Source organism: Larus michahellis, chromosome 24 (assembly GCF_964199755.1).
Source record: "Larus michahellis chromosome 24, bLarMic1.1, whole genome shotgun sequence".
Lineage (NCBI taxonomy): Eukaryota > Metazoa > Chordata > Aves > Charadriiformes > Laridae > Larus > Larus michahellis.
Genome location: NC_133919.1, coordinates 678,408 through 790,792, shown reverse-complemented (window position 1 = coordinate 790,792; position 112,385 = coordinate 678,408). Strand labels below are relative to the sequence as shown.

At 54.6% G+C, this 112,385-nt stretch overlaps 3 protein-coding genes and 1 long non-coding RNA gene across 10 annotated transcripts; all 4 read right to left on the bottom strand.

Annotated features, from left to right (window-relative positions):
- Positions 1 to 4,201: 4,201 nt before the first annotated feature.
- LOC141734572 (sperm-associated antigen 4 protein-like) lies at positions 4,202 to 25,510 on the bottom strand. 3 transcript variants are annotated; one of them, XM_074566462.1, is made up of 12 exons: positions 25,424 to 25,479; positions 24,854 to 25,007; positions 13,284 to 13,384; positions 12,054 to 12,138; positions 11,259 to 11,323; positions 10,621 to 10,666; positions 10,271 to 10,367; positions 9,674 to 9,758; positions 8,989 to 9,101; positions 8,417 to 8,584; positions 7,958 to 8,047; positions 4,202 to 7,163 (listed from the first exon to the last, which is right to left on the bottom strand). In XM_074566462.1, exons 3-12 carry the CDS (start codon positions 13,354 to 13,356, stop codon positions 7,032 to 7,034), a joined length of 954 nt encoding a protein of 317 aa, XP_074422563.1. In that variant the 5' UTR covers positions 13,357 to 13,384; positions 24,854 to 25,007; positions 25,424 to 25,479; the 3' UTR covers positions 4,202 to 7,031. The 3 variants fall into 3 exon arrangements, with proteins under 3 accessions (XP_074422563.1, XP_074422562.1, XP_074422561.1); XM_074566461.1 differs by lacking the exon at positions 10,621 to 10,666 and having other exon boundaries at positions 25,424 to 25,510; XM_074566460.1 differs by lacking the exons at positions 24,854 to 25,007; positions 25,424 to 25,479 and adding an exon at positions 13,645 to 13,879.
- A 4,251-nt stretch (positions 25,511 to 29,761) lies between these two features.
- LOC141734561 (sperm-associated antigen 4 protein-like) lies at positions 29,762 to 51,858 on the bottom strand. 4 transcript variants are annotated; one of them, XM_074566439.1, is made up of 12 exons: positions 51,787 to 51,842; positions 51,223 to 51,376; positions 38,843 to 38,943; positions 37,612 to 37,696; positions 36,817 to 36,881; positions 36,178 to 36,223; positions 35,828 to 35,924; positions 35,231 to 35,315; positions 34,546 to 34,658; positions 33,974 to 34,141; positions 33,515 to 33,604; positions 29,762 to 32,720 (listed from the first exon to the last, which is right to left on the bottom strand). In XM_074566439.1, exons 3-12 carry the CDS (start codon positions 38,913 to 38,915, stop codon positions 32,589 to 32,591), a joined length of 954 nt encoding a protein of 317 aa, XP_074422540.1. In that variant the 5' UTR covers positions 38,916 to 38,943; positions 51,223 to 51,376; positions 51,787 to 51,842; the 3' UTR covers positions 29,762 to 32,588. The 4 variants fall into 4 exon arrangements, with proteins under 4 accessions (XP_074422540.1, XP_074422539.1, XP_074422538.1 ...); XM_074566438.1 differs by lacking the exon at positions 36,178 to 36,223 and having other exon boundaries at positions 51,787 to 51,858; XM_074566437.1 differs by lacking the exons at positions 51,223 to 51,376; positions 51,787 to 51,842 and adding an exon at positions 39,204 to 39,365.
- A 4,185-nt stretch (positions 51,859 to 56,043) lies between these two features.
- LOC141734709 (SUN domain-containing protein 2-like) lies at positions 56,044 to 66,669 on the bottom strand. Of its 2 annotated transcripts, XM_074566789.1 has the most exons (11): positions 65,570 to 66,669; positions 65,209 to 65,309; positions 63,978 to 64,062; positions 63,183 to 63,247; positions 62,545 to 62,590; positions 62,195 to 62,291; positions 61,598 to 61,682; positions 60,913 to 61,025; positions 60,341 to 60,508; positions 59,882 to 59,971; positions 56,044 to 59,087 (listed from the first exon to the last, which is right to left on the bottom strand). In XM_074566789.1, exons 1-11 carry the CDS (start codon positions 65,653 to 65,655, stop codon positions 58,956 to 58,958), a joined length of 1,068 nt encoding a protein of 355 aa, XP_074422890.1. In that variant the 5' UTR covers positions 65,656 to 66,669; the 3' UTR covers positions 56,044 to 58,955. The 2 variants fall into 2 exon arrangements, with proteins under 2 accessions (XP_074422890.1, XP_074422889.1); XM_074566788.1 differs by lacking the exons at positions 62,545 to 62,590; positions 65,209 to 65,309; positions 65,570 to 66,669 and having other exon boundaries at positions 63,978 to 64,453.
- A 27,188-nt stretch (positions 66,670 to 93,857) lies between these two features.
- Positions 93,858 to 104,594, bottom strand: LOC141734549 (uncharacterized). Its single transcript, XR_012584546.1, has 3 exons — positions 104,464 to 104,594; positions 103,245 to 103,399; positions 93,858 to 95,215 (listed from the first exon to the last, which is right to left on the bottom strand). It is a non-coding gene; the product is annotated as an uncharacterized LOC141734549 (long non-coding RNA).
- Between the last annotated feature and the right edge of the window lie 7,791 nt (positions 104,595 to 112,385).

Sequence of the window (112,385 nt, the reverse complement as noted above, 5' to 3'; positions counted from 1 at the left end):
GACGGGAGGAAGGTCGAGGAGGAGCTGGGCGTGCGGGCGTCGCCATGGCGGGAGGGTCTCCGCTGCCCAGGCACCCGGTCCCGACAAGTGACGGGGAACAGCGCCCGCTCCCCCCGGGAATGCTGCCGCTCCCTACCGCCGGTGGGGGCTGGCGTGGGAGCCGCGCCGCCGGGCCTGCCGCCGCGCACAAGATGGCGCCCGGCCTACAGCCCCGGGGAGACTACGGCTCCCAGAACGCTCCGCGGGCCCGCCGTTCCCTGAGGGGAGGCCCTTCCCGCCGCCAGGCCCGGCCCCGCCCGCTCCGCTCACGGCACCGCCCGGCGCCGGCCCCGAGCAGAAAGACGGGGGTTGCGCTGTTAGGTCCGGGCGGGGGCTGACGGTCTGCCTTGGCTGCGGGCGGCCATTCCCCTGCCAGGCCTTTGACCTCCCTGCGTACAGGCGTGTCGGCCTAAAGCCACGAGCAGAACAGGAAGAAGCAAAAAATGAAAAGACGACGGGTGGAACATCTTACTTCTGTAAAATGGTTGTCCTTTGGAATCCTCCCGGACACATTGCATCTTTCCTGAAGAAAGACCTACATTTCTAAGAGAAAGTTTCAGTTCTCTCCTGAATAACAAAGGCGAAGAAGGCTGTTTCGGGGACAGAGAGAATGGGGCCGTTCTTTTAGGGCGAGGCAAATGGTATCTCTTCTCGATGGGGCAGAGCCAGCGCTACCCATGCCAGAGCACTCAGTGCGACACCTTTTCCCTCCCTCTCTCCCTCAGCTACTTGGCCGTGGGGCTGGCGGGAGGCTTGGGATGAACCAGCCCATCAGCCGCGGCGGGGGATGGCACGGCCTCCCGCCCATCAGGCTGCGGGGAGCCACCACCTCTCTGCAGGGAGTAGTCCAAGGCTTTAGCCCAGCGTCAGCACAGCAGCTCTGGCCATTCTGGCCACCGGCGAGCTCTGGTTGCCGGCAGAGCTCACGGTCCCTGCAGCCAGGGCGCTCAGTGTGACGCTTTTTCCCTCCCTCTCTCCCTCAGCTACTTGGGAGCCCCTTCTTCCCGTCTGAGATGAACGACTTTGTCCTTGCCATCTTGAAAAACATGGCAGACCCAAGGGTCTCTGACACCCTGCTGGTTGGCAGGGTGCTGGAGCTGGTCTTGAGAGGTTCGTGCTCAGAGCTATACAGGGTAGGCAGTGTGCAGCCGGGTTGCCCTGTGCGCGTGCCCTGCGGGGGCCGTTCCCCCCGCCCCGAGGCCAGGGCTTGCAGCACCTGACGGGCATCCCTTGAGGCCAGCAAAGGGCAGCAGGAGGGCAGCAGCTCTTGGTGTCAGCAGGGGCCATAGCTGTGCTCCAGCCCGCTGTCTCCAGTAGGTCAACGACCTCGTGGAGGTCATCGATAGGCACCTGGTCTGCGTCAGCAGGATGCTGCTCCAGGACATCCTGACGTTCACCCTTCCCTGGCTGGCCGACATCGACAGTTATGAAGTGGTCACTGGCCTGCTGAGGGTTTCCCGGCCCTGTGACAAGTACGTGGCCCGTCAGCCTCAGGGGCAGCTCAGGACCTCCGGGGCCTGCCCAGGCAGAAGGGGTGGTGGCCGAGGTGGCCCTGCTGACAGTGTGCTCTGGCTCTGCAGCACTGCCAGGGCCACGTGGAACACGCTGTCCTGTGAGCCCAGCCTCCTGGCCGACCTGCTGAGGATGCTGCTGAGGCTGCTGCTGGACGGTCTCCAGCCCCTCTGGCCCTCTCCATCCACCCCCAAACCCGTCCTTCCTGGGGCGCCTGGCCCAGGGCCCTCGGGCCGCAGCCGGGCAGGGAGCGCGTGCCGCTCAGCCCCGCAGCGCGCACTGCCCTGCTGCCCTCGGCAGCCCCACTCCCTGGCCGCCGCCCCCGGCCAGCTCAGCAGCGGGGAAGCTGATAAAACTGAGAAGATGACTGAGAAAAAGGAGACACTGTTTGAGAAACTGTCTAGGATGGAAGAAACATCCCGCTTTTCCCCTGCATGGACCCATGTCGCAGCCATTAGGAGAAGATGCCCTCCTACGAGACCGACTTGGAAGGAAAAGAAGACACTACGAGACACCTTGTGGTTTTACCTCGGTGCCTATGGAGAGGACCTGAGTAAGTGGGATGAAGGACCTACCTTGGCCCTACAGGCACTAGTTGCAAGGTAAAACAGATAGAAGAAAGAATTCTTCCAGGAGGGTGGCTGCTCCAGTGCCCAGGGAGCAGTTCTCTGGTCCGGGTCGGAACTCATCTGCTAACTGTAGATGTTGTCCTCAACATTAGAGGTGCCCTGCCTCCAGCCAGGAGGGGGAGAGGGATAACCGAGTTTATTGGGCTGTGTGGATTCGATGTCCTCGTGTATTAGAGCCACAAAAGCATAAAGACATGGTGGACAGCGGTGCACAGTGTACCCTATTGCCATTGACTCATAAAGGGACAAAATCTGTTGCTGATTCTGGTGTGACAGGTCTCAAGAACTGACTGTACTTCGGCCAAAGTGAGCCGAACTGGGAATAAATGGCGGAAGCGCTCCATTGTGAGTGGCCCAGACGCTCCGTGCATCCTTGGCGTAGACTTGCTCAAGAGAGGGTATTTCAAAGACCCGAAAGCGTATCGGTGGGCTGTTGGTATAGCAGCTGGAGGGACTGAGGACATTACACAGCTGTCTGCCTTACCCGGTCTTTCAGCTGACCCTTCTGTGGTGGGACTGCTGAAGGTTACAGAACAGCAGGTGCCAATGGCTGCTGCCAGGGTGATACCGTCGCTGGTGATACAGTAGCCTTGAACAGCACAAAAGGCTGGGGTGGAAAGCCCCTCAGGCCTTACTGATACCCAGTTGAAAAGAACATCTGGTTCCTCCTTACTGGAATAATGTAGCTAAGTTTGAAACGCTTTGTAAGCGGATGGGTTAGACATCTGCTGGGCTTAGTTGGATACAAGGAAGTCTTGGGATGTTGTATCCTTGAGGAGAGTAGATGGGGAGAGATGCCAGAACAAGCTAGTTTGGTGAGAGCAGGAGTGCACCCACCATGGCTCCAGCACAGGCGCTGCCTCCAGCGGAGCTTCTGATGCTGCTGACCCCCGAATTTGGGCTCGTCCCGGCAGAAGTGGCACCGGCCGGGCGCAGGCAGCCTCGCAGGCCCCACACTGCCGGCTGCCCCAGCCCCGCGCCCTCCACTGGGGGCAGAAAGCGGGGTCTCCCAAACACACACCGCCGATCCCACCAACTCCTCCCCGCCGCGCCCCGCTCCCTGCGCGGTGGCGCTTTAGCACAGGAGTGGCCACTGGGAGCGTTCCGGGAGTGGTGGCAGCATTAGGGGCATTTCAGGAGTCCGGCACCAAGGGCCAATTTGTGGCGCGCGCAGCCATTGGCTTCACTTGTGGGAGAGAAGTGGGGAAATATTTATTAACATAAACCAGCGATTTAACAAAGTCAGCGGTGAATGTGGCAGCGCTTTACGAGACAGGCCGCGGAGGTGATCCGAGGGCGGGAGCCCCTCTGCTGTGGGGACAGGCTGAGAGAGCTGGGGGGGTTCAGCCTGGAGAAGAGAAGGCCCTGGGGAGACCTTAGAGCCCCTTCCAGTCCCTGAAGGGGCTCCAGGAGAGCTGGAGGAGCTGTTTGCGAGGGCACAGAGCCACAGCACGAGGGGCAATGGCTTTAAACTAGAGCAGGGCAGGTTTAGATCAGACATTAGGAAGAAGCTCTTTACACTGAGGGTGGTGAGACACCGGCCCAGGTTGCCCAGAGAGAGGGTGGAGGCCCCATCCCTGGAGACATCCAAGGCCAGGCTGGATGAGGCTCTGAGCAACCTGATCTAGTTGAAGACGTCCCTGCTCACTGCCGGGGGTTGGACGAGATGGCCTTTAAGGGTCCCTTCCAACCCAACACATTCCATGACTCTGTGACACGCTGGAAGGGCACACTTGGTTATTTACTGCACAGGGGCCGGGGTCAGACCAGCCGTCAGGGAGACCTTCCCGTTGGGTCCCGGGGCTCAGAAAGGACCCCCCGGGCTTTCTGAACCCCTCCTCAGGGAGGAGTCAAGTACCATTGACCAGACGCTCAGTCCCTGGGTGTAACAGTTCCCCTCTTTGAGACTTCCAAAGGTCACTCTTTGGGGGTCTCACCTAAATCAGATGGTTATAATATTTTCAACTTTCAGGATTACAGAGACGAGCTGAAGCAAAGAAATAAACTCAACAGCAGATGGTCCTGTAGAGCAGGTATTCTTTATTAGCAGCGCTGCGGTCGCACTGGGGATTTTCCACCATAAGTGCTCCCACAATGATCTTATTTTGAGCCATTTATATTTACAAAATTGTTACGTATTCATTCGTTTTCCCTAAATCATTAACATAAGCACGCCCCCTCCCAGAACCAATTGCACAATCATGAGGCAAGTCATTTCGCGAATCACAGTCGTTCTGGTGGTCGTTTACTTCATCTGGTGGTCGTATCTTCCTCTCCGTCAGTTGCCCTCCAGATGAACTTTCCTCTTCAGCAATCCTCGATGCATGCCTGCTATTGATTTGTTTACGTAGGTGACTTATTACTACTACCTGTTTTGCAACGCTTCCCTAAACCATCACCTAAAGCCATCACCTTGACAGGCTGCAGGATCGAGCCTTGGTTACTGACTCTAGGGCACGCGTTTTTCCAATGTCCTCGCTCTTTGCAGATCGCGCACTGAGCTTCTGCTAAACGAGTTCCTTCCCAACTCTTCTGTAGCCTCCTCTACTTCCCCGGGCCCCGTTCATTCTTCCCGGAGCAACTCCCGTCAATGCGGCAATTAATCTCCCTTCTCTTTGATTCTCCCTCTCCTTTTCTCTGTTATTCTAGATGGTCCAAGCTACTTACACCAATGTTCCCAAGTCCCTCGAATCTTCTCCTTCTAACTTTTGGAGTTTCTTTTGTACATCCGGGGCAGATTGTCCCATAAAAATAGAGGCCAATTGCCCAGCCTCCTCTCGGGGTCCACGTTCGTGTATTTCCTAGCAGTATTCTTTACTCGTTCCATAAATGCAGGTGGCGATTCATTTGGTTCTTGTTTAACCTCATACGATTTTGACCAATTAATGGCTTTTGGCGTAGCATGTCTCATTCCGAATAACCGTCTCTGATATCTGGTTATCGCCCACAATCCTTCTGCCACTCTGGGTGGTTTCTTAAAGTGAAAAACAAATCTACATACATCCCATTTGTTTTCCCTGCTACAAAACAACATAAGCTGTAAAATTGTATTCTATTTTAAAGTCCCATTTCTTGTCCATTTTTCTTGATCTTCTGAAGTACATAACGGCCACCAATTGTTACAATATTCAATCAGCTGCTTTCTCGTGAGCGGGTCCCCTCCTATTTGTTTCCAACGCTTCAGTATACAACCTAAAGGAGTATACAACCTAAAGGAGACTTTTTCAAAATTCCCCCTTCCGCCAAGGGCTTGCTACCCATTATAGGATAGTACTAGTAGAACGAACAACACAAAACACAAAGAAAATGACAACTGAACATAGCACTTATTACACAAGACAAAATAACAAAACCTTAGGGCCTGAACCTTTTATACCAGACCTTTGCTCTTGGTGCGGCCCTTCCCCGCCTGGTGTTGAGGACAATACCTTTACGCTTATCAGCCGTGTTTCTCACAGGCTTTCATCCGGTGAGACCAACTCCTTCCCTTAGGTACCTTTACAGCCCAACCCTGCGAGGCTTATGCCTCGCCTTATGGACAGGCAACCCTTAATATCCCTTAAAGAAAAGAATGCCTTCACTTTTCCAGGGGCCTTGCTCGGAGCTCTTTGGTCCGGGGATCGGAGGTTCTCCCTGAGAATCCCTCGGTGCCGGATGGAGGCCCTGCAATTCCAAGGATCTGTCGAGATTCAGAGGCAGAGTCCCATCTGGGTCGCCAGAAACTGTCACCGAAATCGGGAATGAACTTCTTAACACCGATGTAGTCTTAAGAAGCAGGCATTCTTTTATTCAGCACCGGGGACGTGGGGGATCTCTCCACCTGACATGTCCACTGAATGTGAGATTCACAGAGACTTACATCCATACAGAATATGCGTGGTCGTTACATGTCTCAGCACTCGTTGCCACGTTCATTACATTTCCAGAACTCATCTCCATATTCACATCCCCTTGGCACATGCACATTAACTCTGTTAGGGGCTTCATGGTAGGTCTTGGGTGGTTCCTAGTGGTGTACGGTGGCTGGTTTGAGCTGATAATAGAGGAATCTCTTTGTGTGGACTGGGGAAGATAAATGCAGCAGCTTTTGCAACTCCCCCATTTATTTTGCGAGCTTGTTATCGGTCCCTCCAGTCTCTTCGGGGATGTGGTATTCGCTGTTTGTTCTTCACAAGGAGCTACGTTTACCTATTTACCAGACTCAGTCCCTGGTTGTAACCCCGCTGTGTGAGCCGATGCGGGCAGGACGCAGGAACAACCACAAAACCACGGATGAAAGGCAAAGAACAAGTTTCTTCTCGATACCTCACAGACCAGGGAATCTCCGAAGCAACACCCGGGCAGAGGCACGGAAGCAGGGACTGCGGGCACCGTGGAGTGAGAGAGAGTCCTTGTTAGCAAGAGCCCTTGGCAGCGAGAGAGTCCTTGTGAGCAAGAGCACGCACGGACTCCCTGTTCTGCCTGGCATTTAAAGGGTTCAAACAGGCATCGTTTTCCCACTGTGCTTTGATCTTCTTCAGCACCAGGCCAGGATTCTCAAGTGGCTGGATAAGGTGTCCCTGAGTCCATCACAGGTTTATGTTATCGAAGTGCAAGTGTTTTTCTTGCAAGCGTCCGAGACTGAATAACAATTAGTGTGATATATGTGTTTTCCAGCACCCAGCTGTGAGTCACTTGAGCGTATTAACAATCCTCCTCGCCGATCTTCTGTTGCTTTCCCACGACTGCCCTCCCTGCAATGGACCTTATTGTGCACCCAACTTAGGAGACAAATCTTCTACACCAATCTGAGTCGCAGCAACATTATTCTTTTTCTTCTTTTTTATGTTTGTCCTTTTTCTGTCTCTGGTTTCAGTTGAGGCTGTTTGGTTTTGCCATCTTCCCATGAACCTGCACTCGGTAAATGCATGTGTACTTTGGTTTTCCCCAGTTGCTCTTCACAAGGAGTTTGAGATAGGAGAAGGCTCTGGGATGCGGGGCGTTCTGCGAGGAAAAGAGGGAAAAGGAATCGGAGGTGTTAAGAGCCACAATGCAGTCAAGGTATCTCCCCCCACCAGCCCTGCTCCTGCTCAGGAACAAGCTCCTGACAGTGGGTGGGAGCGGCTGTTGAAACCTGAGGCTGGCTCTGGTAGCGGGGTGCTGGGGAGGCTGGGGACACGGGGAGGGGGAAGGCACCTGGCACCCTCTGCATGGGCCCGGCTGGGGCTCAGCCTCCCTCCCCTCTGCCCCTTCCCTCTGCGCCTCGCTCTGTGCCGGCAGAGAGGCCGGGGAGGTGCTCCTTTGCGTGGGGCAGCTGGTGTGACACCCCCCCGAGCTCCCGCTGTCTGCTCTGCCCGCTTTCCTGCGGGCAGGCGTGAGAGCAGCGGGAGAGAAGGGGCATGCTATGCTGGGAGGAGAGGACACCGTCCAGCCTGCCAGCAGGCCACGGGATGGAGCCAGGGTGCTGCCCGACGGCTTTCTCCAGCGGGCGTCTCGGTTTCTCCATGGCACAAAGACGTTGCTCGGGTGCAGTGGCTGCGTGTGCAGCGGGCTCTGCTGAAGGCAGCCAGGGATCTCTTGGGACTCATGCTCCCACGGGCCTGACCTTGCCCTCACTGTCCTTTTGCTAGCACCACCGCGTGCCACTCAGCCCTCCCAACCCCACCAGCTCTCTCCTGGCGGTGACCCAGGCCCCCTCTGCCCAGGGAGAAAGCATTCACGCTCCTCCTGCCATGGCCCTGCAGGCAAACCTGCTTTGCTCCCTGGCATCTTCCCCCAACACCGTGCGTGCATCGCACCTTCAGAGGGAAGGTCTGAATGGCCTCTTTTGCCACATCGTACATGAAGGTCACCAGGAGAGTTTCCTCTTCTCCGTCCACATCCACTCCCTGTGGGGCAAAGCACAAGGAGAGCAGCTCAGACTCGTCCCGACAAAGAGGGAACGTAGGTGCTGGGTCAGCCCTGTTACCTACCCACCCTCCCCTGGGGCTCTAGCCCTAGTCTAGCACTGGTTACGGTGGAGCTCAGGCTCCGCTTGAGTTTTAGTCAAGAACCCTGAGCTGCTTGGCCAGAACAAGTCTTAAGAGGGAGGAGACCTCTAGAGCCCTTAGGAGGAGACTCCTAGAGCCTCACCAGGGCCCTGCAGTGCTCAGGAGACCGGGACTCCAACCTCAGAGGAGGCACAAAAGCAAGGAAGACCCTGTCATGGCTTTCCCCCAGGACCAGATCCGCACCAGAAGCACCCAGCAGAGACTTACAAAGACAGCGATGTCCCTGGGGGCGCTGGTGACGGTCCCAGATGGAGAGACTTCTTTGGAGATGTGCTGCACAGTGATGGCAGTCAGGTGGACTCGCGCTGGCAACCTGATGACCACCTGGCCCTGATGCCCTGGGAAAGGCCAGCAGTTTCCCGGGGAAACATCCGGCTGCAACCAGAAAGCCAGAGCAATGAAGCGTGAGAGAGTGTTGGGGCCAAGACAACTGCCCACGTAGCTTGAAGCGTAGGCACCGGTGTGTCTGTGGGGTCTATTTCAGCTTGAAAATGAGGTGTGTGTGAGGAAGTGGACAGAAGCAGGAGGCCTCCTTCCCTGACCGACCTTTGCCAGGGCTGTCAGTATTATGGAGCAGAGGAGAACAGCGGTTACGAAACCATTCTAGTCAGGGCCTTGCAGAAACACATCCCTGCCCAGGGGCTCTGCAGGGCACCCCCCACCTCTCGCCTCCCACCCCCAAGACGGCGCAACACTGGACCGAAGGGAGAGCCCTGAGGTCAGTCTCCAACTTCACAGGAAGAAAGGAAAGAATTCCCTCTCGATTTCTGCTACAATACCTGCAAAATGCGATCGGGACCGCGGGGAGTGCAAAAGAACTCAATAAACCTCCAGAACCAGTCGTTTTTGCAGGTGTAGGTCTCCGAAGTTCTCTGCAGGTCAATGCTGGCACCTGCAGGGAAGGGAAAGCAGACGACTGCAAGAGGCCACAGACGAGGAGGGCTTGGTGCTCAGACACTATTTCTGACACCGCCGGCCAGCTGCGCCTCTGTCAGTCCTGTCCTCGTCCCAGGCTGGTGGGCTGCCCAGCCGCCCAGCCGCGCAGGGGAATGACAGCGGCCACGTGCCTGGTGACTGCTGCACTCCCAGCGCCAGCAGGAGAAGGTCTGAGGGTTCTGGGAGACAGACGGTGCCCATGTGAATGGCAGCAGACCCAAGCTGAGGGCTTGCTGCGTGGGCAGCCAAGGACGGCCCGGCCATCTCCTTTTCCAATGCTGAGGAGAGGAAGAGAGCCCCTCCGTCCGCACAGGAACACGTGCGGGGGCAGCGCCAGAGGCAGCGTGAGGATGCCGAGGGCAGGGTTGGGAGGGAGTCTGAGAGAGCTGCTCTGCCACAGCCTTGCCCTGGGACCCCCCAAGCATTTCAGCTCCCCCACTTTGGAGAGCAGCGCCTGGAGCGCAGGCGCCTTTGGGGAGGGCTGCAGACAAGCGCAGGGCAAGGAGACGGGGCTGCTTGTGTCCATACCAGAGCTTTGCAGGGCCCAGTCAGACATCTCCACGTAGGCTTCCAAAGCCCTCTCAGATGCTGCCTGCTTCATTTCCTCGACTTCCTGGGAACGCCATAAACAAACAGAGAAAAGGAGCACATCAACGTTCAGCGTGGCTACTAGCGCCCGGAGCGGCAAAGGGCCACTGTCAGAAAGGCAAGGCAAACCCTCTCCACGGAGCTGCAGGACTGAGGAACAGTGTCTGTGTCCACAGCCATGGCCACGGCCCCGAGGTGGGTTGATGAGGGTCCCCACACCCTCGTCCCCATCCTCCACACTCTCCAGGGCAGGTGGAAGGTGGACTCAAGCCCTGCCAGCGATGGCTGGCCCCCCGTGAGTGTGCCTGGGTCCCACCCCTGCCTGAGGAGCCCAGCCAGAGCAGCCAGAAGTGCTGGCGTGCCAAGGGAGTCCTGCGCTGCCTGAAGCGGCCGGTGAAAGTGGGGCCGGAGAAGGGCCTGTGCAGCCCAGGAGGCCCCTGGGGCAAAGGCTGGCTGACTGCAGTCAGCAGTCCCACACACCCACAGCCCCAAGGGCTTCTGCCCAGCCAAGCCTCCTTCCCCAACACGCCGCAGCACCTGCTTCATGCTGCTGATCTCTGCCCTCAGCCGAGCCACCTCCTCCAGCATTAGCTGCATCTTTTGAGTTTGCTGCGCCATTAAAACCGGGCAGTTCCTGCAGGAACCAGGAAAGCAGATGTTGTCAGAGAGCTGCCCACCCCACTGGGAGCCTCTGAGCTCAGCAAGGAGGAGAGACACGCGTGCGTTCCCTGCTTTGCCAGCGCTTCCCTTCCGCACCAGCTGGCGCAAGAGGCAAAGGCAGGAATGGCCGTGCGGGAGCCCCGGCTCTCAGGCAAATGGGTGCAGGGACACGAGGTCGTCTGACCCTTCTGCACAGACCCAATTCCAGCTCAGGAAACATCGCTTACCACAGGGGCTTCAGGCCTGGCAGCGAGGTCCCGCAGTGAACAGCAGCTGCAATTCACATCAGCAAGAGACAGTTATTTTACCGGGGGTGCTGGCGATGCCTGCAGTGGCGTTGTCTGTCCCTGTTGCCTTGGGGCTGGGGCAGCAGGTGAGCTGAGGAGGCGGGGGACGTGGGGTGCAGGGAGAGGACACACCTCTGACCGGGGGCCATCAGCCCGGGCTTGAGCGGACTGCGCAGCCGTGATCTTCAGGTGTGCTCGGTGCCCCAGAGCTATTCCCCATTTCCCCTCACTGCCCCAGTGAGCACCGAGACCAGGCTGCTGGGCGAGGAGAGGTACCTCTCCATCGGTCCCCCTGCATGGCCCCTGCCCTCTGGGAATCCCCAGGTCAGGCTTGCAAAGAGCTACCCCCGTCTCTCGCAGAGGTGCCGACTAAGTGAGCCCTGTGGTCCGGTAGGCAGGGCAGCAGTGTGACTGGGAGGCTACCAGTCTTACTGGGAGCCCAGAAGGCAGTCCCACTCAAGGACTTGCTTGGGAAGCACTTGGGCCACGGGAGTTTCCGCACATACTGGCCCAAAAGGAAAGGTGGCGTCCAGCCCAGCCAGGCTGTCGCTCTCAGATGGTTGCTCATGAAAACTCACCAAGAGCCAGGGGGAGCAACAAGAAGACTTGCAAGAACGCCTTCTTCTGCAGGGCCATCTTTTGCCTGAAAAAGAGGGAGTCCTAGTGCTGTCATGATCCAAGCCTTGGACAAACCCCTTCACAGGCGGATTTCCCTTTTCAGGCCAAACAGACACTGTTTTGGAAGCCTGCTGCTGACAGAGAACTGACAGAGCAGCGTCCAGCAGGAACACGATTTCTGTCCACATCGTTCAACGCTGCCGGCAGCTCTTCCCCAAAGGAAGGTCTCCAGGAAGATCATCCCAGGAAGCAAAGACGTCGAGCACACGAAGAGTGCTTTCCAGCAGTCTTTCTGGTGCGGACCTTGCTCTCCCTCTGGCTGAGGAGGCAGGCCTGTTCTCCCTTGCCATCACACACATCCCTCTTAGGGCAAGTGTTTTCCCGCAGAGCTGGGAAGCGCAGGAGCCTTGTCCGCCTTTCCTCCCAGAGGCCTCCACAGACCGGCGTGGTCTCTCGCCTGAGCTGGGGAAAACCCTTGCCCTGCGGAGGCTTGGCTCTGCACCCGAGCGTCTGGCTACGGGGCAGTTTGTCCTGCCGCAGCCAAAGCTTGGGGCTGCAGCAAATGGCTGCCGAGGGGCTTTGCTCTTGGCTCCCCTGAGAATGGCCACAGCACGAGCAGCGCCCAAGCTGAGGCGCCCCACTGGGAGCCCCGGGCTGCTGGCTGGGGAGCACCCTCTGCTCTGCCCTTTGCTGGCACCGGCCCTCAGACACCCCCGTTCTACCCCCCATCCGCAGCAGAAACATGTCGTACGTACGCGGCCAAGAGGCACATGCTCAGCAGATGTCTCCACAGAGAGACCAGGGCAACAGCCAGAAGGCAAGGAAGGCTGAAGACCGTCCCTGGGCAAAGAAACCAGAGAAAAGTTAAGCCTGCCCCTTGAGATCTCTTCTCTAGGATGCCCAGCCAGGCATATTTCAGCTCCCTGTGGGGAGGTGGGCACCGAGTCCCAGGCACGCCCTCCCCGGGGCAAAGAGCAGGGCAGCCTACACTGGACAAGGGGATGGAATGCACCCTCACTAAGTTTGCAGGTGACACCAAGTTGGGTGGGAGTGTCGACCTGCTTGAGGGTAGAAAGGCGTTGCAGAGGGATCTGGACAGGCTGGATCGATGGGCTGAAGCCAATGGCATGAGGTTCAACAAGGCCAAGTGCCAGGTCCTGCACTTGGGTCACAACAACCCCATGCAGCACTACAGGCCTGGGGAGGAGTGGCTCGAAAGCTGCCCGGCAAAAAAGGACCTGGGGGTGTTGGTCGACAGACGGCTGACTATGAGCCAGCAGTGTGCCCAGGTGGCCAAGAAGGACAACAGCATCCTGGCCTGTATCAGGAGCAGTGTGGTGAGTACGACTAGGGCAGTGAACATTCCCCTGTACTCAGCACTGGTGAGGCCCCACCTCAAGTGCTGTGGCCAGTTTTGGGCCCCTCCCCACAAAAAAGACATTGAGGCACAGAGAAGGGCAACGGAGCCGGTGAGGGGTCTGGAGCACAAGTCTTGTGAGGGGCGGCTGAGGGAGCTGGGGCTGTTTAGCCTGGAGAAAAGGAGGCTGAGGGGAGACCTCGCTCTCTGCAACTCCCTGAAAGGAGGGTGTAGAGAGGTGGGGGTCGGTCTCTTCTCCCAAGTAACAGGCCATAGGACAAGAGGAAACGGCATCAAGTTGTGCCAAGGGAGGTTTAAACTGGACATTAGGAAAAATTTTTACACAGAAGGGGTTATTAAGCATTGGAACAGGCTGCTCAGGGGAGTGGTTGAGGCACCATCCCTGGAGGTGTTTAAAAGACGCGTAGACATAGTGCTTAGTGATGAATTTTGTCACAGTTAGGTTGATGGTTGGACTAGATGGTCTGAAAGGTCCCTTCCAACCTAGGCAATTCTATGATTCTACGATTCTCCTGCCACTTGTGACAACTGGCCCGAGCTCTGGCACAGCGCGGCTCTCCACGTTCACCCCGGAGGACTTTGGAGCAAGCAGCAGTGCTGAGCTTACTTGCGATTTCTGTGGCCTTGTCGCGCCCCTCGGCAGGCCCTTGAGCGGCTGAGCCGGCAGGTGAAGGGCGCATCACCAGCTCCACGCCAGCGCTCGGGTCCCTGTGGGAGGACAAAGACAAATGCCGGCTGCCCACCGTCCCCAGGCCGCGGGAGCTGAGGCGGGGAGGAGTAGCCTGAGCGGAGGCCCCTGCCAGAGGAAGGGCTGTCCCAGCAGCAGCGAGAGCGGGCAGCAGGGCTGGGGTCCCCCTCCTTTCCCCACCCTTTGCGGGACAGGCCTGCCCCGGGAGAAGAGGAGGCGAGCTGGCAGCAGCAGTCCCCCGCCCCGGGAAGCCCGCCCGGCAGCGCAGCCCCGTTCTCACCCTGCCGGCCGTTGGTTTCCCTTGGTCCCCAAGGAGCCTTTGGAGGCCCCTGGGCGTCTTGTCTGGGGGGCCTTTCTCCTCGCCATCTCGGGCAAAGGCAGGCTCCCCGCTGAGCCCCAGCAGCGTGTCCTGTCCCCAAAACCAGCTCCAGCAGCAGCCTCTCGCCGCAGCCAGCAGGAGCCTGTCCAGGGCCGCAGCCACAGGGCAACTGTGGGCTCCTGCCCCACACGCCACAGCGCTGTGCAGGCAGCCAGCTGTGACCTCACAGTGGTGTCACCTCTGACGTCATGCTGGGGCTGCCCAGGGCTGAGCAGGGCGGGGAGACCCTGTGCTCCTTCCTTCTCCTTGCGGGATATTAATTGTTCAGCATAAATACATACGTTTTAAGTAGAATAAATGATTTAGGATTATCATTCGGTGTGATTTGTGCTGCTTGCTTAGCTCTACTTAGCATGAGGTGCTGGATTTGCTGAAACCTTTAGGCTGGAAAAGAATCCAATGAGATGTTAGAAGACACCAGACCAAAAATCATCACCATTGGCCCCCTCCTTGCTGTGCTTCTGGAAGTCTCCAGGGAATGTCCTGCAGTGATCTGCAGCTGTGAGCAGCCCTCAGCCACGCAGAACCCTCTCAGCAGCAGGACCTTGCCCCGCCGGGGGATGCTCCTTCCATGCAGAACTTCTCCCCACAGTGATGTGGTGGGCTTCCCAGGCAGGCTGAGAGCTGACCCTGGCAGGTGGCAGAGTCCCTGCCCCGGCACACAGACCCCTGGGGTGCAGGGAGCCTGCTCTGAAGGACAGCCCTGGGCACCCCTGGCTGCACACCCACCTTCACAGCTATTCAAAGTGCCTGACAAGAGCTCCCACATGTACAGATCCCGTAAGCTGTGGCTGTGCCAGCTTTAGGAGATGCCTCCAGCAACTCCGCCTGCAGTGCCCTGCACCCGCAGACTTACCCTGTCAAGGGCTGCAAAGATTTCTCCTCCAGTGAGCTCTCAGTCGTCCTCCCAATCCTGACACCTTCAAGCTCTCTCTCTGCCTTGCTCATCTCCCTGAGACACCCTGGCAGTGCCCTCAGCCCTGCTGCGCTTGGCAGAGGAGCTGCTCCTGGGCAGAGCTGTCTCTCTGCAGCGCTACCCGCTTGCCGTGAGCTCCCTCCATCCCAGGAGCCCAGCCCAGCTCAGATGCAGAGGACCAGCCCAAGGAGTTTTAATGACCCCTCTGGTGGGTTCGAGGCCAAGTCCGTGAACCTCCGACGCTGCGAGGAAGTTGAAGGAACCTCTCAAGGAGTCAAAGTCGGGTTCAAACTCCAAAGTTTCTTGTGGTGTTGATGGGTCCCACTGAGGAATTGCCCCCAGGGTCCGGTTACAGCAGAAAACTGGAGGCAGCGATGGCAGGTCGGGAAAAGCAAGTTGAAGGTGACTCTGATGCTGGGTAAACGTGGATGTGTTTCATTAATGCAAAGGGCCAAGCCCTGACTCCATCGCCCAAAGGGCCAAGGCCTGACCCCCAGCCCCCAGGAAGGGAGATCCTCTCCCTCACTCCTTCCTCAGGGCTCTTCCTGGGACAGTGGGATGTGGAGATGTGCAATGCCAAGGGCAGGACTATGGTACGACACCTCCCAGGCTCCTGAGTATGGACAAGGAGGCAACGAGACCCCAGTGCTGGAAGGACTGGTTGTCTCAGAGGCATCAGTGGCAGAGACAACAGCCGTAGCCCAAGACATGAAGAGGCTGGCTCTGTTAGGGGACTTCCAGCTTTGCCACATCCCTCTATCTTCTCCACCACAGGCTGTCCTACGGTGTCCCATCACCTCTGCCTCTTTCCCTGCAGGCTGCAGTCATCCACCCGGCTGCCCCATCTTGCTGTCACCTTCCTTTGCTGAGATCTCTCCATCCTCCCTGGCTCTTCCTTGAAACACAAAGCCTTGGGCTGATCCAGACTCCTTCTGGGTGGCGTGTTGCACCACAGCACTGCCCTTGGAGTGACGTTTCTTTCTCCTCGTGGCCAGGCTGCACCTCCCCACCTGCATGTTGGGGAGTTCTTTCTTTCTCAGGCTGTTTTCCACTAGGAAGAAAAGCTCCACCAGCTCTGAAAGCACCCTTCCAGCACGCTCAGGCTCCTCCTATACCGTCCCCAGTCTCCAAACCACTGAGCCCAGGGCTCTCAGCCTCTAGATACTGGTCAAGTGCTTGAGGCCTCCAAACCCTGTCTTGGGAGATCTCTGGGCTCTCTCCACAGTGTTTGCAGATGAAATCGCAGTGGTCATAGGCCAAGAAAGATGGAGTGAGACTTTTTACCAGGGCCTTTAATAGCAGAACAAGGGGCAATGGCTTTACACTGGAAGAGGTTATATTTAGGTTGGCCATAAGGAAGAAATGCTTTATGATGAGCGTGGTGAGACCTTGGAACAGGTTGCCCAGAGCAGTTGTGGATGCCCCATCCCTGGACGTGTCCAAGGTCAGGAGCTTGGAGCAGCCTGAACTAGTGAAAGACGTCCCTCCTCACGGCAGGGGGTTGGACTAGATGATCTTTTAGGTCCCTTCCAACCTGAACCATTCTATGATGCTTGGATTCTAATATGCCCAACTCCTCCTGCACAAGGCTGCAAACACCTACATACACCATATAGGGATTTTCACCTGACCTAGTCTCCAACCCTTAGATAAAAAAGAAAGGATTGCCATTTCTAGGACAGAAGTTGCCATGTTTTCAGAGGAACAATTCAAAACCCAAAAGGAAAAAAAATCCTTCCAAGAAAGTCCTGGCATAGTTGCATCAATTCAGTTAGTTAAGTGAGCCAATGGGAGAGCCTTGCACGGTGACCTTGCCAACGGAAGAGGGTTTTTTTTCTTTCGGGGTCTGAGACTCATGTTGGGACGCCAGAAAGTGCATTTGGGGACTGTGCAAGACTTGCCATGGGATGTCTAGGAAAGGATCAAAGGTTTGTAGACGAACGACCATGGGAAAATAGAGAGAAAAGGGCTGAAAGGAGATGGTCATGTGTAACCAGATGGCTGGTCAGGACACTTCCCTGGCTGTGCCCTGCAACGGATCACCGCAGCCTGCCCTGTTTTCTTAATACCTCCCTTTCCAAGAGCTTTGTGGGGCAAGGGAGATCTCTGCTCTATGCACAGATGGAGGTTCAAGTGCCAGCAACCGGAGTGGGAACCACAAGTCCTAAGTTCTTTTGTACTTTGGGGGACCAGCAACTGGTGAGACTGGCGGGTGTGCACTTAAGATTGGTGTGTATGGTAGTGGTTTAATCACAAGCAAACACCAAACAAGAGAAACCAGAGAGTAAAACACACCTGCGAGCAAGTCATTTTTGAGGGCCTAAGTCTGGACTGGACGCTAGAGAGACCAGAACGTCTGCAAGTTGAGTACTGGAGGAAGAAGGTAGCCCAGACCGCCTCCTAGAGAAACTGGGGGGTCACAGAATCATAGAATTGCTTAGGTTAGAAGGGACCTTTCACATCATCCAGTCCAACCATCCACCTAACACTGACAAAAACCATCACTAAACCATGTCGCTAAGCACTACGTCTACCCGTCTAATTTTAAATACCTCCAGGGATGGTGATTCCACCACTTCCCTGGGCAGCCTGTTCCAATGCTTAATAACCCTTTCAGTGTAAAAGATTTTCCTGACGTCCAATCTAAACGTCCCCTGGTGCAACTTGATGCCGTTTCCTCTTCTCCTGCCTTCCTACCCTTGGGCAGGTCGACACTCACACCCAACTTGGTGTCATACTGAGGGTGCACTCGATCCCATCGTCCAGATCATTGATAAAGATTTTAAACAGAATCGGCCCCCGTACTGAGCCCTGGGGAACACCACTTGTGACCGGCCGCCCACTGGATTGAGCTCCATTCACCACCACTCATTGGGCCCGGCTGTCCCAGCAGTTTTTCACCCAGCGAAGCGTACGCCCATCCAAGCCATGGGCAGCCAATTTCTCCAGGAGAACGCTGTGGGAAACTGTGTCAAGAAGCTTTACTAAACTCCAGGTAAACAACATCCACAGCCTTTCCCTCATCCACTCAGCGGGTCACCTTGTTTTAGAAGGGGATCAGGATTGTCAAGCACGACCTGCCTTTCATGAACCCATGCTGACTGTGCCTGATCGCCTGGTTGTTCTTCATGTGCCACATAATGGCACTCAGGATGACCTGTTCCATAATCAGGATGATGTCTTCCAAGTTGCTCTTCCATGCGGATGATGTGGGAAGGGAGGTGCAATGACACGTGCAGAATGACAGCAGGACACCTCCCAGGCTCCCAGGTGGGGACGAGGAGGCCATCAGGCTCTTGTACTCCTTATAGGCATCAGTGGCAGAGGTAACAGGCACAGACACGGAGATTAAGACCTTGGATCTCTTGGGGGCTTTTCACATTTCAACAGCCCCACACTGTTGAAACCACCGCAGGCTGTCCTATTGTGTTCCACACCTGGGCATGTTCCCTGCAGGCTGCAGACATCTCCCCTGCTTCTCCACCTTGCTCTCGCCTGAGCAACTCACTAAGCTTTCTGAAGTCTCGCCATCCTTCGGGGATATGTCTTTAGACACAAAGCCACGGGCTGATCCACATTCTTTCTGGATGGCCGCCTTTTCCACAGCACTGCCCTTGGAGTGACGTTTCTTTCTCCCGTTTCCTGTTTAAACCTCCCAAGCTACAAGTTCTGGCATTCTTTCTTTCTCATGCGGTCTCCCACGAAGAAGAAAAGCCCCATCATCTCTGAAACCGTCCTTCGAGCAACCCCTGTCCTGCCCAGAGCCTCTCCACCATGGGGCCAAAGGGGCAAAGAAGCCCACATTCCTCAGCCTCCCCACGCAGCGCATGTGCACTATACGCTGAACCACACCTGGGCAGACCTCCTCTGGGCACTCTCCAGTTCCTCCCCACTCCTCCAAAATGGGGAGCTGCACGCAGGGGGACACTTTTCTTTGGGGGGCCACTCCAGTTCCCAGCACCTTCTCCTCAGGACCACTGCTCAGCACGTTAGGTCCCAGCGGGCTCTGATGCACCTTCCTCCCCCTCAGTGCAGGACCGGACACTTCTCCTTGTAAACTTCTGGAGGTTTCTCTTGGCCATATCCCAGAGTTTCTCACGGTTCCCCTGAAGTGAAGCTCCATTGCCCTGGAATGAAGATCCATTTGCTCAGCTGTCAATGTTTCTATGCTGATGGCTCACCCTGGTGGTGCTGTCTCTCACAAGATAACCTGAGGAGTTGCAGGCCACGATAGACAATTAAAGGAGGTACTAGTTCAATAGAATTTCCGACTCAAGTAGGAAGTACCGTGACAACCATCACCAAAATACCAGGGAGGGTATTGGTACGGTGCGCTGCCTGTATGGCAGACTACGTCAGTGGGAAATATAGACCTGTAGAGACACACAGAGAAAATGGATCCCTCCAGGAGCTGGTTTTACATCCTCTATCCAGAAGCCGGCCCCAGGATCTCCTCATCCCTCAGTTCCCCCCCACATAAACAAGCACACGCACACACAACTGCCTGTCTCCGGTATGGAAACACAAAACCCCTGAGGCTGGCAGGCAGCCAGCTTCCACCTCCTCTGTGCTTCCTCTTCAGGCTTGGGTTTTGTCAGCAGCTTCTTTCTCATCCACGCCGTCCTTTCTGAATGTCAAGGCGGGCCATTGTGGAGCGTGAAGAGGAGATCCTCAAGCAGCCCTCCGCACCCTGCTTCTCCGCAGGGCCGTATCCCACAGGATTCTTCCAAGCCAGTCCCCCAGCAGGCCAAAGCCTGCTCTCCAGACGTCTCCTGCTCTCGGCCTTTTTCCTTTCTCTCAGGAGCCTCAACTCTACCTTCTTAGCCCTGGCTTTTACATCCCTGACTAGCTGTTGCTTGTTTGTTGGTATGAAGTCTGGAGCAGACGTTCACCCGCCACAAAGCTGCCAGTTTCCCAGGTTGTTCTGTCCTCTCCTGTTGACGCCTCAGCTCCCAGCCGAGTCTGTCTGTCCCCAGGCAGAGCTCCCTGCATTCCTGCTGCTGCCTCACAGAACGGGCCAGAGGAATGCCACAGAAATGATCGGAGGGATGGAACCCCTCTGCTGTGAGGACGGGCTGAGAGAGTTGGGGCTGTTCCGTCTGGAGCAGAGAAGGCTCCGGGGAGACCTTCTTGCGGCCTTTCGGTTGTTACTTCAAAGTCTTCCCCTCTGAGACCTGCTGTCTGCACTCTGTGTCTCTCCTTGCTTGCTCCCCTGGGGAGCTGAGAACCCGCTACTTCATGGACACTGCAGCCAAGGCTGCCACTCCATTATCACAGCCCTGATCCTTTTTTCCCTGATTGCATGTAGGAGATCCAGGTGAGCATCACCTCTGTTGGCACATCTGGCAGCTGTGCTCAGAAGCCGGCCCCAGGAACCCACAGAAACTTCTGGGTCTGTTTGAACCCTGCAGTGTCCCCTCACCCAAAAGGGCTCACCGAATCTGCTGCCCGACCCCTAGAGGATCTCCATTCCCCCAGGAAGCTCCTACGCTGAGGGCATCCCCCTCCTGATCTTAGAATCACAGAATCTTCATGGTTGGAAAAGACCTTGGAGATCATCGAGTCCAACCAAACAACCTACAATCTCCACACTAGCGCATGCCCTGAAGTGCCACATCTAGACATTTCTTAAACACCTCTAGGGATGGTGACTCAACCACCTCCCCGGGCAGGCTGTTCCAGTGCCTGACCACTCTTGCAGTAAAGTCATTCTTCCTAATATCTAACCTAAACCTCCCCTGCCGCAACTTCAGGCCATTTCCTCTGGTCCTGTCATTATTCCCCTGGGAGAAGAGGCCAACCCCCACCTCTCTGCACCCTCCTTTCAGGGAGTTGTAGAGGGCAATGAGGTCTCCCCTCAGCCTCCTCTTCTCCAAGCTAAACATGCCCAGCTCTCTCAGCCTCTCCTCATATGCCCTGGTCTCCAGACCCCTCACCAGCCTGGTCGCTCTCCTCTGGACACGCTCCAGCACCTCAATGTCCCTCTTGTACAGAGGGGCCCAGAACTGAACACAGCACTCGAGGTGGGGCCTCACCAGTGCCCAGTACAGAGGCACCATCACTTCCCTGCTCCTGCTGGCCACGCTATTCCTGATAGAAGCCAGAATGCTGTTGGCCCTCTTGGCCACCTGGGCACACTGCTGGCTCATGTTAAGCTGGCCGTCCACCAGCACCCCCAGGTCCTTTTCTGCCGGGCAGCTTTCCAGCCACTCTGCCCCAAGCCTGTAGCGTTGCTGTGGGTTGTTGTGACCGAAATGCAGGACCCGGCACTTGGCCTTATTAAGCCTCATACAGTTGGCCTTGGCCCATCGATCCAGCCTGTCCAGGTCCCTCTGGAGAGCCTTCCTACCCTCAAGCAGATCAACACCCCCACCCAGTCTGGTGTCATCTGCAAACTTACTGAGGGTGCACTCAATCCCCTCATCCACATCATTGATAAAGACATTAAACAAAACCGGCCCCAAAACTGAGCCCTGAGGGACACCACTGGTGACCGGCCGCCAAGAGGATTTCACCCCATTAATCCCAACTCTCTGGGCACGGCCAGCCAGACAGTTTTTAACCCAGCAAAGAGTACACTCGTCTATGCCATGGATCGCCAGCTTCTCCAGGAGAATGCTGTGGGGTACGGTGTCAAAGGCCTTGCCAAAGTCCAGATAGACAACGTCCACAGCCTTCCCCGCATCCAGAAGGCGGGTGACATGGTCATAGAAAGAGATCAGGTTGGTTAAGCAGCACCTCCCTTTCCTAAAGCCATGCTGGCTGGCCCCGATCCCTTGGCTGCCCTGCGCTTGCCGTGAGAGCTCACTCGAGATGATCCTCTCCATGATCTTTCCTGGTACCGAGGTCAGGCTGACAGGCCTGTAGTTCCCCGGATCCTCCTTCCGACCCTTCTTGTAGATGGGCGTCACATTAGCCACCCTCCAGGCATCTGGTACCTGCCCTGTTGACCAGGATTGTTGATAAATGATGGAGAGAGGCTTGGTGAGCTCTCCCGCCAGCTCCCTGAGTACTCTTGGGTGAATCCCATCCGGCCCCATAGACTTATCATAGAATCATAGAATCATAGAATTGTTGAGGTTGGAAGGGACCTTTAAGATCATCGAGTCCAACCTTTAGCCTACCCTGACAAGAGCCACTTCTAAACCATGTCCCTCAGTGCCCCATCTACCCTTTTTTTAAACACCTCCAGAGATGGTGAATCCACCACCTCCCTGGGCAGCCTATTCCAATGTTTAATAACCCTTTCAGTGAAAAAATGTCTCCTAATATCTAATCTAAACCTCCCCTGACGTAACTTGAACCCGTTTCCCCTCGTCCTATCACTTGTCACCAGGGAGAAGAGGTCAGCCCCCATCTCTCTACAACCTCCTTTCAGGTAGTTGTAGAGGGTGATAAGGTCTCCCCTCAGCCTCCTCTTCTCCAGGCTAAACAACCCCAGCTCCCTCAGTCGTTCCTCATAAGGTTTGTTCTCCAGGCCCCTCACCAGCTTTGTAGCCCTTCTCTGGACACGCTCCAACACCTCAATGTCCCTCTTGTAGCGAGGGGCCCAAAACTGAACGCAGTACTCGAGGTGGGGCCTCACCAGTGCCGAGTACAGGGGGATGATCACTTCCCTAGTCCGGCTCACCACACTATTCCTGATACAGGCCAGGATGCTGTTGGCCTTCTTGGCCACCTGGGCACACTGCTGGCTCATATTCAGCCGGCTGTCAACCAACACTCCCAAGTCCTTTTCTGTCGAGCTGCTTTCAAGCCATTCTGCCCCAATCCTGTAGTGCTGCATGGGGTTGTTGTGACCCAAGTGCAGGACCCGGCACTTGGCCTTGTTGAACCTCATACCATTGGTCACAGCCCATCGGTCCAGCCTGTCCAGATCCCTCTGCAGAGCCAACCTACCCTCAAGCAGATCAACACGCCCGCCCAGTTTAGTGTCATCTGCGAACTTACTGAGGGTGCATTCAATCCCTTCATCCAGATCATTGATAAAGATATTAAAGAGAACCGGCCCCAGCACCGAACCCTGGGGGACACCACTTGTGACTGGACACCAACTGGATTTAACTCCATTTACCACCACTCTCTGGGCACGGCCATCCAGCCAGTTTTTTACCCAGCGAAGAGTACACCTGTCCAGGCCATGAGCAGCCAGTTTCTCCAGGAGAATGCTGTGGGAAACGGTGTCAAAAGCTTTGCAAAAATCCAAGTAGATAACATCCACAGCTTTTCCCTCATCCACTAAGTGGGTCACCTTATCATAGAAGGATATTAGGTTTGATAGGCATGACCTGCCCTTCACAAACCCATGCTGACTGGGCCTGATCACCCTGTTCTCCTGCATGTGCCGTGTAATGGCACTGAGGAGGATCTGTTCCATGACCTTCCCAGGCACCGAGGTCAGACTGACTGGCCTGTAGTTCCCCGGATCCTCCTTCCGGCCCTTCTTGTGGATGGGTGTCACATTTGCTAACCTCCAGTCAGCTGGGACCTCCCCGGTTGTCCAGGACTGCTCATAAATGATACCAAGTGGCCTGGCGAGCACCTCCGCCAGCTCTTTCAATACCCTTGGGTGGATCCCATCCGGCCCCATAGATTTGTGCACATCCAGGTGCTGAAGCAGGTCCCTCACCATTTCCCTTTGGATTAGAGGGGCTTCATTCTGCTCCCCATCCCTGTCTTCTAGTTCAGGGGTCTGGGTGCTCAGGGAACAACTGGTCCTACTGCTGAAGACCGAGGCAAAGACTTCATTAAGTACCTCAGCCTTTTCCTCATCCTTGGTCACTATGTTGCCGGCCCCATCTACTAGAGGACAGAGATAATCCTTAGTCCTCTTCCTATTGCTAATATATTTATAGAAGCTTTTTTTGTTGTCCTTGACAACAGACGCCAGGTTTAGCTCCAGCTGGGCTTTGGCCCTCCTGATTTTTTCCCTACATAGCTTAACTACCTCTTTGTAGTCGTCTTGAGTGGCCTGCCCTTCCTTCCAGAGGCCATAGATCCTCTTTTTTTCCCTAAGTTGTAACACTAGCTCCCTGTTTAGCCAGGCCGGCCTTTTTCCCCGACGGCTTGTCTTCTGGCACATGGGGACAGCCTGCTCCTGCGCCTTTAAGACTTCCTTCTTGAATCATCCAGGCTTCCTGGGCTCCTTTGCCCTGGAGGACTGCCTCCCAGGGGACTTTGTCAACCAGGCTCCTGAAAAGCCCAAAGTCCGCCCTCCGGAAGTCCAAGGTAGCAGTTCTGCTGACCCCTCTCCTTGCTTCTCGCAGAATTGAAAACTCTATCATTATGATAGACGCACTTATGTGCGTCTGGGTGCAGAAGCAGGTCATGGGCTACTTCCTCCTGGGTTATGGGTGGGTTGTTCTGCTCTCCATCCTTATCTCCCAGCTCAGGAGGCTGAACACCCTGGGGATAGCTGGTGGACATGGCCAATTCCATACCCGGACACAGCAGCCGGGCTTGTCTGGGGCACGGGCAGGGCCCTGCTGCCCTCCAGGCAACCCCAGGGCTTCTCCGGCCCTCTCAGGAGCATGAGCTGGGCCAAGCGGTCCCCACCAAGAGCCCCAGGGCCTCTCCCGGGCCTCGCAGGGCCCCACGGAAGGCCCAGTGGGGCCTTCTGCTGCTGAGCAGAGCGGCAGTTCCTCCCCCAGGCACGCTCGGGGCGCCGGGAGGGGTGGAGAGTGGCCCCACCAGTGGTGGCAGCCCCACAAGAAGGCCAGAGGCACTGGAAGCAGAGCAACTGGCAGCACAGGCAAACCCAGAGGTAAACCCCTCTGGGCTGCTCAAGTATGGCAAGATATTGCTGACCCGCTGGGGAAACTAGTGGTGAAAGTACATCACGTAGGTGCCCACACACCCATGAGTCGAGCCACCGAAGAACATCGAAATAATCAGCAAACCCACCTAGAACCGGAAAAAGAGACCTTGAAAGCTTAGCGTGAGGACGTGTTTTCTTGCCTGTAATCTCACAGGGGCAGCGAATGTGTCACGCGCACAGCGGGCAGCGTCTTCACTAGAGCAAGAAGCGACCACTGACACCCACCTCCAGTGACACTGCCAGAGCTCTGCCACGCAAAACACACAACAGAAACGTGCCCCGTGCATTCGACAGCAACAGTTGACGTGTGCTTAGGGAAGCACGAGAGCGGTCAGACAGGGCGCGCGCATCGGGTTGTGCCCACGGATCAGGCCTACCTGTCCCACTCCTTTCATGTGATTCGTAGCACTTGAGAATTTCCTCATAATCACCTAAAGCCATTCTGAGAGCAACGGGGACCTGGCAATTCTTCTCAGCCCCTGCGAGGAGAAACTGCAGCCGGCCTTTGGGCTTCTCCACGCTGAGCAGACTCTGGAACGGAAAACGCATTTACTGCAGCCCAGCGCGGGCCGGGGCGGGGGGCGACCTGCGCTGATGACCAAGCGCTACACCCCCAGCGGGAAATTCACCAGACGGGGCAGCCCGAGCGCCCGCAGGCCCCGGGCACAGGCGGCTACCGTCTGACGGGGGCTCCTGGCTAACGCTTGCCAGCGAGAGCGGGCGACTGCGCTGCCGAAGAGGCAAGCACGCCCGACCCGGCGGTATCCTCCGCGGGGCAACGAACGAGACCCAAGGAGACGCCGCCGCCGCCGCGGCCGCCTCCTTTCGCGGGCCCGCCCGCGCGGCCCGGCGAAAGGCGCCCAGCCCCCCCAGAGTCCTGCCGCCAGCAGACCCGCCGGGAGCCGCTAACGGGCTGCGGGGCAGCGGGGCCCGGAGGCTACACTCACCGGCTCGGCAGCCGCCTCCCGGGGCGGCCGCTGCCGTTCAAATCTCTTGCCGCGGCGCCCGCTTCCGGGTAGGACGCCCGAGAGGCCAATCACCGCGCGGCGCTGGGCCGGAACAGGCGGAGACGCGCGGTGCATGACGGGAGGAAGGTCGAGGAGGAGCTGGGCGTGCGGGCGTCGCCATGGCGGGAGGGTCTCCGCTGCCCAGGCACCCGGTCCCGACAGGTGACGGGGAACAGCGCCCGCTCCCCCCGGGAATGCTGCCGCTCCCTACCGCCGGTGGGGGCTGGCGTGGGAGCCGCGCCGCCGGGCCTGCCGCCGCGCACAAGATGGCGCCCGGCCTACGGCCCCGGGGAGACTACGGCTCCCAGAACGCTCCGCGGGCCCGCCGTTCCCTGAGGGGAGGCCCTTCCCGCCGCCAGGCCCGGCCCCGCCCGCTCCGCTCACGGCACCGCCCGGCGCCGGCCCCGAGCAGAAAGACGGGGGTTGCGCTGTTAGGTCCGGGCGGGGGCTGACGGTCTGCCTTGGCTGCGGGCGGCCATTCCCCTGCCAGGCCTTTGACCTCCCTGCGTACAGGCGTGTCGGCCTAAAGCCACGAGCAGAACAGGAAGAAGCAAAAAATGAAAAGACGACGGGTGGAACATCTTACTTCTGTAAAATGGTTGTCCTTTGGAGTCCTCCCGGACACATTGCATCTTTCCTGAAGAAAGACCTACATTTCTAAGAGAAAGTTTCAGTTCTCTCCTGAATAACAAAGGCGAAGAAGGCTGTTTCGGGGACAGAGAGAATGGGGCCGTTCTTTTAGGGCGAGGCAAATGGTATCTCTTCTCAATGGGGCAGAGCCAGCGCTACCCATGCCAGAGCACTCAGTGCGACACCTTTTCCCTCCCTCTCTCCCTCAGCTACTTGGCCGTGGGGCTGGCGGGAGGCTTGGGATGAACCAGCCCATCAGCCGCGGCGGGGGATGGCACGGCCTCCCGCCCATCAGGCTGCGGGGAGCCACCACCTCTCTGCAGGGAGTAGTCCAAGGCTTTAGCCCAGCGTCAGCACAGCAGCTCTGGCCATTCTGGCCACCGGCGAGCTCTGGTTGCCGGCAGAGCTCACGGTCCCTGCAGCCAGGGCGCCCAGTGTGACGCTTTTTCCCTCCCTCTCTCCCTCAGCTACTTGGGAGCCCCTTCTTCCCGTCTGAGATGAACGACTTTGTCCTTGCCATCTTGAAAAACATGGCAGACCCAAGGGTCTCTGACACCCTGCTGGTTGGCAGGGTGCTGGAGCTGGTCTTGAGAGGTTCGTGCTCAGAGCTATACGGGGTAGGCAGTGTGCAGCCGGGTTGCCCTGTGCGCGTACCCTGCGGGGGCCGTTCCCCTGCCCCGAGGCCAGGGCTTGCAGCACCTGACGGGCATCCCTTGAGGCCAGCAAAGGGCAGCAGGAGGGCAGCAGCTCTTGGTGTCAGCAGGGACCATAGCTGTGCTGCAGCCCGCTGTCTCCAGTAGGTCAACGACCTCGTGGAGGTCATCGATAGGCACCTGGTCTGCGTCAGCAGGATGCTGCTCCAGGACATCCTGACGTTCACCCTTCCCTGGCTGGCCGACATCGACAGTTATGAAGTGGTCACTGGCCTGCTGAGGGTTTCCCGGCCCTGTGACAAGTACGTGGCCCGTCAGCCTCAGGGGCAGCTCAGGACCTCCGGGGCCTGCCCAGGCAGAAGGGGTGGTGGCCGAGGTGGCCCTGCTGACAGTGTGCTCTGGCTCTGCAGCACTGCCAGGGCCACGTGGAACACGCTGTCCTGTGAGCCCAGCCTCCTGGCCGACCTGCTGAGGCTGCTGCTGAGGCTGCTGCTGGACGGTCTCCAGCCCCTCTGGCCCTCTCCATCCACCCCCAAACCCGTCCTTCCTGGGGCGCCTGGCCCAGGGCCCTCGGGCCGCAGCCGGGCAGGGAGCGCGTGCCGCTCAGCCCCGCAGCGCGCACTGCCCTGCTGCCCTCGGCAGCCCCACTCCCTGGCCGCCGCCCCCGGCCAGCTCAGCAGCGGGGAAGCTGATAAAACTGAGAAGATGATTGAGAAAAAGGAGACACTGTTTGAGAAACTGTCTAGGATGGAAGAAACATCCCGCTTTTCCCCTGCATGGACCCATGTCGCAGCCATTAGGAGAAGATGCCCTCCTACGAGACCGACTTGGAAGGAAAAGAAGACACTACGAGACACCTTGTGGTTTTACCTCGGTGCCTATGGAGAGGACCTGAGTAAGTGGGATGAAGGACCTACCTTGGCCCTACAGGCACTAGTTGCAAGGTAAAACAGATAGAAGAAAGAATTCTTCCAGGAGGGTGGCTGCTCCAGTGCCCAGGGAGCAGTTCTCTGGTCCGGGTCGGAACTCATCTGCTAACTGTAGATGTTGTCCTCAACATTAGAGGTGCCCTGCCTCCAGCCAGGAGGGGGAGAGGGATAACCGAGTTTATTGGGCTGTGTGGATTCGATGTCCTCGTGTATTAGAGCCACAAAAGCATAAAGACATGGTGGACAGCGGTGCACAGTGTACCCTATTGCCATTGACTCATAAAGGGACAAAATCTGTTGCTGATTCTGGTGTGACAGGTCTCAAGAACTGACTGTACTTCGGCCAAAGTGAGCCGAACTGGGAATAAATGGCGGAAGCGCTCCATTGTGAGTGGCCCAGACGCTCCGTGCATCCTTGGCGTAGACTTGCTCAAGAGAGGGTATTTCAAAGACCCGAAAGCGTATCGGCGGGCTGTTGGTATAGCAGCTGGAGGGACTGAGGACATTACACAGCTGTCTGCCTTACCCGGTCTTTCAGCTGACCCTTCTGTGGTGGGACTGCTGAAGGTTACAGAACAGCAGGTGCCAATGGCTGCTGCCAGGGTGATACCGTCGCTGGTGATACAGTAGCCTTGAACAGCACAAAAGGCTGGGGTGGAAAGCCCCTCAGGCCTTACTGATACCCAGTTGAAAAGAACATCTGGTTCCTCCTTACTGGAATAATGTAGCTAAGTTTGAAACGCTTTGTAAGCGGATGGGTTAGACATCTGCTGGGCTTAGTTGGATACAAGGAAGTCTTGGGATGTTGTATCCTTGAGGAGAGTAGATGGGGAGAGATGCCAGAACAAGCTAGTTTGGTGAGAGCAGGAGTGCACCCACCATGGCTCCAGCACAGGCGCTGCCTCCAGCGGAGCTTCTGATGCTGCTGACCCCCGAATTTGGGCTCGTCCCGGCAGAAGTGGCACCGGCCGGGCGCAGGCAGCCTCGCAGGCCCCACACTGCCGGCTGCCCCAGCCCCGCGCCCTCCACTGGGGGCAGAAAGCGGGGTCTCCCAAACACACACCGCCGATCCCACCAACTCCTCCCCGCCGCGCCCCGCTCCCTGCGCGGTGGCGCTTTAGCACAGGAGTGGCCACTGGGAGCGTTCCGGGAGTGGTGGCAGCATTAGGGGCATTTCAGGAGCCCGGCACCAAGGGCCAATTTGTGGCGCGCGCAGCCATTGGCTTCACTTGTGGGAGAGAAGTGGGGAAATATTTATTAACATAAACCAGCGATTTAACAAAGTCAGCGGTGAATGTGGCAGCGCTTTACGAGACAGGCCGCGGAGGTGATCCGAGGGCGGGAGCCCCTCTGCTGTGGGGACAGGCTGAGAGAGCTGGGGGGGTTCAGCCTGGAGAAGAGAAGGCCCCGGGGAGACCTTAGAGCCCCTTCCAGTCCCTGAAGGGGCTCCAGGAGAGCTGGAGGAGCTGTTTGCGAGGGCACAGAGCCACAGCACGAGGGGCAATGGCTTTAAACTAGAGCAGGGCAGGTTTAGATCAGACATTAGGAAGAAGCTCTTTACACTGAGGGTGGTGAGACACCGGCCCAGGTTGCCCAGAGAGAGGGTGGAGGCCCCATCCCTGGAGACATCCAAGGCCAGGCTGGATGAGGCTCTGAGCAACCTGATCTAGTTGAAGACGTCCCTGCTCACTGCCGGGGGTTGGACGAGATGGCCTTTAAGGGTCCCTTCCAACCCAACACATTCCATGACTCTGTGACACGCTGGAAGGGCACACTTGGTTATTTACTGCACAGGGGCCGGGGTCAGACCAGCCGTCAGGGAGACCTTCCCGTTGGGTCCCGGGGCTCAGAAAGGACCCCCCGGGCTTTCTGAACCCCTCCTCAGGGAGGAGTCAAGTACCATTGACCAGACGCTCAGTCCCTGGGTGTAACAGTTCCCCTCTTTGAGACTTCCAAAGGTCACTCTTTGGGGGTCTCACCTAAATCAGATGGTTATAATATTTTCAACTTTCAGGATTACAGAGACGAGCTGAAGCAAAGAAATAAACTCAACAGCAGATGGTCCTGTAGAGCAGGTATTCTTTATTAGCAGCGCTGCGGTCGCACTGGGGATTTTCCACCATAAGTGCTCCCACAATGATCTTATTTTGAGCCATTTATATTTACAAAATTGTTACGTATTCATTCGTTTTCCCTAAATCATTAACATAAGCACGCCCCCTCCCAGAACCAATTGCACAATCATGAGGCAAGTCATTTCGCGAATCACAGTCGTTCTGGTGGTCGTTTACTTCATCTGGTGGTCGTATCTTCCTCTCCGTCAGTTGCCCTCCAGATGAACTTTCCTCTTCAGCAATCCTCGATGCATGCCTGCTATTGATTTGTTTACGTAGGTGACTTATTACTACTACCTGTTTTGCAACGCTTCCCTAAACCATCACCTAAAGCCATCACCTTGACAGGCTGCAGGATCGAGCCTTGGTTACTGACTCTAGGGCACGCGTTTTTCCAATGTCCTCGCTCTTTGCAGATCGCGCACTGAGCTTCTGCTAAACGAGTTCCTTCCCAACTCTTCTGTAGCCTCCTCTACTTCCCCGGGCCCCGTTCATTCTTCCCGGAGCAACTCCCGTCAATGCGGCAATTAATCTCCCTTCTCTTTGATTCTCCCTCTCCTTTTCTCTGTTATTCTAGATGGTCCAAGCTACTTACACCAATGTTCCCAAGTCCCTCGAATCTTCTCCTTCTAACTTTTGGAGTTTCTTTTGTACATCCGGGGCAGATTGTCCCATAAAAATAGAGGCCAATTGCCCAGCCTCCTCTCGGGGTCCACGTTCGTGTATTTCCTAGCAGTATTCTTTACTCGTTCCATAAATGCAGGTGGCGATTCATTTGGTTCTTGTTTAACCTCATACGATTTTGACCAATTAATGGCTTTTGGCGTAGCATGTCTCATTCCGAATAACCGTCTCTGATATCTGGTTATCGCCCACAATCCTTCTGCCACTCTGGGTGGTTTCTTAAAGTGAAAAACAAATCTACATACATCCCATTTGTTTTCCCTGCTACAAAATAACATAAGCTGTAAAATTGTATTCTATTTTAAAGTCCCATTTCTTGTCCATTTTTCTTGATCTTCTGAAGTACATAACGGCCACCAATTGTTACAATATTCAATCAGCTGCTTTCTCGTGAGCGGGTCCCCTCCTATTTGTTTCCAACGCTTCAGTATACAACCTAAAGGAGTATACAACCTAAAGGAGACTTTTTCAAAATTCCCCCTTCCGCCAAGGGCTTGCTACCCATTATAGGATAGTACTAGTAGAACGAACAACACAAAACACAAAGAAAATGACAACTGAACATAGCACTTATTACACAAGACAAAATAACAAAACCTTAGGGCCTGAACCTTTTATACCAGACCTTTGCTCTTGGTGCGGCCCTTCCCCGCCTGGTGTTGAGGACAATACCTTTACGCTTATCAGCCGCGTTTCTCACAGGCTTTCATCCGGTGAGACCAACTCCTTCCCTTAGGTACCTTTACAGCCCAACCCTGCGAGGCTTATGCCTCGCCTTATGGACAGGCAACCCTTAATATCCCTTAAAGAAAAGAATGCCTTCACCTTTCCAGGGGCCTTGCTCGGAGCTCTTTGGTCCGGGGATCGGAGGTTCTCCCTGAGAATCCCTCGGTGCCGGATGGAGGCCCTGCAATTCCAAGGATCTGTCGAGATTCAGAGGCAGAGTCCCATCTGGGTCGCCAGAAACTGTCACCGAAATCGGGAATGAACTTCTTAACACCGATGTAGTCTTAAGAAGCAGGCATTCTTTTATTCAGCACCGGGGACGTGGGGGATCTCTCCACCTGACATGTCCACTGAATGTGAGATTCACAGAGACTTACATCCATACAGAATATGCGTGGTCGTTACATGTCTCAGCACTCATTGCCACGTTCATTACATTTCCAGAACTCATCTCCATATTCACATCCCCTTGGCACATGCACATTAACTCTGTTAGGGGCTTCATGGTAGGTCTTGGGTGGTTCCTAGTGGTGTACGGTGGCTGGTTTGAGCTGATAATAGAGGAATCTCTTTGTGTGGACTGGGGAAGATAAATGCAGCAGCTTTTGCAACTCCCCCATTTATTTTGCGAGCTTGTTATCGGTCCCTCCAGTCTCTTCGGGGATGTGGTATTCGCTGTTTGTTCTTCACAAGGAGCTACGTTTACCTATTTACCAGACTCAGTCCCTGGTTGTAACCCCGCTGTGTGAGCCGATGCGGGCAGGACGCAGGAACAACCACAAAACCACGGATGAAAGGCAAAGAACAAGTTTCTTCTCGATACCTCACAGACCAGGGAATCTCCGAAGCAACACCCGGGCAGAGGCACGGAAGCAGGGACTGCGGGCACCGTGGAGTGAGAGAGAGTCCTTGTTAGCAAGAGCCCTTGGCAGCGAGAGAGTCCTTGTGAGCAAGAGCACGCACGGACTCCCTGTTCTGCCTGGCATTTAAAGGGTTCAAACAGGCATCGTTTTCCCACTGTGCTTTGATCTTCTTCAGCACCAGGCCAGGATTCTCAAGTGGCTGGATAAGGTGTCCCTGAGTCCATCACAGGTTTATGTTATCGAAGTGCAAGTGTTTTTCTTGCAAGCGTCCGAGACTGAATAACAATTAGTGTGATATATGTGTTTTCCAGCACCCAGCTGTGAGTCACTTGAGCGTATTAACAATCCTCCTCGCCGATCTTCTGTTGCTTTCCCACGACTGCCCTCCCTGCAATGGACCTTATTGTGCACCCAACTTAGGAGACAAATCTTCTACACCAATCTGAGTCGCAGCAACATTATTCTTTTTCTTCTTTTTTATGTTTGTCCTTTTTCTGTCTCTGGTTTCAGTTGAGGCTGTTTGGTTTTGCCATCTTCCCATGAACCTGCACTCGGTAAATGCATGTGTACTTTGGTTTTCCCCAGTTGCTCTTCACAAGGAGTTTGAGATAGGAGAAGGCTCTGGGATGCGGGGCGTTCTGCGAGGAAAAGAGGGAAAAGGAATCGGAGGTGTTAAGAGCCACAATGCAGTCAAGGTATCTCCCCCCACCAGCCCTGCTCCTGCTCAGGAACAAGCTCCTGACAGTGGGTGGGAGCGGCTGTGGAAACCTGAGGCTGGCTCTGGTAGCGGGGTGCTGGGGAGGCTGGGGACACGGGGAGGGGGAAGGCACCTGGCACCCTCTGCATGGGCCCGGCTGGGGCTCAGCCTCCCTCCCCTCTGCCCCTTCCCTCTGCGCCTCGCTCTGTGCCGGCAGAGAGGCCGGGGAGGTGCTCCTTTGCGTGGGGCAGCTGGTGTGACACCCCCCCGAGCTCCCGCTGTCTGCTCTGCCCGCTTTCCTGCGGGCAGGCGTGAGAGCAGCGGGAGAGAAGGGGCATGCTATGCTGGGAGGAGAGGACACCGTCCAGCCTGCCAGCAGGCCACGGGATGGAGCCAGGGTGCTGCCCGACGGCTTTCTCCAGCGGGCGTCTCGGTTTCTCCATGGCACAAAGACGTTGCTCGGGTGCAGTGGCTGCGTGTGCAGCGGGCTCTGCTGAAGGCAGCCAGGGATCTCTTGGGACTCATGCTCCCACGGGCCTGACCTTGCCCTCACTGTCCTTTTGCTAGCACCACCGCGTGCCACTCAGCCCTCCCAACCCCACCAGCTCTCTCCTGGCGGTGACCCAGGCCCCCTCTGCCCAGGGAGAAAGCATTCACGCTCCTCCTGCCATGGCCCTGCAGGCAAACCTGCTTTGCTCCCTGGCATCTTCCCCCAACACCGTGCGTGCATCGCACCTTCAGAGGGAAGGTCTGAATGGCCTCTTTTGCCACATCGTACATGAAGGTCACCAGGAGAGTTTCCTCTTCTCCGTCCACATCCACTCCCTGTGGGGCAAAGCACAAGGAGAGCAGCTCAGACTCGTCCCGACAAAGAGGGAACGTAGGTGCTGGGTCAGCCCTGTTACCTACCCACCCTCCCCTGGGGCTCTAGCCCTAGTCTAGCACTGGTTACGGTGGAGCTCAGGCTCCGCTTGAGTTTTAGTCAAGAACCCTGAGCTGCTTGGCCAGAACAAGTCTTAAGAGGGAGGAGACCTCTAGAGCCCTTAGGAGGAGACTCCTAGAGCCTCACCAGGGCCCTGCAGTGCTCAGGAGACCGGGACTCCAACCTCAGAGGAGGCACAAAAGCAAGGAAGACCCTGTCATGGCTTTCCCCCAGGACCAGATCCGCACCAGAAGCACCCAGCAGAGACTTACAAAGACAGCGATGTCCCTGGGGGCGCTGGTGACGGTCCCAGATGGAGAGACTTCTTTGGAGATGTGCTGCACAGTGATGGCAGTCAGGTGGACTCGCGCTGGCAACCTGATGACCACCTGGCCCTGATGCCCTGGGAAAGCCCAGCAGTTTCCTGGGGAAACATCCGGCTGCAACCAGAAAGCCAGAGCAATGAAGCGTGAGAGAGTGTTGGGGCCAAGACAACTGCCCACGTAGCTTGAAGCGTAGGCACCGGTGTGTCTGTGGGGTCTATTTCAGCTTGAAAATGAGGTGTGTGTGAGGAAGTGGACAGAAGCAGGAGGCCTCCTTCCCTGACCGACCTTTGCCAGGGCTGTCAGTATTATGGAGCAGAGGAGAACAGCGGTTACGAAACCATTCTAGTCAGGGCCTTGCAGAAACACATCCCTGCCCAGGGGCTCTGCAGGGCACCCCCCACCTCTCGCCTCCCACCCCCAAGACGGCGCAACACTGGACCGAAGGGAGAGCCCTGAGGTCAGTCTCCAACTTCACAGGAAGAAAGGAAAGAATTCCCTCTCGATTTCTGCTACAATACCTGCAAAATGCGATCGGGACCGCGGGGAGTGCAAAAGAACTCAATAAACCTCCAGAACCAGTCGTTTTTGCAGGTGTAGGTCTCCGAAGTTCTCTGCAGGTCAATGCTGGCACCTGCAGGGAAGGGAAAGCAGACGACTGCAAGAGGCCACAGACGAGGAGGGCTTGGTGCTCAGACACTATTTCTGACACCGCCGGCCAGCTGCGCCTCTGTCAGTCCTGTCCTCGTCCCAGGCTGGTGGGCTGCCCAGCTGCCCAGCCGCGCAGGGGAATGACAGCGGCCACGTGCCTGGTGACTGCTGCACTCCCAGCGCCAGCAGGAGAAGGTCTGAGGGTTCTGGGAGACAGACGGTGCCCATGTGAATGGCAGCAGACCCAAGCTGAGGGCTTGCTGCGTGGGCAGCCAAGGACGGCCCGGCCATCTCCTTTTCCAATGCTGAGGAGAGGAAGAGAGCCCCTCCGTCCGCACAGGAACACGTGCGGGGGCAGCGCCAGAGGCAGCGTGAGGATGCCGAGGGCAGGGTTGGGAGGGAGTCTGAGAGAGCTGCTCTGCCACAGCCTTGCCCTGGGACCCCCCAAGCATTTCAGCTCCCCCACTTTGGAGAGCAGCGCCTGGAGCGCAGGCGCCTTTGGGGAGGGCTGCAGACAAGCGCAGGGCAAGGAGACGGGGCTGCTTGTGTCCATACCAGAGCTTTGCAGGGCCCAGTCAGACATCTCCACGTAGGCTTCCAAAGCCCTCTCAGATGCTGCCTGCTTCATTTCCTCGACTTCCTGGGAACGCCATAAACAAACAGAGAAAAGGAGCACATCAACGTTCAGCGTGGCTACTAGCGCCCGGAGCGGCAAAGGGCCACTGTCAGAAAGGCAAGGCAAACCCTCTCCACGGAGCTGCAGGACTGAGGAACAGTGTCTGTGCCCACAGCCATGGCCACGGCCCCGAGGTGGGTTGATGAGGGTCCCCACACCCTCGTCCCCATCCTCCACACTCTCCAGGGCAGGTGGAAGGTGGACTCAAGCCCTGCCAGCGATGGCTGGCCCCCCGTGAGCGTGCCTGGGTCCCACCCCTGCCTGAGGAGCCCAGCCAGAGCAGCCAGAGGTGCTGGCGTGCCAAGGGAGTCCTGCGCTGCCTGAAGCGGCCGGTGAAAGTGGGGCCGGAGAAGGGCCTGTGCAGCCCAGGAGGCCCCTGGGGCAAAGGCTGGCTGACTGCAGTCAGCAGTCCCACACACCCACAGCCCCAAGGGCTTCTGCCCAGCCAAGCCTCCTTCCCCAACACGCCGCAGCACCTGCTTCATGCTGCTGATCTCTGCCCTCAGCCGAGCCACCTCCTCCAGCATTAGCTGCATCTTTTGAGTTTGCTGCGCCATTAAAACCGGGCAGTTCCTGCAGGAACCAGGAAAGCAGATGTTGTCAGAGAGCTGCCCACCCCACTGGGAGCCTCTGAGCTCAGCAAGGAGGAGAGACACGCGTGCGTTCCCTGCTTTGCCAGCGCTTCCCTTCCGCACCAGCTGGCGCAAGAGGCAAAGGCAGGAAGGGCCGTGCGGGAGCCCCGGCTCTCAGGCAAATGGGTGCAGGGACACGAGGTCGTCTGACCCTTCTGCACAGACCCAATTCCAGCTCAGGAAACATCGCTTACCACAGGGGCTTCAGGCCTGGCAGCGAGGTCCCGCAGTGAACAGCAGCTGCAATTCACATCAGCAAGAGACAGTTATTTTACCGGGGGTGCTGGCGATGCCTGCAGTGGCGTTGTCTGTCCCTGTTGCCTTGGGGCTGGGGCAGCAGGTGAGCTGAGGAGGCGGGGGGACATGGGGTGCAGGGAGAGGACACACCTCTGACCGGGGGCCATCAGCCCGGGCTTGAGCGGACTGCGCAGCCGTGATCTTCAGGTGTGCTCGGTGCCCCAGAGCTATTCCCCATTTCCCCTCACTGCCCCAGTGAGCACCGAGACCAGGCTGCTGGGCGAGGAGAGGTACCTCTCCATCGGTCCCCCTGCATGGCCCCTGCCCTCTGGGAATCCCCAGGTCAGGCTTGCAAAGAGCTACCCCCGTCTCTCGCAGAGGTGCCGACTAAGTGAGCCCTGTGGTCCGGTAGGCAGGGCAGCAGTGTGACTGGGAGGCTACCAGTCTTACTGGGAGCCCAGAAGGCAGTCCCACTCAAGGACTTGCTTGGGAAGCACTTGGGCCACGGGAGTTTCCGCACATACTGGCCCAAAAGGAAAGGTGGCGTCCAGCCCAGCCAGGCTGTCGCTCTCAGATGGTTGCTCATGAAAACTCACCAAGAGCCAGGGGGAGCAACAAGAAGACTTGCAAGAACGCCTTCTTCTGCAGGGCCATCTTTTGCCTGAAAAAGAGGGAGTCCTGGTGCTGTCATGATCCAAGCCTTGGACAAACCCCTTCACAGGCGGATTTCCCTTTTCAGGCCAAACAGACACCGTTTTGGAAGCCTGCTGCTGACAGAGAACTGACAGAGCAGCGTCCAGCAGGAACACGATTTCTGTCCACATCGTTCAACGCTGCCGGCAGCTCTTCCCCAAAGGAAGGTCTCCAGGAAGATCATCCCAGGAAGCAAAGACGTCGAGCACACGAAGAGTGCTTTCCAGCAGTCTTTCTGGTGCGGACCTTGCTCTCCCTCTGGCTGAGGAGGCAGGCCTGTTCTCCCTTGCCATCACACACATCCCTCTTAGGGCAAGTGTTTTCCCGCAGAGCTGGGAAGCGCAGGAGCCTTGTCCACCTTTCCTCCCAGAGGCCTCCACAGACCGGCGTGGTCTCTCGCCTGAGCTGGGGAAAACCCTTGCCCTGTGGAGGCTTGGCTCTGCACCCGAGCGTCTGGCTACGGGGCAGTTTGTCCTGCCGCAGCCAAAGCTTGGGGCTGCAGCAAATGGCTGCCGAGGGGCTTTGCTCTTGGCTCCCCTGAGAATGGCCACAGCACGAGCAGCGCCCAAGCTGAGGCGCCCCACTGGGAGCCCCGGGCTGCTGGCTGGGGAGCACCCTCTGCTCTGCCCTTTGCTGGCACCGGCCCTCAGACACCCCCGTTCTACCCCCCATCCGCAGCAGAAACATGTCGTACGTACGCGGCCAAGAGGCACATGCTCAGCAGATGTCTCCACAGAGAGACCAGGGCAACAGCCAGAAGGCAAGGAAGGCTGAAGACCGTCCCTGGGCAAAGAAACCAGAGAAAAGTTAAGCCTGCCCCTTGAGATCTCTTCTCTAGGATGCCCAGCCAGGCATATTTCAGCTCCCTGTGGGGAGGTGGGCACCGAGTCCCAGGCACGCCCTCCCCGGGGCAAAGAGCAGGGCAGCCTACACTGGACAAGGGGATGGAATGCACCCTCACTAAGTTTGCAGGTGACACCAAGTTGGGTGGGAGTGTCGACCTGCTTGAGGGTAGAAAGGCGTTGCAGAGGGATCTGGACAGGCTGGATCGATGGGCTGAAGGCCAATGGCATGAGGTTCAACAAGGCCAAGTGCCAGGTCCTGCACTTGGGTCACAACAACCCCATGCAGCACTACAGGCCTGGGGAGGAGTGGCTCGAAAGCTGCCCGGCAAAAAAGGACCTGGGGGTGTTGGTCGACAGACGGCTGACTATGAGCCAGCAGTGTGCCCAGGTGGCCAAGAAGGACAACAGCATCCTGGCCTGTATCAGGAGCAGTGTGGTGAGTACGACTAGGGCAGTGAACATTCCCCTGTACTCAGCACTGGTGAGGCCCCACCTCAAGTGCTGTGGCCAGTTTTGGGCCCCTCCCCACAAAAAAGACATTGAGGCACAGAGAAGGGCAACGGAGCCGGTGAGGGGTCTGGAGCACAAGTCTTGTGAGGGGCGGCTGAGGGAGCTGGGGCTGTTTAGCCTGGAGAAAAGGAGGCTGAGGGGAGACCTCGCTCTCTGCAACTCCCTGAAAGGAGGGTGTAGAGAGGTGGGGGTCGGTCTCTTCTCCCAAGTAACAGGCCATAGGACAAGAGGAAACGGCATCAAGTTGTGCCAAGGGAGGTTTAAACTGGACATTAGGAAAAATTTTTACACAGAAGGGGTTATTAAGCATTGGAACAGGCTGCTCAGGGGAGTGGTTGAGGCACCATCCCTGGAGGTGTTTAAAAGACGCGTAGACATAGTGCTTAGTGATGAATTTTGTCACAGTTAGGTTGATGGTTGGACTAGATGGTCTGAAAGGTCCCTTCCAACCTAGGCAATTCTATGATTCTACGATTCTCCTGCCACTTGTGACAACTGGCCCGAGCTCTGGCACAGCGCGGCTCTCCACGTTCACCCCGGAGGACTTTGGAGCAAGCAGCAGTGCTGAGCTTACTTGCGATTTCTGTGGCCTTGTCGCGCCCCTCGGCAGGCCCTTGAGCGGCTGAGCCGGCAGGTGAAGGGCGCATCACCAGCTCCACGCCAGCGCTCGGGTCCCTGTGGGAGGACAAAGACAAATGCCGGCTGCCCACCGTCCCCAGGCCGCGGGAGCTGAGGCGGGGAGGAGTAGCCTGAGCGGAGGCCCCTGCCAGAGGAAGGGCTGTCCCAGCAGCAGCGAGAGCGGGCAGCAGGGCTGGGGTCCCCCTCCTTTCCCCACCCTTTGCGGGACAGGCCTGCCCCGGGAGAAGAGGAGGCGAGCTGGCAGCAGCAGTCCCCCGCCCCGGGAAGCCCGCCCGGCAGCGCAGCCCCATTCTCACCCTGCCGGCCGTTGGTTTCCCTTGGTCCCCAAGGAGCCTTTGGAGGCCCCTGGGCGTCTTGTCTGGGGGGCCTTTCTCCTCGCCATCTCGGGCAAAGGCAGGCTCCCCGCTGAGCCCCAGCAGCGTGTCCTGTCCCCAAAACCAGCTCCAGCAGCAGCCTCTCGCCGCAGCCAGCAGGAGCCTGTCCAGGGCCGCAGCCACAGGGCAACTGTGGGCTCCTGCCCCACACGCCACAGCGCTGTGCAGGCAGCCAGCTGTGACCTCACAGTGGTGTCACCTCTGACGTCATGCTGGGGCTGCCCAGGGCTGAGCAGGGCGGGGAGACCCTGTGCTCCTTCCTTCTCCTTGCGGGATATTAATTGTTCAGCATAAATACATACGTTTTAAGTAGAATAAATGATTTAGGATTATCATTCGGTGTGATTTGTGCTGCTTGCTTAGCTCTACTTAGCATGAGGTGCTGGATTTGCTGAAACCTTTAGGCTGGAAAAGAATCCAATGAGATGTTAGAAGACACCAGACCAAAAATCATCACCATTGGCCCCCTCCTTGCTGTGCTTCTGGAAGTCTCCAGGGAATGTCCTGCAGTGATCTGCAGCTGTGAGCAGCCCTCAGCCACGCAGAACCCTCTCAGCAGCAGGACCTTGCCCCGCCGGGGGATGCTCCTTCCATGCAGAACTTCTCCCCACAGTGATGTGGTGGGCTTCCCAGGCAGGCTGAGAGCTGACCCTGGCAGGTGGCGGAGTCCCTGCCCCGGCACACAGACCCCTGGGGTGCAGGGAGCCTGCTCTGAAGGACAGCCCTGGGCACCCCTGGCTGCACACCCACCTTCACAGCTATTCAAAGTGCCTGACAAGAGCTCCCACATGTACAGATCCCGTAAGCTGTGGCTGTGCCAGCTTTAGGAGATGCCTCCAGCAACTCCGCCTGCAGTGCCCTGCACCCGCAGACTTACCCTGTCAAGGGCTGCAAAGATTTCTCCTCCAGTGAGCTCTCAGTCGTCCTCTCAATCCTGACACCTTCAAGCTCTCTCTCTGCCTTGCTCATCTCCCTGAGACACCCTGGCAGTGCCCTCAGCCCTGCTGCGCTTGGCAGAGGAGCTGCTCCTGGGCAGAGCTGTCTCTCTGCAGCGCTGCCCGCTTGCCGTGAGCTCCCTCCATCCCAGGAGCCCAGCCCAGCTCAGACGCAGAGGACCAGCCCAAGGAGTTTTAATGACCCCTCTGGTGGGTTCGAGGCCCAGTCCGTGAACCTCCGACGCTGCGAGGAAGTTGAAGGAACCTCTCAAGGAGTCAAAGTCGGGTTCAAACTCCAAAGTTTCTTGTGGTGTTGATGGGTCCCACTGAGGAATTGCCCCCAGGGTCCGGTTACAGCAGAAAACTGGAGGCAGCGATGGCAGGTCGGGAAAAGCAAGTTGAAGGTGACTCTGATGCTGGGTAAACGTGGATGTGTTTCATTAATGCAAAGGGCCAAGCCCTGACTCCATCGCCCAAAGGGCCAAGGCCTGACCCCCAGCCCCCAGGAAGGGAGATCCTCTCCCTCACTCCTTCCTCAGGGCTCTTCCTGGGACAGTGGGATGTGGAGATGTGCAATGCCAAGGGCAGGACTATGGTACGACACCTCCCAGGCTCCTGAGTATGGACAAGGAGGCAACGAGACCCCAGTGCTGGAAGGACTGGTTGTCTCAGAGGCATCAGTGGCAGAGACAACAGCCGTAGCCCAAGACATGAAGAGGCTGGCTCTGTTAGGGGACTTCCAGCTTTGCCACATCCCTCTATCTTCTCCACCACAGGCTGTCCTACAGTGTCCCATCACCTCTGCCTCTTTCCCTGCAGGCTGCAGTCATCCACCCGGCTGCCCCATCTTGCTGTCACCTTCCTTTGCTGAGATCTCTCCATCCTCCCTGGCTCTTCCTTGAAACACAAAGCCTTGGGCTGATCCAGACTCCTTCTGGGTGGCGTGTTGCACCACAGCACTGCCCTTGGAGTGACGTTTCTTTCTCCTCGTGGCCAGGCTGCACCTCCCCACCTGCATGTTGGGGAGTTCTTTCTTTCTCAGGCTGTTTTCCACTAGGAAGAAAAGCTCCACCAGCTCTGAAAGCACCCTTCCAGCACGCTCAGGCTCCTCCTATACCGTCCCCAGTCTCCAAACCACTGAGCCCAGGGCTCTCAGCCTCTAGATACTGGTCAAGTGCTTGAGGCCTCCAAACCCTGTCTTGGGAGATCTCTGGGCTCTCTCCACAGTGTTTGCAGATGAAATCGCAGTGGTCATAGGCCAAGAAAGATGGAGTGAGACTTTTTACCAGGGCCTTTAATAGCAGAACAAGGGGCAATGGCTTTACACTGGAAGAGGTTATATTTAGGTTGGCCATAAGGAAGAAATGCTTTATGATGAGCGTGGTGAGACCTTGGAACAGGTTGCCCAGAGCAGTTGTGGATGCCCCATCCCTGGACGTGTCCAAGGTCAGGAGCTTGGAGCAGCCTGAACTAGTGAAAGACGTCCCACCTCACGGCAGGGGGTTGGACTAGATGATCTTTTAGGTCCCTTCCAACCTGAACCATTCTATGATGCTTGGATTCTAATATGCCCAACTCCTCCTGCACAAGGCTTCAAACACCTACATACACCATATAGGGATTTTCACCTGACCTAGTCTCCAACCCTTCCATAAAAAAGAAAGGATTGCCATTTCTAGGACAGAAGTTGCCATGTTTTCAGAGGAACAATTCAAAACCCAAAAGGAAAAAAAATCCTTCCAAGAAAGTCCTGGCATAGTTGCATCAATTCAGTTAGTTAAGTGAGCCAATGGGAGAGCCTTGCACGGTGACCTTGCCAACGGAAGAGGGTTTTTTTTCTTTCGGGGTCTGAGACTCATGTTGGGACGCCAGAAAGTGCATTTGGGGACTGTGCAAGACTTGCCATGGGATGTCTAGGAAAGGATCAAAGGTTTGTAGACGAACGACCATGGGAAAATAGAGAGAAAAGGGCTGAAAGGAGATGGTCATGTGTAACCAGATGGCTGGCCAGGACACTTCCCTGGCTGTGCCCTGCAACGGATCACCGCAGCCTGCCCTGTTTTCTTAATACCTCCCTTTCCAAGAGCTTTGTGGGGCAAGGGAGATCTCTGCTCTATGCACAGATGGAGGTTCAAGTGCCAGCAACCGGAGTGGGAACCACAAGTCCTAAGTTCTTTTGTACTTTGGGGGACCAGCAACTGGTGAGACTGGCGGGTGTGCACTTAAGATTGGTGTGTATGGTAGTGGTTTAATCACAAGCAAACACCAAACAAGAGAAACCAGAGAGTAAAACACACCTGCGAGCAAGTCATTTTTGAGGGCCTAAGTCTGGACTGGACGCTAGAGAGACCAGAACGTCTGCAAGTTGGGTACTGGAGGAAGAAGGTAGCCCAGACCGCCTCCTAGAGAAACTGGGGGGTCACAGAATCATAGAATTGCTTAGGTTAGAAGGGACCTTTCACATCATCCAGTCCAACCATCCACCTAACACTGACAAAAACCATCACTAAACCATGTCGCTAAGCACTACGTCTACCCGTCTAATTTTAAATACCTCCAGGGATGGTGATTCCACCACTTCCCTGGGCAGCCTGTTCCAATGCTTAATAACCCTTTCAGTGTAAAAGATTTTCCTGACGTCCAATCTAAACGTCCCCTGGTGCAACTTGATGCCGTTTCCTCTTCTCCTGCCTTCCTACCCTTGGGCAGGTCGACACTCACACCCAACTTGGTGTCATACTGAGGGTGCAATCGATCCCATCGTCCAGATCATTGATAAAGATTTTAAAGAGAATCGACCCCCGTACTGAGCCCTGGGGAACACCACTTGTGACCGGCCGCCCACTGGATTGAGCTCCATTCACCACCACTCATTGGGCCCGGCTGTCCCAGCAGTTTTTCACCCAGCGAAGCGTACGCCTATCCAAGCCATGGGCAGCCAATTTCTCCAGGAGAACGCTGTGGGAAACTGTGTCAAGAAGCTTTACTAAACTCCAGGTAAACAACATCCACAGCCTTTCCCTCATCCACTCAGCGGGTCACCTTGTTTTAGAAGGGGATCAGGATTGTCAAGCACGACCTGCCTTTCATGAACCCATGCTGACTGTGCCTGATCGCCTGGTTGTTCTTCATGTGCCACATAATGGCACTCAGGATGACCTGTTCCATAATCAGGATGATGTCTTCCAAGTTGCTCTTCCATGCGGATGATGTGGGAAGGGAGGTGCAATGACACGTGCAGAATGACAGCAGGACACCTCCCAGGCTCCCAGGTGGGGACGAGGAGGCCATCAGGCTCTTGTACTCCTTATAGGCATCAGTGGCAGAGGTAACAGGCACAGACACGGAGATTAAGACCTTGGATCTCTTGGGGGCTTTTCACATTTCAACAGCCCCACACTGTTGAAACCACCGCAGGCTGTCCTATTGTGTTCCACACCTGGGCATGTTCCCTGCAGGCTGCAGACATCTCCCCTGCTTCTCCACCTTGCTCTCGCCTGAGCAACTCACTAAGCTTTCTGAAGTCTCGCCATCCTTCGGGGATATGTCTTTAGACACAAAGCCACGGGCTGATCCACATTCTTTCTGGATGGCCGCCTTTTCCACAGCACTGCCCTTGGAGTGACGTTTCTTTCTCCCGTTTCCTGTTTAAACCTCCCAAGCTACAAGTTCTGGCATTCTTTCTTTCTCATGCGGTCTCCCACGAAGAAGAAAAGCCCCATCATCTCTGAAACCGTCCTTCGAGCAACCCCTGTCCTGCCCAGAGCCTCTCCACCATGGGGCCAAAGGGGCAAAGAAGCCCACATTCCTCAGCCTCCCCACGCAGCGCATGTGCACTATACGCTGAACCACACCTGGGCAGACCTCCTCTGGGCACTCTCCAGTTCCTCCCCACTCCTCCAAAATGGGGAGCTGCACGCAGGGGGACACTTTTCTTTGGGGGGCCACTCCAGTTCCCAGCACCTTCTCCTCAGGACCACTGCTCAGCACGTTAGGTCCCAGCGGGCTCTGATGCACCTTCCTCCCCCTCAGTGCAGGACCGGACACTTCTCCTTGTAAACTTCTGGAGGTTTCTCTTGGCCATATCCCAGAGTTTCTCACGGTTCCCCTGAAGTGAAGCTCCATTGCCCTGGAATGAAGATCCATTTGCTCAGCTGTCAATGTTTCTATGCTGATGGCTCACCCTGGTGGTGCTGTCTCTCACAAGATAACCTGAGGAGTTGCAGGCCACGATAGACAATTAAAGGAGGTACTAGTTCAATAGAATTTCCGACTCAAGTAGGAAGTACCGTGACAACCATCACCAAAATACCAGGGAGGGTATTGGTACGGTGCGCTGCCTGTATGGCAGACTACGTCAGTGGGAAATATAGACCTGTAGAGACACACAGAGAAAATGGATCCCTCCAGGAGCTGGTTTTACATCCTCTATCCAGAAGCCGGCCCCAGGATCTCCTCATCCCTCAGTTCCCCCCCACATAAACAAGCACACGCACACACAACTGCCTGTCTCCGGTATGGAAACACAAAACCCCTGAGGCTGGCAGGCAGCCAGCTTCCACCTCCTCTGTGCTTCCTCTTCAGGCTTGGGTTTTGTCAGCAGCTTCTTTCTCATCCACGCCGTCCTTTCTGAATGTCAAGGCGGGCCATTGTGGAGCGTGAAGAGGAGATCCTCAAGCAGCCCTCCGCACCCTGCTTCTCCGCAGGGCCGTATCCCACAGGATTCTTCCAAGCCAGTCCCCCAGCAGGCCAAAGCCTGCTCTCCAGACGTCTCCTGCTCTCGGCCTTTTTCCTTTCTCTCAGGAGCCTCAACTCTACCTTCTTAGCCCTGGCTTTTACATCCCTGACTAGCTGTTGCTTGTTTGTTGGTATGAAGTCTGGAGCAGACGTTCACCCGCCACAAAGCTGCCAGTTTCCCAGGTTGTTCTGTCCTCTCCTGTTGACGCCTCAGCTCCCAGCCGAGTCTGTCTGTCCCCAGGCAGAGCTCCCTGCATTCCTGCTGCTGCCTCACAGAACGGGCCAGAGGAATGCCACAGAAATGATCGGAGGGATGGAACCCCTCTGCTGTGAGGACGGGCTGAGAGAGTTGGGGCTGTTCCGTCTGGAGCAGAGAAGGCTCCGGGGAGACCTTCTTGCGGCCTTTCGGTTGTTACTTCAGAGTCTTCCCCTCTGAGACCTGCTGTCTGCACTCTGTGTCTCTCCTTGCTTGCTCCCCTGGGGAGCTGAGAACCCGCTACTTCATGGACACTGCAGCCAAGGCTGCCACTCCATTATCACAGCCCTGATCCTTTTTTCCCTGATTGCATGTAGGAGATCCAGGTGAGCATCACCTCTGTTGGCACATCTGGCAGCTGTGCTCAGAAGCCGGCCCCAGGAACCCACAGAAACTTCTGGGTCTGTTTGAACCCTGCAGTGTCCCCTCACCCAAAAGGGCTCACCGAATCTGCTGCCCGACCCCTAGAGGATCTCCATTCCCCCAGGAAGCTCCTACGCTGAGGGCATCCCCCTCCTGATCTTAGAATCACAGAATCTTCATGGTTGGAAAAGACCTTGGAGATCATCGAGTCCAACCAAACAACCTACAATCTCTGTCACTAGAGCATGCCCTGAAGTGCCACATCTAGACATTTCTTAAACACCTCTAGGGATGGTGACTCAACCACCTCCCCGGGCAGGCTGTTCCAGTGCCTGACCACTCTTGCAGTAAAGTCATTCTTCCTAATATCTAACCTAAACCTCCCCTGCCGCAAGTTCAGGCCATTTCCTCTGGTCCTGTCATTATTCCCCTGGGAGAAGAGGCCAACCCCCACCTCTCTGCACCCTCCTTTCAGGGAGTTGTAGAGGGCAATGAGGTCTCCCCTCAGCCTCCTCTTCTCCAAGCTAAACATGCCCAGCTCCCGCAGCCTCTCCTCATATGCCCTGGTCTCCAGACCCCTCACCAGCCTGGTAGCTCTCCTCTGGACACGCTCCAGCACCTCAATGTCCCTCTTGTACAGAGGGGCCCAGAACTGAACACAGCACTCGAGGTGGGGCCTCACCAGTGCCCAGTACAGAGGCACCATCACTTCCCTGCTCCTGCTGGCCACGCTATTCCTGATAGAAGCCAGAATGCTGTTGGCCCTCTTGGCCACCTGGGCACACTGCTGGCCCATGTTAAGCTGGCCGTCCACCAGCACCCCCAGGTCCTTTTCTGCTGGGCAGCTTTCCAGCCACTCTGCCCCAAGCCTGTAGCGTTGCTGTGGGTTGTTGTGACCGAAATGCAGGACCTGGCACTTGGCCTTATTAAACCTCATACAGTTGGCCTTGGCCCATCGATCCAGCCTGTCCAGGTCCCTCTGGAGAGCCTTCCTACCCTCAAGCAGATCAACACCCCCACCCAGTCTGGTGTCATCTGCAAACTTACTGAGGGTGCACTCAATCCCCTCATCCACATCATTGATAAAGATATTAAACAAAACCGGCCCCAAAACTGAGCCCTGAGGGACACCACTGGTGACCGGCCGCCAAGAGGATTTCACCCCATTGTGATAAATGATTTAATCGCAAACAGGATTCCAATTAGAATTTATAATTTATTAAAGGAACAAAGGCAAGCAAACAGCGCTGGGTGTGCCGGGGGTCTCTGCCCAACCAAGACACACACCTTACAGACCCCATTTTTGGTTTATATCTCCTATACTAATACATATTCATAACTGCCTCTAAAATGGTTGGCCCTTGCCAAAAATGGGTGTATCCCCCCCCTTACAGGTCACTACGCAGATAACAACAGGACCGGTTTAAGGTGGTATTCTAGAATGTTCGCCAGGTGGCTCCTGCAAAACACAGACACGACAGACACACCGTCTCGTCTGCGGCCAGACAGACAAAACAGTCAAAGGTCACACTTCACCCTGTGGCCCTAACACTGTTCCACACTGACACGAATCAGTTAAGCACATCTCACAATCCCCGATTTTCTTTTTCTATGGCATTGATTCGTGTTTTTGTTTCCAACCGAGTTAATACTTGCCGAATGGGTGTTAGTTTCGAATCTTCTTTTGTCTTTAGTATCATCAGGGAAAGAGTTTTCTCTTTCCCTGGTTCTGAATCAACAGGTTCTGTAGCCATCTGCGTTCCTTGTATAACTGAGTGTATTAGTCTAATAAAACAAGGTATAAAACATGGAATTATTAACAATCCTGCAAATGCCCCCAATATAACAATCCCGATTTTAGTAAGCCAATCACCTCCCGTAAAGTTTTCCCAGAATCCTTCTAGGTCGACTCCAGTCCAAGTCTGAACTGGGACATGTGCAATTTTCTTCATTTCTTTTACAAGTTCATTTACAGCTTCCCCTTCATCATCAATTTCTAAACAACAATTACTAAGGTTAAACTTCCCACAAACACCTCCCTCTTGTGCTAGCAAATAATCCAAGGCTAAGCGATTTTGGTACAAAGCAGTTCTCATCTTGGTATTTTGTCTCGCATTGTGTTCCATATTTGAGGATTACTAATGTTGCTCTCCATAGCCTCCCATGGCCATCGTTCACCTTGGCTTGTTCCACCACAAACATAACAATTAGTTACATTTAATGACTTAGCAATGTTTTCAGCAAGATTTACAAAGAGATTTTTAGCAACTGTGGGAATTTCATATTCCACTCCTGTTTCTATTTCATGATAAAATGAGTTAAATAGTAGTCTGTGCTGTACCGATTCCCTTATTCTTTCTTTTATTTCGATATTATAAACCAAAGTCTGGGAACTTACCCGTCCCCTCCTAGTAGTTCCTACGCACTGGCTGCAGTTGTTTGCCATAACCAGAGTTAAGGAGCTTACCCCAAAGAGGACCAGAAGCGGTCCGGTCAGGGCCATAGTGATCGGCGGTCACAGCCCGAAGGGGTTGCAGCCCTTGGCAGACCTTTCAAGCCGCACCACTCGTTCCCCTCCGGTCTTGCCCTCTTCCTTAATCTTTTAAGGGGTAACCTTTAATCAAGAAGCACTCTTTGATTAAATTGACAACAATAAAGCCTAACCCATGGTAGGTTATATAGGGGAGTGGTGGCCCCACAGCGAATGCACAAAAATTCTAAACTGTTTCCTAGATCCTTGACTTCTTTTTTGGAAAATGATATATTTTAAAACATGTAGAACACTTTGCCCTTAAAAATAAACAACACCGTTTACACAATGGACTAAATCACCTTTCCTAATAGGTATTTATCCCTGTCCACTAATTCTACAGGAGTAGTTACAATGAAATTCCCACAGCAACTTGGCTTATGCTTCTTGATGAAGGTCTCTTTAAGTTCGTCTGATGGTTAGCTTGGCTTCTCCGGGCTCAGATGTGACTCTCCACTACTTCACTGGACCTTTCACTCGCGACACATGTGTCAAATCCTAATGGTGGTGTTTGAGCCATCATCCCAATCTCTCGTAGTTCTTTTAACCTTTTTCCAATGGATATTATATATTTTTGGATACTATAATCTTCAACCACATTGTTCCCCAGGGGCATCCCTTGGGAGTAAGGCATTCCATATAACATTTCATATGGCGATAATCCAGTCTCACTGTGTGGCTTAGTTCTTATGTTTAATAGTGCCAATGGTAGGCATTTCGTCCAGGACATCTGTGTCTCAATCATTAATTTAGCCAATTGCTGTTTTATTGTTTGATTCATTCTTTCTACTTTCCCTGAGCTTTGTGGGTGCCACGGAGTGTGGTATTCCCATTGAATACCTAATGATTGACATAATAATTTTATTATTTTAGAAGTAAAATGTGTGCCCTGATCAGAATCAATATACTGGATTATCCCATATCTAGGTATTAAGTGTTCTAATAAGATTTTTACTACCATCTGTGCCGTAGCTCGCGCTACAGGGTAAGCTTCTACCCATTGTGTTAAATGATCTACTAGTACTAGTAAATATTTTATTCTCCCTACCTTAGGCAATTCAGTAAAATCGACTCGTATTCTTTCAAAAGGTCTATAAGCTGTTTTCCTTCCTCCCGTGGCTGCTTGCCGAAACACTTTCTTGTTTACTTTTTGACAAGTTAAACATCCTCGCCTGATTTGCTTTGCTATTTCAAAAATCCCAATACAGCCAAATTGTTTAAGGAAATGATCACTTATCGCCTTTGTACCCCAAGGTGTTTGTGTGTGTAAGCGTTCTAATATTTGCCTGGCATAAGCTTTTGGCAACATCTCTCGCCCGTCGGGCAGCATCCATTTTCCCTGTTCTAACTTAGCTCCTATTTTCTCTAATTTTGCCTGTTCCTCAGGGGTAAATTTCTTTTCTTTCTCCTCTAGTTCTTTTTCACTAATGTCTCCTTGTACTACATTAATTTTAGCGACCTGAGTCCTCAGGGCTGCTTCCTGGGCCTCTCTATCGGCTAGGTTATTCCCTCTGGTTCGATAATCTAATCCCTTTTGGTGTCCTCTCACATGTACCACTGCTATCTCCTTTGGTTTTCTTAACGCCTTTAAAATTTTCACTATTAGTTCTTGATGTATTAGATTCCTTCCTTGGGTATTAATTAAACCTCTTTCCTCCCAAATTTTTCCAAAAGTGTGGACTACTCCATACACATATTTAGAATCCCAACTCTCTGGGCACGGCCAGCCAGCCAGTTTTTAACCCAGCAAAGAGTACACTCGTCTATGCCATGGATCGCCAGCTTCTCCAGGAGAATGCTGTGGGGGACGGTGTCAAAGGCCTTGCCAAAGTCCAGATAGACAACGTCCACAGCCTTCCCCGCATCCAGAAGGCGGGTGACATGGTCATAGAAAGAGATCAGGTTGGTTAAGCAGCACCTCCCTTTCCTAAAGCCATGCTGGCTGGCCCCGATCCCTTGGCTGCCCTGCGCTTGCCGTGAGAGCTCACTCAAGATGATCCTCTCCATGATCTTTCCTGGTACCGAGGTCAGGCTGACAGGCCTGTAGTTCCCCGGATCCTCCTTCCGACCCTTCTTGTAGATGGGCGTCACATTAGCCACCCTCCAGGCATCTGGTACCTGCCCTGTTGACCAGGATTGTTGATAAATGATGGAGAGAGGCTTGGTGAGCTCTCCCGCCAGCTCCCTGAGTACTCTTGGGTGAATCCCATCCGGCCCCATAGACTTATGTGCGTCTGGGTGCAGAAGCAGGTCATTGGCTACTTCCTCCTGGGTTATGGGTGGGTTGTTCTGCTCTCCATCCTTATCTCCCAGCTCAGGAGGCTGAACACCCTGGGGATAGCTGGTGGACATGGCCAATTCCATACCCGGACGCAGCAGCCGGGCTTGTCTGGGGCACGGGCAGGGCCCTGCTGCCCTCCAGGCAACCCCAGGCCTTCTCCGGCCCTCTCAGGAGCATGAGCTGGGCCAAGCGGTCCCCACCAAGAGCCCCAGGGCCTCTCCCGGGCCTCGCAGGGCCCCACGGAAGGCCCAGTGGGGCCTTCTGCTGCTGAGCAGAGCGGCAGTTCCTCCCCCAGGCACGCTCGGGGCGCCGGGAGGGGTGGAGAGTGGCCCCACCAGTGGTGGCAGCCCCACAAGAAGGCCAGAGGCACTGGAAGCAGAGCAACTGGCAGCACAGGCAAACCCAGAGGTAAACCCCTCTGGGCTGCTCAAGTATGGCAAGATATTGCTGACCCGCTGGGGAAACTAGTGGTGAAAGTACATCACGTAGGTGCCCACACACCCATGAGTCGAGCCACCGAAGAACATCGAAATAATCAGCAAACCCACCTAGAACCGGAAAAAGAGACCTTGAAAGCTCAGCGTGAGGACGTGTTTTCTTGCCTGTAATCTCACAGGGGCAGCGAATGTGTCACGCGCACAGCGGGCAGCGTCTTCACTAGAGCAAGAAGCGACCACTGACACCCACCTCCAGTGACACTGCCAGAGCTCTGCCACGCAAAACACACAACAGAAACGTGCCCCGTGCATTCGACAGCAACAGTTAACGTGTGCTTAGGGAAGCACGAGAGCGGTCAGACAGGGCGCGCGCATCGGGTTGTGCCCACGGATCAGGCCTACCTGTCCCACTCCTTTCATGTGATTCGTAGCACTTGAGAATTTCCTCATAATCACCTAAAGCCATTCTGAGAGCAACGGGGACCTGGCAATTCTTCTCAGCCCCTGCGAGGAGAAACTGCAGCCGGCCTTTGGGCTTCTCCACGCTGAGCAGACTCTGGAACGGAAAACGCATTTACTGCAGCCCAGCGCGGGCCGGGGCGGGGGGCGACCTGCGCTGATGACCAAGCGCTACACCCCCAGCGGGAAATTCACCAGACGGGGCAGCCCGAGCGCCCGCAGGCCCCGGGCACAGGCGGCTACCGTCTGACGGGGGCTCCTGGCTAACGCTTGCCAGCGAGAGCGGGCGACTGCGCTGCCGAAGAGGCAAGCACGCCCGACCCGGCGGTATCCTCCGCGGGGCAACGAACGAGACCCAAGGAGACGCCGCCGCGGCCGCCTCCTTTCGCGGGCCCGCCCGCGCGGCCCGGCGAAAGGCGCCCAGCCCCCCCAGAGTCCTGCCGCCAGCAGACCCGCCGGGAGCCGCTAACGGGCTGCGGGGCAGCGGGGCCCGGAGGCTACACTCACCGGCTCGGCAGCCGCCTCCCGGGGCGGCCGCTGCCGTTCAAATCTCTTGCCGCGGCGCCCGCTTCCGGGTAGGACGCCCGAGAGGCCAATCACCGCGCGGCGCTGGGCCGGAACAGGCGGAGACGCGCGGTGCATGACGGGAGGAAGGTCGAGGAGGAGCTGGGCGTGCGGGCGTCGCCATGGCGGGAGGGTCTCCGCTGCCCAGGCACCCGGTCCCGACAAGTGACGGGGAACAGCGCCCGCTCCCCCCGGGAATGCTGCCGCTCCCTACCGCCGGTGGGGGCTGGCGTGGGAGCCGCGCCGCCGGGCCTGCCGCCGCGCACAAGATGGCGCCCGGCCTACGGCCCCGGGGAGACTACGGCTCCCAGAACGCTCCGCGGGCCCGCCGTTCCCTGAGGGGAGGCCCTTCCCGCCGCCAGGCCCGGCCCCGCCCGCTCCGCTCACGGCACCGCCCGGCGCCGGCCCCGAGCAGAAAGACGGGGGTTGTGCTGTTAGGTCCGGGCGGGGGCTGACGGTCTGCCTTGGCTGCGGGCGGCCATTCCCCTGCCAGGCCTTTGACCTCCCTGCGTACAGGCGTGTCGGCCTAAAGCCACGAGCAGAACAGGAAGAAGCAAAAAATGAAAAGACGACGGGTGGAACATCTTACTTCTGTAAAATGGTTGTCCTTTGGAATCCTCCCGGACACATTGCATCTTTCCTGAAGAAAGACCTACATTTCTAAGAGAAAGTTTCAGTTCTCTCCTGAATAACAAAGGCGAAGAAGGCTGTTTCGGGGACAGAGAGAATGGGGCCGTTCTTTTAGGGCGAGGCAAATGGTATCTCTTCTCGATGGGGCAGAGCCAGCGCTACCCATGCCAGAGCACTCAGTGCGACACCTTTTCCCTCCCTCTCTCCCTCAGCTACTTGGCCGTGGGGCTGGCGGGAGGCTTGGGATGAACCAGCCCATCAGCCGCGGCGGGGGATGGCACGGCCTCCCGCCCATCAGGCTGCGGGGAGCCACCACCTCTCTGCAGGGAGTAGTCCAAGGCTTTAGCCCAGCGTCAGCACAGCAGCTCTGGCCATTCTGGCCACCGGCGAGCTCTGGTTGCCGGCAGAGCTCACGGTCCCTGCAGCCAGGGTGCTCAGTGTGACGCTTTTTCCCTCCCTCTCTCCCTCAGCTACTTGGGAGCCCCTTCTTCCCGTCTGAGATGAACGACTTTGTCCTTGCCATCTTGAAAAACATGGCAGACCCAAGGGTCTCTGACACCCTGCTGGTTGGCAGGGTGCTGGAGCTGGTCTTGAGAGGTTCGTGCTCAGAGCTATACGGGGTAGGCAGTGTGCAGCCGGGTTGCCCTGTGCGCGTGCCCTGCGGGGGCCGTTCCCCCCGCCCCGAGGCCAGGGCTTGCAGCACCTGACGGGCATCCCTTGAGGCCAGCAAAGGGCAGCAGGAGGGCAGCAGCTCTTGGTGTCAGCAGGGGCCATAGCTGTGCTCCAGCCCGCTGTCTCCAGTAGGTCAACGACCTCGTGGAGGTCATCGATAGGCACCTGGTCTGCGTCAGCAGGATGCTGCTCCAGGACATCCTGACGTTCACCCTTCCCTGGCTGGCCGACATCGACAGTTATGAAGTGGTCACTGGCCTGCTGAGGGTTTCCCGGCCCTGTGACAAGTACGTGGCCCGTCAGCCTCAGGGGCAGCTCAGGACCTCCGGGGCCTGCCCAGGCAGAAGGGGTGGTGGCCGAGGTGGCCCTGCTGACAGTGTGCTCTGGCTCTGCAGCACTGCCAGGGCCACGTGGAACACGCTGTCCTGTGAGCCCAGCCTCCTGGCCGACCTGCTGAGGATGCTGCTGAGGCTGCTGCTGGACGGTCTCCAGCCCCTCTGGCCCTCTCCATCCACCCCCAAACCCGTCCTTCCTGGGGCGCCTGGCCCAGGGCCCTCGGGCCGCAGCCGGGCAGGGAGCGCGTGCCGCTCAGCCCCGCAGCGCGCACTGCCCTGCTGCCCTCGGCAGCCCCACTCCCTGGCCGCCGCCCCCGGCCGGCTCAGCAGCGGGGAAGCTGATAAAACTGAGAAGATGATTGAGAAAAAGGAGACACTGTTTGAGAAACTGTCTAGGATGGAAGAAACATCCCGCTTTTCCCCTGCATGGACCCATGTCGCAGCCATTAGGAGAAGATGCCCTCCTACGAGACCGACTTGGAAGGAAAAGAAGACACTACGAGACACCTTGTGGTTTTACCTCGGTGCCTATGGAGAGGACCTGAGTAAGTGGGATGAAGGACCTACCTTGGCCCTACAGGCACTAGTTGCAAGGTAAAACAGATAGAAGAAAGAATTCTTCCAGGAGGGTGGCTGCTCCAGTGCCCAGGGAGCAGTTCTCTGGTCCGGGTCGGAACTCATCTGCTAACTGTAGATGTTGTCCTCAACATTAGAGGTGCCCTGCCTCCAGCCAGGAGGGGGAGAGGGATAACCGAGTTTATTGGGCTGTGTGGATTCGATGTCCTCGTGTATTAGAGCCACAAAAGCATAAAGACATGGTGGACAGCGGTGCACAGTGTACCCTATTGCCATTGACTCATAAAGGGACAAAATCTGTTGCTGATTCTGGTGTGACAGGTCTCAAGAACTGACTGTACTTCGGCCAAAGTGAGCCGAACTGGGAATAAATGGCGGAAGCGCTCCATTGTGAGTGGCCCAGACGCTCCGTGCATCCTTGGCGTAGACTTGCTCAAGAGAGGGTATTTCAAAGACCCGAAAGCGTATCGGCGGGCTGTTGGTATAGCAGCTGGAGGGACTGAGGACATTACACAGCTGTCTGCCTTACCCGGTCTTTCAGCTGACCCTTCTGTGGTGGGACTGCTGAAGGTTACAGAACAGCAGGTGCCAATGGCTGCTGCCAGGGTGATACCGTCGCTGGTGATACAGTAGCCTTGAACAGCACAAAAGGCTGGGGTGGAAAGCCCCTCAGGCCTTACTGATACCCAGTTGAAAAGAACATCTGGTTCCTCCTTACTGGAATAATGTAGCTAAGTTTGAAACGCTTTGTAAGCGGATGGGTTAGACATCTGCTGGGCTTAGTTGGATACAAGGAAGTCTTGGGATGTTGTATCCTTGAGGAGAGTAGATGGGGAGAGATGCCAGAACAAGCTAGTTTGGTGAGAGCAGGAGTGCACCCACCATGGCTCCAGCACAGGCGCTGCCTCCAGCGGAGCTTCTGATGCTGCTGACCCCCGAATTTGGGCTCGTCCCGGCAGAAGTGGCACCGGCCGGGCGCAGGCAGCCTCGCAGGCCCCACACTGCCGGCTGCCCCAGCCCCGCGCCCTCCACTGGGGGCAGAAAGCGGGGTCTCCCAAACACACACCGCCGATCCCACCAACTCCTCCCCGCCGCGCCCCGCTCCCTGCGCGGTGGCGCTTTAGCACAGGAGTGGCCACTGGGAGCGTTCCGGGAGTGGTGGCAGCATTAGGGGCATTTCAGGAGTCCGGCACCAAGGGCCAATTTGTGGCGCGCGCAGCCATTGGCTTCACTTGTGGGAGAGAAGTGGGGAAATATTTATTAACATAAACCAGCGATTTAACAAAGTCAGCGGTGAATGTGGCAGCGCTTTACGAGACAGGCCGCGGAGGTGATCCGAGGGCGGGAGCCCCTCTGCTGTGGGGACAGGCTGAGAGAGCTGGGGGGGTTCAGCCTGGAGAAGAGAAGGCCCCGGGGAGACCTTAGAGCCCCTTCCAGTCCCTGAAGGGGCTCCAGGAGAGCTGGAGGAGCTGTTTGCGAGGGCACAGAGCCACAGCACGAGGGGCAATGGCTTTAAACTAGAGCAGGGCAGGTTTAGATCAGACATTAGGAAGAAGCTCTTTACACTGAGGGTGGTGAGACACCGGCCCAGGTTGCCCAGAGAGAGGGTGGAGGCCCCATCCCTGGAGACATCCAAGGCCAGGCTGGATGAGGCTCTGAGCAACCTGATCTAGTTGAAGACGTCCCTGCTCACTGCCGGGGGTTGGACGAGATGGCCTTTAAGGGTCCCTTCCAACCCAACACATTCCATGACTCTGTGACGCGCTGGAAGGGCACACTTGGTTATTTACTGCACAGGGGCCGGGGTCAGACCAGCCGTCAGGGAGACCTTCCCGTTGGGTCCCGGGGCTCAGAAAGGACCCCCCGGGCTTTCTGAACCCCTCCTCAGGGAGGAGTCAAGTACCATTGACCAGACGCTCAGTCCCTGGGTGTAACAGTTCCCCTCTTTGAGACTTCCAAAGGTCACTCTTTGGGGGTCTCACCTAAATCAGATGGTTATAATATTTTCAACTTTCAGGATTACAGAGACGAGCTGAAGCAAAGAAATAAACTCAACAGCAGATGGTCCTGTAGAGCAGGTATTCTTTATTAGCAGCGCTGCGGTCGCACTGGGGATTTTCCACCATAAGTGCTCCCACAATGATCTTATTTTGAGCCATTTATATTTACAAAATTGTTACGTATTCATTCGTTTTCCCTAAATCATTAACATAAGCACGCCCCCTCCCAGAACCAATTGCACAATCATGAGGCAAGTCATTTCGCGAATCACAGTCGTTCTGGTGGTCGTTTACTTCATCTGGTGGTCGTATCTTCCTCTCCGTCAGTTGCCCTCCAGATGAACTTTCCTCTTCAGCAATCCTCGATGCATGCCTGCTATTGATTTGTTTACGTAGGTGACTTATTACTACTACCTGTTTTGCAACGCTTCCCTAAACCATCACCTAAAGCCATCACCTTGACAGGCTGCAGGATCGAGCCTTGGTTACTGACTCTAGGGCACGCGTTTTTCCAATGTCCTCGCTCTTTGCAGATCGCGCACTGAGCTTCTGCTAAACGAGTTCCTTCCCAACTCTTCTGTAGCCTCCTCTACTTCCCCGGGCCCCGTTCATTCTTCCCGGAGCAACTCCCGTCAATGCGGCAATTAATCTCCCTTCTCTTTGATTCTCCCTCTCCTTTTCTCTGTTATTCTAGATGGTCCAAGCTACTTACACCAATGTTCCCAAGTCCCTCGAATCTTCTCCTTCTAACTTTTGGAGTTTCTTTTGTACATCCGGGGCAGATTGTCCCATAAAAATAGAGGCCAATTGCCCAGCCTCCTCTCGGGGTCCACGTTCGTGTATTTCCTAGCAGTATTCTTTACTCGTTCCATAAATGCAGGTGGCGATTCATTTGGTTCTTGTTTAACCTCATACGATTTTGACCAATTAATGGCTTTTGGCGTAGCATGTCTCATTCCGAATAACCGTCTCTGATATCTGGTTATCGCCCACAATCCTTCTGCCACTCTGGGTGGTTTCTTAAAGTGAAAAACAAATCTACATACATCCCATTTGTTTTCCCTGCTACAAAATAACATAAGCTGTAAAATTGTATTCTATTTTAAAGTCCCATTTCTTGTCCATTTTTCTTGATCTTCTGAAGTACATAACGGCCACCAATTGTTACAATATTCAATCAGCTGCTTTCTCGTGAGCGGGTCCCCTCCTATTTGTTTCCAACGCTTCAGTATACAACCTAAAGGAGTATACAACCTAAAGGAGACTTTTTCAAAATTCCCCCTTCCGCCAAGGGCTTGCTACCCATTATAGGATAGTACTAGTAGAACGAACAACACAAAACACAAAGAAAATGACAACTGAACATAGCACTTATTACACAAGACAAAATAACAAAACCTTAGGGCCTGAACCTTTTATACCAGACCTTTGCTCTTGGTGCGGCCCTTCCCCGCCTGGTGTTGAGGACAATACCTTTACGCTTATCAGCCGCGTTTCTCACAGGCTTTCATCCAGTGAGACCAACTCCTTCCCTTAGGTACCTTTACAGCCCAACCCTGCGAGGCTTATGCCTCGCCTTATGGACAGGCAACCCTTAATATCCCTTAAAGAAAAGAATGCCTTCACCTTTCCAGGGGCCTTGCTCGGAGCTCTTTGGTCCGGGGATCGGAGGTTCTCCCTGAGAATCCCTCGGTGCCGGATGGAGGCCCTGCAATTCCAAGGATCTGTCGAGATTCAGAGGCAGAGTCCCATCTGGGTCGCCAGAAACTGTCACCGAAATCGGGAATGAACTTCTTAACACCGATGTAGTCTTAAGAAGCAGGCATTCTTTTATTCAGCACCGGGGACGTGGGGGATCTCTCCACCTGACATGTCCACTGAATGTGAGATTCACAGAGACTTACATCCATACAGAATATGCGTGGTCGTTACATGTCTCAGCACTCATTGCCACGTTCATTACATTTCCAGAACTCATCTCCATATTCACATCCCCTTGGCACATGCACATTAACTCTGTTAGGGGCTTCATGGTAGGTCTTGGGTGGTTCCTAGTGGTGTACGGTGGCTGGTTTGAGCTGATAATAGAGGAATCTCTTTGTGTGGACTGGGGAAGATAAATGCAGCAGCTTTTGCAACTCCCCCATTTATTTTGCGAGCTCGTTATCGGTCCCTCCAGTCTCTTCGGGGATGTGGTATTCTTCGCTGTTTGTTCTTCACAAGGAGCTACGTTTACCTATTTACCAGACTCAGTCCCTGGTTGTAACCCCGCTGTGTGAGCCGATGCGGGCAGGACGCAGGAACAACCACAAAACCACGGATGAAAGGCAAAGAACAAGTTTCTTCTCGATACCTCACAGACCAGGGAATCTCCGAAGCAACACCCGGGCAGAGGCACGGAAGCAGGGACTGCGGGCACCGTGGAGTGAGAGAGAGTCCTTGTTAGCAAGAGCCCTTGGCAGCGAGAGAGTCCTTGTGAGCAAGAGCACGCACGGACTCCCTGTTCTGCCTGGCATTTAAAGGGTTCAAACAGGCATCGTTTTCCCACTGTGCTTTGATCTTCTTCAGCACCAGGCCAGGATTCTCAAGTGGCTGGATAAGGTGTCCCTGAGTCCATCACAGGTTTATGTTATCGAAGTGCAAGTGTTTTTCTTGCAAGCGTCCGAGACTGAATAACAATTAGTGTGATATATGTGTTTTCCAGCACCCAGCTGTGAGTCACTTGAGCGTATTAACAATCCTCCTCGCCGATCTTCTGTTGCTTTCCCACGACTGCCCTCCCTGCAATGGACCTTATTGTGCACCCAACTTAGGAGACAAATCTTCTACACCAATCTGAGTCGCAGCAACATTATTCTTTTTCTTCTTTTTTATGTTTGTCCTTTTTCTGTCTCTGGTTTCAGTTGAGGCTGTTTGGTTTTGCCATCTTCCCATGAACCTGCACTCGGTAAATGCATGTGTACTTTGGTTTTCCCCAGTTGCTCTTCACAAGGAGTTTGAGATAGGAGAAGGCTCTGGGATGCGGGGCGTTCTGCGAGGAAAAGAGGGAAAAGGAATCGGAGGTGTTAAGAGCCACAATGCAGTCAAGGTATCTCCCCCCACCAGCCCTGCTCCTGCTCAGGAACAAGCTCCTGACAGTGGGTGGGAGCGGCTGTGGAAACCTGAGGCTGGCTCTGGTAGCGGGGTGCTGGGGAGGCTGGGGACACGGGGAGGGGGAAGGCACCTGGCACCCTCTGCATGGGCCCGGCTGGGGCTCAGCCTCCCTCCCCTCTGCCCCTTCCCTCTGCGCCTCGCTCTGTGCCGGCAGAGAGGCCGGGGAGGTGCTCCTTTGCGTGGGGCAGCTGGTGTGACACCCCCCCGAGCTCCCGCTGTCTGCTCTGCCCGCTTTCCTGCGGGCAGGCGTGAGAGCAGCGGGAGAGAAGGGGCATGCTATGCTGGGAGGAGAGGACACCGTCCAGCCTGCCAGCAGGCCACGGGATGGAGCCAGGGTGCTGCCCGACGGCTTTCTCCAGCGGGCGTCTCGGTTTCTCCATGGCACAAAGACGTTGCTCGGGTGCAGTGGCTGTGTGTGCAGCGGGCTCTGCTGAAGGCAGCCAGGGATCTCTTGGGACTCATGCTCCCACGGGCCTGACCTTGCCCTCACTGTCCTTTTGCTAGCACCACCGCGTGCCACTCAGCCCTCCCAACCCCACCAGCTCTCTCCTGGCGGTGACCCAGGCCCCCTCTGCCCAGGGAGAAAGCATTCACGCTCCTCCTGCCATGGCCCTGCAGGCAAACCTGCTTTGCTCCCTGGCATCTTCCCCCAACACCGTGCGTGCATCGCACCTTCAGAGGGAAGGTCTGAATGGCCTCTTTTGCCACATCGTACATGAAGGTCACCAGGAGAGTTTCCTCTTCTCCGTCCACATCCACTCCCTGTGGGGCAAAGCACAAGGAGAGCAGCTCAGACTCGTCCCGACAAAGAGGGAACGTAGGTGCTGGGTCAGCCCTGTTACCTACCCACCCTCCCCTGGGGCTCTAGCCCTAGTCTAGCACTGGTTACGGTGGAGCTCAGGCTCCGCTTGAGTTTTAGTCAAGAACCCTGAGCTGCTTGGCCAGAACAAGTCTTAAGAGGGAGGAGACCTCTAGAGCCCTTAGGAGGAGACTCCTAGAGCCTCACCAGGGCCCTGCAGTGCTCAGGAGACCGGGACTCCAACCTCAGAGGAGGCACAAAAGCAAGGAAGACCCTGTCATGGCTTTCCCCCAGGACCAGATCCGCACCAGAAGCACCCAGCAGAGACTTACAAAGACAGCGATGTCCCTGGGGGCGCTGGTGACGGTCCCAGATGGAGAGACTTCTTTGGAGATGTGCTGCACAGTGATGGCAGTCAGGTGGACTCGCGCTGGCAACCTGATGACCACCTGGCCCTGATGCCCTGGGAAAGGCCAGCAGTTTCCCGGGGAAACATCCGGCTGCAACCAGAAAGCCAGAGCAATGAAGCGTGAGAGAGTGTTGGGGCCAAGACAACTGCCCACGTAGCTTGAAGCGTAGGCACCGGTGTGTCTGTGGGGTCTATTTCAGCTTGAAAATGAGGTGTGTGTGAGGAAGTGGACAGAAGCAGGAGGCCTCCTTCCCTGACCGACCTTTGCCAGGGCTGTCAGTATTATGGAGCAGAGGAGAACAGCGGTTACGAAACCATTCTAGTCAGGGCCTTGCAGAAACACATCCCTGCCCAGGGGCTCTGCAGGGCACCCCCCACCTCTCGCCTCCCACCCCCAAGACGGCGCAACACTGGACCGAAGGGAGAGCCCTGAGGTCAGTCTCCAACTTCACAGGAAGAAAGGAAAGAATTCCCTCTCGATTTCTGCTACAATACCTGCAAAATGCGATCGGGACCGCGGGGAGTGCAAAAGAACTCAATAAACCTCCAGAACCAGTCGTTTTTGCAGGTGTAGGTCTCCGAAGTTCTCTGCAGGTCAATGCTGGCACCTGCAGGGAAGGGAAAGCAGACGACTGCAAGAGGCCACAGACGAGGAGGGCTTGGTGCTCAGACACTATTTCTGACACCGCCGGCCAGCTGCGCCTCTGTCAGTCCTGTCCTCGTCCCAGGCTGGTGGGCTGCCCAGCCGCCCAGCCGCGCAGGGGAATGACAGCGGCCACGTGCCTGGTGACTGCTGCACTCCCAGCGCCAGCAGGAGAAGGTCTGAGGGTTCTGGGAGACAGACGGTGCCCATGTGAATGGCAGCAGACCCAAGCTGAGGGCTTGCTGCGTGGGCAGCCAAGGACGGCCCGGCCATCTCCTTTTCCAATGCTGAGGAGAGGAAGAGAGCCCCTCCGTCCGCACAGGAACACGTGCGGGGGCAGCGCCAGAGGCAGCGTGAGGATGCCGAGGGCAGGGTTGGGAGGGAGTCTGAGAGAGCTGCTCTGCCACAGCCTTGCCCTGGGACCCCCCAAGCATTTCAGCTCCCCCACTTTGGAGAGCAGCGCCTGGAGCGCAGGCGCCTTTGGGGAGGGCTGCAGACAAGCGCAGGGCAAGGAGACGGGGCTGCTTGTGTCCATACCAGAGCTTTGCAGGGCCCAGTCAGACATCTCCACGTAGGCTTCCAAAGCCCTCTCAGATGCTGCCTGCTTCATTTCCTCGACTTCCTGGGAACGCCATAAACAAACAGAGAAAAGGAGCACATCAACGTTCAGCGTGGCTACTAGCGCCCGGAGCGGCAAAGGGCCACTGTCAGAAAGGCAAGGCAAACCCTCTCCACGGAGCTGCAGGACTGAGGAACAGTGTCTGTGTCCACAGCCATGGCCACGGCCCCGAGGTGGGTTGATGAGGGTCCCCACACCCTCGTCCCCATCCTCCACACTCTCCAGGGCAGGTGGAAGGTGGACTCAAGCCCTGCCAGCGATGGCTGGCCCCCCGTGAGTGTGCCTGGGTCCCACCCCTGCCTGAGGAGCCCAGCCAGAGCAGCCAGAAGTGCTGGCGTGCCAAGGGAGTCCTGCGCTGCCTGAAGCGGCCGGTGAAAGTGGGGCCGGAGAAGGGCCTGTGCAGCCCAGGAGGCCCCTGGGGCAAAGGCTGGCTGACTGCAGTCAGCAGTCCCACACACCCACAGCCCCAAGGGCTTCTGCCCAGCCAAGCCTCCTTCCCCAACACGCCGCAGCACCTGCTTCATGCTGCTGATCTCTGCCCTCAGCCGAGCCACCTCCTCCAGCATTAGCTGCATCTTTTGAGTTTGCTGCGCCATTAAAACCGGGCAGTTCCTGCAGGAACCAGGAAAGCAGATGTTGTCAGAGAGCTGCCCACCCCACTGGGAGCCTCTGAGCTCAGCAAGGAGGAGAGACACGCGTGCGTTCCCTGCTTTGCCAGCGCTTCCCTTCCGCACCAGCTGGCGCAAGAGGCAAAGGCAGGAAGGGCCGTGCGGGAGCCCCGGCTCTCAGGCAAATGGGTGCAGGGACACGAGGTCGTCTGACCCTTCTGCACAGACCCAATTCCAGCTCAGGAAACATCGCTTACCACAGGGGCTTCAGGCCTGGCAGCGAGGTCCCGCAGTGAACAGCAGCTGCAATTCACATCAGCAAGAGACAGTTATTTTACCGGGGGTGCTGGCGATGCCTGCAGTGGCGTTGTCTGTCCCTGTTGCCTTGGGGCTGGGGCAGCAGGTGAGCTGAGGAGGCGGGGGACGTGGGGTGCAGGGAGAGGACACACCTCTGACCGGGGGCCATCAGCCCGGGCTTGAGCGGACTGCGCAGCCGTGATCTTCAGGTGTGCTCGGTGCCCCAGAGCTATTCCCCATTTCCCCTCACTGCCCCAGTGAGCACCGAGACCAGGCTGCTGGGCGAGGAGAGGTACCTCTCCATCGGTCCCCCTGCATGGCCCCTGCCCTCTGGGAATCCCCAGGTCAGGCTTGCAAAGAGCTACCCCCGTCTCTCGCAGAGGTGCCGACTAAGTGAGCCCTGTGGTCCGGTAGGCAGGGCAGCAGTGTGACTGGGAGGCTACCAGTCTTACTGGGAGCCCAGAAGGCAGTCCCACTCAAGGACTTGCTTGGGAAGCACTTGGGCCACGGGAGTTTCCGCACATACTGGCCCAAAAGGAAAGGTGGCGTCCAGCCCAGCCAGGCTGTCGCTCTCAGATGGTTGCTCATGAAAACTCACCAAGAGCCAGGGGGAGCAACAAGAAGACTTGCAAGAACGCCTTCTTCTGCAGGGCCATCTTTTGCCTGAAAAAGAGGGAGTCCTAGTGCTGTCATGATCCAAGCCTTGGACAAACCCCTTCACAGGCGGATTTCCCTTTTCAGGCCAAACAGACACCGTTTTGGAAGCCTGCTGCTGACAGAGAACTGACAGAGCAGCGTCCAGCAGGAACACGATTTCTGTCCACATCGTTCAACGCTGCCGGCAGCTCTTCCCCAAAGGAAGGTCTCCAGGAAGATCATCCCAGGAAGCAAAGACGTCGAGCACACGAAGAGTGCTTTCCAGCAGTCTTTCTGGTGCGGACCTTGCTCTCCCTCTGGCTGAGGAGGCAGGCCTGTTCTCCCTTGCCATCACACACATCCCTCTTAGGGCAAGTGTTTTCCCGCAGAGCTGGGAAGCGCAGGAGCCTTGTCCGCCTTTCCTCCCAGAGGCCTCCACAGACCGGCGTGGTCTCTCGCCTGAGCTGGGGAAAACCCTTGCCCTGCGGAGGCTTGGCTCTGCACCCGAGCGTCTGGCTACGGGGCAGTTTGTCCTGCCGCAGCCAAAGCTTGGGGCTGCAGCAAATGGCTGCCGAGGGGCTTTGCTCTTGGCTCCCCTGAGAATGGCCACAGCACGAGCAGCGCCCAAGCTGAGGCGCCCCACTGGGAGCCCCGGGCTGCTGGCTGGGGAGCACCCTCTGCTCTGCCCTTTGCTGGCACCGGCCCTCAGACACCCCCGTTCTACCCCCCATCCGCAGCAGAAACATGTCGTACGTACGCGGCCAAGAGGCACATGCTCAGCAGATGTCTCCACAGAGAGACCAGGGCAACAGCCAGAAGGCAAGGAAGGCTGAAGACCGTCCCTGGGCAAAGAAACCAGAGAAAAGTTAAGCCTGCCCCTTGAGATCTCTTCTCTAGGATGCCCAGCCAGGCATATTTCAGCTCCCTGTGGGGAGGTGGGCACCGAGTCCCAGGCACGCCCTCCCCGGGGCAAAGAGCAGGGCAGCCTACACTGGACAAGGGGATGGAATGCACCCTCACTAAGTTTGCAGGTGACACCAAGTTGGGTGGGAGTGTCGACCTGCTTGAGGGTAGAAAGGCGTTGCAGAGGGATCTGGACAGGCTGGATCGATGGGCTGAAGGCCAATGGCATGAGGTTCAACAAGGCCAAGTGCCAGGTCCTGCACTTGGGTCACAACAACCCCATGCAGCACTACAGGCCTGGGGAGGAGTGGCTCGAAAGCTGCCCGGCAAAAAAGGACCTGGGGGTGTTGGTCGACAGACGGCTGACTATGAGCCAGCAGTGTGCCCAGGTGGCCAAGAAGGACAACAGCATCCTGGCCTGTATCAGGAGCAGTGTGGTGAGTACGACTAGGGCAGTGAACATTCCCCTGTACTCAGCACTGGTGAGGCCCCACCTCAAGTGCTGTGGCCAGTTTTGGGCCCCTCCCCACAAAAAAGACATTGAGGCACAGAGAAGGGCAACGGAGCCGGTGAGGGGTCTGGAGCACAAGTCTTGTGAGGGGCGGCTGAGGGAGCTGGGGCTGTTTAGCCTGGAGAAAAGGAGGCTGAGGGGAGACCTCGCTCTCTGCAACTCCCTGAAAGGAGGGTGTAGAGAGGTGGGGGTCGGTCTCTTCTCCCAAGTAACAGGCCATAGGACAAGAGGAAACGGCATCAAGTTGTGCCAAGGGAGGTTTAAACTGGACATTAGGAAAAATTTTTACACAGAAGGGGTTATTAAGCATTGGAACAGGCTGCTCAGGGGAGTGGTTGAGGCACCATCCCTGGAGGTGTTTAAAAGACGCGTAGACATAGTGCTTAGTGATGAATTTTGTCACAGTTAGGTTGATGGTTGGACTAGATGGTCTGAAAGGTCCCTTCCAACCTAGGCAATTCTATGATTCTACGATTCTCCTGCCACTTGTGACAACTGGCCCGAGCTCTGGCACAGCGCGGCTCTCCACGTTCACCCCGGAGGACTTTGGAGCAAGCAGCAGTGCTGAGCTTACTTGCGATTTCTGTGGCCTTGTCGCGCCCCTCGGCAGGCCCTTGAGCGGCTGAGCCGGCAGGTGAAGGGCGCATCACCAGCTCCACGCCAGCGCTCGGGTCCCTGTGGGAGGACAAAGACAAATGCCGGCTGCCCACCGTCCCCAGGCCGCGGGAGCGGAGGCGGGGAGGAGTAGCCTGAGCGGAGGCCCCTGCCAGAGGAAGGGCTGTCCCAGCAGCAGCGAGAGCGGGCAGCAGGGCTGGGGTCCCCCTCCTTTCCCCACCCTTTGCGGGACAGGCCTGCCCCGGGAGAAGAGGAGGCGAGCTGGCAGCAGCAGTCCCCCGCCCCGGGAAGCCCGCCCGGCAGCGCAGCCCCGTTCTCACCCTGCCGGCCGTTGGTTTCCCTTGGTCCCCAAGGAGCCTTTGGAGGCCCCTGGGCGTCTTGTCTGGGGGGCCTTTCTCCTCGCCATCTCGGGCAAAGGCAGGCTCCCCGCTGAGCCCCAGCAGCGTGTCCTGTCCCCAAAACCAGCTCCAGCAGCAGCCTCTCGCCGCAGCCAGCAGGAGCCTGTCCAGGGCCGCAGCCACAGGGCAACTGTGGGCTCCTGCCCCACACGCCACAGCGCTGTGCAGGCAGCCAGCTGTGACCTCACAGTGGTGTCACCTCTGACGTCATGCTGGGGCTGCCCAGGGCTGAGCAGGGCGGGGAGACCCTGTGCTCCTTCCTTCTCCTTGCGGGATATTAATTGTTCAGCATAAATACATACGTTTTAAGTAGAATAAATGATTTAGGATTATCATTCGGTGTGATTTGTGCTGCTTGCTTAGCTCTACTTAGCATGAGGTGCTGGATTTGCTGAAACCTTTAGGCTGGAAAAGAATCCAATGAGATGTTAGAAGACACCAGACCAAAAATCATCACCATTGGCCCCCTCCTTGCTGTGCTTCTGGAAGTCTCCAGGGAATGTCCTGCAGTGATCTGCAGCTGTGAGCAGCCCTCAGCCACGCAGAACCCTCTCAGCAGCAGGACCTTGCCCCGCCGGGGGATGCTCCTTCCATGCAGAACTTCTCCCCACAGTGATGTGGTGGGCTTCCCAGGCAGGCTGAGAGCTGACCCTGGCAGGTGGCGGAGTCCCTGCCCCGGCACACAGACCCCTGGGGTGCAGGGAGCCTGCTCTGAAGGACAGCCCTGGGCACCCCTGGCTGCACACCCACCTTCACAGCTATTCAAAGTGCCTGACAAGAGCTCCCACATGTACAGATCCCGTAAGCTGTGGCTGTGCCAGCTTTAGGAGATGCCTCCAGCAACTCCGCCTGCAGTGCCCTGCACCCGCAGACTTACCCTGTCAAGGGCTGCAAAGATTTCTCCTCCAGTGAGCTCTCAGTCGTCCTCCCAATCCTGACACCTTCAAGCTCTCTCTCTGCCTTGCTCATCTCCCTGCGACACCCTGGCAGTGCCCTCAGCCCTGCTGCGCTTGGCAGAGGAGCTGCTCCCGGGCAGAGCTGTCTCTCTGCAGCGCTGCCCGCTTGCCGTGAGCTCCCTCCATCCCAGGAGCCCAGCCCAGCTCAGACGCAGAGGACCAGCCCAAGGAGTTTTAATGACCCCTCTGGTGGGTTCCAGGCCCAGTCCGTGAACCTCCGACGCTGCGAGGAAGTTGAAGGAACCTCTCAAGGAGTCAAAGTCGGGTTCAAACTCCAAAGTTTCTTGTGGTGTTGATGGGTCCCACTGAGGGACACCACTGAGGAATTGCCCCCAGGGTCCGGTTACAGCAGAAAACTGGAGGCAGCGATGGCAGGTCGGGAAAAGCAAGTTGAAGGTGACTCTGATGCTGGGTAAACGTGGATGTGTTTCATTAATGCAAAGGGCCAAGCCCTGACTCCATCGCCCAAAGGGCCAAGGCCTGACCCCCAGCCCCCAGGAAGGGAGATCCTCTCCCTCACTCCTTCCTCAGGGCTCTTCCTGGGACAGTGGGATGTGGAGATGTGCAATGCCAAGGGCAGGACTATGGTACGACACCTCCCAGGCTCCTGAGTATGGACAAGGAGGCAACGAGACCCCAGTGCTGGAAGGACTGGTTGTCTCAGAGGCATCAGTGGCAGAGACAACAGCCGTAGCCCAAGACATGAAGAGGCTGGCTCTGTTAGGGGACTTCCAGCTTTGCCACATCCCTCTATCTTCTCCACCACAGGCTGTCCTACGGTGTCCCATCACCTCTGCCTCTTTCCCTGCAGGCTGCAGTCATCCACCCGGCTGCCCCATCTTGCTGTCACCTTCCTTTGCTGAGATCTCTCCATCCTCCCTGGCTCTTCCTTGAAACACAAAGCCTTGGGCTGATCCAGACTCCTTCTGGGTGGCGTGTTGCACCACAGCACTGCCCTTGGAGTGACGTTTCTTTCTCCTCGTGGCCAGGCTGCACCTCCCCACCTGCATGTTGGGGAGTTCTTTCTTTCTCAGGCTGTTTTCCACTAGGAAGAAAAGCTCCACCAGCTCTGAAAGCACCCTTCCAGCACGCTCAGGCTCCTCCTATACCGTCCCCAGTCTCCAAACCACTGAGCCCAGGGCTCTCAGCCTCTAGATACTGGTCAAGTGCTTGAGGCCTCCAAACCCTGTCTTGGGAGATCTCTGGGCTCTCTCCACAGTGTTTGCAGATGAAATCACAGTGGTCATAGGCCAAGAAAGATGGAGTGAGACTTTTTACCAGGGCCTTTAATAGCAGAACAAGGGGCAATGGCTTTACACTGGAAGAGGTTATATTTAGGTTGGCCATAAGGAAGAAATGCTTTATGATGAGCGTGGTGAGACCTTGGAACAGGTTGCCCAGAGCAGTTGTGGATGCCCCATCCCTGGACGTGTCCAAGGTCAGGAGCTTGGAGCAGCCTGAACTAGTGAAAGACGTCCCACCTCACGGCAGGGGGTTGGACTAGATGATCTTTTAGGTCCCTTCCAACCTGAACCATTCTATGATGCTTGGATTCTAATATGCCCAACTCCTCCTGCACAAGGCTGCAAACACCTACATACACCATATAGGGATTTTCACCTGACCTAGTCTCCAACCCTTCCATAAAAAAGAAAGGATTGCCATTTCTAGGACAGAAGTTGCCATGTTTTCAGAGGAACAATTCAAAACCCAAAAGGAAAAAAAATCCTTCCAAGAAAGTCCTGGCATAGTTGCATCAATTCAGTTAGTTAAGTGAGCCAATGGGAGAGCCTTGCACGGTGACCTTGCCAACGGAAGAGGGTTTTTTTTCTTTTGGGGTCTGAGACTCATGTTGGGACGCCAGAAAGTGCATTTGGGGACTGTGCAAGACTTGCCATGGGATGTCTAGGAAAGGATCAAAGGTTTGTAGACGAACGACCATGGGAAAATAGAGAGAAAAGGGCTGAAAGGAGATGGTCATGTGTAACCAGATGGCTGGTCAGGACACTTCCCTGGCTGTGCCCTGCAACGGATCACCGCAGCCTGCCCTGTTTTCTTAATACCTCCCTTTCCAAGAGCTTTGTGGGGCAAGGGAGATCTCTGCTCTATGCACAGATGGAGGTTCAAGTGCCAGCAACCGGAGTGGGAACCACAAGTCCTAAGTTCTTTTGTACTTTGGGGGACCAGCAACTGGTGAGACTGGCGGGTGTGCACTTAAGATTGGTGTGTATGGTAGTGGTTTAATCACAAGCAAACACCAAACAAGAGAAACCAGAGAGTAAAACACACCTGCGAGCAAGTCATTTTTGAGGGCCTAAGTCTGGACTGGACGCTAGAGAGACCAGAACGTCTGCAAGTTGGGTACTGGAGGAAGAAGGTAGCCCAGACCGCCTCCTAGAGAAACTGGGGGGTCACAGAATCATAGAATTGCTTAGGTTAGAAGGGACCTTTCACATCATCCAGTCCAACCATCCACCTAACACTGACAAAAACCATCACTAAACCATGTCGCTAAGCACTACGTCTACCCGTCTAATTTTAAATACCTCCAGGGATGGTGATTCCACCACTTCCCTGGGCAGCCTGTTCCAATGCTTAATAACCCTTTCAGTGTAAAAGATTTTCCTGACGTCCAATCTAAACGTCCCCTGGTGCAACTTGATGCCGTTTCCTCTTCTCCTGCCTTCCTACCCTTGGGCAGGTCGACACTCACACCCAACTTGGTGTCATACTGAGGGTGCAATCGATCCCATCGTCCAGATCATTGATAAAGATTTTAAACAGAATCGACCCCCGTACTGAGCCCTGGGGAACACCACTTGTGACCGGCCGCCCACTGGATTGAGCTCCATTCACCACCACTCATTGGGCCCGGCTGTCCCAGCAGTTTTTCACCCAGCGAAGCGTACGCCCATCCAAGCCATGGGCAGCCAATTTCTCCAGGAGAACGCTGTGGGAAACTGTGTCAAGAAGCTTTACTAAACTCCAGGTAAACAACATCCACAGCCTTTCCCTCATCCACTCAGCGGGTCACCTTGTTTTAGAAGGGGATCAGGATTGTCAAGCACGACCTGCCTTTCATGAACCCATGCTGACTGTGCCTGATCGCCTGGTTGTTCTTCATGTGCCACATAATGGCACTCAGGATGACCTGTTCCATAATCAGGATGATGTCTTCCAAGTTGCTCTTCCATGCGGATGATGTGGGAAGGGAGGTGCAATGACACGTGCAGAATGACAGCAGGACACCTCCCAGGCTCCCAGGTGGGGACGAGGAGGCCATCAGGCTCTTGTACTCCTTATAGGCATCAGTGGCAGAGGTAACAGGCACAGACACGGAGATTAAGACCTTGGATCTCTTGGGGGCTTTTCACATTTCAACAGCCCCACACTGTTGAAACCACCGCAGGCTGTCCTATTGTGTTCCACACCTGGGCATGTTCCCTGCAGGCTGCAGACATCTCCCCTGCTTCTCCACCTTGCTCTCGCCTGAGCAACTCACTAAGCTTTCTGAAGTCTCGCCATCCTTCGGGGATATGTCTTTAGACACAAAGCCACGGGCTGATCCACATTCTTTCTGGATGGCCGCCTTTTCCACAGCACTGCCCTTGGAGTGACGTTTCTTTCTCCCGTTTCCTGTTTAAACCTCCCAAGCTACAAGTTCTGGCATTCTTTCTTTCTCATGCGGTCTCCCACGAAGAAGAAAAGCCCCATCATCTCTGAAACCGTCCTTCGAGCAACCCCTGTCCTGCCCAGAGCCTCTCCACCATGGGGCCAAAGGGGCAAAGAAGCCCACATTCCTCAGCCTCCCCACGCAGCGCATGTGCACTATACGCTGAACCACACCTGGGCAGACCTCCTCTGGGCACTCTCCAGTTCCTCCCCACTCCTCCAAAATGGGGAGCTGCACGCAGGGGGACACTTTTCTTTGGGGGGCCACTCCAGTTCCCAGCACCTTCTCCTCAGGACCACTGCTCAGCACGTTAGGTCCCAGCGGGCTCTGATGCACCTTCCTCCCCCTCAGTGCAGGACCGGACACTTCTCCTTGTAAACTTCTGGAGGTTTCTCTTGGCCATATCCCAGAGTTTCTCACGGTTCCCCTGAAGTGAAGCTCCATTGCCCTGGAATGAAGATCCATTTGCTCAGCTGTCAATGTTTCTATGCTGATGGCTCACCCTGGTGGTGCTGTCTCTCACAAGATAACCTGAGGAGTTGCAGGCCACGATAGACAATTAAAGGAGGTACTAGTTCAATAGAATTTCCGACTCAAGTAGGAAGTACCGTGACAACCATCACCAAAATACCAGGGAGGGTATTGGTACGGTGCGCTGCCTGTATGGCAGACTACGTCAGTGGGAAATATAGACCTGTAGAGACACACAGAGAAAATGGATCCCTCCAGGAGCTGGTTTTACATCCTCTATCCAGAAGCCGGCCCCAGGATCTCCTCATCCCTCAGTTCCCCCCCACATAAACAAGCACACGCACACACAACTGCCTGTCTCCGGTATGGAAACACAAAACCCCTGAGGCTGGCAGGCAGCCAGCTTCCACCTCCTCTGTGCTTCCTCTTCAGGCTTGGGTTTTGTCAGCAGCTTCTTTCTCATCCACGCCGTCCTTTCTGAATGTCAAGGCGGGCCATTGTGGAGCGTGAAGAGGAGATCCTCAAGCAGCCCTCCGCACCCTGCTTCTCCGCAGGGCCGTATCCCACAGGATTCTTCCAAGCCAGTCCCCCAGCAGGCCAAAGCCTGCTCTCCAGACGTCTCCTGCTCTCGGCCTTTTTCCTTTCTCTCAGGAGCCTCAACTCTACCTTCTTAGCCCTGGCTTTTACATCCCTGACTAGCTGTTGCTTGTTTGTTGGTATGAAGTCTGGAGCAGACGTTCACCCGCCACAAAGCTGCCAGTTTCCCAGGTTGTTCTGTCCTCTCCTGTTGATGCCTCAGCTCCCAGCCGAGTCTGTCTGTCCCCAGGCAGAGCTCCCTGCATTCCTGCTGCTGCCTCACAGAACGGGCCAGAGGAATGCCACAGAAATGATCGGAGGGATGGAACCCCTCTGCTGTGAGGACGGGCTGAGAGAGTTGGGGCTGTTCCGTCTGGAGCAGAGAAGGCTCCGGGGAGACCTTCTTGCAGCCTTTCGGTTGTTACTTCAGAGTCTTCCCCTCTGAGACCTGCTGTCTGCACTCTGTGTCTCTCCTTGCTTGCTCCCCTGGGGAGCTGAGAACCCGCTACTTCATGGACACTGCAGCCAAGGCTGCCACTCCGTTATCACTGCCCTGATCCTTTTTTCCCTGATTGCATGTAGGAGATCCAGGTGAGCATCACCTCTGTTGGCACATCTGGCAGCTGTGCTCAGAAGCCGGCCCCAGGAACCCACAGAAACTTCTGGGTCTGTTTGAACCCTGCAGTGTCCCCTCACCCAAAAGGGCTCACCGAATCTGCTGCCCGACCCCTAGAGGATCTCCATTCCCCCAGGAAGCTCCTACGCTGAGGGCATCCCCCTCCTGATCTTAGAATCACAGAATCTTCATGGTTGGAAAAGACCTTGGAGATCATCGAGTCCAACCAAACAACCTACAATCTCCACACTAGCGCATGCCCTGAAGTGCCACATCTAGACATTTCTTAAACACCTCTAGGGATGGTGACTCAACCACCTCCCCGGGCAGGCTGTTCCAGTGCCTGACCACTCTTGCAGTAAAGTCATTCTTCCTAATATCTAACCTAAACCTCCCCTGCCGCAAGTTCAGGCCATTTCCTCTGGTCCTGTCATTATTCCCCTGGGAGAAGAGGCCAACCCCCACCTCTCTGCACCCTCCTTTCAGGGAGTTGTAGAGGGCAATGAGGTCTCCCCTCAGCCTCCTCTTCTCCAAGCTAAACATGCCCAGCTCCCGCAGCCTCTCCTCATATGCCCTGGTCTCCAGACCCCTCACCAGCCTGGTCGCTCTCCTCTGGACACGCTCCAGCACCTCAATGTCCCTCTTGTACAGAGGGGCCCAGAACTGAACACAGCACTCGAGGTGGGGCCTCACCAGTGCCCAGTACAGAGGCACCATCACTTCCCTGCTCCTGCTGGCCACGCTATTCCTGATAGAAGCCAGAATGCTGTTGGCCCTCTTGGCCACCTGGGCACACTGCTGGCCCATGTTAAGCTGGCTCCACCAGCACCCCCAGGTCCTTTTCTGCCGGGCAGCTTTCCAGCCACTCTGCCCCAAGCCTGTAGCGTTGCTGTGGGTTGTTGTGACCGAAATGCAGGACCCGGCACTTGGCCTTATTAAACCTCATACAGTTGGCCTTGGCCCATCGATCCAGCCTGTCCAGGTCCCTCTGGAGAGCCTTCCTACCCTCAAGCAGATCAACACCCCCACCCAGTCTGGTGTCATCTGCAAACTTACTGAGGGTGCACTCAATCCCCTCATCCACATCATTGATAAAGATATTAAACAAAACCGGCCCCAAAACTGAGCCCTGAGGGACACCACTGGTGACCGGCCGCCAAGAGGATTTCACCCCATTGTGATAAATGATTTAATCGCAAACAGGATTCCAATTAGAATTTATAATTTATTAAAGGAACAAAGGCAAGCAAACAGCGCTGGGTGTGCCGGGGGTCTCTGCCCAACCAAGACACACACCTTACAGACCCCATTTTTGGTTTATATCTCCTATACTAATACATATTCATAACTGCCTCTAAAATGGTTGGCCCTTGCCAAAAATGGGTGTATCCCCCCCCTTACAGGTCACTACGCAGATAACAACAGGACCGGTTTAAGGTGGTATTCTAGAATGTTCGCCAGGTGGCTCCTGCAAAACACAGACACGACAGACACACCGTCTCGTCTGCGGCCAGACAGACAAAACAGTCAAAGGTCACACTTCACCCTGTGGCCCTAACACTGTTCCACACTGACACGAATCAGTTAAGCACATCTCACAATCCCCGATTTTCTTTTTCTATGGCATTGATTCGTGTTTTTGTTTCCAACCGAGTTAATACTTGCCGAATGGGTGTTAGTTTCGAATCTTCTTTTGTCTTTAGTATCATCAGGGAAAGAGTTTTCTCTTTCCCAGGTTCTGAATCAACAGGTTCTGTAGCCATCTGCGTTCCTTGTATAACTGAGTGTATTAGTCTAATAAAACAAGGTATAAAACATGGAATTATTAACAATCCTGCAAATGCCCCCAATATAACAATCCCGATTTTAGTAAGCCAATCACCTCCCGTAAAGTTTTCCCAGAATCCTTCTAGGTCGACTCCAGTCCAAGTCTGAACTGGGACATGTGCAATTTTCTTCATTTCTTTTACAAGTTCATTTACAGCTTCCCCTTCATCATCAATTTCTAAACAACAATTACTAAGGTTAAACTTCCCACAAACACCTCCCTCTTGTGCTAGCAAATAATCCAAGGCTAAGCGATTTTGGTACAAAGCAGTTCTCATCTTGGTATTTTGTCTCGCATTGTGTTCCATATTTGAGGATTACTAATGTTGCTCTCCATAGCCTCCCATGGCCATCGTTCACCTTGGCTTGTTCCACCACAAACATAACAATTAGTTACATTTAATGACTTAGCAATGTTTTCAGCAAGATTTACAAAGAGATTTTTAGCAACTGTGGGAATTTCATATTCCACTCCTGTTTCTATTTCATGATAAAATGAGTTAAATAGTAGTCTGTGCTGTACCGAATCCCTTATTCTTTCTTTTATTTCGATATTATAAACCAAAGTCTGGGAACTTACCCGTCCCCTCCTAGTAGTTCCTACGCACTGGCTGCAGTTGTTTGCCATAACCAGAGTCAAGGAGCTTACCCCAAAGAGGACCAGAAGCGGTCCGGTCAGGGCCATAGTGATCGGCGGTCACAGCCCGAAGGGGTTGCAGCCCTTGGCAGACCTTTCAAGCCGCACCACTCGTTCCCCTCCGGTCTTGCCCTCTTCCTTAATCTTTTAAGGGGTAACCTTTAATCAAGAAGCACTCTTTGATTAAATTGACAACAATAAAGCCTAACCCATGGTAGGTTATATAGGGGAGTGGTGGCCCCACAGCGAATGCACAAAAATTCTAAACTGTTTCCTAGATCCTTGACTTCTTTTTTGGAAAATGATATATTTTAAAACATGTAGAACACTTTGCCCTTAAAAATAAACAACACCGTTTACACAATGGACTAAATCACCTTTCCTAATAGGTATTTATCCCTGTCCACTAATTCTACAGGAGTAGTTACAATGAAATTCCCACAGCAACTTGGCTTATGCTTCTTGATGAAGGTCTCTTTAAGTTCGTCTGATGGTTAGCTTGGCTTCTCCGGGCTCAGATGTGACTCTCCACTCCTTCACTGGACCTTTCACTCGCGACACATGTGTCAAATCCTAATGGTGGTGTTTGAGCCATCATCCCAATCTCTCGTAGTTCTTTTAACCTTTTTCCAATGGATATTATATATTTTTGGATACTATAATCTTCAACCACATTGTTCCCCAGGGGCATCCCTTGGGAGTAAGGCATTCCATATAACATTTCATATGGCGATAATCCAGTCTCACTGTGTGGCTTAGTTCTTATGTTTAATAGTGCCAATGGTAGGCATTTCGTCCAGGACATCTGTGTCTCAATCATTAATTTAGCCAATTGCTGTTTTATTGTTTGATTCATTCTTTCTACTTTCCCTGAGCTTTGTGGGTGCCACGGAGTGTGGTATTCCCATTGAATACCTAATGATTGACATAATAATTTTATTATTTTAGAAGTAAAATGTGTGCCCTGATCAGAATCAATATACTGGATTATCCCATATCTAGGTATTAAGTGTTCTAATAAGATTTTTACTACCATCTGTGCCGTAGCTCGCGCTACAGGGTAAGCTTCTACCCATTGCGTTAAATGATCTACTAGTACTAGTAAATATTTTATTCTCCCTACCTTAGGCAATTCAGTAAAATCGACTCGTATTCTTTCAAAAGGTCTCTAAGCTGTTTTCCTTCCTCCCGTGGCTGCTTGTTGAAACACTTTCTTGTTTACTTTTTGACAAGTTAAACATCCTCGCCTGATTTGCTTTGCTATTTCAAAAATCCCAATACAGCCAAATTGTTTAAGGAAATGATCACTTATCGCCTTTGTACCCCAATGTGTTTGTGTGTGTAAGCGTTCTAATATTTGCCTGGCATAAGCTTTTGGCAACATCTCTCGCCCGTCGGGCAGCATCCATTTTCCCTGTTCTAACTTAGCTCCTATTTTCTCTAATTTTGCCTGTTCCTCAGGGGTAAATTTCTTTTCTTTCTCCTCTAGTTCTTTTTCACTAATGTCTCCTTGTACTTGTACTACATTAATTTTAGCGACCTGAGTCCTCAGGGCTGCTTCCTGGGCCTCTCTGTCGGCTAGGTTATTCCCTCTGGTTCGATAATCTAATCCCTTTTGGTGTCCTCTCACATGTACCACTGCTATCTCCTTTGGTTTTCTTAACGCCTTTAAAATTTTCACTATTAGTTCTTGATGTATTAGATTCCTTCCTTGGGTATTAATTAAACCTCTTTCCTCCCAAATTTTTCCAAAAGTGTGGACTACTCCATACGCATATTTAGAATCCGTAAATATGGTCCCGCTTTTTCCTTGTAATAATTCCAGGGCTCTACAAAGGGCATACAGCTCACAAGCTTGAGCTGACCATGATGGACTCAGAGGTCCTGATTCTATAAGTTCTAAATTTTTATTAATTATGGCATATCCTGATTTTCTCCTCCCTTCCACCACATGGGAGGAGCCATCTACAAATAACACTTCTGCATTTTCTAACTCAGTGTCTCTTAAGTCCGGCCTCACCTTAGTCTGGGTCTCAATTACCTCTAAACAATTATGTTGTACTTCCTTTGATGGCTCTCCAAACAAAAACTGTGCTGGACTCTGAGCAGAAGTCACCCTCAGTTCTAAATCGGGGGAGTCTATTAATATTGCTTCATATTTCAAGATCCGGCTGTCCGTTAACCATTTTTCTGCCTTTTGTTGTAAAACACTCCTGACATTGTGTGGGGTATACACTTTTAAAGGAGCACTAAAGGTAATTTTCCGAACTTCCTCTATTAATAATGCGGTAGCTACCAAAGCTTGGAGACAAGCAGGCCATCCTCTACTTACTGGATCAAGTAATTTAGAACAGTACCCCACAGGTTTTTTTATTCCTGCCCAGTCTTGAGTAAGAACTCCATATGCTGTCTGATTTGATGTATTCACAAAAAGATGGAAAGGTTTTTCTAAATCTGGGAGGCTCAATACAGGTGCTTGTATTAATGCCTTTTTTATTGCCTCGAATTTCTGGTCATCTTCTGTAAACCACTTAAGTTGGTTACTAGTTAATTTTTCATATAGAAATTTTACCTTGTCACTATAATTTTCAAGCCATGATCTACAATATCCTAATAATCCCAATATTTGCCGAACCTCCTTTTTAGTTTGTGGGGGTCTTAAAGACAGAATCCCAGATATCCTATCAGAATCTAGTTTCTTCTTTCCCTGACTTAGCCAATGTCCTAAGTATTTTGCTTCCTGTTCTACAAACTGTAGTTTTGATCGGGACACTTTCAATCCCTTCTCCCCTAGAAAATTTAACAATTTAATAGTAGCTTCTCGGGTCCCCTCTTCAGTTTCTCCTGCTACTAATAAATCATCTACATATTGCAATAATTTTATCTCCTGGGGTAATGTAAAATCCTGTAAGATTTTCTCTAAAGTTTGCCCAAATAAATGTGGTGACTCCGTAAACCCCTGTGGTAATACCGTCCATCTTAATTGCTGTTTCCGTCCCGCTTCGGGGTCCTCCCACTCGAAAGCAAACTAATCTCTAGATCCCTCGTCCAGAGGACAGGCCCAAAAAGCATCTTTCAAATCTATCACACTATACCAAGTATGTCTGGGAGAAATATGACTTAATAAAGTATAGGGATTTGCCACTACAGGGAATTTAGTAATCGTTCGCTGATTTACAGCTCTTAAATCCTGTACCATTCTGTATGACCTGTCCGGTTTCTTTACAGGGAGGATGGGTGTATTATGAGGTGACATACATGGTTCTGAGGTTCCTTTTTCCAAAAGTCTGTCAACTACAGGTTTTAATCCTTTTCGACCCTCCATGGGTACAGGGTATTGCTTGATTCTAATCGAACGATGTGGATCTATTATTTGAACGCTTATGGGGTCCATTTTTATTTTTCCAGTTTCCCCTTCTTTATACCACACCGAGGGGTTAATAGCTTCTTCATCCTCCTGTGTTAAAGTATATAATTTGATCTGCAGTTTGTTCCCCTGACTCTGAATGCTCAAGTTTAACTTCAAAATCAGATCCCTTCCTAGTAAATTGTATTCCGCTTCAGGGAGCAAGAGTAAATCATTAAGACAAATTGTCTTTTCTGTTTCTACTTCTACATCTTTCAAGATAGGGACTTTAAAACGTTCTCCTTTTGCCCCGACTACTGACATATAATTCTTCCCTATCTCTATTCCTTTTGGAAGTTTCTGAATGGTTGATTTTTCAGCTTCTGTATCCACTAAAAATAAAACCTCCTCCTTATGGGGACCTATTAATAATTTTACCAAGGGCTCTGTTGACGCTCTTTCGTTCCTCCCCGAACGCAGTGGAGGATGGCCAGGATCCTGACACCAGTGTCCCCATGCCTGGGGACCCCAGTGGCACTGGCAGAGAGGGGAGAGCGGTGGCCCCAGCACCCACCCAGCTGCCAACATCCATCCCTGCCTTCGACAACACCAAGGAATGGTCCTCAGAGACCAACAGCTCCAGCAGGGCCTCCCCCACGCAGACACCCCTGGGCAACGACATCTCCTCGAGCACCATCAGCTCCCCAAAGAGCAACATCTCTCCCAGGAGCGACATCTCCTCCGAGAGCGACAGCTCCCCAGAGCTCACCTTCTCCCCAAAGAACATCACCTACTCAGAGCAGGACATCTCAGAGTACGACAGCATCTCGCTAATGACTGACACCTCCTCGAGCAGCAACAACTCCTGGGAGAGCGACGTCCCCCACAGCCAAGCCCTTGGTGACGCAGCCGGCCACCTTGAGAGCAATGTCCCCAGGAGCCCCTCTGCTGTCCCCCACAGCCAAGCCCTCGGGGACACAGCTGGCCACCTTGCAGTGCCCCAGGAGGTTCCTGTCAAATACTTCAGCATGGAGGCAACCCAGAAGGCCGTTGTTGTCCTAGAAGATATCTTCTCCAGGACGACGTCCCAGGAGCCGTGTGGGGACACGGGGATGGAGCTGCCACTGGCCCAGTCCACCATGGCGGAGAAGCGGGGGACGAAGCGGGGGACGAGCTCCCCGTTGCTGCCACCCAGGAAGCGCAGGGCTCTGGTGGACAGGCTGGGGGTGGTGGGGGGGAAGAGACGCCCCCCAGCGAGGAGACGCAGATGATGGGGGGCAGAGGGGGGGTGCATTTGGGGGGTGGGGGGAGGGTTGTATTTAGGGAGAGGACTGTATCTGGGGGGGTGCTGTGTTTGGGGGGGTGGGGAGAGGGACATGTTTGGGTGGGGGGGGGTTAGAGTAGCTTTGATAGGGCCTTTTCTCTCCTGTTTTTCCATTAAAAGTTGTAGCGGGCAGTGTGTTTGGGGAGGTGGGTGTGTTTAGGGGAGGCAGGTATATTTAAAGGGGGTGTAGTGTATTTTGAGAGATGGGGGGGTGAGTTTAGGGGAGAGGGATGCATTTGGGGGGGGGTTAGAGTAGCTTCGATAGGACCTTTTCTCTCGTGTTTTTCCATTAAAAGTTGTTTCTCCAGACCCACTCCGTGCCTGTCTGGGAGGGGAGGGAGCGCAGGGGACAGCGGGAATCGGCCCCCACCAGGTGCCACAGCCCCACACGGGACCCCGAAGGGCACCGATCCGCCCCCAGGGCCGAGTCAAAGCCCGCAGGGTGGCAGTAGTGGGGGGGGATTCCCCTGTCCCCTTCCCCAGGGGCAGCCAGGACAGACGGGTCCCCGCCGGACCCACAGACACAGCCCCACGCAGAAAGCAGCACGGAGCCCCCGGGACAAGGACAGACCTTGGGGAGCGGGAGGGGACGGACACACACGACCACAAGGGCTGCCAGGCCTTCGGCTGGACCCCGGCCAGCGTCCCCTCCCGCGGGGACAGGCCTCGGGGCAAAGCCCCCAAAGCCTCGGGCAATCACTCCCGTCCGCGGCTCCGCAGCCCGGCTTTGCCTCCCTGCGCTGCCCAATCACCCCAAATCACCCCCACAACGGCCAGGGGGGAGCTGCCGGCCAGGCAGGGACCCTCCTCCCCTTCTCTGCCTGCACCTTGGGCAGCCCCGACACCAGCCCGGGGGGAAATAAGGAAAGAAATAAACAAAGAAATCACAGCAGGGGCCAAAAGTGCCTGGAAACCCCAGCTCTTTATTGCCCGTTCCCCCTCCCAGCTCCACAGCCCGGGGCCAACGCAGCCAAGGGCGCCTTCGGGCAGCGGCCGCCCCTCTGCGGGTCCGGCGCACAGAAGGTGCGGGGGGACGTCCCCGGTCCCCGTCGGGGCACCCCCAACGTCGGGGGCTGAGCCCCTGCCCCAGGGTAGCCCCAGGGACGCCGCTGGGGCGGGGGGAGCCGCTGCGGGCCCCGGGCGGGCGCAGTCCCCTTGGCCTCGGCAGGGCCCGGCACAGCTCCCGGCACCGCTGCTGCTCCGCGTCCGGCCTCCCAACCCCCCGCCCCGAGCACCCTCCTGCACCCAAAACTCCCGTCCCCTGCAGCAGCTGCACCGCCACTGCCCGCAGCTCTCGGGGGCCGCGGGGAGCTGCTCTGTGCCAGACGAGGAGGAAAAGGGAAGAGAAAGACCAGAACCCAAACTGCAGGGCTGACCTCGAGTTAACTGCAGGGCTGCCCAGCACCGCACACAGTGCTCCAGGTGAAGCCGCGCCAGCGCTGAACACAGCGGGACAATCCCCTCCCTTGGCCGCCTGCTTCTACTGTCTTTGATGCCCCCCACGATGCGCTTGCCCTCTTGGTGCCAGGGGACACTGCTGGCTCCTCCTGAGCTGCTCACCACCCCCACACCCCTTTCTGCAGGGCTGCTCCCCAGACGCCCCCTCCCCATTCCCACTGCTGCCGCCGTTACTCCCTCCCTCCCACCTGCAGAACGCGGCACTTGGACTGCTTCAATTTCACGCCGCTCAGGATTGCCCAACGCTCCAAGCCATCTAGAGCCTTCTGCAAGGCCTCCTGGCCCTCAACACACTCAACAGCACGTCCCACTTTGGGATCACCAGCAACCTTCCTAATGGGGCATTCAGCTCCCAAAATCCAGGGGAGCAACTCTGCCCACCCTTTTTCTGACAATTTGAAACTCAACCATTTCATGATGTCTGCAGCCGAGACCTTCCCGTCTCCCACAAGTCCTTCTCTGCTCACAACCACCAGGTCTTGGAGGGCATCTTTCCTCGCTGGCCCCCCAAGCGCTGCTGACAAGAAGTTCCCATCTCCCACAAACTGCGGGAACTGCCCAGCCCTGCTCCTCACAGCACCAGGGGCTTCCCAGATGCTGTCTGGGGAGATGAAATCTGCCAGAAGGAGAAGGGCTCCTGACACAGAGGTGTCTCCTCATGCCCTAGAGATTCAGAGACTCATGGCCTCAGTGCTGGCATCCTGGCTGGGCGATGGGTTGCAGACCCCCACTGCACCATCGTGGCTGGACCATCAAACCTCTTTTTTAGGTACGGTGCCACCCCTCCACCCCTGCCCTGCCACCCCCCCGGCACAGCCCGGCACCTCCAGCACGGCCCCGCAGCCGTGGGACCGTCCCACTGAGCCCCACTCACCCCAAGGACACCCCACCTCTGGGAACACACCAAGGCTCCAGCCAAAGGCACTTGCACCCACAGCCCCCGGTAGCTGCCTGTAGGGGCTGCAGGCCCTCAGCCCCCCCGAGCCCCTTCCCTCCCCAGCAGGAGCTGGGGGGGCTGTTGGGGGGGCCGTTGGGGGGGAACGGAGCACAGGGAGCCCCAACATTCCATCCTGGAGACGCCAAAGAGTCCTTAGCAGCGGAGAGAGTGAGGGGACCCACCATGGCGCTGCCACCTCCGTGGCTCCCACTGCGCGGCCCCTGCGCCCCCCTGGCGCCCCAGAGCCTTCAGGCTTTCATGCTCCCGCAAACCTTCTACCCCCAAGGCTAGTGCTAAAATGTCCCCTCAAGTGGGTACGTCACCGCCCTCCTGCGGCACGTTACAGCAGTCGGCTTCCTGCCGGCTTCCTGGGAGCGTTTCGTGGGGCACCCAACATCACCCGGGGAGCGACAGGTGCTTGGAGCAGTTCTGGCCCCTCTCCGCGTTCATCCTTTAGCCAGTCTTGCATCCCTCTAGATCTGTAACTGCTTTGAGTTTCCTCCAAGCCGAGCACTGAAAACAAACAGAGCGGTTCCAGTTTCGGGTTCTTTTCTCCAAGTGATACATTCTCTTGGAATAGTTGGGGCTCTCAAAGAAAAACCAGTGATTTCCTGGGTTTCCCACTGACATTTAGCCAAGGCAAGTGCTACAATTGCTACCTGGAATATCCTTCTGTTTAACCACTGCTGCTTCAGCTCTCCTAACGTGCTCCTCCATCCTTCTTGTTTTCCAGCTGGAAATCCAAGGCAAGCTCTACTTGGCTCCGCTGACCACGGTAGGTGGATAATTCTCTCCTTTTGTCCAAATTTGCCATTGCCACATCTGGAACAGAGCAAATCTCCTGACAAACCATCTCTCTGCTGTCTCTTTCAGGGCGGTAACCTCCCTTTCCGAAGGCTATGCGAGCGCTTTGGGGCAGACGTCACCCGTGGAGAGACGGCTGCGTGCACAAACCTGCTTCAGGGCCAGTCCTCCCAGTGGGCTCTCCTCAAACGGCATCACGCCGAAGGTAATTTTTGGGGTGCGGGTGGGTGCTGTCATCTTGAGAACCAAAGAAATGATAACTCGCTTCTGAGGAGAAAAGCTGCTGCTTGAATTCATGCAACCTGTCCCCCTCTGGTAGCCGGAGGGAGCGTTTCCAGACACGATGACCAAATGTGGCTCTGCACAGGCACGGCGAGAGGTGGGGAGGAGCTTTTCAGTGGCTCCTGCTGACTCTCGGCATGGCATTGCCAGGGGTGAGGCTGGTCTTCAGGTCACCAAACTTCAGAACCCGTTTTGGCACCGATTCTGGGTGACTGCCCAGCAAGAGGGGCATTGTCCTTATCGGGAGGCTGCGTCCCTCCAGTGCTGGGGTTCAGGGTTAAAGCAACCAGGTCTGTTAGCAACCGGATCATTTTAAATCCTTGTTGGGATCCGGTGCCATGAAACCAATTAAACCTTGCAGTGGATATGGGAAGTTGGGATAAAGCAAAGATGGACCCTCCGGGCTGTGATCCTGCGTGGCTTCATTAATGAGAGGAACCCAAATGAACACCGGACAAGTTGATACTTTCATTGCTGCTGCTGGATAAAGTTTAGCTGGGAGGACTTTTTAACCTTAAAACAGACGTTTTCAGGTCTGGGCTAAATTATGCTTCCGCAGGCTGTCATTATTTCATGACAGGAGCAGGTCAAAGCTCAGCACCGGAGGCGGTTTTGTGCAGCAGCCCTAAATTTTCGGGAGGGTAGAGGCTTGGTTTGACACATCTGACTGCCATCACCTTCGCTGTAGAGCCACAGGGCGACGCAACAGGGTGCCGGTGGCTCTATTGTACTGGACACAAACCTCTCCTTGGTTTTTTTTTGCTTTGTTTTTGTTGGGGGATACGGCGGGTCCGTAGACCCCTTGACAGAAGAGACAGAGATTGCAGTGTACCCATAAGAAGGCCGCGAGTTGCATCGTATAAGGACAATGTAACAAAAAGGAGAAAGAAGGAGATTGCTTGAGAGAACAAGGAGAGTTAGGCTGTGGGAAAGCCAGATTTTGAGCAATGTGAACAGAATTTCAATAACCAATCATATTGTAGCTACGAGCGCCTGTGCTATGTAACCTAACCAATTGAATGCATAGAAAGAACGCGTGAACGGAGCGTGAACAAAAAATTAGATATATAAGAAAGCCAAGTTTGTAATAAAGAGTGAGCTTAACTTAACTCTTCAAGGAGAGTCTTGTCGTTTGTCCGTCCCGACTGAAACGACAATTAGTGACCCCGACGTGATGCTGAGGAAGAAGACGACTGGAAATAGTCGTGGGGACGGAGCCCAGTGAAGCTGAAGACAGCGGGCAGAGCTGTTGACGGATCCGGATCATATTTAAGAAGACACCTGTAGTAGGTGAGCCACTGGGGACATGGGAGAGAAGTTAACTAAGGAAGAGCAGACTCTACTCTCCACATGGACGCTGCTGTTGAAGCGGCAGGGTGTAATCCTCCCTGAAGTGACTTTGCGAAAAATGCTACTGTGGGGAAAGGAACAGGGAGTAGAAGTAACGTCGGTTACAGCATTTAGTGTAACGCAATGGACGAACCCAGGGCAGACTTTATTTGAGAAAGCTACGCGTGGCTCAAAACCAGCCATTGAACTGTTAACTACGTGGCGACTTTTGTTAGACACGTTAAAGAACTTTAAGGAGCAGAAAGATTTAGTGGAAGGAAGTGAACAGCCGTCCACAGCCCCTGAGCCCTTGGCCTTAAAACCTCCCGTTGATGATATGAAGGGGCGGGGGATTGCTGTTAAAGAAAATAAGGGACTGCTCCCGATGAACACAAAAGAGAAACAATATAAGTACGTGTTGCCTCGTGACCAAAGAGCAGCTGTAAAAGAGACTCAAAGAGGGCTGGGTGTTATCCACCCTGAAGGACTGGTGCGTCCCTCCGCACCCCCCGCTCCAGCCTTGGGGGAAACAGAGGCATGGCCTTCTCCTCCTATTTCTACTAACCCCATCTCGAGTCTGGGTGTTCCATCCCTGCCACCTGAGTCAGACAATGAGGAGGGCAGTCCTATAACGGGTGAGGAAGGGACTGAAGTGGTGGACTCTGGGGAGCCACCCCCATCGTACACAAGGTGCCCCTGGACGCTTGGGGGCCAATTGGCCAAGGTTTAAGTGCCTTCCTAATAGGAAGATCTAGTAGCACCTTACAAGGCCTCATGGTACATGTTGGAGCGATTGATGCTGATTACACAGGACAAATATGTGCCATGGTATCGACAGCTACACCACCTGTGACTATTGAGAAAGGAACTCGACTTGCTCAGTTAGTCCCATTTCAAAGTTGTGTTCCACAAAGGGACAACGTTACACGTGGTAATGGCAGTTTTGGTGCTACGGGAAAGCCACAAGTCTATTGGGTGCAGACGGTATCTGGTCAACGCCCACAAATGCATTGTGTTCTTGAACTTAGTGATGCCACTCCCAAGAAGGTCCGAGTGGCTGGATTATGAGACACTGGAGCAGATGTGACGATCATTTCTTTAAGGGAGTGGCCTGCTGCTTGGCCATTACCCTCCAGTGCCTTGGGAGTGGCAGGACGCGGAGGGATTGCCAATAGTTCTATGTCCACTAACCCGATGGTGACTGTAAACTCAGAAGGGCAAAGGGCTACAGTGCGGCCATATGTGACCTCAGCTCCTTTAAACCTCTGGGGAAGGGACTGCTTGGGCCAACGGGGAGTTCGCATAACGACGGATTTTTAGTCGGGGCCACTGTCTTGCAGGGCGTTTCTCGGCCCACTTTAGCTCTAAAATGGCTAACAGAAAAACCAGTGTGGGTTGATCAGCGGCCCCTTAGCCAAGGGAAATGGACGGCCCTGCAGTCTCTGGTAACGGAACAACTTGTTGCAGGACACATAGAGGCCTCACACAGCCCTTGGAATACCCCAGTATTTGTTATCAAAAAGAAATCGGGGAAATGGAGATTGTTGCATGATTTGAGAAAGATTAATGATGTCATGGCAAGAATGGGAGCACTACAACCGAGATTACCTTCGCCTACTATGACACCTATGGGGTGGGAAATTGTTGTAATGGATTTAACAGATTGGTTTTTTACCATCCCTCTGGCAGAACAAGACAAAGAAAAATTTGCATTTACTGTTCCGTCTGAATAACATGGAGCCTACCAAAAGATACCAGTGGAAAGTGTTGCCACAAGGTATGAAAAACTCACCTACAATTTGTCAATGGTTTGTAGCAAAAGCGTTGAGTCCAATCCGTGCCCTGTTCCCATCTGATTACTGCCACCATTACATGGATGATATTCTGCTAGCGGCTGCAACACCGCAACAGTTAGAAAAAATGGAACAGAAAACAGGGGAATCATTGTGTGAATATGGCTTAATAATCGCCCCAGAAAAGGTACAAAGGCAACGACCGTGGTTATACCTGGGAATGAAAGTATGAGCTCAGACAGTCATGCCACAACCTATCCAACTACAAATAGAAGTAAAAACGTTGAATGATGTACAAAAATGAGCAGGAATGATTAATTGCATTCGGCCCTATGTTGGTATTCCATCTTCCAAATTACAACCTCTCTTTGTGCTATTAAAAGGTGACACTAATATTTTAGCCCCACAAATGTTAACTGAGGAAGCAAAAAAAGTGGTAGCTGAAATAGAACAAGCTCTTAGTAGTAAACACGTATGGAGACTTGACTTAACGGTTTCGGTGCAGGCCTTTGTGTTAGTAGATCAATTAGTGCCATTTGCTGTGATTGCTCAATGGTGTGAACAATGGGATGATCCCTTACATGTTTTAAAATAGATTTTTTTGCCCAACAAGACGAAGAAAACAACCCCTGGTCTATTTGAGCTAATAGCACAAGTTATTATAAAAATTAGAACTCGATGTTCAGAACTGATGGGAAGAGACCCCGAACAGCTTGTAGTCCCTGTCCAGAGGGATTATTTTGAACGCTGCGTAGCTAACAGCACTGCCCTACGAGCAGCCGTGACCAATTATACAGGGCAGGTGAGCTCCCATTTACCTTCACACCCACTGATCAAACTGGGCACCCAAATGGCCTTTGCACAGAAAAATCTCACTCGCAGAAACCCAGTGGAGGGGCCCACGGTGTTCACAGATGGATCAGGAAAAACTGGAAAAGCTGCCATTGTCTGGAGACAAGGAACACAATGGCAACATAAGATCGAACATCAAGAAGGTTCGCCCCAAGTCGTAGAATTACGGGCGATGACCACGGTGTTTCAGAACCTCCCCAGCCCTGTCAACATTGTGACAGATTCGGCTGATGTGGCTGGACTGGTACTAACGTTTAGATAAGGCTGTTTTAGGAGATGTAACCAATGAATTGCTGTTTGGCGTATTGAAACTGTTACGGATAACAATACAAAAGCGACAGCAAGAATATTACGTGATGCATATGAAAAGTCATACCCAGTTGCCAGGATTTATTGTAGAAGGCAATGCACAAGCTGATGCTTTAGTGTCTGCAGTGGCCCTGGGACCTGTGCCCAATGTTAAACAGCCAGCGATAGCATCGCCTAGTTTTTATCATCAGGGATATCGTGCTTTAAAACGTCAGTTTAATCTTAGTAACGCTGAGGCTCGCAATATTATTGCAGCCTGCCCCGATTGTCAAGATCAACATGTACCTATATTTTATGGCACCAATCCACGAGGATTACGTGCTTTACAGCTTTGGCAAACTGATGTCACACATATTACTGAATTCGGCCGTTTGAGGGATATCCATGTATCAATTGATACCTTTTCTTCTGCCCTCGTTGCCACTGCTCACGCTGGAGAATCAGCTCGGGACGCCCTACGCCGTTGGCAGCGTGCATTTTCTGTTTTAGGTGTCCCACCACCGATCAAAACTGATAATGGTCCTGCTTATGTATCGCAAAAAGGAGCTTGTTTTTTACAACTCTGGGGCGTGACACATGTCACAGGCATCCCCCACTCACCCACGGGTCAGAGTATTGTTGAGCGTGCGCACGGTACCCTGAAACGCCTTTTACACAAACAAAAAGGGGGAATGCTAGGGGAAACCCCTGAAGCACGATTAGCTAAAGCTGTATATGTCTTGAATTTTTTGCAGCTTGCTGATGATACTCCTGCTGCGATGCCACCCCTCCTTCGGCACTTTGGTTCTCTGGTGACCCAGGAACGGGTGGGTCCTGGAGCAAAAGTGCTGATGCGGGACCTCAGGACGGGACAGTGGTTGGGCCTGCATGACTTAATCACCTGGGGAAGGGGTTATGCTTGTGTTTCCACAGATCACGGACCACGGTGGGTGCCCGCAAGATACGTCCACCTGTATTTGAAGATAACCGGGACGGGGGAACAAAGTGAACCGGCAGGATGACTCCGGTTATCTTGCTCACCATCTGCCTTAACATATTTACTGCACTCTCCTCAAGGGTTTGGATTCCACCTCAACCAAAGAATAATGTATGGGTCACCCTGGCTAACTTAACGGGCCAGGACACGCTTTGTTTGTCAGCCTCATCACCGGAGAATCCCTTCTCAACCTGTCTGGTGGGACAGCCCTTAGACGCCTGGCCTGCGCCGGAGTTTCCGAAGCACTTGACAAAAGGGGGTGAGGTAGTTGATAATTGGGATGTTGGGTACCCTGTCTGCAACACAGTAACCTGCACAGGACCTGCAACACAGTCACCAGATCTGTAACCAGATACCTGTAACACAGGATCTGCAACTCCACATCAACCAATGTCTCTGCATCTACTCCTCACCCTCTTCGCTTGCCAGCAGGAATCTCTCTCATCTGCGGAGACAGAGCATGGCCTGGTCCCCCCCCTCTCATATTAAAGGGGGTCCCTGTAGTTTAGGAAGATTAACCCTACTAACACCAAATATATCTATGATTGAGCAGCACTATAGGCGCCCAAAAGGAAGTGCTCACGCATTCAGAAACAGCTGCGATGACAATGTACAATTTTGGAACCCTGGAGAAATAATCGCGGCATCCTTTTTAGCCCCCAGGGCGGCGTCAGCTAAAGCGCTCGCTGCGCTTAACAAGCTTGGACGTTGGCTGGCTGAGCAATCTAATGCTACTTCTCTAGTTTTGAGTACTTTACTGTTAGATGTAGACTCAGTTAGACATGCCACACTGCAGAATCGAGCTGCAATAGAGTTTTTGTTGCTGGCTCAAAGTCATGGCTGCCAAGATTTTGATGGGATGTACTGCATGAATTTATCAGACCACTCTCGATCTATTCATGCACGCGTACAAGAGTTGATGGAACAAACGAAAAAGTTAAAAGAAGAGGATGGGTTCTTCTCTCTTGATCACCTTTTGCAAAACCAGGGACTCTCAGGATGGCTGGTTTCAATAGTCAAAGCAGGATTAATAATATTGTTGATAGTTGTAGTTGTGCTAATGATGGTGCCATGTCTCATCTCCCTACTGCAAAGGGCCCTGCAGCAGGTGATGGGGGCGGCATTTGTAGCACAAATACAAAAAGGGGGAGTTGTTGGGGGATACAGCGGGTCTGTAGACCCCTTCACAGAAGAGACAGATTGCAGTGTACTCATAAGAAGGCCGCGAGTTGCATCGTATAAGGACAACGTAACAAAAAGGAGAAAGAAGAAGATTGCTTGAGAGAACAAGGAGAGTTAGACTGTGAGAAAGCCAGATTTTGAGCAATGTGAACAGGATTTCAATAACCAATCGTATTGTAGCTACGAGCGCCTGTGCTATGTCACCTAACCAATTGAATGCGTAGAAAGAACGCGTGAACGGAGCGTGAACAAAAGATTAGATATATAAGAAAGCCAAGTTTGTAATAAAGAGTGTGCTTAACTGAACTCTTCAAGGAGAGTCTTGTCGTTTCTCCGTCCCGACTGAAATGACGTTTTTGTTCTTTTCTTTCTTCTAGTGAGCTGCTGCTGGGAGCCGTAGCTACCAACTTCACCTTCCTGCCTAAACACACGGCAAATTCCTACAGATAGGGCTGAGGAGGCCCTTTCCCGTGGTGTCGGGTCAAGAGGAGGCATTAGGACGATGCGTGTCGAGGAATGGGGTTGTTCAGCTGCGCTCTGAAATGAAAGTTTTATGTTTTTTAGAAGTTGCCTTCACACCCCCAGCATCGGTCCCTGCCACAAGTTACACAGCAGATGGTCTCACACGATCTTGCAGCCAGAGGTGCCTCGCTAACAGAGAGCAATCTGTTTAATGAACAGGATACAGGCCAGGAGGGATCTCTGGCCTCCAGCTCACGGCAGTTGTCCCGGCTCCCCTGCGCCACACGCTGTTCACGTAGCGGGAGCGAGAGGCCTCTGTTCCTACCGGGGTGTCCTCGGTAGTGCCAAATCCTCCCCAGTGCCAGGAGGGGATGAACTAACCCAGTCCCTAGGGTCCTGCAGAGCACAGAGAGACCCAGCATCTCGTCATCGGATGTTGTGCAGAATCCCGGCCTTTTCTGGGAGCATGCAGCGGTGGGCACCGTCTCCTCCCGGTGTCACGCACCCAGGGGAAGTGCAGCCCCCTCCGAGGGGGACCCAGAGCTGCTTGTTTCCCAATGAGGAGACTAAAAGACCCGAGAGCAGGATTTGAGGGAGGGCTGGGCAGGGGAGCGTGCCACCGAGGGATGCTGCGTGACCTTCCCTCGCACCCTCCAGGTCCTTGTTCCTGTCTCGGCGTCACTCCAGGCAGCGCAGCACAGGCGACAGTCACAGAGGCATTTGCCGTGTGGCACAAGGAGGCTGCGGGTGCAGCTTCATCCCCACAAAGCTCGGCTGAACCAACTTGGTCCTTTCGCCCCGTGAAAAATACTGTTGAAAGCAAAAAGCACTTGCACACAGAGCGCCTGGTGGGATCCGGGGACACCCAGCCCCCCCGAGCCCCTTCCCTCCCCAGCAGGAGCTGGGGGGGCTGTTGGGGGGGCTGTTGGGAGGGGGCGGAGCACAGGGAGCCCCAACATTCCATCCTGGAGACGCCAAAGAGTCCTTAGCAGTGGAGAGACTGAGGGGACCCACCATGGCGCTGCCACCTCCGTGGCTCCCACTGCACGGCCCCTGTGCCCCCCCAGCGCCCCAGAGCCTTCAGGCATTTGTGCTCCCACAAACCTTCTACCCCCAAGGCAGGGAACGACCACGACCCACAGCCCGGGGACGCTCTCGGGGCCAAGAGCGCAGGAGGTGACCATGGCTCCTGTCTCTCTTCCAGGCGCAGCCACCCTGTTCCCACTGCCCGGGCAGCAGCTGCTCTTCCCCACGGCCTGGGCACCCCCAGTGGGGGCGGCCCCACAGGCCCCACCACCAGGTATGGCACCCCTGTCCCCTCTGCCACCCCGACACCATCAGCACCCTGATGGCCATGGGGGGTGGCTCGGAGGGTGCCCCGGAGGGTGCCCCTGGCCCAGCACGGCTCCCTCCCACCCACACAGGGCTGCACAGGGCCCCATGCGGCTGCTGCTGCTTCGACCCACACTTCGGGTCCCTCGACTGGACCGTCACCAACGCGCCTGCGCCGGCCAACGCCACCCTCGGCCACGACGCTGCTGCTCCGTCGGGCGCTGCCCTGTGGGGCCCCGGGGGCTGCGGGACCCTCCCGGCCTGGGCAGCCCCTGGCACCCCCCAGGGACAACACCCACCGCCCCAACTGACGCAGCTCCCAGCCTACGGCCACCAGGGCACAGCGGTGTCCGCAGTCCCCCCGCTGCTGCACACCTCCATCCCCGGATGCCAGCACCTCAAGGCCACCTATGCGGGGGCACCCCCTGCCAGCCACGTCCCCACAGGCACCTCCTTCCCCCCCAGCCCTGCTGCTGCCCCCCACAAAGAAGCTCCTGGTGACCTGGATGCCAACTTTGAAGTTACCGAGGACATGCTCCTCCAAGAGCCCCTCTGGCTCTTTGGTTCCTCCTTGGACATGGTGGAGGTCTCCCAGGACCCCGACACCACCATCACCACACCTGGGGACCCCGGTGGCATCATCAGAGAGGGGAGAACGGTGGCCCCAGCACCCACTGAGTTGCCAACATCCATCCCTGCCTTCGAGAACACCAAGGAATGGTCCTCAGAGACCAACAGCTCCAGCAGGGCCTCCCCCACGCAGACACCCCTGGGCAGCGACATCTCCTGGAGCACCATCAGCTCCCCAAAGAGCAACATCTCTCCCAGGAGCGACATCTCCCCAGAGCTCACCTTCTCCCCAAAGAACATCACCTACTCAGAGCAGGACATCTCAGAGTATGACACCATCTCCCTAAAGAGTGACACCTCCTCGAGCAGCGACAACTCCTGGGAGAGCAACGTCCCCCACAGCCAAGCCCTCGGGGACGCGGCCGGCCACCTTGCCGTGCCCCACGAGGTGTCCCTCAAGGAGGCCCTGAGCCTCTTGGACTGTGACCCCGGTGGCACTGGCGAAGCCGCCCCCCTCTGCGACGTCGACTCCCTCTTGCTGCCCGAGGAGCTGCTAATGGTCAATTACAGCATGGAGGAGCTCCTGGAGGGTGCCCGCATCCTGGAAGGATTCCTCTACGGGACAGAGAGCGACGTCCCCAGCAGCTCCTCTGCTGTCCCCAACAGCCAAGCCCTCGGGGACGCGGCTGGCCACCTTCAGAGTGATGTCCCCAGGAGCCCCTCTGCTGTCCCCCACAGCCAAGCCCTCGGGGACACAGCTGGCCACCTTGCAGTGCCCCAGGAGGTGCCTGTCAACTACTTTGGCGTGGAGGTGACCCGGAAGGCCGTCGTCGTCCTGGAAGATATCTTCTCCAGGACGAAGTCCCAGGAGTCGTGCGGGGACACGGGGATGGAGCGGCTGACAGCCCAGCCTGCCATGGCGGAGAAGTGGGGGACGAAGCGGGGGACAAAGCAGGGGACGAAGCAGGGGACAAAGCGTGGGACGAACTCCCCATCGCTGCCACCCAGGAAGCGCAGGGCTCTGGCGGACAGGCCAGGGGTGGCAGGGGGGAAGAGACGCCCCTCAGCGAGGAGACGCAGATGAAGGGGCGGGGGGGGGGGGGGGGGTTTGTTTAGGGGAGGGGGGTGGGGGGGCAGATTTAAGGGGGGGGACTGTATCTAGGGGGGGGGTAGTGTGTTTGGGGGGGGTGGGGAGAGGGACATGTTTAGGGGAGGGGGGGTTAGAGTAGCTTTGATAGGGCCTTTTCTCTCCTGTTTTTCCATTAAAAGTTGTAGCGGGCAGTGTGTTTGGGGAGGTGGGTGTGTTTAGGGGAGGCAGGTATATTTAAAGGGGGTGTAGTGTATTTTGAGAGATGGGGGGGTGAGTTTAGGGGAGGGGGGTGCATTTGAGGGAGGGGGGGTTAGAGTAACTTCGATTGGACCTTTTCTCTTGACGTTTTCCATTAAAGGTTGCGGTGGGCAGTGTAGTTGGGGGGAGGGATGTGTTTAGGGGAGGGGGGTGCGTTTGAGGGAGGGGGGGTTAGAGTAGCTTTGATAGGACCTTTTCTCTCGTGTTTTTCCATTAAAAGTTGTTTCTCCAGCCCCGCTCCGTGCCTGTCTGGGAGGGGAGGGAGCGCAGGGGACAGCGGGAATCGGCCCCCACCAGGTGCCACAGCCCCACACGGGACCCCGAAGGGCACCGAGCCCCCCCCCAGGGCTGAGTCACCACCAGCGGGGTGACAGTGGCGGGGGGGGAACTCCCCTGTCCCCTGTTCAAAGTGCCTGGAAACCCCAGCTCTTTATTGCCCGTTCCCCCTCCCAGCTCCACAGCCCGGGGCCAACGCAGCCAAGGGCGCCTTCGGGCAGCGGCCGCCCCTCTGCGGGTCCGGCGCACAGAAGGTGCGGGGGGACGTCCCCGGTCCCCACCGGGGCACTCCCGGTGTCAGGGGGAGCCTCTGCGGGCCCCGGGCGGGCGCAGTCCCCTTGGCCTCGGCAGGGCCCAGCACAGCTCCCGGCACTGCTGCTGCTCCGCGTCCGGCCTCCCAACCCCCCGCCCTGAGCACCCTCCTGCACCCAAAACTCCCGTCCCCTGCAGCAGCTGCACCGCCACCGCCCGCAGCTCTCGGGGGCCGCGGGGAGCTGCTCTGCGCCAGACGAGGAGGAAAAGGGAAGAGAAAGACCAGAACCCAAACTGCAGGGCTGACCACGAGTTAACTGCAGGGCTGCCCAGCACCGCACACAGTGCTCCAGGTGAAGCCGCGCCAGCGCTGAACACAGCGGGACAATCCCCTCCCTTGGCCGCCTGCTTCTACTGTCTTTGATGCCCCCCACGATGCGCTTGCCCTCTTGGTGCCAGGGGACACTGCTGGCTCCTCCTGAGCTGCTCACCACCCCCACACCCCTTTCTGCAGGGCTGCTCCCCAGACGCCCCCTCCCCATTCCCACTGGTGCCGCCGTTACTCCCTCCCTCCCACCTGCAGAATGCTGAGGAGAAATAACTGGACTCCAGACGATCCAATGTGAATCAACAGAAGCCGTTTATTAAGCACAGATCATTATCTTTTATACCCTGTGTTGTAGCCGTACATGCCACTTGCTTATTTCTGATTAGCTCGTTACAATGTCCACGCGCTGTCCATGCAGTTCATTCACAGATCAGATTGGTTACAAGAATTCACATAGTAAATTGCTTAGTCATTAGCACAACATGTTTTCTACCTTCTCAGTTCCCGTTTTTCCCATGGAGTAATTCCATCTTCTACCACCTGTTTTGCCCTTAATCCAGTCTCTCACAGTAGGGAGGCTGGCTCACATGGCCATTTGCTCTCAGACACATTCCTACAATACCCCCTTTTTCTTCTTGAGCCAGCCAGACCTTGTGCATGGCATTTTCTATCACGTCAGTCACTTTGCGGAGAACACACGAGGCTACCATAATCAATAATAATATAACCAACAATAGCATGAGCCCTTCTTTTAGGAAGTCTGATAACCATCCCGTTATACCCCATGAGCTTAACCAATCATCGAAACCGAAACCACTTTTAATTTGGACATGTTATCCTTCAGCTCCCGTAACTGCTTATGAATGGATGATGAGTGGTCGGAAAGGTTCATGCAACACATACCTTCAAAATCTTCACACCCATGACCCTGAGCCAACAGCAAAAATCAATCATCACCCCTGTGGTGTCTCCACAAAAGTTCACTAGGGACGTGTTAAATGTTGGGTAAACTGAATTGAATCCTGCTGTATTAAAAGAAGCCGAAATACCAAGGGTTCTCAATTTTGTGCTCAGCTGCAACTTCCAATCACAAGGATAAGCCCAACACTAATTCCCAGGGGCATCTTCCAATATCAGTACCCTTGCCCTTCTTTCTGCGCTGTACATGACCGAACCTGTTGCTACAGTGACGCACTACCTGTTCCCACCAGTCCTCCGGAACCGACTAAACCTCTGGCAGTAGCACTGTGTAACAGCACTGTATGCCACACCTCGACCAATCCTTGTCAATGGCAGACTCCCCTATCTCCTGTCGCTCAGCCAGCTCGTGTTGAGGTGAACCTGACTCTGTACTCTATTGCAATAGCTAAATGAATTAAACCCGTCACCTTACTTAGTTCTTTATTAAAACACACAGCACACCGGATTAAAAACACACAGCACACCGGGCCGCAGCACGTGGTCTTTCAAACCACCACCAGCCTCAACAATCCTCACAAGGCACAAGGGTCTGTGGGTCACAGTTCCACACCTGGGGCACTGCACTTCTTCAGCCCTCACCGTCGTCGTTGGTACTGTGGGGTAACTCATTCGAATCCGTCTGCTCAAACCAGGGCTTTATCCACTTGGTGGTACCCATCTGGTTCCGGCATCTGTAACGACACAGGCATATCCTCGACCCCAGGTTAATAGTCTACACGGTCCTTCCCACTTCCCCGTCACACTGTTTTTAACTGCTACCATGCCATTTTCCTGCCTAAAATCTCCCAGGTCTCTCTGCAGGCCTGCGCCGTGCCGCACGATTGGAGGCACAAGGCAGTGTTGAGGAAGGCGTAGGAAGTTCAGGACGTAAACGGCCTTGTTCAGTCGACCTACAGGACTCAGCCCGTGCTCTCCCCCTTTTTGTTTTTGAAGCAAATTTTTTAAAGACTGGTTCATGCGTTCCACTATGGCTTGAGCCGTCGGAGAATGTGGTGTGCCAGTCACATGTGTAATGCCCCACAGCTGTAGAAATACCTGTGTTGAACGGGCTACGTACCCTGGGCCATTATCAGTCTTAATCACACGCGGTACACCTAAGGCCGCAACTGCGGATCACAAATGCTTTTGTACATGTTTGCTAGATTCACCAGTCTGCGCAGTTGCCCAAATTGCAGTTGAATAACAGTCTACACTCAGGTGTATAAATTTCAGTTTTCCAAATTCTGACACATGGGTTACATCAGTCTGCCAGAACTCCAAAGGTCCATGCCCTCGGGGACTGACGCCTGGGTCGAAGTTAGGTATAAATGGTTGACAATCAGCACACGTTTGCACTATACCTCGGGCATCAGACTCCGAGATCCCGAATTGTCTGCGCAGCATTCGTGCAGATTGATGGAAGAATGTATGAGATGCCCGTGCAAACTTATCTGGAGGTGGCGTGGCCCATGCAGGAGCCACAAGTTTATCAGCTCATCTGTTGCCCTCAGCTAAACCTTCTGGGAGCCCCGAATGGCTGCGAATATGGGTGATGAAATAAGGATCGTGCCGTTCATTGAGTAGTAGCAACAATTCATGGAGCAGGGTGAACAGCTGCTCATCTCTGACCTCCTTCAGCAAAGCACGCTCCATTCGTTGAACGATTCCAACCACATATAAGGAGTCACATACGATATTAATACCTCCTTTTGTCCACCTGCGAAACACTTCTAGTACAGCACGTAATTCTAGCTTTTGTGTGGACCCTTTACAGTCCGTGATCACAATATCATGCCATTTATTGTCCATGTACCATGTTATTGCTGCTTTCTGTGTCTTCCCCCCGGCATCTGTAAAGATTGTCAGCCCTCGGACAGGTCGTTGAGACAAAGCGGGAATTTCATCAATGTGTCCTACTTGTAACACACTAAAAAACTTGTGCGGAGGCAAATGTACCTTAACTGTCCCAGCACAGTTCAAAAGTGCAATCTGTAACGCCATAGAGTGTCGTAAGGCCCACTGCAAGTATTCAGCTACTAAAGGAATTACCACATATTCAGGTTCCTGACCGGATATCTCAACGATCCTCTGACGCCCCTTAATCACAAGTTGCGCCAGCGCCTCTATCCTCGGCATAAGCGTACGTTTTGGTTGGAGAGACAAAAAAATCCACTCCAGAATTCGTAGCGGGTCCCTTTCCTGTACCCATTGCATTACTAAAGCGAAAGGACGTTCGTCATGATTTATAATTAATAAACCTATCGAATAATCAGGGTCCCATCGATGCACGTAGGCGTTGATGACCTTATCACGGACCATCTGCATCGCCTTCTGCACGTCCAAAGATAACTGTCTAGGGGCATCAACGCCACCGCCTCCTTGCAACAAGCGCATGAGAGGTGCTAAGTCCTCATTCGTAAGGCCACACAACGTACGAACCCAGTTTAGATCTCCTAAGAGTTTCTGAACATCATTCAGCATCGAAATGTGTGTTCTAATCTCTAACTTCTGTGGCCTAACTGTAGTTTTAGATATTTCCCATCCTAAATATTTCCAGGGTGGTTCTTTTTGAACTTTTTCTGGTGCAATTTGTAACCCTGCTTTCCCTAGTACCTGCTGCAGCTCCTCAATAGCCTTGTCACACTCTAATTGTTGTCCAGCTATCAAGATGTCATCCATATAATGATAAATTATCCACTCAGGGTGTTTTTTTCGCACTGGTGCCAAAGCCCATGCTACGTACATCTGGCACAAGGCGGGTGAATTTTTCATTCCTTGTGGCAACACTACCCAATGATACCTGCACATAGGCCCGTTCTTATTTGTTGTGGGCACGGAAAAAGCAAATTTCGGATAGTCATCGGGGTGCAAGGATATTGTGAAAAAGCAGTCCTTCAGATCTATTATCAGAACCTCCCACCCTTTAGGGATCATGATAGGGGATGGCAAACCTGGCTGTAAAGCGCCCATGTCCTCCATAGCCTCATTGATTTTTCGTAAATCGTGCAGTAACCGCCATTTGCCACTCTTTTTTGGGATGGTAAAAATAGGTGTATTCCAGGGGCTGGTTGTTGGTTCTATATGCCCCTTCTCTAACTGTTCCTGTACTAATTGGTTAACGTGGGCGATTTTTTCCGAATTGAGCGGCCATTGGTCCACCCACACCGGGTCATTCGTTTTCCACTTCAATTTCAAAATAGGTCGCCCTTCCCCAATGGCCGCCCCGGAAAATCCGTCCCCCCAGTCGTTAAATGAGTGCCCAGTTGACTTAAAGCATCCCGGTGCTACTGTCACATACGGTCGAATTGAGCAAACTCCACCATCAGGCATTTGGCATTGAATCACCTCTTTGCTTATTTTTGTCATCTGAGTTCCTCTGACCCCCATTATGGATATAGCTGGGTGTTCTAGGGGCCAAGAGGGTGGCCAACACTCTTGACTGATAACAGTCACATCAGCGCCGGTGTCTACGAGCATATCAAGCACACGTTTTTGACCCCCTGGTGCTCTTAGGGCAACTCGCTGCAAGGGCTTTGTTTTACTGATTTCAAGGGCTAAATATATATCTGCATTACCTGTTGAGCCAAAACCTTTATTCCCCCGTATCTGATTTCCAGCCGTCGGAACGGCAGCCTTAAATGGCACTAGTTGTCCAATGCGAGTACCCGCTGGGATATGCGCAGGTGGAGTGGGTGTCCATACCATCATTTTAATTGGACCCGTATAATCAGCATCTATTACCCCAGGTAACACAAACCAACCCCGTCTGGTAATGGAAGATCGTCCCAATAATAGTGCACTCAGTCCATACCCCAGTGGCCCTTTCACATCAGTAGGAATGCACTGCACTTGGGAGTCTGTAAGGGTAACCTCCTTTATTGTTGCCACGTCCACTCCGGCGCTTCCTGTGGTTGCAGAGGCTGCACTACCCAAGCACCCTGACCCTGAGGCCTGTTTTGTGTCATCGCGCTCGGGCCCCCCGCGCTCATCAGCCCGTTTCCCAATGGTATGCCATTCTTACGAAATTTTGAGCGGCATTCAGATGCTCTATGTCCAAATTTCTGACACCAACTACATGTGCCTGTAAATCCTCCCGTTCCTCCGCTCCTAACAGGCGTCATATCTGTCTCTGCCCTCTGCTTTCCTGCTCTACACTGTATCTTCAGATGACCAACCTTCCCACACTTAAAGCATTTCGGTCCCAAATTACGATTATTAATCAAGGGCTTGACAGCTGCAGCAAAAGCAGAGGCCAAAAATCCTGCCTGTTCTTCAGGTGTTCCTACCCTAGAGCATGCCTCTATCATGTCGGTAATGGTGGCGTGTCGAGGCAAAGCTTGCAAAATACGCTTACAGGCTGAATTAGCGTTCTCTACGGCCAATGAATGAAAAACCGCCTCTTTGGCTGCCACTGGCAGTTCTCCCCGGTCTAACGCATTCCTTAGTCTATCAAGAAACTGCATATATCCCTCGCTGGGGCCCTGTTTTATTGTCGTATATGGGGGAGTAACCTTGCCATCCTCTGGCAACGTCCTCAGTGCTTCGCGCGCCAACTCTGCAGACTGTTGTAAGATCGCGACATCTAGCCGCGCTTGTCGCTGAGCATCAGCGAAAGGACCTGTTCCTGATAACATCTCCATAGTCGCCAACTGTAACGGATCCCCCCCTCTGCTCTACTCAAATTTGCTACAACCGCACGTTGTACACCATCCTCCCACCTTGATCTCCACATTAGTTCTTGCATTGGTGTGAGGATAAGGGACATCAGTGTCCGGCTATCAAAAGGAGTCATAATATTAGTAGTGAAAATATTGTTAAGAAACGACTGAGTGTAGGGAGAATTAAGACCAAAGTCATGCACCAATTTTCTCGCTTCCTTTACGATCGGCCAAGGAAGACCCTCCCACCTACTGGGATTCTTTCGACCTCCCATAGTTCCCCCCAGTATCACCGGAAATGCTGTTGGTAACATTACACCCTCTATCAAGGCATTTTGAATAATTCCTTTCCAATGCAATCGCGGATCTGGCGGCTCCCCTGAGCCCGTGGTCACACCCCCCAACTCTCCTCCCGCGTTCCCGTTACGGCCACCCCAATGCCCTCGCGTATTCGGCAGCTCCCCCGAGCCCGCGGTTGCACTCCCCAACTCTCCTCCCACGCTCCCGTTACCGCCAGCCCAAGCCCCCCGCTTTCACCCCTCAGTCGCCGTTGGGAGGGGGCAGAGCACAGGGAGCCCCAACATTCCATCCTGGAGACGCCAAAGAGTCCTTAGCAGCGGAGAGACTGAGGGGACCCACCATGGCGCTGCCACCTCGGTGGCGCCCACTGCGTGGCCCCCGCGCCCCCCCGGCGCCCCAGAGCCTTCACGATTTTGTGCTCCCAGAAACCTTCTACCCCCAAGGCAGGGAACGACCCCGACCCACAGCCCGGGGACGCTCTCGGGGCCAAGAGCGCAGGAGGTGACCATGGCTCCTGTCTCTCTTCCAGGCGCAGCCACCCTGTTCCCACCGCCCGGGCAGCAGCTGCTCTTCCCCACGGCCTGGGCACCCCCAGTGGGGGCGGCCCCACAGGCCCCACCTCCAGGTATGGCACCCCTGTCCCCTCTGCCACCCCAACACCATCTGGCACCTATGAACCCTAGGCACCTTCAACCTCCCCCTCCCCTCTCCACGGTCACCTTCACCATCCCACCTCCCCTGTTCCCCCCCCGGCAGTTCTGGCACGGGGGCTCAGCAAGCCCGGCTGAGTGTCCCTGCCCTCGCCTGCCCAGTGAATCCCAGTTCCTGAGAATTTCCACAATACTTGGGGCCACCCCTCGGGGACGAGAGCCCAGGACGTGACCGCCGGCCATGGCTCCTGTCTCTCTTCCAGGTGCAGCCACCCTGTTCCCAACCCCCGGGCAGCAGCAGCCATTCCCTGCAGCCTGGGCACCCCCACTGGGGGTGGCCCCATAGGCCCCACCACCAGGTACGGCACCCCTGTCCCCTCTGCCACCCTGACACCATCAGCACCCTGATGGCCATGGGGGGCGGCTCGGCGGGTGCCCCGGAGGGTGCCCCCGGCCCAGCACGGCTCCCTCCCACCCACACAGGGCTGCACAGGGCCCCATGCAGCTGCTGCTTCAACCCAAGGTTCTTCCATATCGAGTGGACCACCACCAACGGGCCAGCACCGGCCACCGCCACCCTTGGACATGGCGCCACTGCTCCGCCAGGCGCTGCCCTGTGGGGCCCCAGGGGCTGCAGGACCCCCCAGGCCTGGGCAGCCCCTGGCACCCCCCAGGGACAACACCCACTGCCCCAACTGACGCAGCACCCAGCCTACGGCCACCAGTGCACAGCGGTGCTCGTAGTCCCCACGCTGCTGCTCACCTCCATCCCCGGACGCCAGCACCTCAAGGGACAGCCTGCAGGCACCAACAGCTCCAGCAAGGCCAACCCCGCAGGGGCACCCCCTGCCAGCCGTGTCCCCACGGGCACTCGTGTCCCCCCCCAGACCCGCTGCTGCCGCCCACAAAGAAGCTCCTGGCGACCCGGATACCAACATTGACGTGACCAAGGAGATGCTCCTCCAAGAGCCCCTCAGGCTCTTTCGTTCCTCCCCGAACGCAGTGGAGGATGGCCAGGATCCTGACACCAGTGTCCCCATGCCTGGGGACCCCGGTGGCACTGGCAGAGAGGGGAGAGTGGTGGCCCCAGCACCCACCCAGCTGCCAACCTCCACCCCTGCCTCTGAGAACGCAGAGGAATGGTCTTCAGAGACCAACAGCTCCAGCAGGGCCTCCTCCGCGCAGACACCCCTGGGCAGCGACATCTCCTGGAGCACCATCAGCTCCCCAAAGAGCAACATCTCCCCAGAGCGTGACATCTCCCCAAAGAGTAACATCTTCTCTGCGTTCAACACCTCACCAGAGAGCAACATCTCATCAAAAAGTGACGCCTCCTCAGGGCATGACATCTCCCCAGAGAGCAACATCTTCTCTGCGTTCAACAGCTCGCCAAAGAGCAACATCTCCTCAAAAAGCGACATCTCAGAGCATGACATCTCCCCAGCGTTCAACATCTCCCCAAAGAGCAACATCTCCCCAGAGCGCGACATCTCCCCAGAGCGCGACATCTTCTCTGCATTCAACATCTCCCCAGGGAGCAACATCTCCTCTGAGAGCGACATCTCCCCAAAGAGCAACATCTTCTCAGCGTTCAACATCTCGCCAAAGAGCAACATCTCATCAAAAAGTGACACCTCCTCAGGGCGTGACATCTCCCCAGAGAGCAACATCTTCTCTGTGTTCAACATCTCCCCAAAGAGTAACATCTCCTCAGAGTGTGACATCTCCCCAAAGAGCAACATCTACTCTGCGAGCGACATCTCCGCAAAAAGTGACATCTTCTCAGCGTTCGACAACTCTCCAAAGAGCAACATCTGCTCAGATTGTGACATCTGCCCAGAGAGCAACTTCTCCCCAAAGAGCAACATCTTCTCAGAGCGCGACATCTCTTCAAAGAGCAACATCTCCCCAGAATGCAACTTCTTCCCAAAGATCCACATCTCCCCAGAGCGCAACTTCTCCCTAAAGAGTGGCATCTCCTCAGAGCACAACATCATCTCCCCAAAGAGTGACACTTCCTGCAGCAGCGACACCTCCTGGGAGAGTGACGTCCCCACCAGCCCCTCTGCTGTCCCCTACAGCCAAGCCCTTGGGGATGCAGCCGGCCACCTTGCAGTGCCCCACGAGGTGCCCCTCGAGGAGGCCCTGAGGCTCTTTGACTGCAACCCCAGCGGCACTGGCACACCTGCCCCGCTTTGCCACGTCGCCTCACTCTTGCTGCCCGAGGAGCTGCTGACGCCCGACTACAGCATGGAGGAGACCATGGAGGCTGTCAGCATCCTGGAAGAATTCCTCTCCAGGACAGAGTCCCAGGAGCTGTGCGGGGACATGGGGATGGAGCTGCTGCCGGCCCAGCCCATGGCGGCAGAGAAGCTGGGGATGAAGCGGGGGACAAACTCCCCGTTGCCACCACCCAGCAAGCGCAGGGCTCTGGCAGGCAGCCCAGGGTTGGCAGGGGGGAAGAGACACCCCCAGTGAGGAGATGGAAATGATGAGGGGCAGAGAGGGGGTGCATTTAGGGGGTAGGGGGCAGATTTAAGGGAGGGGACTGTATCTGGGGGGGGGTAGTGTGTTTGGGGGGGGTGGGGAGAGGGACATGTTTAGGGGAGGGGGGGTTAGAGTAGCTTTGATAGGGTCTTTTCTCTCCTGGTCTTCCTTTAAAAGTTGTAGCGGGCAGTGTATGTGGGGGGAGGGATGTGTTTAGGGGAGGGGGGCACGTTTGAGGGAGGGGGGGTTAGAGTAGCTTCGATAGGACCTTTTCTCCTGTGTCTTTCCATTAAAAGTTGTTTCTCCAGCCCTGCTCTGTGCCTGTGTGGGAGGGGAGGGAGCGCGGGGGACAGCGGGAATCAGCCCCCACCAGGTGCCACAGCCCCGCTGAAAGGGTATTTTCATTCATACCTGTCCCTTGTTTAACTTGGGCATTCAAGCAGATGAACTTTTTCTGACTTACTTCTCCCTGTATACACATCACACTTTCCTGCAATCAGCCTTTCCTTTTCTCCTGACTTGGCCTTTCCCAGCGAGTTCTTGGCTAGTGGTTTTCTTCAAAGCTGCTTTAGTGCTGCTGAAGGATGTTGAAGCGACAGCTCTGGAGATCCAAGCACTGTACTCACCCATGAAAGCCTTCCAGCTCCGACAGCCGCAACGCAGGATTCACAGCTCCTCGCTCCCCTGGACATGCTTCCAACCTCCGTATGACCCGATTCCATGACTATGAAGCTGGAGAGGCTGCAACCAGGGTCCCAAACACATGGGGAAGATGGGGCAGCTAGAGGGGAGGAAGCTGAGGTCAGCAGATGCCATCTCACACCAAGCACCCCACACTTCTCACCTCACTTTGTCTTTCAGACTGAACTCCCACCCACACACCAAACACAAGGACAGGCTTTGCACTCCGGCCACTCTCATGAGCACCAGCCCTTGCTCGCTGCATTAGCAGCACAGCCTCCTTCATACACCCACCAGGAACGTGTGGCAGCACCAAACATCTGCAGTGAGTTTTGTGCTGGCTACAGCCCATGCCAGAGAACGACCCCAGCCCCCAGAGGGAACGTGACTTGGTCCCATGGCTCCTCCATCCATCCTACAGCCTGCCCACAGCAGGAAGTAGGCACAACGCCCTCAGCAAAGGAGGAGAAAAAAACAGTTCCTCCCATGGGCCACCAGCAGCCACAACACAAAGCCCTCTCACACCTCTGCTGGGCTGAGCTTGAAAATCCTTCCAAGGGGTAATGTGGAAAACCCTGTTGCCAGAGCAGCCACAACAGAATTCTGCCCACGGGACAGCTTCAAGCAGATTTACACCTCTGTGCAATGGGAGACGGCTGAGCCCTGAGCAACCAGGCCTTGCATTTACTGCTTCAAAAAACCCCACATTAAAAAAGCCCACACCAAGCGCCCTGCATCTCTGCAGAGAGCTCCACCTTGTCCAGCTGACAGCCAGCAGGAGGCAGAAGAGCCAAAGCCCCAAAGCACAAAACCCCTCAGAGGTCACCAGATGGGGGCCTCTAGGGGGGTTGTTCTGTCCCTCGAGCCAGGATGAGCCCTGCTCCCCCGGCACAGCAGCTGCTGCTCATCCCGAACGCCTCACAGGCCAGCACCCAGGAGGTGCCCCAAAACACAGGCCCTCAGGAGCCGCAACACGGGACGACACCTCTCCCCGGTGCAAGGCCCACACACCGGCCGCCCCGCGCCGCCCCTCCCCACACGGACAGCCCCTCCCCCGGGGGTCCTGCCCCCACGGCCAGGCCCTTCCTGAGGGCCGCCCCCAGCCCACAGGCCCTGCTCCCCCGCAGAGCGCTCAGAGCCTCCCACAGCCGGACGGACACTGACCTCAGCGGCGCTGCGACCCCTCACACAGCCCGCCCGGCCGCCGCCCCCGGCCCGGCCACACACAAACCCCGGCCCCGCCGCCGCTCTGAGGCGGCCTGGCCGCCGCCGGGCCTTTTCTACCCGCCCCGCGCACGCGCCCCCGTCACGTGGCCCGCCCGGCCCCTGCCCTCATCCCCGCGTGCGGCAGCATGGCGGCGGCGGCCCCCGGTGAGTGCGGGCCCACGACGGCCCCGGCCCCGGCCCCGGCGGCCCCCCGGTACGTGCCCGGGCCCCCTCCTAACCCCCCTCGGTACGTGCCCGGGCCCCCTCCTAACCCCCCGGTTCGTGTCCGCGTGAGAAATGCTCCTTATCCAACACCAACGGCTCAGGCCATGAACGATACGAAGCACGTTGTATTTGAACATTCCCGCAAGAACGGGTGACCTAACAAGCAGGCACACTTTTCGTTCTTGAAACACACCTTTTTATTTCCTAATCCCCGGCCGAATTTTCCCTCCCATTTCCCGTTGGTTGGGTACTCCGGGGTTCACAGCCTCTCCGGAGCGCCTCAGATCCTTCCCGGATGTCCTGCCCTCTCTTTACTTCTCCTTATGTTACACCTAGAGGGATTATCTGACTAGTTTATTTCTTTCCTTTTTGGTAAAACTGCCCAATGTCACTAGCCCTGGGTAAATGTTTGACCCCCCTTCTAGTCACTAATCCGGTAGGAATCAGTTTGTCCTTCTGTCCGTGCGATGGGAGATGTTCCACAAGCCTTTGCTGGAGCCTCTTTGTCTAGTCGTTCCCTTATCGTGTCACCTCCGATGGAAACGGCTTTTTTCCACTGCAAAAACAAGACCTGCTTTTCTTACAATTTCCCCCTTCCCTTTTTCATAATCTTACTGCTTTTTGCGTTTCTAGGGCATGGTTCCACATGAGGCCTCTAGGGCCGACAGCATGATGTTACATTCTTCTTCTCGAGAGTTTTTATTTTCTTCTTCTTCTAGATGAAGCATTTTTCCCGGCTATGGGGGAGGGTCTACTTCCATTCATTTCGTTAGGGCAGTTTCAATCAATCACTGAACTAATCCTCGCACACAGAGAATGATACAGCATCCTACAGCCGCTAAAACTCCTGCTACCATTATAAGAGAAGTCAATATTGATACCGCCACACCTTTCCATTTCCCAAACCAGGAATCCAGCCAACCTGTCGGTGAGGTGTCTATTCCAGAGTTCTCAGCTCACTCATCAGCTAGACTGGTGAGCCCTGGAAGGGCTTTAGTTATAGTACCATCTGGAGCTGGATTGTTGGGGATGAAGGTACAGCGCCGATTCCCTAACATTACACACACCCCTCCCTTCCCCGCTAAGACCATGTCCAGGGCGATCCTATTTTCCCATGCCATTCGGCTGGTTGCATCCAATTGTTCTGCTATTCCCTTTTAATGTATCTCTGGTATAATTAATAAACTTCTGTTGGTTATGCTGAAATATAATGTATCCAATCTACATTTTTGTTTATAGTTACCCACCAGAAAAAGACAGACTCGAATCCTGCTCCTATCCGATTCCTTGCTTTGTGTTCATCTGGGACCCCTCTAGGGACTCCAATGGGATCTCTCTCTAGATCCGTTCATCAAGGGATACACCTCAACTTCTTTTTACTCTATTGCCTGAGCTCAGGGATCCTGTTTCTTTTTCAAATGCCAGGGTGAATGGTATTGCCAATTGTACCATTCCACGTGTACCTTTCCAGTTAGCCGGCAACACAGATCGCAAAGTCCTCCCTCCACAATACCACCAGAGATCCGCCCGAGGCACTCGTAACGCTGAGCCGTTTCCTCTTACATCCTTGGTCACATTCAGAGTTTCAGTGCACAGGGTAAATCCCCCCCAGGTTTGGCAGCATTCACGCCCTGCCGTGAGAGGCACGCTGGACGGTTCCCAACTGCTGTGGAAAATTTAACGTCTCTAGACTCCAAGGCAGGAAACAGTAAGGAAAGTGAATGACAAGTCTCATTTCCCCAGGCGGTCTTTTCTTGGTATAATGCTATCATACACCACATCCCTACGGAATCTTTCGTCCACCCTCAGGGAAAAGGGACGATCTGTGCTGGGGGCCTTCCTGTGGCACAAGCAGAGCAATTGCTTTGGTTCAAACTATTAACAATATATTACACCCTATTAACAGTATATTTTACCCGAGCATTCGTCTCACCGTACCCTCTTTCAATCTCAAATGTTTGTCTAAGACCTTTAATCTCAGAAACCGTTACCAAAGCTGGATCATTCGGTGGTTCCCACTGTTGTATTACTGGGAGTTTAGTAGTTATAGTTGTCCCTTCTGCTTAACTGCTATTTTCCAGTACGTCTATTCTAAATCTTCCCCTTGGATCTCTTCCAGACACATCTGCTCCTATTCCATACATTAGGTTAGCCGTATCATCCCCCTGGGTTACAGTTATCAACAGAGGATTACATTCAAAAAGGCCACACTGGGGAAGGTGATCCTTTGTAAAAATGTATTTTCTTTTTGAGAAGGTAATAATAAGAAGGCTTGATCCACTTATCAATGGCCCACCCTCCAATTTGGGTGGTCCACCACACTTCACTCCGTCGGTCACAAGGTGCAGCCTCGTGATATCCCTCTGTGACCCTCCAAATTTCTGGGCACAGGTACTTGTTTTCAGCACTCAACCATCTTTGGGCCTCTAGATTCCCACACTTCGGTACTTGACAGGCATCAAAGTGTACAGTCTGTGGGGTATTTCCTTTAGTGATATTTATGATAAGTCTAACCGGGTAATCTGGGTGTGCACTTCGTATGTGATCTAGGTGTACAACATCGCCCCTATGACCAGCATCATCGCAAAATGCTTCTTAAAATTCATGCTGTACACAGATTTATATCTCCCGACTGGATCATCCCGCCCCAACCTACGGCTTATTGTCTCTTTAGGGTTACTCGCAGCGGGCTGTCAGTAGAATGTACAGTCCACTGTCCCACTGGATCTGTTGGTGGGGTTTCAACTGGTCCTTTTAGCCGAGTGTAGTGAGTCCAACCCCTGTCGGCCGTCCTCACTGCAGTCCCAGTGGTCAGTAACACTTGGAACGGGCCTTCCCATTCTGGTTGGAGCTTGGTTTCCTTCCAGGATTGGATCAAGACCCAATCTCCCGGTCGAAAGGCACGGACTGCAAATTCCAATGGGTGGAGTTTGAGCAAGAAGTCCTTTATTTCTGAGGAGAGAGAAAGAAGACGACAACCCCAGTATACAGTTCTTCTCTGTTACCCATATAAGGTAGTTCAAAAAGCATCTCATAGGGCGAGAGACCTGTATCTGTTCTAGGAGAAGTCTGGATCCTCAACAATGCTATGGGTAAACATTTAGTCCATGGTAATTTGGTTTCTAAAATCAGTTTCAACAATTGTCTCTTAATGGTCTGGTTCCTCCTCAACTTTTCCTGATGATGGGGGATGCCAGGGGGTATGAAATTCCCACGCTATCCCTAAACTTTCCATAATTCCTTGAAGGATTTTAGAAGTAAAATGACTGCCCTGATCTGAGTTTATATTCTCCACTAACCCGTATCTGGGAAGAATTTGTTCTAGTATTATCTTAAATACCCCTGCTGCAGTAGCTGACACCAAGGGGTAGGCTTCCACCCATCCAGTATGATGCTCCACCAGGACTAAAAGATCTTTTCACCTGCCTGTTGGTGGCAGTTCAGTGAAGTCTACCTGTATACTTTGGAACGGTCTCAAGCCGGGCTCTCCTCCTCCTGAAGACTGCTTTCTCAAGGCTTTCTTGTTTGCTTTCTTACAAATAATACATCCCTCACAAATTTCTTTGGCCATTGTCTATATGCCAAAGCATCTGTACTTCCACAAAACTATTCGCACATTGCTTGCGTTCCCCAATGGCTTCCCTGTTGTAGCACCGTCACTATTTCTCTCATTGTTGGTTGACCATTTCCCTTCCATCAGGCAGAATCCATTTACCACATGTCTCCGCTGCCCCTGCTTCTGTCATTGCTTCTCCTGCCCCAAGGCCGCCTCTTTTGCCACCTTGTCCGCTAATCTGTTTCCCCTTGCGGTAATTGAATTGCCTCTCTGGTGACCTTTAATGTGTAAAGCTGCTATTTCACTTGGTATTAATATATTAGCTAACACCTGCTTTGTACGTTCTTCGTGTAAAAGTTCTTTCCCTTTGCTGTTTATTAGTCCTCGTTCTTCCCAAATTTTACCAAAGGTATGCACTGCCCCAAGGGCATAACAAGAGGCTGTATGTATTGTTCCTTCTCCTTTCTCCAATTAATTTAAGTGCCTGGTTTAAGGTATACATCTCACATGTTTGAGCGGACCACGCACTAGGTAATTTTTCAGATGCTTTTACTTGTTGGTGTCGCGTTAAAAGGGCTGTAGTTTCGATACTTGTCTGTCAGAGTCCCAGGACTTTCACTGATTTACTATCAGAGTCCCACCAAAGGACTTTCACTGAATCAGATTCACAAATAATCGAAATTAGTTATTTTATTGAGAGCGACAGAACAGATTCGAGATTGCCGTTGATAAATTCGCTAACTACAATAGCGCTAATTACTTAAGGTTAATATTGCTAGCAAAAATAATGATAGTACAACAACCCGGGGTAACGTTCCCCAGAGGGTGAAGGGCGCAGCGCTTACCCAGAAAGGCGTCCCTGCCTGGGGTGGAGAGAGAGAACACAGCCCATGGACTGGTCCGTCAGGTATCAAGTTTCTTCTCTCCCAATTTAACAGTCATTTTCTCCATCCTTTTATCCCCAAAATTACAAGGTTTCCCTCCCCTAGGTGACGTGTAGTATGATTTGGGTGGAGAGATGAGTGCTATAGCCATATATGTTTAGCATGATCTCTAAAATCTTCATTAGCATATACAGGGGTGTCAACTTTAATATGCATTTCACAGGTAACGAGGCAAAGGTCAATTACCAGACATGGCAGCCTCTCAAGGAAACAAAGAGCTACACAAGGTCTCTGTTATCTTGATTTTACTGTCTCTGCTGACGAAAAGCAGGGCTGTCCTGGCTCCCCAAGACTACCCCGTCATTTATGTATCCTGTGATAGCCAGACAAGCCTTCACTCCCCTGGGCTGCACAAGAGATAGCAAAGCCAGTCTGAATTGCTCTTTGAGCACAGAGACTTCACCTCATTATCCAAATTCCACAGTTGACTCACTCCATTTACCACCGCATGTCCATGACACCTCTTTCCTTCTATCACTCTTGAAGAACCGTCTACGAACAAATGAAGACCCCCAGATAGGGGTTCTTCCCTTAAGTCAGGTCAAATCTTAGTCTGGTACTCAATTTACATCTAAGCATTCGTGTGTAAGTTCTTCATCCTTTGCCTCAATATATATATTTTTTTTTTTTTCACAGAAAGCTCACTGGGTTAAGGCAAGGGCTGGTAGTTAAAATCAAATCATCCTTTTCAATTAAAATTCCTTCATACTTCAGTATTCTTGAATTGGTTAGCCGTTTTCCTGTGGTTTGGGCTAAAATGGTTTTTCCTTGGTGAGGGGTGCTACCTTCTATCATTCCCCTGGCCACCCTCGGGAGACCAGATCTAAGAGTTTAGATAAATAGGCCACTGGCTGCCGCTTATCCCCCCCCACTCTTGAGTTCCTAACGCAGCCCCTTTGTCTACAGTTAACAAATAGTTGAAAAGATTTCTCCAAAGAAGATAAGGCTAAAACTGGAGCTCTGATTAGTCTCTGTTTTAAATCTTACACTAAATCCTCCTCTTCTGTCCAAACCAATACATTTGGTTCTTCAGCTAACAGTTTGGAATATAGTCCTTTAGTCTTTTGAACACACCCCTCTATCCACAGTCCACAGTACCCAGTCGGCCCCCAAAATTTTCTCAGTTCCCTCTTGGTCTTTGGCAGAGGTAAATCTACTATTCCTTTGATCCTCTCAGGATTTATTTTTTTTCGACTCCCTTCCCTGATTAGATGTCCCAAGTACTTCACTTCTGTTTCCACGTATTGCAATTTTTTTATTATTTTTTCTTTTTTGAGACCATCAAACCTTACTGTCCCAAAAAGTTCCGTAACTCATTCGTGGCTTCTTTTACCCTGCCTTCTTCCTTCCCACATACCAGTAATCATCCACACACTGAAGCAGGGCCACTCGCAATGGAGGGCTGAATTGTTCAAGCACTTGTTCTAACACTTGCCAAACAAATTAGGGGATTCTGTAAATCCCACAATGATAACACCCTACCGGTGAACCCCGAGCTGCTGGTAGGAGTGGTCGGGGCAGTCCTCGTCCCGTTATTCACCCCTCTTCCTCGCCCCCAAGCAACAGTCTAAGGGGTCCCACTTCGGGGATTCAATTTCTTTGTCCATTGAAACATCACCGACAGTCTGGGCTGGGAACATATAAAATGGATTTGGGAGTTCCTGAATCTATTCATCTTGACCCAGCAAAAAGCATATTCACCTTCCTCTACTTCCTTATTATTCCTTATTATTCGCATACATGTTTAAAGTCTGACAGACCCAGTCTTCATCACATCCAAATTTGGGCCAAAATACACTAGGAGGTCTTATGGGTTCTTTGGTCCAAACAAATTCAAATGCAAATGCAAACATGTCCCCCCTGGGACACCTCTGGGATCCTCTAAGACAGACACAGGACCCCTAGGACACCCCTGAGACCCTTCCCAGAATGTCCACGGCCCCCCCGGCCCCTCCGGGATGCGGTCCGAACAAAACAAATCATTTTCTTTTTATCTTTATCCCTTGTACAAGAAGAATCATTCCAAAACCTCAACATTCTCCCCTAAAGGACTGTCTGGGGGAATGTTCCCGGGGTCTTTCTTATTATCCCCTTTTTCATCCCTAGGCCTAGAATCCTTATTTCCCATTCTGAACGCAGACTTTCCTTACACCCCTTCCTTTCGCTTCGTCCTTCTCCAGCTGCGCCCCTCGCGGGACTACAGAACCGCGGATCCGGACTCCACACTCGCTTCGTACCGCAGTACGTCTCAGTCACTCACACACAAGTCTCTTAGAACGTCCCGACCACCAAGGCAATACTTTAACAGTCCGATTTTCCTTACCTTGGTCCGTGCACGGAGTTGCCTGGTCGTACTCTCTGTGCCTACTGCACCTACCCCTTCTCCCCCTGTGCTTCACAGAGTCTGCCGTACAACTGGGTCTCGAGATCTTAGTCGATTCCTCACGGAATCCCCACTGACGATCCACGAGGCCGTTGAAATCAACGGGACGCGTCTTCCCGTCCTTCGGCGACAGGGACTCCCAAGAAGATGACTTCGGCTCCCGGACGAGCCCCCAAATTGTGAGAAACAAGTTCCGGTCTGAATGAAATAGGCTCAGGCAGCATCCTCTGTGAAGCACATTTTTATTCACGTTCTTGCAAGAGCGGGTGACCTAGCAAGTAGGCACACTTCCAGTTCTTGAAACACACCTTTTTATTCCCTAATCCCGGCCAAATTTTTCCCTCCCCTGTTTCCCATTGGTTGGGTACTCCAGGGTTCACAGTCTGTCTGAGGCGCCTAAAATTCTTCCCGCATGTCCTGCCTCTGTTTACTTCTCTTTATGCTACACCCAAAGGGATTATCTGACTAGTTTATTTCTTTCCTTTTTGGTAAAAGATTGCTCAATGTCATTAGCCCTGGTTAAACGTTTGACTCCCCTTCTAGACACTAATCCAGTAGGAATCAGTTTGTCCTTCTGTCTGTGTGATAAGAGATGTTCTACAAGCCTTTGCTGGAGCCTCTTGGTGTTAGTCATTCCTTATCGTGTCACCTCCAATGGAAACGGCTTTTCTCCTCTGCAAAAGCAATACCTGCCTTTCTTACAAGAGGAACCCAAATGAACACCGGACAAGTTGATTTTTTCATTGCTGCTGTTGGATAAAGTTTAGCTGGG

What these genes read in the sequence shown, in the direction of transcription:
- LOC141734572 (XM_074566460.1), bottom strand. Translation starts at nt 13,730, where the DNA reads ATGGCGAGGAGAAAGGCCCCCCAGACAAGACGCCCAGGGGCCTCCAAA. An exon ending in CTGGGCCCTGCAAAGCTCTG is followed by an intron (nt 9,102 to 9,673) that starts GTATGGACACAA and finishes CCTTCCCTGCAG; the next exon opens with GTGCCAGCATTGACCTGCAG. An exon ending in TTCAGACCTTCCCTCTGAAG is followed by an intron (nt 7,164 to 7,957) that starts GTGCGATGCACG and finishes TTTTCCTCGCAG; the next exon opens with AACGCCCCGCATCCCAGAGC.
- LOC141734561 (XM_074566436.1), bottom strand. Translation starts at nt 37,986, where the DNA reads ATGCCATTGGCCTTCAGCCCATCGATCCAGCCTGTCCAGATCCCTCTG. An exon ending in AGCATGTGCCTCTTGGCCGC is followed by an intron (nt 36,882 to 37,611) that starts GTACGTACGACA and finishes CCTCTTTTTCAG; the next exon opens with GCAAAAGATGGCCCTGCAGA. An exon ending in TTCAGACCTTCCCTCTGAAG is followed by an intron (nt 32,721 to 33,514) that starts GTGCGATGCACG and finishes TTTTCCTCGCAG; the next exon opens with AACGCCCCGCATCCCAGAGC.
- LOC141734709 (XM_074566788.1), bottom strand. Translation starts at nt 64,352, where the DNA reads ATGCCATTGGCCTTCAGCCCATCGATCCAGCCTGTCCAGATCCCTCTG. An exon ending in AGATCAGCAGCATGAAGCAG is followed by an intron (nt 61,683 to 62,194) that starts GTGCTGCGGCGT and finishes TGGCGTTCCCAG; the next exon opens with GAAGTCGAGGAAATGAAGCA. An exon ending in GTCCCGATCGCATTTTGCAG is followed by an intron (nt 60,509 to 60,912) that starts GTATTGTAGCAG and finishes TTCTGGTTGCAG; the next exon opens with CCGGATGTTTCCCCGGGAAA.